The sequence below is a fragment of the Scyliorhinus canicula genome, chromosome 13 (assembly GCF_902713615.1).
Source record: "Scyliorhinus canicula chromosome 13, sScyCan1.1, whole genome shotgun sequence".
NCBI classification, from domain to species: Eukaryota; Metazoa; Chordata; class Chondrichthyes; order Carcharhiniformes; family Scyliorhinidae; genus Scyliorhinus; species Scyliorhinus canicula.
This window is the reverse complement of record NC_052158.1, coordinates 141,006,245-141,149,777: the sequence shown is the minus strand read 5'-3', so window position 1 is coordinate 141,149,777 and position 143,533 is coordinate 141,006,245. Positions and strand designations below refer to the sequence as shown.

The following is a 143,533-nucleotide window of genomic DNA, read 5'->3' as shown; positions in this document are numbered from 1 at the left end:
TGTTGACACATCGGGTAGGGTGCTCTTTCCACGAGCCGGTGCAGGACTCGATGGGCTTCGAGTGGCCTCCTTCTGCACTGTTAAATTCTATGATAATCTATGCTTAATTGGAGGTCTAATGGGCGGGTGATTCTCCATCCACCACCCTGTTTCCACAGGTGCAACGCACCCCCGCCAGCAGCGGATCCTACATCCCATTGCCCGGCCCAGTGAGGTTGTCTCATTTTGGGCCACCCCCCCCCCCCCCGACCCCCCCCCCCCCCCCCCCCCACCCCCACCCCCCCCCCCCCCCCCCCCCCCCCCCCCCACCATCAGGACATCCGTGAGCATTAGTGTGCTGCCGGCCAAGCAGAGGATCCTGCCGACAGAGAATCCTGCCCAATAGCTTTTCAGCAAGTAGAGTGGCAGGAAAAAGAGGGGGAAGGGCAGAAAGAACACATTAGAAGGTCCGTAAACGGTTGCAGGCAGGAGATATTAAGTGACAAAAGGGACGATGGTGCAAGGCAATATGAGAGTGCCAATGGACAAGCAAAGATGGGTCCCGAGGAAATGTGAATAGCAACTTTGAAATCACCACCAGAACTTGCTGTCTGAAAATAATATGTGCAGAAACCATCACCTGAAATTGTTGAAGAGCCCAGTATTTGCATTCTGAATGTTCTTGCATAGAGTTTATTCCTCTGCTGTTTTAAAGTCAGTTGGTGTTAGCCCATTTACAAATGGCAAAAGGAGAAATTTCACACAAAGGGGCCAATAGTTTGAATACTTGTGTCCTGGAACATAATTTCAAGGTCAAGGGTTTTAATGGTGGAAGTAACTGTTGCAGCCACTGACTAATGTTTAATCTTACAGGGTGGATTGCATTCTACATATCAAGCTCACCAACCAGCTCCAGGCAAACTTGTGTCTTTAATATAAACAATTTATTGTGCGACATAAAATGGCCTGGATTCTCTCAAAATGGTACTGTGTCCCCACGCTGATGTAAAAACGCTGGGGTTTCACTCTGGAGTTTCCTTTCAAAAAGATCAACCAATTCACTCACCTGCAGGGGTTAGCAGGGACCCAGAGTGATTCACGCAGCTTTAGCTGCGGATACGGGCCCCGCACTTCAGGTTTTGAATCTGCGCATTCGCACCGCGGCGGCCGAGCGCCATGGCGAACTCGGACCGCGAAGGCAGCTGAAAAATGTAGGCCCCTCCGATCGGTCGCACGCCCAAAGGTCTAACCTCACTGATCTGTTCCCTGGTCCCTTATAAGGCCCCACCGCACCCCCCCCCCCCCCCCCCCCCCGATGTCCGATCCCCCCGCCCCCCACCAGGGTGGCCGAGGACTGAGCTTCCCGAACGGCGATAGATGGTTAGAACCACGCCATCAGGAACTCGGCCGGTCGGGAGCAGAGGATCACTGGGCAAGCCTCTGGCAATGGCCCCCCCAGCCGTGCGGAGTACTAAGCGAACACGCCGATTCTCGGGCCCTAGGGAATCGCTGGACCGGCGGCGGGTCTGATTTTGGCGTGAAATTGGATTCTCTGCCCCCGCGCCAAAGGCGATTTTGGCGCACAGTTACAGAGAGTACAGCCCAAAGGAACAGAACAAAGCACCGATTAACGCAAAGTGTTAGAATATAGTCATTCCATGTCTTGAATCTTTGGTTACGATTGTCCCAAAATGTAGTCTATTAAATTGATGTCATCATCAATTCACTCGAGACACGATTGGAAGTAAACTGTGGTTTTAATAGACTCAGAACTGAGCCTGCCTGCGACCAGAAGAACTGAGGGCAGGCTCATAAGGCTGCAGCACATTATACTTCGGGTAGTGGGAGGGGCCATGGGTAGAGCCGAGGGTGGAGCCCTGTACAAAGTACAAAACGTGGGAACACAGCATCCTGGCAAGCAGGCTGTTTCAACGTTGAAACTTTAAAGGCACATCCCGGTTATGGTCCACGGACCAAAATAATAAAAACAAAAGAAAAGAAAAGAAATGGGAACAACGAAAATAAAAGGAAGAACTCTTACACAGCTGAGATGATGCCCATTTACCAAATTTGCATTACTCAAGTGTCAGGCATTCAACTTGCGGCAAAGGTACATCTTTGAACATCTGTGATTGCATCGTGTAGTGTGGAGTGTTTTTGGAGTTGCTACTTGGGCTGAGCTCAGGGACTGTTGCTGCACCCTCACAACAGAGTTTCTCGTTGATCTCACCCTCTGCCGCCAAGGAGCCCGTGGCCGATTTCGGAAGGTCTTGCCAAGATATCCTGCCCATTGGCTCAGTATGCATGTCCATGCAAGCTGCCCTATTGAATCCCCTGTCGCAGAACACACCCAAACTCAGCAGAACTCTCTCATCCTCAGGTGCATTGAGGGGGGCGGGGGGTGCTGGTTTGGGGTTTGGAATCATGGCCTTGGGAGCGGGTAGGCATGCTCTCAGACAAACATCCTTCCCTGATGCCAAGCCCCTTGATCAGGTATTGAGTGTCATTGAACGAGGGACTCCATCCTGGGAGCCCGCGTTTTGGATTTCCCACATGTTGTTAGTCGAATTGAATCCCCCATTTAAAGGACTCAATTTGTAGCAGCGTGGGTAGGCCGTCCACAAGCCTTTCCACCTCGGATGCAGTCTGGGCATAGGTGGGAAGGTGGTGTGTGAACATCTGTCAACCTCCCATCTGATCACATTCCTCCAAACTCTCAACTTCCTCAGTCAGAGGGCACTAAATTCCACACGTGATTTCCCCACACCCAAATAGTAGCAATGGAATTTATATCCTGATGTCTTAAGAAATCCTCATTGGCAATACTATTGCAAAATTGTGTGCAGCACAAATTGATTATCTCATCCGCTGTAGTTTAAATATGAGCATATTTGCTCATGACTGTGACTCATCCATTCCAAAAGTAAAACTAATAGACAAAAACATTCTCACAGTGAAGGAACATAGCAAACAAAATCAATATCTCCACCCCCTTTCTCCTGTGACTCATGGCTTTCGCAATCTCCATTTTCCATTCTCATGGACACTATAGCTAATCACCCACACATCTTTCTCTGCCGATACCTGAGGCTCATGTTCCAGAGGAAGCTGCCAACACCAGGGCTGACTCAATGGGAAAGAGGTTAAAAGAAGCACGCAATTCTGACAGTGAAAGATCAGTAACTCTTAAGAGATGAAAGTCAACTCTGCTGGTGCAATATGGTGTTTTTGTCACTTTTATTTTGCAAAAATATACTTTATTCGTAAAATATCTGAAAGAACATTACGCACATTTCAAATTGGCCATTCCACAAAGTGCAATAATATTCAGGTTCTCCGCATACATCATTGCACTCAAAGAAACATTACAGACATTTCAAAATGGTCATGACAAATGGTGCCATGGCATTTAGGTTATCCACCCAGATCAAGCCGCACTCTGAGGTGATGCGTGTAATATTCAATGTGAGTCATGGAGAGTGTTATGCCACACCACCAGCCAAACCTTGCTTGACACTGACATTGAACGGCACCCCTGCTCCCCTCGGTTTTGCACCTCTCTCTTTTGTCACAGTGATGGTCTTGAGGAAGAAACTTCTGTGCAAGGAAAATGTCTCGGCGCAGGCTGACATAAGGCGCAGAACTGTTTAGAAGATAGGGGAGGCCTGGAGTTGAAAAGTCTGCAACAGTTTGCACCCTTATTCATGCAACCCTGTAACTAAACAATTGATTTGCCAGTAACTGAATGGGATATGCAGACTTTTGTTTTACAAGCAGTACTTGATAAATGTGTTTCTTTGTTTATCTTGCAATTATATGAATCACATTGAAATGGTTCGTTTTGATAGCTTGTTGAGGAAAAAATAAACTGGTAGCAGCTTTTGTCCCTTTCCAAATGAGGTGAGCTTTTCTTTCAGGGACAATGTTTTCCCCAAGACAATGGAGATGGTTTTTACACAGGGTCTGAACAGGAATTCGATGATTATAGCTGTGTCCCCCATTAACAGTAAAGATATGCCGGCAGTGTGTATGATGGGCGGCAGGGTAGCACAGTGGTTAGCACTGTTGCTTTACAGTATCAGGGACCCAGGTTCAATTCCTGGCTTGGGTCACTGTGCAGAGTCCGCACGTTCTCCCCGTGTCTGCGCGTGTTTCCTCCGGGTGCTCCGGTTTCCACCTACAAGTCCTGAAAGACGTGCTGTTAGGTAATTTGGGCATTCTGAATTCTCCCTCAGTGTACCCGAACAGGCGCCATTGCGTGGTGACTAGGGGATTTTCACATGTAATTGAAAATACAGAAAATTGTGTCATTTGAAACATGGAAGTCTGGCAATATCTGGTCTGAGAGGATACAGGGAAAGATCCCACAAAAGGTTAATAGCAGCTGCAAAGAGCAGGATTATAAAATGCAGATTCTTTCTCACAAGCAGGCTTAGCAAACACACAGGATCGTTGTGATAAGCTAAAACAATGGCTCACACCTTGTTTGAAAGTAACTATCTCAGGAAGCATCTGGAAAGGCATGGATGAGAGTTTCAATTGCATTAAGTGACGAATGTTTAAAGCAGGCAGGTCTTTCAAGTCATAACCAAGTTAAATTTTAGCATACAGCTAAAAGCAAAGTCTCACACCTTAATTAAAATAAACTCTCCTAGTAAACAGCTGGAAAGGATGGATGATGCTCAGTCGAATTTGGTGTCAATTCTAAGTGTAAAATTCTACGAACATCAAGTCAATTAAAAGAAAATTGGAGACGACCTGTCTACGAGAGACATAATTTAAAGTCAAAATCAAAGGCAAAGTTATGAGCTGGGGACAATTATAAAATTAAATTATTTGAAAGACAGGAAATAAAAGTAACACCTATTGAAACCAAAGCATTTTGTAATCAGATCTGAGAGGTGACGTTATGCCCAAAATGAATAATTAGTTGTATTCAAATGATTACATCAAAGATACTTTTTAACAATCAAAGTGAAACAAGCTCATTTACAATAAAGTCGTTAAAACTTAATAACTCTTTGAAAGAGAATATAAACCGGAAGAAAGGCAACAGCAACAAAAACAGTAACAGGAGAGAAGGGGAGGAGAACTCAGAGAGAGAGAGAGAGAGAGGGAGCTCGGTCATGAGAAAGACAAGGCAAGCAGCCGAGTTTAAACAGTTATACATCTAAGGAAGACTAGAATTTAAACAGGAGTCAGAGTCAGCTTAGAGATAGCTAGCAGAGTTAGCTCTTATAGCTCAGTACATGGATCAACAAGACACAGCAACAGAGCTAACCGGCGAATACATCCCAAAATAACCAGAATTTAAAGAAGATTGAGTGTCAAGGTGGGCCTGAAGGTCCCTTCAACCAACAGGAAGGATCCAGAAGCAAGATCTTTTTACCTTTCTGTAAAGAAAGTGTTTGCAGCTTTTAAAAGAAAAAATATAATAATAAAATAACTTAACTTAACCTGAGAAAGTGGTTTATTCCTGAAAGTCTACGTTACTTACTTAGCAATGCAGGACCCAGGACATCGATGCTACTAAGTGGTAAGTAGATAAAATCTTCGGTGAAGGTATGGGTTATACTGGGGAATAACTTGAAAATATAGTTTGACCTGAATAGCACCCACCTAAGCCTGCATCGGAGTCAGGGAGTGAGAATCCCTGTTCACCATTTAGAATGTCGGCCCTTTTTGGTATAGGGGGAATTCTAAGAATAGTGGTGAGTTTTCAAAAACACACAGTAACTTCATTGCAGTGTTAATGTAAGCCTAATTGTGACAATAATAATGATTATTATTATTATTGTGGGTGGTTAATCTACAACTATCAATTTTTCAAAGTAAAAGCTCCAATCTCCCATGCCACCCCTTTCTAATCTTCCAGCTCACCAGTTTCACACCATCCACTCTGAGTAATGGAACACGCGTTTCTTTCAAGATAGCGGATAGGTCAACATCTTTTTTCTGCATTAACTGAGCAAAGGTCTTTATATTGTGTTTCTCTGCTTCTTTCTGAGGGAATCAAGTAGATGACACTACCTTGCACCAATAATGAGGCGACATGAAGGGGAAATTGCGTAGCAACTGCATTGACCCATTCAAGGTTTTGTCCAGATTATTCAAAGCCTGTAATGATGAGCAAAGTAATAGCAAAAGGAACATTGATCTAGATTTTTCTTCCAAATCAGGAGGTTGAAAGTTCTTCTGGCATGGAAATTGCATTGTGCCTCTCATCTCCGTCCATTCCTGCCACCAATTCAAAATTCCTTCGGAAATAATAGTGAGCAATTCTCTGCACTGGAGGAGGTGAAACTGTTGGCTCATCAGGTGGCCTAGATCCTGTCCGTTCTGGCTCTTTGGAAGTTACTGTAAAATCTGTCCACAAGATGTAACTGTATTGGCTGAACAGAAGCTCACAACGTAATCAACCTTAAAGCGCCATTAAGAAAGTGGAATCGGAAGAGTTCAAGAAGCTATAAGATTTTCTTTGTCTTTGGCCTTTGTATCCCAACCTCCAATGGTGCTACTCCACAATTCCTGGCTCCTCTCACAGTAAATCTTTAGGTAACACCATGAATGGTTTCAGCTGGAGCTCAGTGCTGGGTAACGCTCCACCCTCAGAGTCAGACATTAAGGGTTAAAGTCACATGCAAGATTTGAGCGCAAACCTCAAGGCTGATACTGGAATGGTGAATTCCATCAGCACTTCACAGTCATAAGTGTAACCTTTCATCAGCGATATTAATCCCTATCTGCGATGCCCCATTGTCCTATCAGGTGAATGTACAGGATTCCATGATACTCCATGAAGAACAGGGTTTTTTCCTCTCATTACTAAAATGGATTCCTTGATCAGTGTCCCATTGCTGTTTACACTTTACTGCGTACAAAATTGTGATTCTTTTGACTACCTCAAAAAGTACTTTCAGTGGCTGTAAAACACCTTGGCTAGTCCCCCCCCCCCCCCTCCTCCGAGACTGTAAATTTGCGCCCAATTTCAGTGGACCTTTCAAAGGTCCGTCAAATTGTCCGCCTTGCCCACAATAATTCCCGTGACGGGTAGGACTGGCAAATCTGCCCCCTTTGGAACATGTGAGGTCATGAAAAGTGCAAAATTGGTGCAGGCCCTTTTCTTCATTCAATGGTGCAGATGAGTGGGTGGCCCATTTTTGTAAATGACTGTGGGCAGGACTAACCAGCTATTCATGCCAGCGGGCTACAATAATAATAATCTTTATTGCCACAAGTAGGCATACATCATCACTGCAATGAAGTTACTGTGAAAAGCCCCTAGTCGCCACATTCCGGCACCTGTTCGGGTACACTGTGGGAGAATTCAGAATGTCCAAATTACCTGACAGCTCATCTTTCAGGACTTGTGGGAGGAAACAGGAGCACCCGGAGGAAACCCACCGGAAAATATCCCGGTCCCACAACAGCGCATGGGTTTCCCGGCAATGTGGGGTGCAGTTAACCTGCAAAACCCATTGACAAAAGCGGGACCCGGAAATCCCGCTGGCGGGTTGCCTCCTCCACCGAAAAACACGCGGCGGTTTGCGTGGTGAATCTCATCCCCTATCTCCACATCTGCAACAGTGTCAGAAATCAGACTGATTTATTGGCAGAAATCCTGCCCTCGCTGTACATTCACGGGTACACCTATCTGCCTGGACATGTGAAGCATAAATGTGAGGAATGTGAGAAACTGATTTGGCTAGTTCAGAAGAAGAAACGGAGTTATTATTCATTACGGTGAAGTCAGCAAAATGAAGATTCAACTCACAGTGCTTCTCCACCTAAATGTGAACATGCAAAGTAGGAGCAGGAGTGGCCCCTCGGGTACACCAACATTGAATAAGATCATGACTGATCTGTTCATGACGCCCTTTCAAAATTCCCATCTACCCCTCCTCCCCGGATGATCTTCGATTCCCTGGTCTCATAAGAATCTATGTACCTCTGCCTTAAAAATATTCAGTGACCCCGCTTCATCTCCTTCTGAGGCAGGGAGTTCAAAAGTCACACAACCCTCTGACAGAAAATAAATTCTCCTCATCTCTGTCCCAAAAGGGTGACCCTTAATTTTGAAACAGTGTCCCCTAGTTCTGGACTCACCCACGAGAAGAAAAATCCTTTTCATTCACATGGCTGACGTGTTCAAAAATGCAAAAGTCCCTCGTCCAGCGATGCGTCTGTGAAACAATCCGTGGGACCCTGTACTTTCACCAACATGACCAGCAGCAAATATTCCCCATCCCCAGTTACCTGTGGAGAAGATGATGTTGACCTTCGTAAAATCATAGAATTTATCTGTCTGTAAAGCTGTCTCCACCAAACCCACTGCAGCGGTGTGAGGTATCGGCAGTGTAAATATCATTCATTGAAATCAATGGAAATAAAAATGTGGAGAGTTGTAAAACGTGCTGTCCACTTTATCCTCAGGTTTACACAATGGAACAAAGCCACAATCTGCTTCATAATTGTAATGTTCTTGTTGGATGGCCTGATTTATATTACAGGAACACTTGTAGCTAAAGCTATAAACGATTTATTAACATTAACTGTGGGTCAAATATATGCAAAACAACAGATGAATGACAGTATGAACCTACACAAGCAACCTCTCTCTCAGCTCTCTAGTCAATCTGAGGTCACCTGACTCTAACATTCACTTATATACTAATAAAACTCCGAGTGGTCAGTTGGTGAATCACAACACAACCATGCAATAAGTACGATAATGTAGGCCGACATTTCAGAATAGGACTGAGGAAGTGCTACGTTTGAGATCAAGCATTCAACCAAGACTCCAGTGACCCTATCAGGAAGACCCTGAGCTTTGTAAAGAGGAGGTTCCCCAAATATGTACTGGGCATAATTTCTCCCTCAACCATCACTTATAAAATATCTGAAAAAGAACAGGAAATGAGCATCCATTCATCTTTTCACCAGACATAGTACCATCACTTTATCCATCACTCACAGAATTTCCTGTCTAAGGTAAAATTAAACAAAGAAAAAGCTTTAAGCAAATTTAGGAACATAAATTCCTTTTTGATCCTCCATGAACTAATCAAGAAAGCTCCAAGAGATTGTAGTAACCAGTAACAATATTTACTGCTCACCCTATTTACATATATCTGTGATGAATATAGAAATTATTATATGTTATGTTTTATATTTGTGGCACTAATATTATTAAAAGCCTAGGTCAAGATATATATTTGTTGCAGTAATATATCCAGACTGTGTATCTGCAAAAACTGTAATTAAGGAGTTTTAAAAGGTCATGACTGATTCTAACTATTTACTTGTTTCCATATAGAGGTCTAATGGAACATTGCTATGATTGCTGGAGATTGCCTGGAGAGTAGATAACTTATGAGGGGCTGTATTTAGTTCCAGATAAGCAGATCATGTGACATTTTAGTGGGATGCAGATGATGTAATTAATGGGAGAGCCAGGCCTGTCTGTAGTTTTGCAGGTTTAACATAGGATTTGAGTCTGACAAGACAAAAGGATTTTAAGTTGAACAGCAATTTTGACAAATGTTGCTAGGTTGAGCAGAGCTGTACTGGTTCTGTAAGTAATCTGGTTGTTAACTTTATTTATAAGTGAGGGGCGGCCTGGTGGTGCAGTGTTTAGCATTGCTGCCTCACGGCACTGGGGACCCGGGTTCGATCCCGGCCCATGTCACTGTCTGTGTGGAAGTTGCACATTCTCCCCGAGTCTGTGTGGGTCTTGTCCCCACAAACCAAAAGATGTGCATGGTAGGTGGATTGGCCAAGCTAAATTGCCCCTTAATTTTAAAAAACTTTATTTAGAAATGGCATTTGAACTGTATTGGACTGCTTAATTGGAATTAGTAGCAGGTATCGATATAAGTTAACATTTTTCCCTATGTTTAGGAACTGCTTAAATTATAATTGTAAAGCTATCTTTTTTATGTTAACGTGGTTAATTCTGTGTTTCAATTCAAGTTTGTTTTAACATGATTGGTCAGAGTCATCACTCCTGGAGTGAAGTTCCCTTTCCTCACAGTTTTACAAATCAAAAGAAAATTGTTTGGGGTTTTTGTCAGGGATCCTAACAGGGTAGCATGGTGGTTAGCATAAATGCTTCACAGCTCCAGGGTCCCAGGTTCGATTCCCGGCTGGGTCACTGTCTGTGTGGAGTCTGCACGTCCTCCCCCTGTGTGCGTGGGTTTCCTCCGGGTGCTCCGGTTTCCTCCCACAGTCCAAAGATGTGCGGGTTAGGTGGATTGGCCATGCTAAATTGCCCGTAGTGTCCTAATAAAAAAGTAAGGTTAAGGGGGGGGTTGTTTGGATACGTGGGTTTGAGTAGGGTGATCATGGCTCGGCACAACATTGAGGGCCAAAGGGCCTGTTCTGTGCTGTACTGTTCTATGTTCTATGTTCTATGTTGAGGCCTGGTAAGATATCCTAACATTTCTTACACTTGCAGAAACTGGCCCAGTGCCCATTGGAAGGCCTTCAACTTTCAGTCAATCTGATCCATTCAGATACAGCTGAATCAGCTGAAATACAATAGCTGGCTCAATAGGATGTTTGATCAAATTGTTACGTCCAATTGTATAAGTGGCTACCATGGAAACCTATGTTGTTTTGACCACATTATGCCCTCCAGTGTTCCAGGAAAGAATTATGGGAGAAATACTTCTCCAAACAGTAAGGTGGAAGTTACTGTCTGTACAGCAACTAGTGGTTTGTTAGTCTTTTCATGATACACCAAGAAGATGCACTTATAATAATATTAATAATAATCTTTATTAGTGTCACAAGTAGGCTTACATTAACACTGCAATGAAGTTACTGTGAAAATCTCCTAGTCGTCACAGTCCGGCGCCTGTTTGGGTACACAGAGGGAGAATTCCGAATGTCCAAATCACTGAGCAACATAGTAAACTTCTCAAGCTGATTCACAGGAGAGGCATCAAACAAAATTTCACTAGTGCACCGAGCTTAAGGACTCAGGAGCTGCAGGCGGATTTTAAATGGGATAGTATGCTGTGACCAGCAAATGGACCCAGAATGGTCTACTTCAGATTCTATGGCCGGGATTCTCCAATCACGCACCAAGTTCTGACCCCAGCTTGAAAAGCGGCGCCAACCATTCCGCTGTCAACGGTTCCCGATAATGAGGAATGCTCCCCTTCTTAGGGGGCTAGGTCGATGCTGGAGTGGTCCCCGCAATGCCAGCCAACGCGGAACGACCAGCGCGAGTTCACACATGCCCACAATAGGATGATGTTGCTTTTGTTAACAAGGAAAGATCCCGGACCTTGACTCGTACCAGTTGGTTATAGGGGACGGGGTGACTTCAACACGGTCCTGGATCCGAGGATGGACCGGTCGAGTTCTAAGTCTGGGAAAGTAGTAGCAATGGCAAAATAACTGCGGGGGTTTATGGAGCGCATGGGAGGGGATGATCCGTGGAGATTCGGGAGGACAAGGAGCAAGGAATATTCATTTTACTCCCATGTGCACAAGGTATACTGCAGGATAGATTTCTTTGTACTGGACAAAACAGTGTTAGCGGGAGTGGAGGACACTGAGCACTCAGCAATTGTGGTGTCAGACCACATGCCACATTGGGTAGATCTACAGATTAGCATGGGAAAGTCCCAGCGCCTGCAGCGGAGATTAGATGTAGGGCTGTTAGCGGACGACCAGGTCTGTGAGCGAGTGAGGGAGGCCATTCGGGGGTACATAAAGAACAACGACACGGGAGAGACCACGGCTAGGGTGGTGTGGGAAGCATTAAAGGCAGTTATTCGAGGGAATTCAATTCGGGCCCATGGTGAGAAGACCGAACGGGCAGAGCTGGACAGGTTGGTTGGAGAAATCTTACAGGTGGACAGGAGATATGTGGAATCTCCGGATGAGGGGCTCCTGAAGGAGCGTCAGAGACTCAAAATGGAATTTGGGCTCCTTTCCACAGGTAATGCGGAGGGACAGCTGAGGAGGGCAAAAGGGGCAATATATGAATATGGGGAGAAAGCGAGCAGGATGCTGGCACACCAGCTGAAGAAACAGGAGGTGGCGCGAGAAATAGGGAAAATTAAGGGCGAAATTCTCCCCCCCCCCACGACGGGTGGGAGAATAGCGGGAGGGCCTTCCCGACTTTTTTGACGCCCTCCCGCTATTCTCCCCCCCCCCCCACCGAAATCCCGACACGAATCGCTGCCGCCGTTTTTTTACGGCCGGCAGCGATTCTCAGCTGTTAGAAGGGCCGAAGTCCCAGCCCTTTACGACCTTTTTACGAACGGCAAACACACCTGGTCTTGCCGTTCGTAAAAACGTCGTGACCACCTGGAAAAAAATAACCATGGCACCGATTGGCACGGCAGTACCACGGCCGTGCCAAGGGTGCCATGGGCCCGCGATCAGTGGGCACCGATCGCGGGCAGCGGGCCCGATGCCCGCGCACTATTTGTCCTTCCGCCGCCCCGCAGTATCAATACGCGGGGCGGCTGAGGGGCAACCCGGACCGCGCATGCGCGGGTTTCGCGCAAAAACGCGATGACGTCACCCGCGCAGGCGCGGGTTGGAGTCTTCCCACCTGCGCATGCGCGGCTGACGTCATATGACGCGTCAGCCGGCGCTAAGTCCGACAAGCGGGCTTAACGATTTTTGTTAAGCCCGACTTGTCGGAGCCTCCGACGTCGGGCTGCTAGCCCCGACGGGGGACCAGAATCGGTCCCCCGTCGGGAAGGGGCGCGATGCCGTAAAACCCGCCCGGCAGTTTGACGATTTCTCCCGTTTTGGGAGAATTTCGCCCAAAGGATATGAGGGGGAAGGCAATGATGGACCCAGGGGCGGTGAATGACGTGTTCCATGACTATTATAGTTGACTACATGAGTCAGAACCCCCTTCGGGGAGGAGGGTATGGATCAATTCCTGGAGAGGCTAGAGTTCCCGAAGGTAGATGAGGAGCTGGCGGTGGTCCTGGGGGGCCCAATTGGGCTTGAGGAGATGATAGATGGATTGGTGATGCAATCGGGTAAGGCCCCGGGACCTGACGGATTCCCAATGGAATTTTATGAAACGTTTTCTGGGTTACTGGGGCCACTTCTGGTTCAGGCTTTTAATGAGTGCAAGGTGCTGGGAGTGCTTCCCCCAACACTATCACAGGCATCGATCTCTCTCTCATCCTGAGAAGAGACAAGGACCCGGAGAGCTGTGGATCGTACAGGCCAATTTCCCTGTTGACCGTTGATGCTAAATTGCTGGCAAAGATCTTGGCCACTCGAATAGAGGATTGTGTCCCATAGGTAATTGGGGAGGATCAGACGGGATTTGTGAAGGGCAGGCACCTGACGTCCAATATTAGACAGCTTCTTAATGTTATAATGATGCCAGCAGAGGGGCGCGTGATTGAGGTGGTAGTAGTCATGGATTCGGAGAAGGCTCTCGACTGGGTGGAGTGGAAGTACCTCTGGGATATTTTAGGCAGGTTTGGTTCGGGCAGGGATTTGTGGATTGGGTCCAGCTGTTAGGGCAGCACGGTAGCACAGTGGTTAGTGCTGTGGCTTCAGAACACCAGCGTCCCAGGTTCGATCCCCCCGCGGGGTCACTGTGCGGTGTTTGCACGTTCTCCCCCTGCCTGCATGGGTTTCCTCCATGTGCTCCGGTTTCCTCCCACAGTCCAAAGACGTGCAGGTTAGGTGGCTTGGCCATGATAAATTGCCCTTAGTGACCAGAAAAGGTTAGGAGGGTTACTGGGTTACAGGGATAGGGAGGAAGTGAGGACTTGGGTGGGTGCAGACTTGATAGGCCGAATAGCCTCCTTCTGCACTGTATGTTCTATGTTATATCAGGAACTGGTTGCAAATGTAGGAACCAGCTGAGCCCAATCAGAATACTTTAGTCACTGAAGGGGGACAAGGCAGTGATGCCTGCTCTCCCCATTACTGGTCATGGAGCCCTTAGGCCAACGCATGCCTGGCCAGGGATAGTGAGGGGGTGGGGTGGAGCACAGCGTCTCTCTCTATGCGGATGATTTGCTGCTCTATGTCACAGACCCGGTGGGGGGATGGCCAAAATCATGGAGGTACTAGGAGAAATCGGGCGATTTTTAGGCCACAAGTTAAATATGGGAAACAGCGAGATATTTATGATCCAGGCACAGGGGCAGGAAAGGAGACTGAAGAAGTTACCTCTTGAAGTGGTTGAGAGGAGTTTTAGATATCTGGGGATTCAAGTGGCGAAGGATTGGGGGCAGCTTCACAAGTTAAATCTGGGTAAAGTGGTCGATCAAATGAAAGGGGACTTGCGCAGATGGGACATGCTCCCGCTGACGCTGGTGGGGAGGGTCCAGATGGTAAAGATGACGGTTCTTCCGAGACTGCTCTTCTTTTTTCAATGTCTCTCGATTTTTGTCCCAAAGGCTTTTTCAGGAAAATGAACACAGCGATATTGGGTTTTGTGTGGCCGGGCAAAACCCCGAGAGTAAAGAAGGCACTCCTGGAACAAGGTCGCGGAGAGGGGGGCCTGGCCCTCCCGAGCTTTATTAACTATTACTGGAAGGCCAACATATCGATGGTCAGGAAATGGGTAGTGGGGGAGGAGTCGATTTGGGAGCGAGTGGAAGCGACATTCTGCAAGGGTACAAGTTTGGAGGCTTACTAACGGCGCCTCAGCCGTTCTCGCCGGCTCGGTACTCTACAAGCCCTGTGATGGTGGCAGCCCTAAGGGTGTGGGGGCAATGGAGGCAGCACATGGGACTGGAGGAGACGTCAATGTGGTCACCGATCTGTGACAACCACCGGTTTGCCCCGTGGGGGGTGGGGGTGGGGGGGGGGGTGCGGATGGGGGCTTTAAAAGATAGTAGCAGACAGGGGTTGAGAGATTTGGGGACCTATTCATCCAGGAGGCCTTTCCGATCTTGGAGACATTAGAGGAGTTCGAGCTGTCGGGTGGGAACGGGTTTCGGTACCTTCAGGTGTGGGACTTTGTACGGAGGCAGGTTCCAAGCTTCCCTCGCTTCCCCCTGAGGAGACTACAGGATAAGGTGATGTCAAAAACAGGGGTTGGAGAGGGGAGGGCTTCGGAGATACACAAGGAGTTGATGGAGTGGGAAGGAGCCCCAACAGGGAGGTGAAGAGGAAGTGGGAAGAGGAGCTGGGAGGAGAGTTGGAAATTGAACTGTGGGAAAAAACCTTGAAGAGAGTCAATTCATCCTCGTTGTGTGCCAGACTTAACTTGATCCAGTTCAAGGTGGTCCACAGGGCCCACATGACGGTAGCCCGGATGAGCAGGTTCTTTGACCAGCCGAAATGGAGTAGGACGCTCCATGATCCTTCATGAGGTCAAAGAAGGTCATGTACAAGGGTTGGTGCTGTTCCCTGCCTTTCTCTTGTAATTGCCAAGCGGTGAAGATCATGTCCCTGCTGCTCCTTAGTGGGCGGAATCCACATTGCGACTCTTGAGAGGAAGTCTTCAGCCACAGGGAGAAGGTGATTAAGCAGGACACTTGCGATGACCTTCCCGTGACCGACAGCAGGGCAATTCCGCTGTAGTTATTGCAGTACTACCTGCCCCCTTTCTTGAAGATGGTCATGATTGCATTATCTCTGAGGTCTCCTGGCATGTTCTCCTTTAAATTAAGGGGAATAAGGTCATGTATTTGTGTTTCCATGGAATCCATAGAACCATACCGTAGAATTCGTACAGTACAGAAGGAGGCCATTGAAGCACCATTGGTAGATTTCATCAAAAGTGTGAACTTATTTTAAGGAATATCTTAAGAGAAGAATGGTTGATTGAGTCTCATCCACCTTCTTCATCTTGTGATCTAGTGCAAAGTTATCTACTTTGGTCAGATCTTGCTCTTTCCTTTCTTTAAGGTGAATGGTGGAAGATATAGGGGGGATGTCAGAGGTAGGTTCTTTACCCAGAGAGTAGTGGGGGCATGGAATGCACTGCCTGTGGAAGTAGTTGAGTCTGAAACATTAGGGACCTTCAAGCGGCTATTGGACAGGTACATGGATTATGGTAGAATAATGGAGCGTAGATTAATTTGCTCTTAAGGGCAGCATGGTAACATTGTGGATAGCACAATGGCTTCACAGCTCCAGGGTCCCAGGTTCGATTCTGGCTTGGGTCACTGTCTGTGCAGAGTCTGCACATCCTCCCCGTGTGTGCGTGGGTTTCCTCCGGGTGCTCCGGTTTCCTCCCACAGTCCAAAGACGTGCAGGTTAGGTGGATTGGCCATGATAAATTGCTCTTAGTGTCCAAAATTGCCCTTAGTGTTGGGTTGGGTTATGGGGATAGGGTGGAGGTGTTGACCTCGGGTAGGGTGCTCTTTCCAAGAGCCGGTGCAGACTCGATGGGCCGAGTGGCCTCCTTCTGCACTGTGAATTCCATGATAATCTATGATTAATCTAGGAAAAAGGTTTGGCACAACATCGTGGGCCAAAGGGCCTGTTCTGTGCTGTATTTTTCTATGTTCTATGTTCTATTACCGTTAATGTTTCTGACTTGCAGGACAGGTTCATCCATCCACAGGGCCCAGTTACAAAATAAAACACCTGGGGACAGTACCTTCCAGATCGTCAAGGAAATCACAATCTGGTTGCTGCAATTTTCTTCCACAAAGTTCAAAAAATGCCCGCTTGCCCAGCAAACAACAAATACAAATAGATAATGCTGGATAAACTCAGCAGGTTAGGCAGGTGAAGAGAGAAACAGAGTCGGTTTCAAGTCCAAATGACTCGCCTAGAGAACAACAAATAAATCTTTGCACACTTGGAACAGTTTTGTTGTATGTCACCCAGTGCCTTCGTTGGCACGGGCAACAATTCTGCGGTCCTCGTCATTTTCCTTTTTTGCAACACTGCATGAGCACACCTTCCATTCCACGCTGCCTCAACGCATGCCTTGAAGTCTCCAAAGTGATGTTTCTGCACAGTGGTGCATGCTGTTCTGAGGATGGGCTCATATTTAGCTAACAGCCCTCAGTTGCGGGGAGGAGATGGTGTAGTGGTATTGTCACCGGACTAGTAAACCGGAGACCCAGCGTAATGCTCTGGCGACCCAGGTTCGAATCCTGTGGCTGCAGATGGTGAAATTTTAATTCAATACAAAATTTGGAATTAAAAGTCAAATGATGACCATAAAACCATTGTAGATTGTCGTAAAAACTCATCTGGTTCACTAATGTCCTTTTGGGAAGGAAATCTGCCATCCTTACCTGGTCTGGCTGACATGTGAGTCCAGACCCACAGCAATGTGGTTGACTCGTCAATGCCCCCTCAAGGGCAATTAGGGATGGGCAATAAATGCTGGCACAGCCAGCGATGCCCACGTCCCATGAACGAATAAAAAAACATTTAAATGCCATCAGGATGCCAAACGGGTGCCGCGATGTAACCCGTCAGTCAGGAGGGGCTGGAGCGGCAAGGAAGATCACCCGGCTCCTCGGCTGCGCTGAAATTCAGCTCGAGTCAAGGGGGAAGAGTTAATCCTGGTGGGGTGGGGGGTGATGGTTAATGGTGGACACAGGAAGCCCCAAATCTGCCAACTGGAGTTTTTTCTAACAACCCAAGGAGAAGAATCTCTGCATCGATTGGGTCCACAGGAACCAAATCTGAAAAATGTTGACTCGTGCTTCCACTTCAAGGATAATTATCCACATTCTTTTGAAAGTCACCACTGAATTGGTCTCTACCACACTCTCAACAGTGCATTCCAGATCCTCACCACTTACTGCGTAAACAAAAGAAAATTCCCCCATGATTCTGATGCTTCTTTTGCCAATCACCTTAAATCTATGTCCTCTGATTCGCCTGTAGGATTCTCCTAGCAACAGGGTGCCATTTAAGTTATCTATGTGACTTTGGAGGCCCTATATAAGAGCCCCATCAATATTACTATGGCACCAACATTGTTGAGACAGAACTTTGTATCTGAATCGATGATTGTCCCACGGCCTGGTAATGGGGCAAGATTTCTCACATTCGAGCTCAGCAGTGGACAACAAGGATCAGGCCCTTAAATCATGTGCGCGTGTGCCCGCTGACCTGGGAGCATGCGGGACAGCTAGACCTTGGCACACTTGGAGATCACTGGTGTCTTTGAGGACCACCCCTGGATGACAGGTTGGCTCACGGGGGGGGGACAAGGGATAGCTCTGGCAGGGCATGTCAGTACACTACAGTACAGTCTCCAGAGTGTCTTCCACTTTCTGGTGATCTGCTGTGCCCTCCACAATCTAGCGACATGCTGGACGACAAGGAGGAGGAAGTGGGAAATGTGGCCTCGTCGGAGAAGGAGGAGGCCGACCATGACGGGCTGGGGAATGTGACCCAGGAGGATCCGGAGAATGGAGGACCGGTGATGGTAAGGCCACATGCCAGGAGCACCAGGGAGGCCCTCATCTCTCCAGATTCTCCTGAGATGAGGTTTCGCCCCTCAACCACCCCTTCTCCCCCCCCCCTCCCAATCACAACACCCCATCCCTGACCACCTTGTACCCTCCTTCAAATGCCTATGTGACATCACTCCAGGGTGATGGGCCTGTGTTGCCACCGTCTGCGGGTCCCTATGCAATGCAGGAGAGTGATGACCACTTGGTGAGGAAAGCTCTGGTGCTCCTCAGGATCTGATTAAACCTCACTCCTGTTATTCTGGTGACAGCGTGCTCACTCACATCCTCATGAGGGAGTCTGCATCGGGGGCTTTTGATCCTGGACCATTGTGGGGTGGGGAGGAGGGGGATGGCGGGAGTTAGTGGTAGCAGGGTGAGGGGGTGCAGCCAGGCCCTCTGTGAAGAATAAAGCGACAGAGTCTTCACATGTATCAAGCGTGAAATGTTTTAATGGTGAATATTTTAATATGACAGATTTCCATTCCCTGTAGCTATGGATATGGATATGTAACTTCTTGATCTTCCGTGGTCTACTGCTATGTCTCAATGTGTCCCCAGGATTCACATCAGGTGTGAAGGCAGCCTTCTGCCTTCTGTGCCCTGTAGCCATTGATGCCCTTGAGGATGTCCTCTGGAGTGCCTGTAGGGGGGAGCCGGGAGGGGGGAGCACGGCAACATGTGGTGGTTGCACACAGTATGAACATTCAGGTAGCGGAAGCTCTTCCTGTTAATCTAGAGCACTCCGTGCTGCCCGGGTGCTCGCGGGTAAACATGCGTGCCATAGGTGGCCCCTGGACCTGGGGCATTCCGGTGATGGTGACGAATCCTGCAACACAAGCATTTTGGTGGGCCTGGTCCAGGTCAAAGGTGATATAAAAACAGAACATACTGGACAATCTCAGCAGGTCTGACAGCGGCTTTGACAAAGAGTCGTCCAGACTCGAAACGTGAGCTCCCTTCTCTCCCCAGAGATGCTGTCAGGCCTGCTGAGATTGTCCAGTATTTTCTGTTTTTGTTTCAGATTCCAGCAGCCGTTTTTATTGAAGGTGATATAGTTGTTCGCCTGGGCAAACAGAGCACCTGTGGGCTGAAGATTTCAAAATGCCACACAGATCCCGCCAGTGCCCTGGAATGACCCAGTGGCATAGACATTTAGAACTGCAGTGACCTTCACAGTACCAGGAATAAGTATCTTCCTCCATGGGGCACTTCCATCGAGGACATGGCACAGGTGCCGCACCATCTCTCTGATGAGATGCAGTCTTCTGCGGTGTATGCTGTCTGTCAATTCATGGAAGGACCAACAGCTCCTGTACACCTTGGTACATCTCTGGCCTCCCCTTCAGGCCCCCTCCTGAGGTTGATGGGTGGCTGGATCTTCAGAGTGTGTGACGCCCCCCCCCCCCCCCCCCCCCGCACATGTGGTGCATCCCCCAGATGCGATGACCTTGCTCCTTCGCCGTCTGCCCGTCTCGGCTGTGACAAGCATAGCGATGGCAGCCTCTGTGGGATTTACAAAAGCAAACATTTTTGTATCTGCAAAGAATTGGAGTAGGAGAGAGACCGAAAATGAATTAGGGCTTCCATGCCGGGATCCTCAAATTCCCCAAACCCCTCGCACCCTTACCATGACTGCCCCACCTTCTCTCAGGGTGCCATCCAGCAAGCTAGCTGTGCTGGAAAACCTCGCTCTGCAAACTCAATCCCTGCCACATCAGGAAACCCCAGACCACTGCTGGGAACATTAGGGAGGCTGTGCTCAGCTGCCCGTCGCTCAGCCACACTGTTACCCTGTGGCTGCGAGAGGATCCTCAGCGGTGAAGCTCTGCTCTTGTGTGTTTGATTATTGGCATCTGCCACTATGGTGCTGGTGCTCCTGGAGTACAGGCACACTGCTCAGGAATCAAAGATTGCAGGGCATCCAGTCCACCAAACATCCTTTGAGACAGGGAACCTGTCTCTTTGATGAGGCACTTAAGAGTTCAGGAGCATGAACTCCTATCACAAACAACAAGGCTAATCCCTTATTTGAAATAGCCTTTGGTTGTGAATCTAGAGGCTGCTCACAGTCAAAGGGAGTGAAAAATGACTTTCAAGAGAGGGCTCTGTCCTGGAAGTATTTGGTAGGACAGACAGGCTACAGCTGTGGTTGCCCCTGTTATGGGTCTGCACAATATTCAAAGGTGACTGGAAGGCCTCACAGACAAAACCCCTCACCTCCCCTGCCAAGGAGCAATCTCAAACCTGGAATTGTCCAACCCCCCAAACAACCCCCCCCCCCCCCCCCCCCCATCCAGCAAGCACTGGGGCAGCAGCATTGGTGCCCTTGGGCTGCATGCCGGCAAATTGAAAGGGCTACCAACGTCCCCCCTTGGTAGCCATTCACCAGGATGCCGCGTTTGTAGAGGAGTACTAAAGGACGCTCATGTGACTTCTCGCTGGGGAGTCATGTGACTCCCGGTAGACCGCTGCATTTGACTTCACTCTTGCTAATGAGATTGAAATGAATGAAATGTAGGCGAAATAAGCTTCTCGCCATTTTTGGCGTAACTCACCATCGTGAACGGATCAGCGCCAGGCGCAACCTATTGGGAAAATCACGTCTTATGTGTTTGTGATGTGTGAGTGAGATGTCAAGTTTTTGTTAACCTCCAGAAACTAAATAACATTAATCATATTTAAATGCCCAAAATCTTGCTGCTGAGTTCAGATTGAGTTAACTGCCCCGATGGTGAGAAAATGCACACATCCTCATGCAATATATTAATAATACTCAGAAGGGCAAGCAGCATCTGTGGAAAGAGAAACTGAATTAACATTTAATTTCTGTAATCTTTCATCAGAATTAGAAAATTAGATTTATCATGTTTAAGCAAATACAGAGGAAAGGAAAGTGGGGTGGTCGGCGGGGGTGGGGGGGGGGGGTGGAAAGAGCAAAAGGGAAAGAGGATGAAAGGGTAGCAGGCAAGAGAGATTTTTAGGAAAACAAAGTTTTCTTGAACGGATTTATATTTTGTATTGGTAAACATTAGAAATACTTTTCCATTGGTTTAATTTAATGTTTCTGTGCCAGGAAGGATAAAATCTGCAGTTAGATTTGTGCTGAACAAATCTGTTTCTGTGTGTGGTTTCAATTCTAACTGTGATTCTCTTGTGTTTAGAGAGGGCTATGACATAAAGTGTAAATAAACCAATAGTTGTTCCATATCAACTGGGGCCTTGCGCAGTAGAAAGGTTTTTAACTTTTAGTTTAACTTATATGAGAGCAATTGGAGATCGCTAGTGAGAGGAAAGGCATCTCTCACAATTCTGATAGAAGCAATTGGTTTTAGAAAACTAACAAGGAACATCTCTCTCAGCCTTGCTAGAACAAAAGCCACACTATGGAGAATGCTTAAGAAAACTGTTGCTGCAAGCCTAAAGTCCAGCCAGTTAAGGAAACTAGAGAAATGAAGAGAAGTTTCCAAGAAGTTTGGAATTGACTGAACAGAGGAACTGGGAGCCAGAACAGATTACTGTTCAGTAAAGCCGCAGAGTGTTAAAAAGTGACTGGATCATGAGAGGCCTGACACATATCTGATGTAGTGCTAAGGTCTGTGAGAAATGTCTACTGTTTGGAAGACGTTATTGAAACAATTGTGGAAATCGGTAGGTGGGCCTCGGAATTTGTGTAAAAGATCAAAGAACCTGAAGAGATAGGTGTAAAACCTGAAAGCAAAACCTTGATGTAAGCAGCAGAGGGGTAACATAATTTAAAAGAAGATTTGAAAGTGTGACTTTTGAAAGCGGAAGTTTCACTCGTGTGGAAGCTGAAGTTCACTGAGACAAGGTGACTTACGGTGTAAGGATCATCAGGGAGGATTTTGAGGATAAATCCACAGACATTCACTTGGATTCAGAGAGTAGTGTGTCTTACCACAGTCATCTTGTGTGTTTAAAAGGGACTTTGTGTGTTAATGAGACCATTGTCGTTTAAGTTGTATTTTGTAATCCGTGTTATCCTAAAGAAATTGCTAAGTAATTGTTAAGCTGAAGGTGGAGCAAAGGAATATTGTATCACAATCCAATATTTTCATTTTTAATAGATGTTTTTTCTTCTTGTTAAAACTAGTTGGCAGTCTTGTGACTCTGTTCATGTTGTGGAAAACAAAAGTAAAAGTTACGGGGTGGGATTCTCCAACCCGCTGCTCCCGTTTTCTGGTGGCGGCCCCCGCTGGCAGTGTAACCCTTTGTCCCGGCAGCAAGCCAATGGGGTTTCCAATTATGAGCACCCTCACCCTGTCAGGAAATCCGTGGGCATGTGCACTGCCGGTGAAATGGAGGATCCCGCCGACGAAGAATCGTGCCCACGGTCTTTTGAGCCAGGGTTACATTCTGGAATCTGCCCATCCAGTTATATCATCAACTAGGATCGTAAGGGATTAAGTGACAAATGCGTTGATGGTGCAATGAAAAGAGTGTGGAAATGAATCATGTAAATAAACAAATATATGTCGACAGAAGGTGCAAATGTCAACAGCAGAATAATTTCCAGCGCCTACTGTCCTAACCACGGGAGCAGTGGTTATGATCCAAAATGATTGAACTCAATGTTGAGTTGGGAAGGAAGAGGACTGCCTCACTGAAACATTGGAGGCGCATTGATAGCTGAAAACAGAGGTCAGATTGGGGAGAATTAAAATGGGAATTGGCTGGAAATTCAGGGTTATGCTTGTGAACTGCGCAGTTGTGTTGATTGGATTGGATTTGTATTTGTTTATTGTCACGTGTTGGGACGTACAGTGAGAAGTATTGTTCTGCGTACAGATCAGACAGATCATTCCGCACATGAAAAGAAAATACAAAGCGCAAACATAAAATGCACAATGTAAACATATAGACACAGGCATCGGGTGAAGCATACAGGGGTGTAGTACTACTCAGTAGAGAAGATGTGTGAAGAGATCAGTTCAGTCCATAAAAGGGTCGTTTAGGAGTCGGCTACCAGCAGGAAAGAAGCTGTTTTTGAATCTGAAGAAGTTGGAAGAATGAATAAGCCGGGTGGGAGGGGTCTTTGATTATGCTGCCCATTTTCCCAAGGCAGCGGGAGGTGTAGACAGAGTCAATGGATGGGAGGTGGGTTTGTATGATGGATTTAGCTGTGCTCATGACTCTGTTGTTTCTTGCGATCCTTGGCCGAGCAGTTGCTATACCAGGCTGTGATGCAGCCAGATTGGATGTTTTTTTGATGCATCTGTAAAAGCTGTTAAGAGTCAATGTGGACATGTCAAATTTCCTTAGCTTCCTGAAAGTAGAGGCGCTGTTGTGCTTTCTTGGTGGTAGCGTCGACATGGGTGGACCAAGAAAGATTTTTGGAATTTGAAGCTGTCAACCACCTGCACCTCGGCCCATTGATGTTGACAGGGGTGTGTCCGACACTTTGCTTCCTGAAGTCAATGGCTAGCTCTTTAGTATTGCTGCATTGAGGGAGAGATTGTTTTCATTTGTGGTAGTCACCACTAACTGTATTAGATGTATATTAGATGTAGTACCGTAAGACGCCTGCTATAGAGGTACATGGGTAAATCCCTGCCTGCTGGCTCCGCCCAGTAGGCGGCGTATGAAAATCGCTTATTGTCACAAGTAGGCTTCAATGAAGTTACTGTGAAAAGCCCCTAGTCACCACATTCCGCCGCCTGTCCGGGGAGGCTGGTACGGGAATTAAACCGTGCTGCTGGACTGCTTGGTCTGCTTTAAAAGCCAGTGATTTAGCCCAGTGAGCTAAACCAGCCCCTACATATGTGTATAAATGTGTGTGCTTGCCGGAGCTGCTCCCATTCTGGCAGCAGCTACAGGAGGTCACACATCTTTGCTCAATAAAGCCTCGATTATTCACTACTCTCGTCTTTGTAGCAATTGATAGTGCATCAATTTATTGAGCAAAGATTTTAAAATGATGGAACTTCACATCAAGCCTGATCGCCGACAGCTGAGCCCTCAAGCAGCCAATGCTACTTCCTCTTTTGACCACTGGCTAGCCTGCTTCGAAAGCTACCTCCGAACATCCACTGAAGAGCCCTCGGACGCACAGAAGCTCCAGGTCCTTTATTTAAGGGTGGGCCCTGACATTCTTCCTCTCATCCGGGATGCGTCCACTTACTCTGCAGCAATGGAACTCCTGAAAGGACATTATGTTCGGCCGGTCAACAAACTATATGCCGGGCACCTCCTATCCACGAGACAGCAACTGCCCGGTGAGTCCCTAGACGATTTCTGGCGTGCCCTGCATATCTGACGAGGAACTGGGACTGCCAGGCAGTTTCGGCAATCGAGCATACAGAACTTTTAATCAGAGACGCTTTTATTACGGGCATGGGGTCGACGTACATCCGCCAGCGCCTATTGGAGGGGGGTATGCTAGATCGTGTGGGAACAAGGCAGCTGGCGAACCCGTTAACAGTGGACTCCCGTAACGTCCAGTTTTACACCCCCGACTGCACAGCACCCTCATGGGCATCGTGGGCCCCACCAGCTACCAACCCCAGCCCACCGCAAGCCTGCACTGAGCGGCAGCCAGCCAATCCCGGTGGGCCCAAATGCTACTTCTGCGGGCAGAACAAACACCCCCGGCAGTGCTGCCCGGCATGGAGCGCAACCTGAAACGGCTGCGGAGAGAAGGGACATTTTGCTGCTGTGTGCCAGGCTCAGTCAGTCGCCACTGTTTCTCGGACCAGCGTTCCTACACCTCCTCCACGTGCGGCCCGTGGGTGCCGCGAACTTCTTCTCTGCAGAACACGTGCGGCCCATGGGCGGTGCCACCTTCTTCTCCGCAGACCATGTGCAGCCCGTGGGTGCCGCCATCTTCTCCTCCGCAGGCCACGTGTGGCCCATGGGTGCCGCCATCTTTAATGCCGCCCGCCATGTGCACCCCCTTGGCACCGCCATCTTCGGCGCCATTTTGGACGGCACCTCAGGACCCCTGCTCGTCGGGAGGTTCGTCTGGAAGCTCATCGCCTGCCACCACCGCTCACCAGCCCGGGGCCTCCCAGCATCAGCCGCAGCTTGCCTTGATCACCCTCGACCAATCCCGGCCTCACAACCTCGCAACCGCAACAACTACGGTGAAAGTCGATGGGCACAAGACTTCCTGCCTTTTTGACTGCGGGAGCACGGAAAGCTTCACCCACCCCACTACGGTAAGGCGCTGCTCCCTCGCGGTACACCCCGTTACCCAGAAAATCTCCCTGGCCTCCAGATTTCATTCCGTGGAAATCCGGGGGTACTGCATCGCGACCCTCACCATCCAGGGCGTAGAGTTTAGCAACTTCCGGCTCTACATCCTCCCGAACCTCTGGGCTGCCCTGTTACTCGGTCTGGACTTCCAATGCCACCTCCAAAGCTTAACGTTAAAATTCAGCGGACCCCTACCCCCCTCACCATATGCGACCTCATGACCCTTAAGGTCGATTCACCTTCCTAGTTTGAAAACCTCACCCCGGATTGCAAACCCGTTGCCACCAGGAGCAGACAGTACAGTGCCCAGGTTAGAACCTTCATCAGGTCGGAGGTCCAGCGGCTTCTGCGGGAAGGCATCATTGAGGCCAGCAACAGCCCCTGGAGAGCCCATGTGGTAGTAGTAAAGACTGGGGAGAAACACAGGATGGTCATTGACTACAGTCAGCCCATCAATCGGTACACGCAGCTCGACGCTTACCCCCTCCCACGCATAATGGGGCTGGTTTAGCTCACTGGGCTAAATCGCTGGCTTTTAAAGCAGACCAAGCAGGCCAGCAGCACGGTTCGATTCCCGTACCAGCCTCCCCGGACATGCGCCGGAATGTGGCAACTAGGGGCTTTTCACAGTAACTTCATTGAAGCCTACTCGTGACAATAAGCGATCTTCATTCATTTCATTTCATTTCATATCTGATGTGGTCAATCAGATTGCACAGTACCGGGTCTTTTCTACAGTGGACCTGAAGTCCGCCTACCACCAGCTCCCCATCCGCAAGGAGGAGCACCTGCGTTCGAAGCATATGGCAGCCTCTCTCATTTCCTTAGGGTTCCCTTTGGCATCACTAACGGGGTCTCTATCTTCCAACGTGAGATGGACCGAATGGTTGACCAGTACGGGCTGCGGGCCACCTTCCCGTACCTAGACAACGTCACCATCTGCGGCCACGATCAGCAGGACCACGACGCTAACCATCGCAAATTTCTCCACACCGCCAAACTCCTTAATCTCACGTACAATAAGGAGGTGCGTGTTCCGCACCAACTGCTTAGCCATCCTTGGCTATGTTGTGGAAAATGGAGTTCTAGGGCCCGACCCCGACTGCATGCACCCCGTCATGGAACTCCCCCTCCCCCACTGCCCCAAGGCCCTGAAACATTGCCTGGGGTTCTTCTCCTATTATGCCCAGTGGGTCCCTAACTATGCAGACAAGGCCCGCCCACTCATTCAGTCCACAGTTTTTCCCCTGACGGCTGAGGCCCACCAGGCCTTTAACTGCATCAAGGCAGACATCGCCAAGGCCACGCTGCATGCTGTCAACGAGTCCCTCCCTTTTCAGGTCGAGAGCGATGCATCGGACGTAGCTCTGGCCGCCACCCTCAACCAGGCAGGCAGGCCCATGGCATTCTTTTCCCGCACCCTCCATGCCTCCGAAATTTGGAACTCCTCTGTCGAAAAGAAGGCCCAAGCCATCATGGAAGCTGTGCAACATTGGCGGCATTACCTGGGCGGCAGGAGATTCACTCTCCTCATTGACCAACGGTAGGTTGCCTTCATGTTCAATAATACACAGCGGGGCAAGATCAAATACGATAAGATCTTGAGATGGAGGATCGAGCTCTCCACCTATAATTACAAGATTGTGTATCGCCCCGGGAAGCTCAATGTGCCCCCTGATGCCGTATCCCGAGGTACATGTGCCAGCGCACAAGTGGCTCTACACGATGGCCTCTGTCACCCGGGGGTCGCCCAGTTCTTCCACTTCATAAAGACCCGCAACCTGCCCTACTCCATTGAGGAGGTCAGGACTGTAACCAGAGACTGCCAGGTCTGCGCAGAGTGCAAACCGCACTTTTACCGGCCAGATCGAGCGCACCTGGTGAAGGCCTCCCGCCCTTTTGAATGCCTCAGCATGGACTTCAAAGGGCCCCTTCCCCTCCACCGACCGAAACACATACTTCCTGAACGTGGTCAATGAGTACTCTCGGTTTCCCTTCGCCATCCCATGCCTCGATATGACTTCTGCCACGGTCATTAGAGCCCTCCACAGCATCTTCGTCCTGTTCAGTTTCCCCACTTACGTCCACAGTGACCAGGGATCCTCCTTTATGAGCGATGAGCTGCATCACTTCCTACTCAGCAAGGGCATTGCCTCGATCAGGCCGACCAGCTACAACCCCCCTGGGGAAACGGGCAGGTGGAGAGGGAGAACAGGATGGTCTGGAAGGCCGTCCTGCTGGCCCTATGGTCCAAGAATCTCCCGGTCTCCCGTTGGCAGGATGTCCTCCCCGACACGCTCCACTCCATTCGATCGCTCCTCTGCACTGCAACTAATGAAACCCCCCCCCCCGTGAACGTCTCTTTGCCTTCCCCAGGAAGTCCACCTCCAGGGTCTCACTCCCAACATGGCTGGCAGCTCATGGACCCGTCCTCCTTCGCAATCATGTGCGGACCCATAAATCGGACCCGTTGGTCGAAAGAGTCCAACTACTGCACGCGAACCCGCAATATGCCTACGTAGCACACCCCAACCAGCGCCAGGACAGTCTCGCTCCGGGACCTGGCACCCGCTGGATCCCCACCCACGGCACACCACCCTCCCCCCGGCGCACCTCACCACAGCCCACGCCCCAGGAGATCCATCCTCCCACTCGGGGGCGATGAAGACGAGGACAACACGCTCCCGGAGTCACAGGTGACAAAGTCGGCGCCCGCATCACCACCAGGACCGAGGCGCTCACAGCGGAGGATCAAGCCCCCCGACAGACTGAACTTGTACATTTTTGACTGAACTTATAAATTTTTCCAAATTTTTCTTTTTTAACAGAGGGTGAATATAGTAGTCACCACTAACTGTATTAGATGTACATTAGATGTAGTCCAGTAAGACTCCTGTACTAGAGGTACATGGGTAAATCCCTGCCTGCTGGCTCCGCCCAATAGGCGCCGTATAAATATGTGTGCTCGCCAGAGGCCACAGATCTTTGCTCAATAAAGCCTCGATTATTCACTACTCTCGTCTTTGTAGTAATTGACAGTGCATCATCCTTACACCACTCCACTTGGTTCTCTATCTCCCTCCTGTATTCTGACTCATTGTTGTTCGAGATCCGACCACAACAGTCATGTCTTCAACAAACTTGTAGATGGAGTTGGGCCAAATTTTGCCATGCAGTCATATGTGTATAGGGAATATAGAAGGGAGCTAAGTACGCAACCTTGCGGAGCCCCGGTATTGAGGACTATCATGGAGGAGGTGTTCTTGTTTATCCTTACTGATTGTGGTCTATGGATCAGAAAGCCGAAGATCCAGTTGCAGAGGGAGGAGCCAAGTCCTAGGTTTTGGAGCTTTAACTGGGATTGTGGTGTTAAAGGCGGAGCTGTAGTCAATAAATAGGAGTCTGATGTTGGAGTTCTTGGTGTCGAGATGCTCCAGGGATGAGTGTAGGGCTAGGGATATGGCGTCTGCTGTGGACTGGTTATGGTGGTATGTGAATTGCAGTGGATCAAGGCATCCTGGGAGTATGGAGTTGATGTGCCTCATTACCAACCTCTCAATACACTTCATTATGATCGATGTCAAGGCCACCGGATGGTAGTCATTGAGGCACATTGCCTGGTTCTTCTTTGACACTGGTATGATGGTGGTCTTCTTGAAACAGGTGGGGACCTCGCAACGGAGTAGGGAGAGGTTGAAGATGCCCGCGAACACATCTGCCAGCTGGTCTGCACAGGATCTGAGTGCATGACCAGGGACCCTGTCAGGACCCGTCGCCTTCCGAGGGTTCACTTTCAAGAAGGTCAATCTGACTTCAGAAGCTGTGACTGTGGGTATGGGTGTGTCCAGGGTTGCTGGGGCAGTTGACATCGATTTGATGGTTTCCTGCTTGGACCGAGCATTGAATACATTGAGTTCATCGGGGAGGGTGCGCTGCTGCCGGACATTCTGCTTGGCATCGCTTTGTAGCCCGTTATGTTGTTTAAGCCTTGCCACAACCGACGAGAGTCTGTGATGTTAGTCTGTGACTCTAGCTTGGTCTGATATTGTCCCTTGGCACCCCAGAGGACTTTGTGGAATTCGTACCTGAATTTCTTGTATTATAATAATAATAATAGTAAACTTTTATTGTCACAAATAAGAAGTTGCTGTAAAAAGCCCCTAGTCGCCACATTCCGACACCTGTTCGGGTAAGCTGGTCCGGGGATTGAACCCACACTGCTGGCCTTGCTCTGCATCACAAATCACCTGTCTAGCCCATTGAGTTAAACCAGTCATTGGCTAAACCAGCCTTTGTATAGGTCAGGGTCGCCTGACTTTAACTCCTCAGACCTGGCCTTTAGTAGGGAGTCAATCTCCCGATTAAGCCATGGTTTCTGGTTGGGAAACGTACGTACTACCTTCTTTGGCATGCAGTCTTGTACACACTGACAAAGTCTGTGACGGTGGTGGCATACTCGTTTATGTTGGTCGCTGAATTCTTAAATATGGATCAGTCCACTGACTCCAAGAAGTCATTAGGGGCTCTACTGTTGCTTCGGACCAGCACTGCTCGACCTTCTTAACCGGATTCTCCCGCTTAAGGATGCCGGGAGAAGGAACACCGTCTTATGGTCTGATTTTCTGAAGTGCAGTCGGGGAATGGATCGCTAGGCGCCCTTGATTTTTGTGTAGCAGTGGTCAAGAGTGTTGGCGCACCTTTTTGAGGAATTAAGTGAATTAAATGGTTGGCACATTTCCATTGTACACTTTCAGAATTGGTCTGACAGTCAAGGGGGCCGAAGTCCTTGAAGTTGCCATTTCTGGGTCTTCTTCTCCCATAGTTTTAAGAGATGATGGGTGTGGTCTGAAGCTCATGCTTGTGTTGGCATTAGCGGGGACTGGAAGGACATCAGCGCATTGCTTTTATCCTGTGAAATCTATCAATACTCCTTACAGCCAACTGATACAAACATGGGCTAGCTGACATGAATGTTTGGAAAAGAAGCAGGCTAATTAGTTCCTGGAATCATTGTGAAATATTTTGTTCAGTCTGTCCTCGCAAAACAGCTGTTCGAAAAGTTCTTAGAAATTGATAGAAACTTACACGGCCATTGCCATTCAGCCCATTGTTTCTGCTTTGGCCCACAAGTAAACATCCAGCCTCATCTCAATTTCCAACTCACGGCCCGTAGCCATGTACATTACAGCACTTTAAACACATAACTAAATACTTTGTAAATATTACAAGAGTTTTTGCCTTTATTGCACTTTCAAGCTGTGTGCTCAGATCGCTGCCGCTCTCTGAGTGAACAACGTGCCTCTCAAAACCCTTGTACACTTTCTACCTCGTATTTGAATCTCTGCCTCCTGGCTATGGACCATCAACCAATTATCTTTCTATCCTCTCCATCTAACTTCAGTTAGATTGCCTCTCAACCGGCTCAGTTCCTGTCCCAGCCTGTCCAAACTTTCCTCATATCTAAAATTCTCCGGTCCAGACAAGCAACTTGTAAATTTCCTCTCCGGTGCAATCTCACCTTTCTTTTTTTTTAAATAAATTTAGAGTACCCAATAACTTTTTTTCCAATTAAGGTGCAATTTAGCATGGCCAATCAACCTAACTTGCACATCATTTTGAGTTGTGGGGTAAAACCCACGCAGACATGGGGAGAATGTGCAAACGCCACACGGACAGTAACCCAGGACCGGGATTTGAACCTGGGTCCTCAGCTCCGTAGTCCCAGTGCTAACCACTGCGCCACCACGCTGCCCCTCAATCTCATCTTTCTTATAGTATGGTGAGCAGAACTGAAGACTGCATTCCAATTGTGACCTAATTAATGTTTCATACAATTCCAGCATAACCTTCCAGTTCCTATATTCCATGCTTCGGCTAATAATGAATATGAAAAATGAAAAAATGAAATGAAATGAAATGAAAATCGCTTGTTGTCATGAGTAGGCTTCAATGAAGTTACTGTGGAAAGCCCCTAGTCGCCACATTCTGGCGCCTGTCCAGGGAGGCTGGTACGGGTAGACTACAAGAAGTGGCCTTCTTGCCCACTTATCACTTTTCCAGCCACCTTCAGAGATTTCTGGACGTGCGCTCCAATGTCCCTCTTGAATTTGAAAACTCACCACTATTCTTAGGATACCCCCTATACCGAAAAGGGCCGACATTCTAAATGGTGAACAGGGATTCTCACTCCCTTACTCCGATGCAGGCTTCGGTGGGTGTTATTCAGGTCAAACTATATTTTCAAGTTATCCCCCGGTATAACCCATACCTTCACCGAAGAATTTTATCTACTTACCCCCTAGTAGCATCGATGCCCTGGATCCTGCGTTGCTAAGTAAGCAAAGTAGGCTAATAACCACTGTTACAGGTTAAAACTTTTAAGTTATTTTATTATTATAATTTTTCTTTTAAAAGCTGCAAACACTTTCTTTACAGAAAGGTAAAAAGATCTTGCTTCTGGATCCTTCTGGTTGGTTGAAAGGACCTTCAGGCCCAACTTGACAATCAATCTTCTTTAAAGTCTGGTCTTCTTGAGATGTGTTCGCTGGTTAGCTCTGTTGCTGTGTCTTGTTGATCCCATGTATTGAGCTATAAGAGCTGGCTCTGCTATTTATTTACTAGCTATCTCTCAGCTGACTCTGACTCCTGTTTAAATTCTAGTCTTCCTTAGATGTATAGCTGTTTAAGCTCAGCTGCTCGTCTTGTCTTTCCCATCACCGAGCTGTGAAAGCTGAATATGCTTCTCTCCTCTCTCTGAGTTCTCCCCTTCCCTTCTGGTTCTGCTCCCTGGGTTTATATTCTCTTTCTAACAATTATTAAGTTTTTATTACCTCATTGTAAATTAACTTATTTCACTTTGATTGTTAAAAAGTATCTTTGATCTTCACATTTTAATACAACTAAGTATTCATTTTGGGCATGATCTGATTACATTGTCCTTTGTGATGTTCAAAGTTCCTTTGTGATATTCAAAAAATGCTTTGGTTTCAATAGGTGCTACTTTTAATTCAATCATTTGAATCATTTAATTTTCCAATTGTCCCCAGCTCATAACTTTGCCTTTGATTTTGACTTTAAATTATGTTTCTCATAGACAGGTTGTCTCCAATTTTCTTTCATTTACTTGATGTTAGTAGAATTTCACACTTAGAATTGACACCAAATTCAACTGAACATCATCCATCCTTTCCAGCTGTTTACTAAAAGAGTTAATTTCAATGAAGGTGTGAAACCTTTGCTTTTAACAGTATGCTAAAATTTCACTTGGTTATGACTTGAAAGACCTGCCTGTTTTAAACATTCGTCACTTAATTCAATTGAAACTCTCATCCATGCTTATCCAGATGCTTCCTAAGATAGTTACTTTCAATGAAGATGTGAGCCATTGTTTTAATTTAATACATGAATCCTGTGTTTTTGCTAAACCTGCTTGTGAGAAATAATCTGCATTTTATAATCCTGCCCTTTGCAGCTGCTATTAACCTTTTGTGGGATCTTTCCCTGTATCCGCTCATGTTTCTCTCAGACCAGATATTGCCAGACTTCCATGTTTCAAATGACACATTTTTCTGTATTTTCATGAACACTGTTCCTCTACATTTCTCAATATCCTACAATTTATTGTTTATTCCCTTGCCTTGTTTCCCCATCCCAAATACCCTCTCACTACTTTGGTTTGATTTCCATTTGCCACCTGACCAATCTATTGCTATCCCTCTACAGCTTTCTATTGAAGCAATTGTAGCTATCAGTTTGAAAGCTGTCTTCGAAACCTCCAGCTATTGTGTTGCCACTGGCTACCAAATATTCCCTGCATAGTGCTGGAAGAGGCAGATAGTGGACGTGTCCAAATTACCCACCATTTCCATCACAGCGACCATGCCACATTGCTGCCTCAGTATGGTGCCTTGTGGGATCTATTTGGCAAAGTTTTATTGTTCGCGTGGCCAGACTTGCCTTTCAGAGGGATCTGGATTCAGACTGGTGAACGCAATGACATGTACCATAGCAACCAACAGTGCAGAACGCAACCCTGTAACCTCCCCTCCCCACCTTTCACAAACCTGCATGTTCTTAGAACTGCACCCATGGTTCCCCAATTTGGCTCCATGCTCCCAAGCAGAAGGTATACTTTGTAATCTTTGGGATTGGGGACAGAATCTACTTGCGTAGTGTTAAACCTTAAAGATGCCGTGCAGTTTAGCCTTCATCCTCACTGCTTATCCGCACATTTACCTGAGTCGAAAGATGATAATAAATTGGTTTTCTTTGGTACGCTGGATACATTATCAGGGGGTTGAATATTCATTGGCTCCTTTTTCTATGAGCCCTTCCAGTTTCATTGAGGGCGTTTTAATTTCCTGTCAACGTTTAATATTTGCTTTGTCCCATGAGCTCATTTTCTATTATTCTCTCGGTTCCTTTTTGTTTAAATCTCATCCTGCACCGTCCACAAACTTCCCAAAACACTCGCTTGTGTTGACAAGTCACCAACTTGCTGGAGAGTCTGCAGCCTCGACCTTAACTTATCTTTCCTGTGGTCAGATGCTGCCTGGCCTGTTGTGTGTCATTCCTCGCATTTCCTCTGTTTATCTCATTGCAACTCATTTTGTGTGTGTGTGTGTGTTTGATGAGATAAACCGGTTCACCGCTATCGCGTTGGCAAAGAATAAGCGTTTGGCAGAGCTTGCATTAGTGAGCGTGAGCCTGGCAAATGAAAGGAAACGTGACATTTGAAATGTGAGGTTCGTGTTGGCTTCCTCCGGGACGTGGCCTCTCCCATTGCAATATCGCCAAGTTCGTCACTATCCGCCTTGCAGGGACCGCCTACACACAAATTGCCTCGACAACATCAGGAGGAGCTGGCACTGCCTGTGGCGCGCTCAGTTTCACAGAAGCATTCGGAAGCGGTTACAAGGGGAGTGGCAAAACCGAGTGCCGAGTGACAGGTAAGAAGGTTCTTCCCGTGAAAAAAATCATGGCTTTGTCTCCCTGAGCCCCTCCAGACAAGTGGGAAGGATGGATTTGCTACTTAGTTTGGTCACCGATTCAATTTCAGCTAATCAATCTCCGAGGGAGGGGGAGGGGGGTGCACAGAATAACTTGCCCTTCCAAATCCTTGGGAACAGTGGCAAACGCTCTCGGGGGCAGGTTCACTGTGAAGTGACAGTAATATCTGCCAACCCCAGTTCAGGTTTCCTGAGAATACAGGCTTGCCTTGAACAGGGGGGGGGGGGGGGGGGGAGCACAATTGGCACAGCATGTCTGTCTTGTTGCACAATTAATGGACAGCAATGAAATGTTTCTGAGAATGGAGTTGTGATGGTTGTGATGGAAAACAGACGTTTCCTGCTGAAATTACTAACACAGTGCCTGGAGGAATATGTGTGAATGCTATCTGCATAAGTCTGGGAAATCTTGTGATTTGAGTTTCGTCTTTTCTCATGACCATGTGAACACGTTCAGTGTCTCGATGCCACCACATTGCGAACCCACTGTTTGGCTATTGGCACTTGTTTAATTTCTTAAGATCCTGACGTCTGTAACTCATATGGTCCCCTCGTCATTTTCCACCCCAACTTTTAGAAGACTCCTTAAGGAGCCTTCTCTTCAATTGTGTTTGCCATACCCCTGCTTTCCCATTTCTGCTCACCCTCCCACTCTTCCTCTACTGTTGGGAGTCCTACCTCATGCAAAAAAAGTGTGGACAATTAGGGAAGAGCAAGTCATCCATAAGATTGAGGGCGAGATTGGGGCGGCACGGTGGCACAGTGATTAGCGCTGCTGCCTCACAGCTCCAGGGACCAGGTTCAATTCTGGCCCTGGGTGACTGCCTGTGTGGAGTTTGCACTTTCTTCCCGTGTCTGCGAGGATTTCCTCCGGGTGCTCCGGTTTCCTCCCACAGTCCAAAAATGTACAGATTAGGTGGATTGGCCGTGCTAAATTGCCCCTTAGTGTCCAAAAAGACAAGATGGGGTTACGGGGATAGGGTGGAGGAATGGGCTGAAGTAAGGTGCTCTCTCCAAGGGGCAATGCAGACTCGATGAGCTGAATGGCCTCCTTCTGCATTGTAAATTCTATGATTCTATGAGTCTTCATAGAACTGTCAAGAATTTAGTCCTAAACGATATATTACAATAGTGACGTGTGTGTACACTTTGAATGTCGTAATAATACAGCAGATAGGTGTTCACCAAGATGGAGGTACAGTACATGCTTGTAATAGTGATAGCTTTACTTACTACATCAAACCTTTTATGTTACATTTAACGTCACTGATTTGACTTCCTTTACTTTGATAATTGCAATAAGACCATAAGACATAGGAACTGAAGTAAGCCACTTGGCCCATTGAGTCTGCTCCGCCATCCAATGAGATCACAGCTGATCTGATATAATCCTCAACTCCACTTTCCCACCTTATCCCCATAACCCTTGATTCCCTTACTGATTAAAAATCTGTCTATCTCAGCCTTGAACATATTTAACGACCCAGCCTCTGCACATCTCTGCGGTAAAGAATTCCACAGATTGAGTAGCCTCTGGGAGGAGACATTCCTCCTCATCTCTGAGATTATGCCCTGTGCTCCTAGACTCTCCACAACGGGAAATATCCTGTCAGCATCAACCCTGTCAAGCCCCCAGAGAACTGACACCATAACACAGTGGTTAGCACTGTTGCATCACCAGGGTCTCAGGTTCGATTCCCGACTGTCTGCGGAGTCTGCACATTCTCCCTGTATCTGCATGGGTTTCCTCCGGTTTCCTCCCACAAGTCCCAAAAGGCGGGAAATGAAATTTTCATGTCATTTCATGTGCTTGTTAGGTGAATTGGACATTCTGAATTCTCCCTCAGTGTACCCAAACAGGCGCCGAATGTGGCGACTCGAGGCTTTTCACAGTAATTTCATTGCAGTGTTAATGTAAGACTACTTGTGACAACAAAGATTATTATTATAAGACTCCTATATGTCTCAATAAGATCACCTCTCATTCTCCTAACCTCCAATTAATACAGTCCCAACCGACTCAACCTCTCCTCATAAGAAAATGCCTCCGTACCTGGGATTAACCTTCTTGTGAACCTTCTCTGGACTGCCTCCAATGCCAGTATCTCTTTCCTTAGGTGAGGGGACCAAAACTGGTCAGAGTATTCCAGGTGTGGTCTAACTAGTGCCTATAGTTTTAGCAGGTCTTCCCTATTTTTATACTCCATTTCCTTTGAAATAAATGCCAACATTCCATTTGACTTCCCAATTACCCGCTGAACTTGAATGCTAGGTTTTTGTGATTTATGCACGAGAACCCCCAAATTCCTCTGTGCTGCAACTTTCTGCAGTCTTTCTCCATTTAAATAATGTTCAGCTCCTTTATTCTTTCTACCAAAGTGCATAACTTCATATTTTCCTACAGTATATTCCATCTGCCAAGTTATTGCCCACTCACATAACCGTCTATATCCCTCTCTAGGCTCTTGTGGTTGTCACTTTGGAATGAGTGTGATGAGAGTAATACCTAAACTGGTTCCTTTAGCTATTTCTCAATGGCCACAGAAAGCATGTAAAATGATGGCATCAGGCACATTCTTAAATATACTTTCCTGCTTCAATCTGCTATATTCTATGACAGTATTTCCTTCAATGAAAATGTTTTTCAGACCAGCCCATTTTCTGTTTGTATAGTTCCGTGCGATCCGAATTACTTATTCCTTTGTTCAGATAGTGACTCATTTAGCAGTCTCCAGATTGTAATAACTTTGCAATACTTTGCCAAATGATGTTTATTTAAGAGCCCAGATAATTTGCAATGGCAATACAGCTGAATATAAACCTGATCACATCACAAACGTTTAAAGCTGTAAAGGAGTAGAATGATATTTATCTCTTCCTTATCCAGGGATATTAAGCTGCACAATGTCAATTTGATGGCGATTGCCTCATTTAGCACATACCACTGGTTCAATTTGTGAAGCTAACACCGTGCAAAGGTATCAACTGTGTTACTTACGTTAGTATTCTTGCCTTTACAGGGCAGCACGGTAGCATTGTGGATAGCACAATTGCTTCACAGCTCCAGGGTCCCAGGTTCGATCCGGCTTGGGTCACTGTCTGTGCGGAGTCTGCACGTTCTCCCCGTGTCTGCGTGGGTTTCCTCCGTGTGCTCCGGTTTCCTCCCACAGTCCAAAGATGTGCAGGTTAGGTGGATTGGCCATGATAAATTGCCCTTAGTGTCCAAAATTGCCCTTAGTGTTGGGTGGGGTTACTAGGATATGGGGATAGGGTGGAGGTGTTGACCTTGGTTTGGGTGCTCTTTCCAAGAGCCGGTGCAGACTCGATGGGCTGAATGGCCTCCTTCTGCACTGTAAATTCTATGATCTACATTAGAAGTTTGTGGGTTTGAGTTCCACTCCACAACTCGAGCACAAAAAGAAAATCTGGCACACCAGTACGGTACTGAGGGAGTGCTGCGTTGTCAAAGGTGCTGTCTTTTGGATGCACTGTTCAACCAAGTCACATGGGCAGGATTCCCCGGTTCCCCAGCCGTGTGTTTCTCGGAGGTGTGCCATTGGTTGGTAGTGGGATTCTATCTTCCCGCTTTTTGTCAATGGAATTTTCCATCGTAAATACCCCACGCTACTGGGAGACCCCCCGGGCGTGGATACGCTGTCGTCGGAAAAAATAAATTGCAGCAACCAGAGAATTCCGGCCATTGTCAGCTCTCTGAGGTGGATGTCAAAGTTCCCGTGCGGTTATTTCAGAGGAGAGCAGGCATCCTGGCCAATATGTATTCCTCAATCAACTTCAAATAAGCTGATTAGCTGGTCATTATCACACTGCCGTCTGTGAGAGCTTGCTGTGCATTCATCGGCTGCACTATTTCCTATTTTACAACATTGATTGCACCTCAAAAAATATTTATTTGGCTATCAAGTGCCTTGGGATGTGCAGTGACCATTCATGGCACTATATAAATGCTAGTCCTTTTTTTCTAAGCCCACTGAATCATGGAAGTTATATGGCTTAAATCAATAAAATTGTGGCCCCAGGTAGCAACCAAAGGTAAATCCTTCGAGGAAGTGTTTAATATTTGCTCCATAATGCTGCAATTACACTGTCATGTTTCCATTAATTGGTAAGGTATAATGTACATCAATGTGACAGTTGCAATATAAATCAAAAGGCGTTCAAGTTTCCTGAGCCTCAAGGTATTAGATACACCCTCCTCTCTTCAAAACTATCTGCCATTCGTGTAATATGAATTCAACCTATCTTTCTCAATCCTGGCCACGACGGGAAAGCATGGTTATTTAAAAGAATGGTAGGAAAGGATAGGATTGTCAGCTCTGGTTTGAGGCGTTCCTGGAGGGTCACCACATGATGTTCTAAGCATGTGACATTGATCATGTGTGACTTCTGTCAACATCTTTCCTTGGTCTCTGTTTTAGTCTCGGGGTTCTGAGTCCAGGTGATGATTCTGAGCTGGGTACCTCAGGCAGAGATAATCTATATATGAACCACACATGTCCAAAACACCCGGTTCAGACCAATCTGAATCAAACCGAGAGAAGTACCTGACAGCGACGCTGGGGTCTGGGGCACCGCTCGCACAGCGCAACATCCTAATGTCATGGGCCAGGGTTTGGAGAACCCCAAAGTGTATCATGGAGTTCACCTGACCCACAACTTTTAATAGATTGTGGTATGGGGAGCACACTCTACAGGTGTGGTACAGCAGAAATGGAAAAGTATTTTTTTAAAGCAAAACAATGTTTATTCTATGAACTCAAGTTAACCTTTTTAAAACATACAGTGAACATCTAAGCAACCATTAATTCAAATACAACCCCCAAAGACTACAACACTAAGAAATCCTTTAAGCTTTCCTTTTAACATCCATAAGCCTCAAAGAAAACCTTTAAACAGAAGCACATCAGGTTAAAGTCACTACCGAGAGCAGTTATTAGTTTTTGATCACCAAAGGATCGGTTTACAGTTTTTAAATTACAGAGAGAGAGACTAATACCCCTTCTGGCTGTGACTGCAGTTATCCAGCTCTGAAAACGAAACTAAAACACATCCTGCGGCAAACAGCCTAAAACAAAAGTAAAAATATGACAGACAGCCCAGCTCCACCCACACTCTGACATCACTGATAAACACCCATTTCTTAAAGGTACATTTCTTAAACACCCATTTCTTAAAGGTACTCTCACATGACACTAAACACAGCTCAGCATCAACATTTCTAAACCACTCCCCGAACACTGACTCAAGGAAGGAGAGTTTTCATCGAATTAAAGAAAATGAAAGCACGGGAGAAGGCTGTGAGATTCCCAATGCCTGTTCTGGCACAAACTTCTGTGACATTTCCTTCGCATCCTTTTAAACACCTCCTTTTCAAATATTTGTACCTATTTTTTAAATGATGTTTTAGATACTACCACAGCAGCAACCTGCGGTGAAGTATTATCCCATGATTTTGTGCTCCATCAGTTTTCAAATCTTCATTCTCCCTGTCCCCTTAATTCTTCAAACAATTCTCCAACTCTGTCCACAATAAATTACATCCATAGGTTTTACTGATCTATTACTGACTGTTCTGTCATGGTGCCACGCTTGGTCAATGTGCTGCTACTTCAGGCTCTACATAAAATGCTGATTTCTATACTCACACTATTCGCCAATCTCCCTCTCTCCCCCTGAATCCCATTCTCTCCCTCTTGTCTGTCTGTCTCGCTCTCTCAGGTTGACGCCATTCACAATCTCCCGCTGCCCTAGTCCCTTCCTACCATTCTCACTAATCAATGTCTTTCTCTTTCTCATTGACCCTGGCCCTCAATCATCATTGTTCCATGAGTACCCCCCCCTCTCCCGGATCGATTCCCCACTGGGTCACTGTCTGCAGAGTCTGCACGTTCTCCCAAGGGTTTCTTCCGTGTTTCCTCCGGGTGCTCCGGTTTCCTCCCACAGTCCATAGATGTGCAGGTTAGGTGTATCGGCCATGCTAAATTGTCTTTAGTGTCAGTTAGGAGGGGTTATTGGGTTAAGGGGATAGGGTTGAAGTGTGGGCTTAAGTGGGTCAGTGCAAACTTAATGGGCCGAACGGCCTCCTTCTGCACTGTACGTTCTCTGTTCTAAATAGTCAGGAATGTCCAGGAGATCCTTGTCCCATTCCAGTAGACTTCCTAGTGATCCGGGAAGGTTGGCAACCCTTGCTAGGGAAGGAAGGGGTGGTGGTGGGGGGAGGGGGGGGGGTGCTGGCAAGATGAGGATTCCTGTTGCTGAAGGAGATTTGTGAGTACAGCACTCAAGGTAGAAAATGAAAGCAGAAAATAATCACCAACACAGTCACATGCTCATTCAGCCAATCTTTTTCATGTGTTTGAACAATAAAAGACTGTAAACCTGATTTAAGAGCTGTTTTCATGAAAAGCTGCACTTAAAGAGTTATCCATGAAAGTAATAAACTCAGCAGGTATATGCTTCAATTAAAGGTCCCCTTATATAGCTGAACAAATTTACATTAAAGACTGGAAATAAAACTAAAAAGGAAATGCATCAGACAATTCTAATGGGCTATTTGTCGTTTACAATCATTGGAATGGCATAATCCTGACTTGGCCAGTTATGTGAAACAGGCTGCTAAAATCCAAAAGGGCAAACCCTTAGTAGAAAAGAATTGGATCACAATTAAAATCATCCTTCAATTGGTTGTACATATTTTTAACTTCATTAGTATCTATTTTGTGCATTCCTCAATAATCACAGCAAAATAATCACAAACCGATCCTTGTGAAATGAGATTGGATCTGGGGAAGTTGACCCCTCTTGAAACAAAGCTTGAAAAACAGGAAGAAGTAATATTTGTTTAATATTTGTACTAAGTTTTGAAAATCCCTGAAACAATCTGGCCAGCTTCAGAACCGGTCGACCTCACCATAACACAATCAAAGCAACTCCTCGGTTTGACTAAATTGGTCCCCACAGTAGGCAGGACAGAGTTGTACTGATGCAGCTATATTCCTAAAATCAGGGTTTTCCAACCTTTGCCAGCCATGGAACCCTTTTGACCTCCCAGGCATACTGAAGGAATTGCTGAGAAACATTCTTATTGTTTTTGTGCCAAACCACAAAAAAGTTTGTTTTCACGCAATAGATCCAAACGTACAAAAATGTAATTTATAAAAGTCTTTTCTATTTCTTACATATACATTTGCTATAATTAAAAAGTAATTTTGTTAAAAAATGTAAGTTGGTCTCATCTCTCACACACACTCATTATCTCACATTCACTCTCACTCACTCACATCTCTCACTCACACTTCACATTCACACTCTCACTTGCTCACTCTCAAATGCACACTCACTCACTTTCACTGCACACTTACTCTTATCACTCACTCCCTCTCATCGCACACACACACTCACTCCTCTCTCACTCATTCTCATCTCTTGCACACATACTGACTCACTCTCGGCTCTTACACACATTCACTCTCATCCTTCACACCCACTCACTCATTCACACTCAAACTCTCACTCACATACTGTCATCTCGCACTCACTCCCATCACTTATTTACTTACTCACATCTTTCACACACTCGCCTATCTCAGAGATCCCAAACTTTCCACTTCTGGCCCGAAGCCCAACCACTCTGCTCCTGGCCTGAGTCCGACTGCTCTGCTCCTGACCCGAGGCTGAACTGCTCTGCTACAGGACTGAGCCCTGACAGCTCCACTCCTGGCCCGAGACCCGACGGCTCTGCTTCTGGCCCAAGGCCCGATGACTCTGAACCTGGCTCTGGATCCAACTGCTCTCCTGCTGGCCTGAGGGCTGACTGTTCTGCTCCAGACTCGAGGCCTAACTGCTTTGCTCCAGGCCTGAGGCCCAATTGCTCCGCTCCAGGCCTGTGGCTTGACTGCTGTGCTCCAGGCCTGAGGCCCAATTGCTCCGCTCCAGGCCTGTGGCTCGACTGCTGTGCTCCTGGCCTGAGAGCTGACAGCTCTGCTTCCGGCCTGCGGCCCAAATGCTCTGCTCCAGGCCCAAGGCCCGACTGCTCTGCTCCTGGCCTGAGGGCAGCATGCTCTGCTCCAGGCCTGAGCCACTCTGGGTCTGCTCCAGGCCCCAGGCCCAACTGCTCTGCTCCACGCCCAAGGCGCAACTGCTCTGCTCCAGGCCCAAGGCTCAACTGTTCTGCTCCTAGCCTGAGGGCTGATTGCTCTGCTCCTGACCTGAGGGCTGACAGCTCTGATCTAGGCCCGAGGTCCAATTACTCTGCTCCAGATCTGAGGTCTGACTGAGCTGATCCAGGCCCAAGATCCAATAGCGCTGCTCTAGCCCCAAGGCCCATTTGCTTTGCTCCAGGCTCGAAGCCCACTTGCTCTGCTCCAAACCTGAGTCCTGATTGCTCAACCCTAGGCCTGAGGCTCGACTGTTCCATACCAGCCCAAGGCCCAACTGCTCTGCTTCAGATCTGCGGGTTCAAGAATCTCCTACTAGTGAAAACATCTGACCATCTACCCTGTCAAGTCCCCTCAGGATCTCATATGTTTTAAAAGGTCACGTCTCAATCTTCTAAACTTCAAGGAATACAGACCCCAGACTATTTAGTCTCTCTTGACAAGACCACCCTCTCATCCCACAAATTAGCCCAGTGAATCACCTTTAAACTCCCTCCAATGTTACTGTTGTTATGGGCCAGGGTTTTGAGAACCCCAAAGTGTATCATGGAGTTCACCTGACCCACAATTTTTAATAGATTGTAGTATGGGGAGCACACGGCCCACTCTACAGGTGTGGTACAGCAGAAGTGGAAAAGTATTTTTTTAAGCAAAACCATGTTTATTCTATGAACTCAAGTTAACCTTTTTAAAACATACAGTGAACATCTTAGCAACAATCAATTCAAATACAACCCACAAAGAATACAACACTAAGTAATTCTTACTTTCCTTTTAACATCCATAAAACTTAAAAACACCTTTTAACAGAAAGACATCAGGCTTAACTTCACTACTGAGAACAGTTACCATGTTGAAATCAGCAAATGGACACTCATACGCTTGCAGACATTCACACACATCCTGCTGTGATTACAGCTTCTCCAAAACTAAAATGAAACCAAACCCACCCTGCAGCAAAATGCCTAAAGCGAAAGTAAAAAGCTGACAGGCAGCCCAGCTCCACACACTCTCTGACATCACTGCAGTAATAAACACCATTTCATAAAGGTACTCTCACTACAGATATTTATATACACACCCATTTATAAACACACATTTCGTAAAGGTACTCTCACATGACACTATGTCCTTTTTTAGGTTAGGGGACCAAAACTCTCCACAGAATTTCAGGTGAAGCCAATAATTTGCAACTCCCCATTTTCAAACTCCAACCCCTTTGCAATACAGGTCAAAATGCCGTTTGCCTTCTTAACTACTTGTTATCTGCCTGCTATCTTTTTGTGATTCCTGCACTAGAACACATAGATCTCTCTGTACTTCACCTACCTGCAGTCTCTCTCCATTTAGATAATAATCCTCCTTTTTATTCCTCCGGCCAAAGTATGACATCACACTTCCCGACATTAAACTGCATTTGCCAGGTTTTTGCCCAGTCACCCAATCTATCCATATCCAATTGCAGAATCACAATATCCTCATCATAGTATGCCCTTCCACCTATTTTCGGACCATCGGCAAATTTGGAAACCTTACACTCTGTTCCTTCCTCCAGACATTAATGTAAATAGTGAACAATTGCGGGCCAAGTACTGATCCCTGCGTGCTCCACTATTTACATCATTCCAGTCCAAAAAGGACCCATTTATTCCAAAGCTCTGTTTTCTATGTGACAGCCAGTTTTCAATTCATGATAGCACAATTCATCCAATTCCGTGGGCTTTTACTTTATGCACCAGCTTCTTTTGCGGCACTTTGTCAAATGTATTTATCTAAATGCACTGCATCTACAGTTTCTCCTCTATCTGCGCTCCCTGTTACATCCTCAAAGAATTTGAGCAAATTTTTCAAACATGATTTACCTTTCATAAAGCCAAGTTGACTAGGCTTGATGATATTCAGCTTTCCTAAATGATTAGCTATTTTCTCTTTGATTATCAATTTCAGCGTCTTGCCAATAATAGAGGTTAATCTAATAGGCCTGTAGTGCCCTGCCTTCTCCCTTTCTGAACAACAGCATCACATTGGCTGTTTTCCAATCTTCCGGTACCCTTCTGGAATTTTATGGGTTCCAAAAAATTTCAACCAATGGGTTCACTATCCCTGCACCCACTTCCATTAAAACTCTAATGTGCAGTTCACCAGGTCCTGGAAACCTGTCCACTTTTAGCCCCTTGAGTTTCTCTAATATTCTTTCCCTTGTGTTTAGGATTTGTGAGTTGAACCATGTTATTTGAAATCAGCCCATCTGATATCTTCCGGATATTTGCAACCTTCATGGTGAAGACTGATGGAGAAAAATGTATTTATCATATCCGCCATTTCTTTGTTCACTGGTATTAATTCACCAGCCTCGTCCACTGAGGTCCCACATTTAACCCCTGCGTCGTCTACTTCCTATGTATGTATCCATAGAAACCCTTACTGTTTGTTTTTATGCAAATTTTCTCTCAAAATTCATTTTCTCCCTTATGAGCTTTTTAGTCATTTGCTGCTGGATCCGAAAAACTTCCCTGTTCTCTGGTCTACCACATCCCGAACCACTTTGCATGTCCTGCTTTCCAATTTAACATTATCCTTGATCTTCTTTGTTAACTATGGATTTTTCTCATTTCCTCTTTCTCATGGAATCCCTCTTTTTGAGTATTATGGACCAGCTGTTTCAATGTCTGCCACTAATCATCTACTGACCTGTACCTTAGCTTATTTACCCAGTTCACTTTCGACAACTCCTCCCTCACACCATTATAATTGCCCTTATTTAAGTTGAAGACACTGATGATGGACCTATGGCATTCACCCTCAAATTGTATCTGGAATTGTGGCCATGACCCTCTCGGGGAATCCTTAACCACAAGATCCCTTATTACGATGGCACATTGATTAGCATGGCTGCCTCCCTGTACCAGAGACCCAGGTTCAATTCCGGCCTTGGATGACTGTGTGGAGTTTGCACATTCTCCCCGTGTCTGCATTTGCTCCGGTTTCCTCCCAAGACGTGCAGGTTAGGTAGATTGGCCATGCTAAATTTCCCCTCAGTGTCCAGGGATGTACAGATTAGGTTATGGGGATAGGGTGGTGGAGTGGGTCTAAGTGGAGTGGGCCTAAGCAGACTCAATGGACCAAACGGTCTCCAGCACTGTAGCAGTTCCATGACTACACAAAACCAAATCTAAAACAGCCCTCTGCCAGGTAGGTTCCACATGTACTGCTTTAAAAAAAACATCACTGATGCGCTCCACAAATTCTTTTTCTACGCTATCTTTGGCGATTTTGTTTGTTGAATCAATATGAAAATCTGCCATGATAGGGGCTTTTCCCAGTAACTTCGTTGAGGCCTACTTGTGACAATAAGCGATTATTATTGTTATAATTGCAGTTCCCTTTAAACATGCCCTTGATATTTTCCCATTTGTGCTCTGACCTCTTGAGAGGTCACATTTTCGGGGTCCACTACTCCCATCTTGTCTTCCTTCCCCTGCTATTCATGATTTCAACCCAAACCGATTGTACATCACAGTCCACTGCCTTTATATAACGACTGAACACTGCTCTGAAACCTTCCTTGATTAACAACGCTAATACACCTCCATTCCCCTTTGGCCTGTTCTTTTGAAGCATTGTATACCATGGAATATTGAGCACACAGTCCTGGTCACCCTGCAACCATGTTTCAGTAATAGCTAATACATCATACACATATATTGCAATCTGTGCTATCAGCTCATCTATCTTGTTGCAATGTTTCGTGCATTCAGATAATGAACATTTCGCTTTGATTTGTACAGTTGTTTACTACTCTGGATTTGCATATTTTTGTTTACATTTCCTGTCCTGGCCTGTCACACTCTGACAGTCAAGTTTTCCATCATTATCCTGTACCACTGCTCGCTCATATCCCCCCTGATTTTTTAAATCTCCCATTCATGAAACCCTACCCACCCCCTCCTAGTTAGGGCTCTTGTTTGAGTCTTCGGTGCAATATAATGTTCATGTGATCTGTCCCTACCTGTTCTTTTCTGTTGACACCCAAGACCAGTCACACACCTGCACTCCTACCTTCAACTTTAACTTTCTAATTTTCCAAGCAACTGAACCCTCACCAGCACTCTTCAGTTTAACGCTCTCTCTAGTTCCCTCATTGTACAGTCCACAAGAACACTGGTCCCAGCAAGGCTCAGATGTAGGCCGTCCCAATGTTATAGCCCCCATTTTGCTCAGTGCTGATGCCAACGTTGATGGAGGAATAGGAGAATAAATTTCTTGTGGCAAGCAGGTGGGAGAAAGTAGTCAAGATAGCAAAAGAAATCAGTAGACTTATCGGGTATATTGATCAATAGCACAGAAGTAGAGGCAGAGAGGTCAAGGAAGGGCCGTGTTGTAGATGAACCATGCAAAGTTGAGTCAAAGGTGGAAATTGCAGTCAAAGTTTCTGAAAATTTCCAGTTTGTGATAAGAGCAGGAAATGGCAATGATAAATGATCAAAGTACTAAAAAGAGGGGAGGAAGTGGGCATAACGAGAACAGGAACAAAGAATGTGCCACATATTCCGCAACAAACAGGCATAGCTAGGGCCCCATTGCAACGCATTTTATTTTGAGGATGTGAGTAGAGCCAAAGGAGAAGTTTCTCAATGTAAGAATATTCAGCCAGCTGGAGGAGGTGGTGGCTGAAGATTGGTTGGGTCTTCCTTCAGGGAGTAAGCAGATAACCCTTAATCTGGTGGTGCAGTGGGATTGGATATTCTTGATGAGAAGGAAGTAGTGAGGGATGGAAAATTGGAAAGCATTGTACTGGCAGAGGGCATCGGAAGAGCCATGGATGTAGGTGGGAAGAGACTGGGTGAAGGAGATAAATTGGCCTTGCGATTGGAAGAAATGAGTTCAGTGGGGCAGTACAGGCTCAGACAGTGGAGCTACCAGGACAGGTCTGTGTGTGAATCTTGGGAAAGGTGTAGAAGCAAATAATGCGGTCTTGGGAATTATGAGATTGGAGGCCATGAAAAGAAAATCTTTGGAGGTGTAATGACATTGACAGCCCTAAAATCAATATCTTGATGTTCAGTGAAGGGATCAAGGTTCAGGAGTTGTAAAATCAAGGTCCAGGGGTTGTAGGAAAAGGCAACTGAGGATTGGTGTACCGCTTCGCTAGGTACAGCCCTTCACCAGACAAGAACAGGACCACCCTGTGTGTAAATTTAATGGCATTGGCAGAGTTGTATAGAGAGAATAAAGCGCTGACGGCTCAGAGGGAGATAGCTTAAACTGAGTGAAGGGAGTTGAGGAATTGAAACAGCTGACACCATTCTAACAGCTCTGAATGAAAAGGGCGAAAGGTCAGATGGAGGAATTCAGGCAGAAGAAAGGGCCTGCCCTGTTATGAGGTCTCCTGCCCAAAGAAGTGGGCATGAAGGCAAAGGCAACGGAAGAAGGGTTCAGCGTAGTGCCACACTCAGTGGACCATAAATTCCGGATTCCCCAGCATCACATTCAGGGGTACCCCAATGCTGCACTGGGAATGCCTCAAGGAAGTTCCCATGTAAGGGTTTACTGGCAATTTCCCAGAAAGTGAAAACTTCCTCTGGACAATAGCGCTGGGCTGGGAACCATCCGACAGAATGATTTAAATCACTAACTTCGGATGGTTCTGCCAGGTTTACCTAATTGTTACTCTGAACGAGTTAGGTGGGAAAAAAAACTTTAAACTCCAGAGTAACTATTTAGAAAACCAAGACCCAACTGGAACAAGGTACACCCTGCACACACACGCCCCTCCCCTCCCCCCCCCCCAGGGAACCCACCACACTAACCCGACCCCCTATGGGTCCGATGACCCTCATCCCCATGGGTCCGAACCCCCCCCCAGGGACCCACCACACTGACCCGACACCCGACCCCCTATGGGTCCGATGACCCTCATCCCCATGGGTCCGAACCCCCCCTGACCCCCCCCCCCCCTCAAAAGGTCCAATTCCGCCTCCCTGCTTCCCATGTGTCTGACGACACCACCGCCCCATGGGTCCAAACCCACCCTCCCATTCCCTAAACTTTAAAAATTCCCTGCTTCCTGTAAATTTAAACCTCGCCCTTTATGGCAGCTGCTGTTGTTAAAAGGGGGGGGAGTGGCCTGCCTGTCTTCACCTCAGTTATTCCACAACGATCCTGCCGAGGACTGGTTTCACTGCTCGGGCTGCTCGCCCAGCCTGAGTCAGGAACGTTGGGCAAGGCAGGGGTCTAAGATTCCCAGCGCAGGTAAGTCTGGCGAGAGTGGCAATCTGCCCAGAGTTGCCACTCTGCAGAGATTGTGGGCCATCATTCATGAAGGCACTGGAGTGAGGGGATGAAGCGGTGTCTGATCGGATTTGACTTTGTTTAGTCTGCAGACCAGGTTTTGAATTCATGCGTGAATGTGGAGCTCAAATGACAGTTCTGTTATGTGGCGCTGGAAGTTTGAGTCGCTCTGTCACCCTTTGTGCCCGGGTGAGCCCCATTCGCCAACCTGCTGATGAGTATTGTGTACTCGGCAGGGAGCACCTCTCCTGCGGAGGAGGAGGAAAGGGAACAAAAAGTGAGGGAGCAAGGTGGGCAGAGGTCCAGGCACAGGGTGATTGGGGTCAGTAGAAAGGGCAGGGAGACCATCCCTGCAGAAGATGCCACAGCCCTCTGCCAGGGTGTACAGGCAGCGGTTCAACTACTCAGTGGGTAATACCATCATCCCAGACACAAAACACTCATCCAGTCCATGAGGACAGTCCCTCCTAAATGAATTTCGACACTCCGGATATTTCTGAACAGGCAATGATTAGTCTGAAACCAATGGAGCAAGAAGGCTACCTCTGGCTTGAGTGTAGTATGATATTTATGGTGATTAATTGCAAATAATACAAAAAAAAACACTTGAATCATCAACAGAACTATTTGAATTCAAGTAAAACAATAGCACCCAGTGCAGAGCTCTACTTGTTTCTAGTGTCTTCAGCTTACATTTGCTGTTCTGCGACTAGGTGATCCCAGGTGATACCCCCCCCCCATCATTGACAGTGGCATTAGGGACAGGTTGCTATTCGTGTTGCTCTGGTGACACAGACAACCTTGACGGTCGCCCTCTTGTCGGTGAGGTCTGAGCCACCGGGAGGATTCTCTCAAAAACATTGCCGGGCAACCCTCAGTTGCCGCAGACGGCTGGGATGGAGTGGATACAGGCAGAGAGACGGAGGAGCACCTGCCCTCATCCAGGCGAGGAATCCACACAGACGGCAGACTCCTGCTCCGCCATTCTGAGGCGAGTCCTCACTTCCTGCTCACCAATGAAGGATGGGCAGAATGGGGATGAGAAAATATCAGCCATGATTGAATGGCGCAGCAGATTCAATGGGCCGAGTGGCCTAATTCTGCTCCAATCTCCTCTGGTCTTATGGGTGACACTGGTTGGCACCACTTTCTCTCACACAGGCATTGACCTCCTGACGTCAGTGCCTGTGAGAGGGGTGGCAGGGCCGAGCACAACCCCAGTAACAGGCCATCACTCTCCTGGAACTGTCTCTCCATGAGAGCTGCCAATCTCTCAATGGTTGAGGCCGTGCACTCGGAGGTCAGGGTGACCACAGCGTTCCGCAAGGACACCTCCATGACAGAGATCAAGGCATGCAGACTCTCGGTGTTCCGCCAGATCTCCCTGCAATCCCACTGGGCATCCAGAAATTTCCACCTTATGGACAAATACCGAGGCTCCTCATCTCCCTCCAACTCAGCAACAGCCCTTTTCCCCATCAGTCCTTCTCCGATCACTGGCACTTGGACACTCCCTACCTCCACCATCTGCCCCGCGAGCATGAAGTGCCCTCACTGCTGTGGCCTAGCAACTCTCTCGACATGGTGCCGGCCACCGGTGTGAATGTATCTGTGCTGCTATTACGTTGACAGGTGGTTATTCCACAGCCTGTGGAGGCTGCTTCTGAAGCTCATGGTGGACTGCCATTGGACACGATGCCCGCCGCGTGCCCACCCCTGCTTGCCCCACTCGATCAATTCGGACACAATTCACACTGGCTGCCACTTAAGTAACCGCAAATTTTTATTGGATTTGTGCGGGCTGGGATTGGCAGCTGCTTCCGGTTCCACCCGCAGAGTGTGCACGTCAAGGGTGAAATTCTATCCATTAGGTTTGATAGATCACCAGTTGTGCGATATTGAAAGGCATTGTCATTCACACCATGGTGTTTGCTTTCTCCTCACCAATAGAAATTGCATTTTCGAACATTCAAGCCTGGTGTTAGTTTCATATTGACTCCTCACAAGATGGCTGATATCTCCCTCTTTTAAAAGGAATTTAAATAGCGATTTTTGATTGTTATTTAATTGGGTCATGATCTTTTCTGATTCATTAGTTTGGTACTCCTGAAAATGAGCAGACGGCTCAAGGGCAGATTATATCAGCTTTTAAAAGTTACATTAAAATGTATTAAGTTTCACATTGTTCTTTGAGTCGTTGTACTTGTTCTCATGTAGGTTTGTATGTGGGAGTGAATAGCATTGTTGTCCAATTATGTTACACGATCGTGTAGCTTTGTTTAGTGTCTGCAGTAATCACTAAGCCAGGTGGTTGCTGCTGCATTGGCTAAATGTGGTTCTCCGATCCGTCTGCTGAACTTTGTCAGGGGCAGTCTTCAATGATGTGTCACTGATTGGGATGCACCACACCTGCGGGCTCCCTGCAAGGCCCCACTTGTGCCAATTTGCTGCATAAATGTCTTTGCCAGTGCCCAACGTTGGCACGGCAAGTTGAAGCCGGGTGGGCGAGCTGCTGGATCAGCGATGAGGATGTGGTTTTTAATGATGGTGTGTTGGTTCCATTCCTGCTGCCACAGGGCCTCTGCTGTCATTCCTTGGCATGGTGGTCTTAGCCACACCAGCTGGCATGATGGGAATTGAGCCACGGTGGATTGGTCAGGTTCTGGTTTAGAGCAGGCTTGAGTTGATGTGAACATTTTCCAGCAGCCTTCTTGTTGCAATGCCCTACCTTTTGAGAGAGGACACAATGTTCCTCAGAACCTGAGCCAGAGGAGTTGAGTTGATTGGAGGGTACCCGATACGATACCCATTGTTATGTTGAGCTGGGTATCTCCAAGACTGATGTGAGATCAGTTGCACCATACTGATGCACAGTGCTCTGCAATTGAGTAGACGATTGCAAGAGCTGAGGTTCTTCAGCTTTGACCATCTGCACCAACTGAAGAGTCTGCATGTTTGCTGAGGAGGCTGTTTTGTGTTTTGATCTTTCCTGCTGTCTTGCTCCGATGTTTTTTGTATATCACGACTCAGTCAAGGGTAACACCAAGATAAATGGGATGTTATTCGTGATTCAGTCTCTTGCCATTCAAGGAGATGTTGAGGTTTCTCTTGACGCTGGCATGGTGAAGGTGGAATACACTTGAGACTTTTGTTGCTGCTGGGTTGAAGATGCCACAGTAATTGGCCAGATTTGCAACATCGTTGTTAGTGCTGCCTCTAGTTTCGAAAATGTCCTAGTCTGAGGGACACCCCAGATATCATCAGCACAGAGGAACTTCCAAGACAGGGTTGGGGGCAGATCATCGACATAGAAATTGAAAAATGTTGGAGCTGGAACAGATCCTTCGGGAATCCCATTGAACTGTCTCCTCCAGACACTTGTCTCATCACTCATATGCACCACGAACTGTCTATCTCGGAGTAATAGTTTGATGGTGTCAGTAACCCACGGAGGGAGGACTCTGGTCGGCACAGTAACACAGTGGTTAGTACTGTTGCTTCACTGTAGGCTTACATTTACATTGCAATGAGGTTACTGTGAAAAGCCCCTAGTCGCCACATTCCGGAGACTATTCAGGTACACAGAGGGAGAACTCGGAATATCCAATTCACTTAACAGCACGTCTTTCAGGACTTGTGGGAGGAAACCGGAGCACCTGGAGGAAACCCACACATACACAGGGAGAACGTGCAGACTCCGCGCAGGCAGTGACCCAAGCCGGGAATCGAACCTGGGAACTTGGCGCTGTGAAGCAACAGTGCTAACCACTGTGCTACTGTGCCGTCCAATAAATGAGGAAAATGCAGTGGATATAGTTTACACTATATTCAATGGATATAGGTTGTTCAGCTTTTCAGATGTTTCCAGCCTCTGCTTCTATCTGCTGTAGGATGGGGTGCTCCAAGACCTTGTAGCACAGAGAGCTGAGAGATATGGGTCGGTTGCTTGAAAGTAAGTTAGGCACTTTGCCTGGTTTTGGGAAGCTGATGACTGTGGACATGCGCCAGGATTTAGTTAGTCATCCATCGCAGATAATGCTTATGGGATTGTGCCAACCAACAGCAGGTACATGTGGCCAAGGTGTTTGAGGAGCTCGGGAAGAATGTTGTCATAGCCGGCGACAGTGCCGGGTTTGATTTTTGCAGTACATTGTCCAACTCCACTGCAGTGAAGGATTCAGGGGATGTTCTGAAATTGCAATGCCTTGGAGAGGGTCTCCATGGAGTCTTTATTTGTATTTTTCTTTCCTTCCAAGGGGTGCCTTTCCCCTATGGAGTAGATGGATCGCTACTTTGTTGGCATTTCCAGACAATCGGCTTAGTGTTTGTGATTGCTGGGCTGCTCCAAGGTGGCTGGAACGGGTGAAATTTACATCTAGTTCATTGGGCATTGTCCAAAGACTCTGATGCTATTTTTTATGATGCTATCACAATACAATTGACAAAATTGAAGGTGCAGTTATATTATGAGCAAAATGGGCCACTGTGTGTATTTAAAAAGTAGCTCGACATGTTCTAGAAAGTGAGCAATGAGAAGGGTGTCACTTTAAAATGAGCTGCATTTTCCTGGCCACCCAATCTCGGAATGTAGGCCTCTTGCTTCTCAGCAGTCTGAAATGGTAGATGGCTCTATTTCGGTTTCCACGATGTGTTAATTCTTCTGACAGTTACCAACTCGCAACATTGACATTCGGACAAGAGGTACGCTTGGGTTTCAACAAGGCTACTATTTAACCATTACCCAGAGAGACATGCTTTTACAAGTGAGGAAGCACTGACCTATTTATGGATATCCTTGCCTTTGGCTTTTGGGTCCAGGAGGTGGGTCCTGGAGGTGCAGCCTTCTCTTTACGAACAGCAAGGCTCAGTCAACCTCCATCTTCCCTGGGGCACAGATATTCGAGTATGGAGCACTGAGTCATCTGTTCCTCAATGACCATCAATTCTAGCTGAACGTCTCTCATTGACTGCCTTAAACTTTTTCATTCACAGACACTTATATATCTAATTGATACACTTATCTCTGTTTCTCATTGGTGAGTGTGCATCCAATTTAACTTCTAAGCATGGTCCTTGCAGGTACCTGGGAGCTAATCTTAACCTTTTGGCTAAGATGAGCGTGAGGTCAGGTGTAATGGTTGGATCTAGTATGTCTCTCTTGTGGGGACCATGAATTAGATTCAATTTGAATTGGTTTTTGGAGCAGGCAAGGATCTGGATTAGGAGTTTGCCCCTGTCCACACTCTGAGGTCTGGCTTTATAACTCTGATAAAGTAATTTTTAAAAAAAGTTGGGCTTGTTTACATTAAAACCCATATACGTCAAAGTATTCATGATTTGATGACTTGAACTCGTAGCTTTCCAACAATTTCCCCGCTTTCAGTCTGACATCTGAACTCTATTTTGTATGTGCAATTTTCAAGCTTTAACTTTGGGCATATTTGACGTTGAAAGGGCATTTCGCTGATGGATCTCAAAGGCAGCTTGCATTTTTTTCTTCCAAGTTTTCCTCCATCATTTACAGGTCGCAGTGCAGCAAGTTTTCAAGACCCCTTCAACAGAAGCTCGCAAACCTGCAACCTCCATCACCCGTACACCTGCAAAATAATGGAAAGGATTTGAATTGATACAATTCCTTTCGTAATCTTAGATTCCTCGGTGTTTTCCAGTCAACAATTTACTTTTCAAAGAGTAGTCTCGTAATAATGTTACTGGAGCAATGATCTAGAGGCCCAGACTGATGCTCTGGATACATGAAGTTGCATTTTACCAGCTGAATGAAGAGACAAGAACACAAGTAGGAGTAGATTACATGATCCAGTGAGCCTGCTCCCCCATTCAACACGATCATGGCTGAATAGGGGGATTTTAACTCCATTTGGGTTGGTTGGGGGGGGATTCTCAGTTCTGCAGTCTAAGTGACTTACAGAATGCTAAGTGCTTTCAGGTGCTTTTGGGCAGCATGGTAGCACAAGTGGAGACCACTGTGGCTTCACAGCGCCAGGGTCCCAGGTTCGATTCCCCGCTGGGTCACTGTCTGTGCGGAGTCTGCGTGTTCTCCCCGTGTCTGCGTGGGTTTCCTCCGGGTGCTCCGGTTTCCTTCCACAGTCCAAAGACGTGCAGGTTAGGTTGATTGGCCATGCTAAATTGCCCTTAGTGTCCAAAAAAAGGTTAGATGGGGTTATTGTGTTACGGGGATAGGCAGGAAGTGAGGGCTTAAGTGGGTTGGTGCAGACTCGATGGGCCGAATGGCTTTCTTCTGCACTGTATGTTCTGTGCTTCCAAAAGTGGAACTGAACCACTTAGGCTGTTTTTAAGTGGCCAGGTGCTGTCAATCATAACAAGAGTGCTGATAAACATTGTGGTTAGGATCAATGAAGGGCAATCAAGACACAGTTAAGGGTGAAATGAAAGATAAATAAACAAACGCTCGAACAGCTGTGCCTGAACCATTAAGCTGTCAATCACAGGCCAGTGAAAGCTATTGCTCTGTAAAATTGAATGGATGCTTTGCATTTCAAAGGATCTCTGGGGATTTGAAGACACTGCAAGTGTTGAGAACTTTCTAGGGAGGCTGGGACACTTCAAAAAGCTACTGTTTTAAGGGCTTTTATCTGAGGGAGCCGATGCTAGGAAAGGGAAAGAGTTCTGCAGCACAGTGGTTCACACTGTTGCTTCACAGCCCCAGGGACCCCAGTTCGATTCCCAGCTTGGGTCACTGTCTGTGCGGAGTCTGCATGTTCTCCCCGTGTCTGCGTGGGTTTCCTCCGGGTGCTCCAGTTTCCTCTCACGTCCCGAAAGTCGTGCTCGTCAGAATTAGACATTCTGAATTCTCCCTCTGTGTATCCGAAGAGGCACAGGAGTGTGGCGACCAGGGGATTTTCACAGTAACGTCATTGCAGTATTAATGTAATCCTACTTGTGATGCTTATAAAGATTATTATTATTCTTCACTGAACAACTGGACTGCTCACCAGCTGCCAGGCAGAGCAGTTCAGGATGAGAAGGCCAGTTCAGAGTTTAAAAAGCCTGACTAGGATGGTGCTGTTGAACAGAGGGCTGCCCGAGATCGCCACACCGAGGGTGATCTTCAGATTGCCCAGGGCTGGAAAGGGCAAGCAGTCCAGAGTGGGACCCCTATCCTTGGGGAACCCCCCACGCCCCCCCACCCCCCCTCCCTGCAGCTTGGCAGAGGGACACATTAGCAATGGGATGGCCACCTTGACACCCTTCAGAGTCCTCCGCGTCATGGGTGCACTTCGCCATACTGACACCAAAGTCTGCCCGGGGGATTTCCCGCTGTGGGAGGTGAAGCAACACAGTGCAGGGTGTGAAGAATCTGGCTTCCAACTCGTTGATTGCATGCTGATTGCATGCAAATTCGCACTTTGCATGTTCCCACTGACACGGGGCAGGTAGCCCACTATGGGTGGCAGCGTGAGAGCAGTGACTGGGGATGGGTCTGCTGCCTGGCACAGATTCCGGTTGTTGGCCGACACTCCTTGATGTATATCCAAAGCAATTTACAATGTTCTCTCTATTCTGTCCTTCCAGCTGTAATATATTTCAACAAAAGGCAAACAAAAATGACAAATATTGGAATTCTGTTACAAAACAGGAAATATTCAGCAGGTCAGAGCAGACTAGTTAATGTTTCAGATTCATATATTTTTCATCAACATTTTCATAGAATTTGCAGTGCAGAAGGAGGCCATTCAGCCCATCAAGTCTGCATCGGCTCTTGGAAAGAGCACCCTACCCAAGTCCACACCTCCACCCTATCCCCATAACCCAGCAACCCCACCCAACACTAAGGGCAATTGTGGACACTAAGGGCAATTTATCATGGCCAATCCACCTAACCTGCACATCTTTGGACTGTGGGAGGAAACCGGAGCACCCGGAGGAAACCCAAGCACACATGGAGAGAGCGTGCAGACTCTTCACAGACAGTGACCCAAGCCGCGAATCGAACCTGGGACCCTGGAGCTGTGAAGCATTTATGCTAACCACTATGCTACTGTGCTGCCCAATGAAATGAAATTAAAACCGCTTATTGTCACGAGTAGGCTTCAATGAAGTTCCTGTGATGAAGGATCTTGATTCAGGTTTATACCTAACATGTTAATGTCCTTGTATTTACAGTAATGTATTTACTGTATGATAAGGAACAAGACATTTAAGAATTGATAGTCAGCCTGTAGTCTAGGTTGATCCCAAATATGGAGGGATTTTCTTATGAGGAGAGGTTCATTGGGTTGGGCCTGTACTTGCTGGAGTTTAGAAGAATGACAGGTGACTTTTTTGAGATATATGGAATGCTGAGGGGCTTGATAGGGTCGGACCAGAGGGTATGATCTTAGCATAACAGGTCCCCCATGTAAGGCAGAGATGAGAGAAAATGTCTTCTCTCAGACGGTCTGTGGAAACTCTTTACCACAGAGGGCTGTAGAGGCTGGGTCGTTAAGTATGTTCAAGGCTGAACTTTGGGTGGGGACAGGTAGGAGAAGGTGGCTCCTGCCAAGGTCTTTGTTTTTTGGACTTTTTAACCCAGTGTCTGATTCAAAACCAGCCCTTCATATGCAGTAAGGAATTTGTCGGCAAAAATATGTCACAACCTATGAGGAAGATTGGCAGCGAGAAGATTACAGGAGGTAATTTTTCGATGAGCCAGTAAGCTCGCAAAGGTGGCAGACCGGGCCTTGGGTGTGGCTGCTCATGTCACAGTGGAAAGGCTGACTAGGGTGTTGGCGCAGGAGTTTGAAAAACAGCTGGTGAAACATTTTGAGGAGCAGGGCAGGTTGATGATGGAAACCCTTAACCGGCCAATTGAAGCACTTGGTCCGATTTGGGAGACTCTGGAAAAAGCTGCGGAGGCGGTGAAAGAGCATGGAGAGGCACTGAAGGATGTGGAAGGGGCCTTGTCGCGGTATGGGGATTGAATCACCTTATTGGAAGCTGCGATGGTGGAGGAGAGGAACAAGGCTCTGAGGGCAAAGATGGATGACTTGGCGAACAGGTGGAGGAGACAGAACCTCAGAATTGTGGGGTTACTGGAAGGGGTGGAGGACCCAAAGCCGATTGAGTTCTTTCCTCAGACATTTCTCAAGCTTTTGGTAGGGGTTTGAGGGGGTTGTGCGTGCAGGCAGCTTTTAAGGAGGCCAAGTCAGCATTATTCAGCATACCTCGTAAAATTGTAAAGTTTCAGCTAGTGAACAGGAGTGACATGTGGGCAGGGGCTGCGGCTTGGTGGATGGAGTCGTGTCTTTGGAAATCTTTTTTCCAAAGCTTCTAAGAAAATTTGGGGATGGGGTGGGCCTGAGGGTTTTCCTGTGTCTCGTCTTAGGGGCAGGGTTGGTGGCTGTCTTGGGTGAGTCCTGGGCTCGAGCCCTGCCAGAGTTGGCGACCTTTGCCTTGTAGCTTTAGGAATGCATCACAGTCAGTGGGTTGGGTGGTGGTGGTTGGGGAGTGTGTGTGTGGGGGGGGGGTAATGGAAAATGGTTATGGTTTGTGGCTTTTTTTGCCCCTTCAAGGGTAGGGGTTTGTGAATGATATTTTGTTTATATGGATTTGTTTATTTTGCATTTTGCAAAATGAAAACTTGAATAAAAATAGTTTTAAAGTATGTTCAAGTTGAGACAGGCAGATTTTTAATCAGTAAGGGAATCAAGGGCAATGGGAATAAGGAGGGAAAGTGGAGTTGAGGATTATCATTACAGATCAGTCATGATCGCGATATATGACGGAGCAGACTCGATGGACAGAATGGCCTACCTCTGCTCGTATGTCTTCTGGCTTTCTGACTATTGCTGCCTATATGCTGGATCTGACTTTCTGAGTTAAATTTAAAGCTGAACGCTGATTTGAGGGGGTGGTGGTTGCGGGAGGGGGGGGGGGGGGGGGGGGGGGGGGGGTTCTGGATCCAACACATGAGAGCTCCAACAGATGTTCTCATCATTGATAATCACAGAACTATAGAATGGTTCAAACATAGGAGTCAAATAACATCCACCGCCCAGTTCAGTGGCTTGCGTTGGCCAATCGGATGTTGCTGTTGGGAAATGAAACACAAAAGCAGCCAATAAGAGTCAGGCGCTCCAAGGTCAGGTAAAGCTTGGCTGTTGAAAACACACAGCTCCCTTTATCCTGGCCCCAACATTTGAAGGTGAAATTCTTCTTGTTGCGAAGTGTTTTTAATATATTTCAGTCAGGAAAGCAGTCTTGACAAGGTTATTCAGGTTTATTAGAACATGGAATGTTTTATCACAACAAAGTACCACCCTGGAAAGGGTCATATAGTTTTTAACAATATAGAATTGCCGACCTGCCCAGTGTTCAGGTTTGACCAATGGCACCTGCTTGGCTTTGCGAGCTGCACAGAAAGATCTCTCAACTTTTCAACAGGAAGGATTTAAAAAAATAAATAATTCTCAGGATATGGACGTCATGACAAAGATCAGTGTTTATTTATCGTTGCTATTTTCTCTCGAGACTGCCTTCTTGAATCGTTGCAGCCTACGTGTTGTTAATAGGGATCGCTCCCTGTAAAAGAGATTGGAGTTCGGTTTCAGTCTGTCTTAAAACAGTCTTTGGTCATTGTCATAAATAAATACTTCTTAATGTTTTTTTTTTATAAATTTAGATTAGCCAATTATTTTTTTTTTCCAATTAAGGGGCAATTTAGCGTGGCCAATCCACCTACTCTGCACATTTTTGGGTTGTGGGGGCGAAACCCACGCAGGCACGGGGAGAACGTGCAAACTCCACACGGACAGTGACCCAGAGCCGGGATCGAACCTGGGACCTCAGCGCCGTGAGGCGGTTGTGCTAACCACTAGGCCACCATGCTGCCCTAATACTTCTTAATGTTGACTAAACGTGCACTATTTCAAATGATTGGAAAGCAGGAGTTACATGTGCAATTAGCCACAGACAGGCCGAGGGTGCCTTATGAGGTTTTTCTGTTGGTTTATTCTAATAGAGGAGGATAAAGCTCTTTTCACAATAGAATTTCATACACCATCGATAAATCTCTCTTCTCTTTCGCTGTGTGCAGTTAGATGGGCAGGAAATGATTTATTTTCTTTCCGAACAAATGGCTATTGCCCGGCACAAGAACAATTGAATTTATCAATTACAGTATTCCTCCCTCCCAAACAGATTCGAGTTTCCTTTGCCACCTTCCCACATAAGCATTGTACAGTTTTTCGTGCCTCCTGTATCAAGTATTTACATTCCTTGTTCCTGCTTGGCTCAACAGAGTTTATATTTGTATATAGGCCTCCTCCAGTTTTTGGAAGAATATTTTGAAGCTTCGAAGATCGATTATATTCTGCAAACTATGGCATTTTAGAACATCACAAAATGTCTTTTCACCTAATATGAGCCTGTCAGTCACCTGATTAAATAAATGCAGCATGTACTGCTTGGCTCTCACCTTAGTAAATAACAAAGAGAATCATGAGACTTGGCAGCACTGTGGCACAGTGGTTAGCCCTGCTGCCTCACGGCGCCAGGAACCCGGGTTCAATTCCAGCCTCGGGTGACTGTGCAGAGTTTGCACTTTCTCCCCGTGTCTTTGTGGGTTTCCTGCAGGTGCTCCAGGTTCCTTCCCCAGTCAGGTTAGGTGGATTGGCCATGATAAATTGTCCCTTAGTGTTCAAAGGTCAGGTGGGTTTACGAGTTTATGAGGCGAGGGCCTAGGTTGGGTGCCCTTCCGTGGAGTCAATGCAGACTCGATGGGCCGAATTCTATGATTCTATTCTATGATTCTATGTACTCGAGATAATTGTAATAAAGTCCAAAATAAACAAGTAGATTGATATAGTCAACATGGAAAGAATTCTGAAAGAACATCAGTTCCTTAGGCGGATTTAAAAGAGCTGTGCCTATTTACTTTAGAGAAGGGTAGACTGAAAGGCGGCTGGAAAGTGATCTATAAAACAGTGAAAGAGCTGCGTTGCACGCCTAGCGATAGGTCCTTCCGTTTGACAGATTGGTTGAGAGCAAGGGGCATGTGTTTAAAGTACGCAGAAGCAGAGATATGCTTGATGTTAGTTTGGTTTATTTTTCCAGCAGGTAGGCCTTGAACTGCATTAACAGCTTTTGCGGTGTGTGCTGACTTTCTGCAAGGCTTCTTTGAGCAGATGGAACGCGATGCATGCCTTTTGCAGTGTCATGTGGAAATGGAGGCTATTTCACAGGGTACCGCTTTTTCTTAAACTTTGCAAAGAATGGTAACTACGTTGTTAGGTTTTTGAGTTTTTACTCCTGGGTCCGGCATCTTACAAAACCTCCTGCAGGTGGTCCTAAAAGAACTGTGCACTTCCTGCCAATGTTCTAGCCCGCACATTGAACAGAAAATTCTCAACATTATATTTTGGCTTCCTGGATGCGTCAAGTACTCACTATTGATCTTCCTTAACTTTGGACGGTGGTGGAATAAAGATTCATCAGATCATGGTTCAGAACTTTAAACTGCAGCACCGGCTTATCAGACAGTGGGCAGGATTCTCCAGTCCCCCAGCCGCATGTTTCTCAGTGCTTCCCGTCATTGTCAGTGGGAATTTCCATTTAAGCCACCCCATGCTGCCAGAAACCATCGGGCGGGGGTGCGGCAGGAAAAGAGAATTCCAGCGTCCGGAGATTCTGGCCAATATCTTCATAAGTGAACAATGACCATCATTCTTTTGATAGATTTCAATAAGCCATAGCTCACGTACGATCAGTGGCATCTCTCCGTTTGAGAGTGACAATTGGTTATATGCCGGCTCAACTAGTAATCATCAGAGAATGGAAAAATAAGTAACAGCCACGTTGACTGCAGTGAATCTATTGTTTGCAAGATTGTATAACTTTCAATTCTCTGATTAGGTTTTATTTAAAAGTAATACCTGGAATATCTTCAGGTAATATACTCAGTAATAGCTAATTAGACCATTCGATATAGGAGCACAAATAGGCCACTCGGCCTGTCAAGTCTGTTCCACCATTCGATCATGGCTGACATGTTCCTCATCCCCACTCTCCTGCCTTCTTCCCGTAACCCCTGATTCTCTTATTAATCAAGAAACTACGTTATTAATTAAGAACGCCGGTTCTTGATTAGTACTGTATTGTGACATGGGATTGGAAACTTTAACGGTAGCACTAAAGGTCAAATTCTTTCCGAACAACTTCCTCATTTGTCATTAGGAGGAAAGAAATTACGGCCAGGGAAGGATTCTCTTTTTCCGCTGGCAGTGCGCCCCTGCCCTTGGATTTGTCGGTGGCTGGGAAACCCCATTGACAGGCGGTGGGAAGAGACATATTCAAGCACGAGACTTTGTCCCTGACCAGTTTAGATGGATATGGCCTCCATGTTTTCATACTACTCTTCGAGCTGCTTGTCCTCCTCTGCAAGGCCAGATTCCAAGACATGCTTCAAAGTGGCTGCCAACTACCGTGTGTGTGTCTCAGAGCCTTGAAGTAAGCAAAACGTCCTCCGGAGCTTGTCACACCATTCCCTCCAGACTTTTAAAAATTGAAATAAACTTAGAGTGTACCAAACATGTGAAATTTGAAATTAGCCATCAACTAAGCTGAAAGTAGTTCCTGGTCCATTTTATTGTGTTAGTTTCTGTCCTTCCTGCAGCTGAACATCTCTTAAGTTGTGAGAGATTACGAGAGGGTTTAGCTCAAGCATTGAACTCCAAAAATGGCAACGCTGGGGTCAAATCAGTGTTGCACTCTGCCTGATATTCTGGCCTTCCTGCTCGGCATTCACTGTGAATGCGCTAATGCCCGTGCCAATGTGACATCTGACATGACTTGCCCCAAACCTTATAGCTGTTGGACAAAGTCAGGGGCGGAGGCCTCTCCATCACTACATGCTGGGTCTCCATATCTGCTTAGCCCACCGGAAAATCTTCCTGTCCCTGACCATTGATCCACTTTTAGCAGAACTTCAGAAACTAACAGAGAGGAGGGGGGAAAGGGTTCGGGTGAGGAAAGACTCATAAATCCGAAGAGAAAGGTCAATGTATCTGACAGTATAGTGATCTGGATAAAGGAAAGCAGTGTGGGACAGAAAGGGGCAGAGGGTTGTACATAAACAACTAAGGTTCTTGCAGGGAATAGAAGTAAACAAATAGAAATAAAAGTTCTTTATCTGAACGCATCTGCAATATGGTAAATGAATTAGTGGCACAAATAGAGATAAATAATTTAGATCTAATCTAACCTGATCTCGTGAGATGTCGCGATCTGGATGCCGCCCAAAATGGGCGGGACCCAGTCTTGGACAGTTAAGTGAGTTTAAGAATCCACTTAACCATGTGACACCAGATTGAACCGTCACCCGGCATCTATCGGCCTTGTCGAGGAGGCCCTAGCCGAGCACCAATTAGTCCCCACAAATGGGGGCCAGGCATACTACCACTTTGGGGAGTGCCACAGGCGATCGGAGGCCCCTGGGCGATCGGCCTCTGATGAGGCTGGTAGTGCCACCTCCCCACCCTAGCTCTGCCACCTGAGTGCCAGCCTGACACTGCCAGAGTGACCAGGTGGCAGTGCCAGGCTAGCAAGGGCACCGCTGGGGTGCCAGGCTGGTAGTGCCAAGGTACCAGGCTGGCATTCTGCCAGTACCAGGGAGCGGGCCTGTGGATGCCTGCCGGGTATGTGGTAGGGGGCAGGGGGGGCTCAAGGACCACCTAACAGGTGAGATGGGACGTTGGGGATGTGGCGGTCTCATAGGGCCAGTCAAGGACAGTGGTGGGAAGTTTTGTGTGGAGGCTGAGGAGATAAGCGAGATACTAAATGAATACTTTTCGTCAGTATTCACTCAAGAAAAAGATAATATTGTGGAGGAGAATGCTGAGACCCAGGCTATTAGAATAGATGGCATTGAGGTGCGTAGGGAAGAAGTGTTGGCAATTCTGGACAAGGTGAAAATAGATAAGTCCCCGGGGCCGGATGGGATTTATCCTAGGATTCTCTGGGAAGCCAGGGAAGAGATTGCTGAGCCTTTGGCTTTGATTTTTAGGTCATCATTGGCTACAGGAATAGTGCCAGAGGACTGGAGGATAGCAAATGTGGTCCCTTTGTTCAAGAAGGGGAGTAGGGATAACCCCGGTAACTATAGGCCGGTGAGCCTAACGTCTGTGGTGGGTAAAGTCTTGGAGAGGATAAAAAAATATACGATTTATAATCATCTAGATAGGAATAATATGATTAGGGACAGTCAGCATGGTTTTGTGAAGGGTAGGTCATGCCTCACAAACCTTATCGAGTTCTTTGAGAAGGTGACTGAACAGGTAGACGAGGGTAGAGCAGTTGATGTGGTGTATATGGATTTCAGTAAAGCGTTTGATAAGGTTCCCCACGGTCGGCTATTGCAGAAAATACGGAGGCTGGGGATTGAGGGTGATTTAGAGATGTGGATCAGAAATTGGCTAGTTGAAAGAAGACAGAGAGTGGTAGTTGATGGGAAATGTTCAGAATGGAGTTCAGTTACGAGTGGCGTACCACAAGGATCTGTTCTGGGGCCGTTGCTGTTTGTCATTTTTATAAATGACCTAGAGGAGGGCGCAGAAGGATGGGTGAGTAAATTTGCAGACGACACTAAAGTCGGTGGAGTTGTAGACAGTGCGGAAGGATGTTGCAGGTTACAGAGGGACATAGATAAGCTGCAGAGCTGGGCTGAGAGGTGGCAAATGGAGTTTAATGTGGATAAGTGTGAGGTGATTCACTTTGGAAAGAATAACAGAAATGCGGAATATTTGGCTAATGGTAAAATTCGTGGTAGTGTGGATGAGCAGAGGGATCTCGGTGTCCATGTACATAGATCCCTGAAAGTTGCCACCCAGGTTGATAGGGTTGTGAAGAAGGCCTATGGTGTGTTGGCCTTTATTGGTAGAGGGATTGAGTTCCGGAGCCATGAGGTCATGTTGTAGTTGTACAAAACTCTAGTACGGCCGCATTTGGAGTATTGCGTACAGTTCTGGTCGCCTCATTATAGGAAGGACGTGGAAGCTTTGGAACGGGTGCAGAGGAGATTTACCAGGATGTTGCCTGGTATGGAGGGAAAATCTTATGAGGAAAGGCTGATGGACTTGAGGTTGTTTTCGTTAGAGAGAAGAAGGTTAAGAGGTGACTTAATAGAGGCATACAAAATGATCAGAGGGTTAGATAGGGTGGACAGCGAGAGCCTTCTCCCGCGGATGGAGGTGGCTAGCACGAGGGGACATAGCCTTAAATTGAGGGGTAATAGATATAGGACAGAGGTCAGAGGTGGGTTTTTTACGCAAAGAGTGGTGAGGCCGTGGAATGCCCTACCTGCGACAGTAGTGAACACGCCAACATTGAGGGCATTTAAAAATTTATTGGATAAGCATATGGATGATAAGGGCATAGTGTAGCCAGGAAACGAACTTGGGTCACTGGTGCTGTGACACAACAGTGCTAACCAGTGTGCTACTGTACCACCTTGCTGTGCTACCGTGCCGAAGAATGAGAGGTGACCTCGTTGAAACCCTAAAAATTCTGAAGGGGCTTGATAGGCTGGACGCTGAGGGATTATCTCGGCTGGCCGGAAAATCTGGCACAGAGTCAGGCTAAGTGGCCGATCATTTAGGTTTGAGCTGAGGAGAAACTGCATCTTCTCTACCTCAGAGGGTTGTGGAAGCTCCATCGTTGAATACATTTAAGGCTGGAATGGACAGAATTATGATCTCTCAAGAAATTAAGGGATCTGGAGAGTGAACGGGAAAATGGAGATGACCTTATTGAATTGAAGAGCTGGCTCAATGGGTCCTGTGGTCTTTTTCTTTTATTTCCTGTCTTATGTTCAAAAGGTGTACATGCTCCATGTTTTTTTGGACATCCTGATGCACCCAAACAGACAGTGCTGCCTATTCCAGTTTTGTGCCAAAGATTAAAATATTTTTCTCATTGTTGAAAGATGAAGTGGGAACACAGCACTATACGGTAGCATGGTGGGGCCTCACGGTAGCATGGTGGTTAGCATCAATGCTTCACAGCTCCAGGGTCCCAGGTTCGATTCCCGGCTGGGTCACTGTCTGTGTGGAGTCTGCACGTCCTCCCCGTGTGCGCGTGGGTTTCCTCCGGGTGCTCCGGTTTCCTCCCACAGTCCAAAGATGTGCGGGTTAGGTGGATTGGCCATGCTAAATTGCCCGTAGTGTAAGGTTAATGGGGGGATTGTTGGGTTACGGGTATACGGGTTACGTGGGTTTAAGTGGGGTGATCATTGTTCGGCACAACATCGAGGGCCGAAGGGCCTGTTCTGTGCTGTACTGTTCTATGTTCTATTTCAGGGTTTCTCTTCTTTTAAAATTCAATTAGTGTTCTTAATGAGTACTTTAATGGGTTAATGCATAGGCGTATTGTGATTTACAACTGGAAACTCTATGGGCATGTTGTCTTATTATTGAACGCTGACATTGGGACACAGTCTGTGTGTGTTTTGCCCTTGTTTTTTAATTCAGCCTGTGATTTGCTCAATACTTCACTGGCGTGATTTGCTTGTGCTTCGCTGTTGGAAAGATCTCAGTAAACACAATTTGTTTGCAAAAACAAACCACCGCCAATGTTTCACGTCATGTATCCAAGTAAGATGCCTCCAGAATTTATCATCCTTTAATCCATATAATTTTGGTATTTTTAATTTGACTTTGAAGATGGGTATGAATATGTAGCAAATGGCAACATCTATAACAAAGGAAAGTACTCGGCATTTGAGAAAACATTTCATATCTGCCAGTCAACCCAAAGTGCTTTCCAGCAATGAAATACTTCAGACGTGTAGTCACTGTTTTAAGAAAGGTTGTCAGCCAATCTGCAGAGAGAAAGGTCCCACGACCAGCAATGAGATTATGACCAGATACTTTTGCTGTCTTTTTGTGATGTTGGGTTGAGGGATGAATATTGGCCGGTGCACCCTAGAAAATCCCCTTACTCTTCTTCGAAGTAGAGCCCTGGGATATTTTAACTTCATCTGAGAGGGCAGAGGGGGCCTCAATTGAACAGCACATTTGAAAGAAGCACCTCCATCAGTGTCAGTCCAGATTTTGAACTCAAGCCTCTCAATTAGGACTTGAACCCAAAATCATCTGGCTCGGGAGGGTGATAGTACTGTACTGGAACCACAGTTAACAATCACAACAGGTTAAAAACGCTTTGACTGAATTTTACTGCCGTGTTATCAGATGAATTTGCTTTTAAAGAGCTTTCCCACCCAGAAAATTAGCTTCACGTAAGTTGCATGGTGTGTGTTCATGTTGTCTGGAAGGGTGATTTCTGAGGAGCCCATTTTCAGGTATAGTGACCAATGGTTTTGGAATAAGTGTACAGTCATAGAATCATAGAACAGTCCAGCAGAGGAGGAGGCCATTCAGCCCATCAAGTCTGTGCCGGCTCTTGGGAAGTACACCAGAGTTGTTCCCGCCTCTTACCCCTCCTCCCTCCCTCCTCCTGCTCTTTGGCAATATCCCTGCAAGGTTTTTTTCTCTTTCAAGTATTTATCCAATTCCCTTTTGAAGGCTCCCATTGAATCTGTTTCCAGTACCCTGTTAGGCAGTGCATTCCAAATTCTAATCATCTATTGCATATACAGTACATGACATCTTAATCCCCAGCTCTTTCTCTCAGCAGAAGACATTGTCATAATATACACCAGTATATCATGGTGCAGACACACACATTGATGGACATACAATAGGACCAATCAACATGCATAACACCACAGCCAATCACCAGTTAGAGCACACTCACTATAAAGACAGAGGGCATGAGTTTTCCCGCTCATTCGGGATGCAGCCTTTCAGAAGTACAGAGCTTACAGTTTACAGCACAGATTCTCACCATGTGCTGAGTGATTAGACTGGTTAGGACAGGTCTTTAGTTAATCTAACATCGTGTTAACCCACAGGAAGAGTATGTTCAACAGTTTATAGTTTAATAAAATAGTGTTGAACTATTTTAAGTGTATGTGTTCCACGGATCCAGAGCACCCAACACATCAGACATGTAGGGGCACAGCATACTATACATTTTTTAGCTATAACGTGCATCTAAAATCTGCCCTGTTAGTTCAGTGAGCTAGTAAAGATACAGAGATGGCGTGTGCATATATATGACATTTAGACACATAGGAACATGAGTAGACCATTTGTCCATCGAGCCTGTTCTGCCATTTAATTTGATGATGGCTGATCAATGCCACTTTCACGCACAATGTCATTGATGTCATTAGTGCCCAGAAATCTATGGCTTTACGTCTCGAACATGCTCACTGGCTCAGCTTCCACAGCCCTCGGGGGTCGTGACTTCCAAAACACCCTCCGAGTGAAGATATTCCTCCTCATCTCAGTCTTCTCTGTGCGTGCAACAGGCCTGCTCTTGAAAGTAAGAATATCAAAACCCCTTTTGTCTAGCCGTTGTCGAACGTAGATAATTAGAGGTAAACAATATGGGCTGTTGACCTATGGAAGAGTTAATTGGAACTGTTTGGTTTCAAGTTCAAAGAGTTTTCGTTGAGCACAATGGCCTCTTGGGTGTGATCAGTCACCATTCTCATGGTGAGTGGAAAACACAATTTAGATTTACCAAACAGCCCTGTTATGATGAGAGACATGAAACACTTGTGCTTTATCCATTGGTGCATTCACGGTTCAGAGAGAAATAAGAGGCTGGTAAGGAAAGTGCTCCAATTAGCAGTTGCTGGGAGAAATTGAACTCTTCGTGTGTTTGTGAGTATTGTGATTGGGAAGTAAAATCTTTATTCCTTCAACTTATTAATTATTTGATACTATATTTGTAATCAGTTAAGGTAAAGGGTAAAAATGGCAGGAGATCTCAGACCCGTATTATGCTCCTCGTGCGCAATGTGGGAGTTCAGGGACGCGGCCGATGCCCCTGACTCCTTCATGTGCACGAAGTGTGTCCAGCTGCAGCTCCTGTTAGACCGCATGATGGCTCTGGAGCTGCGGATGGACTCACTTTGGAGCATCCGCGATGCTGAGGAGGTCGTGGACAGCACGTTCAGTGAGTTGGTCACACCGCAGATTAGAATTGGTGACGGAGACAGGGAATGGGTGACCAAAAGGCAGAGAAAGTGCAGGAAGGCAGTGCAGGTGTCCCCTGCGGTCCTCTCCCTCCAAAACAGGTATACCGTTTTGGATACTGTTGGGGGAGATGACTCACCAGGGGAAGGCAGCAGTAGCCAGGTTCATGGCACTGTGGCTGGCTCTGCTGCACAGAAGGGCGGGAAAAAGACTGGCAGGGCGATAGTCATAGGGGATTCAATTGTAAGGGGAGTAGACAGGCGTTTCTGTGGTCGAAAACGAGACTCCCGAATGGTATGTTGCCTCCCGGGTGCTCGGGTCAGGGATGTCTCCGATCGGCTGCAGGACATACTGAAGGGGGAGGGTGAACAGCCAGTTGTCGTGGTGCATATAGGCACCAACGATATAGGTAAAAAAAAGGGATGAGGTCCTAAATTCAGAATTTAGGGAGTTAGGAGATAAGTTAAAAAGTAGGACCTCAAAGGTAGTAATCTCAGGATTGCTACCAGTGCCACGGGACAGTCAGAGTAGAAATTCAAGAATAGTCAGAATGAATACGTGGCTTGAGAGATGGTGCAGGAGGGAGAGGTTCAGATTTCTGGGACATTGGAACCGGTTCAGGGGGCGGTGGGACCATTACAAACCGGATGGTCTACACCTGGGCAGGACTGGAACCAATGTCCTAGGGGGTGCTTTTGCTAACACAGTTGGGGAGTTTTTAAACTAATGTGGCAGGGGGATGGGAACCAGATTAGGAAGTTAGAGGTCAGTAAAGAAGCAGCAACTAAAGCCAGTAAGGTACGAGAGAATAAACTCAATGTGACTAAGGGGAAGAGTAGACAGGGAAGAGATGATGAATGCAAAGGGACAGGTGGTCTGAGGTGCATTTGTTTTAATGCGAGAAGTGTAGCAGGTAAGGCAGATGAACTTAGGGCTTGGATCAGTACCTGGGAATATGATGTTATTGGTATTACTGAGATTTGGTTGAGGGAAGGGCAGGACTGGCAACTGAATATCCCTGGGTATAGATGCTTCAGGAGGGATAGAGAGGGAGGTAGAAGGGGTGGAGGAGTTGCATTGCTCGTCAGAGATGATATCACAGCTGTGATTAAGGAGGGCACGATGGAGGATTCGAGCACTGAGGCAATATGGGTGGAGCTGAGAAATAGGAAGGGTGCAGTAATATTGTTGGGACTTTACTACAGGCCTCCCAAAAGCGAGCATGAAGTAGAGGTACAAATATGCAGACAGATTATAGAAAAATGTAGGAGCAATAGGGTGGTTGTGATGGGAGATTTTAACTTCCCCAACATTGAATGGGATTCGTGTAGTGTTGGAGGCGTAGATGGAGCAGAGTTTGTAAGGAGCATCCAGGAGAGTTTTTTAGAGCAGTATGTAAATAGTCCAACTCGGGCAGGGGCCATACTGGACCTGGTATTGGGGAATGATCCCGGCCATGTGGTTGATGTTTCAGTCGGTGATTACTTTGGGAATAGCGATCACAATTCCGTAAGTTTTAGAATACTCATGGACAAGGACAAGAGGGGTCCGAAAGGACGAGTACTAAATTGGGGAAAGGCAGAGTATAACAAAATTCGGCAGGAGCTAAGAAATGTGGATTGGGAGCAGCTGTTTAAGGGTAAATCCACATTTGAAATGTGGGAGTCTTTTAAGGAAAGGAGTCCAGGACAAATATGTTCCTGTGAAAATGAAAGATAGAAATGGCAAGATTAGGGAACCATGGATGACGGGTGAAATTGTGAGACTAGCTGAGGGGAAAAAGGAAGCATACATAGGATCGAGGCAACTCAAAACTGATGAAACTTTGGAGGAATATCGGGAAAGTAGGACGAATCTCAAACGCGCAATAAAGAGGGCTAAAAGGGGTCATGAAATATCTTTGTCTAACAGGGTTAAGGAAACTCCCAAAGCCTTTTATTCGTATGTAAGGAGCAAGAGGGTAACTAGAGAAAGGATTGGCCCACTCAAAGACAAAAAAGGGAATTTATGCGTGGACTCAGAGGAAATGGGTGAGATTCTTAATGAGTACTTTGCATCGGTATTCACCAAGGAGAGGGACAAGACGGATGTTGAGGCTAGGGGTGGATGTTTAAATACTCTCGGTCAAGTTGTCATACGGAAGGGGGAAGTTTTGGGTATTCTAAAAGACATTAAGGTGGACAAGTCCCCAGGTCCGGATGGGATCTATCCCAGGTTACTGAGGGAAGCGAGGGTCGAAATAGCTGGGTCTTTAACAGATATCTTTGCAGCATCCTTGAGCACGGGTGAGGTCCCGGAGGACTGGAGAATTGCTAATGTTGTCCCTTTGTTTAAGAAGGGCAGCAGAGATAATCCAGGGAATTATAGAACTGTGAACTTGACGTCAGTGGTAGGCAAACTGTTGGAGAAGATACTGAGGGATAGGATCTATTCACATTTGGAAGAAAATAGACTTATCAGTGATAGGTAGCAGGGAAGGTCATGTCTTACAAACCTAATAGAATTCTTTGAGAAAGTGACAAAGTTAATTGATGAGGGAAGGTCTGTAGATGTCATATACATGGACTTTAGTAAGGCGTTTGAGGCAGGTTGATGGAAAAAGTGAAGTTGTATGGGGTTCAGGGTGTACTAGCTAGATGGATAAAGAACTGGCTGGGCCACAGGAGACAGAGAGTAGTGGTAGAAGGGAGTGTCTCAAAATGGAGAAGGGTGACTAGTGGTGTTCCACAGGGATCCGTGCTCGGACCGCTGTTGTTTGTGATCTACATAAATGACCTGGAGGAAGGCATAGGTCGTCTGATTACCAAGTTTGCAGATGATACTAAGATTGGTGGAGTTGCAGATAGCGAGGAGGACTGTCAGAGAATACAACAAAATATGGATAGATTGGAGAGTTGGGCAGAGAAATGTCAGATGGAGTTCAATCCAGGCAAATGCGAGGTGATGCATTTTGGAAGATCAAATTCAAGAGCGGACTATATGGTCAATGGAAGGGTCTTGGGGAAAATTGATGTACAGAGAGATCTGGGAGTTCAGGTCCATTGTACCCTGAAGGTGGCTGCGCAGGTCGATAGAGTGGTCAAGAAGGCATACAGCATTGGTAGATCATGTTACAGTTGTATAGGACTTTGGTTCGGCCACATTTGGAATACTGCGTGCAGTTCTGGTCGCCACATTACCAGAAGGATGTGGATGCTTTGGAGAGGGTGCAGAGGTGTTTCACCAGGATGTTGCCTGGTATGGAGGGTGCTAGCTATGAAGAAAGGTTGAGTAGATTAGGATTGTTTTCGTTGGAAAGACGGAGGTTGAGGGGGGACCTGATTGAGGTCTACAAAATTATGAGAGGTATGGACAGGGTGGATAGAAACAAGCTTTTCCCAAGAGTGGGGGTGTCAGTCACAAGGGGTCACGATTTCAAGGTGAGAGGGGGAAAGTTTAAGGGCGATGTGCGTGGAAAATTTTTTACACAGAGGGTGGTGGGTGCCTGGAATGCTTGACCAGCGGAGGTGGTAGAGGCGGGCACGATAGCATCATTTAAGATGCATCTGGACAGGTATATGAACGGGCTTCAACAGAGGGAAGTAGACCTTGGAAAATAGGAGACAGGTTTAGATAAAGGATCTGGATCAGAATGATCAGAATTAGTTTGCATATTGCACCTTATCGGAAGCTGGTATTGAAGCACAACATTTAAGGGGGAGTTAGGATCAGCATGTGAAGACAAATATTAAAGCATACGGGAAAATAATCGGAAAATAAGATGAGAGCAGAAAGGAACAGGAAAACAGGATAGTAAATGGAATGAGCAAAAGCAGGGGCACGATGGACTCAAATAGTAATCAGATTCATTTTATTCTATGCCCTTCAGGTAATCACATTTGGTTATTATATTATGAGTAAAGCTCACGTCCAAGGATTCACAAAGAGTTTGTGGATGTCAGCTGTACATTGTAATATTGAGAGAGCATCAGGACATAAAGTTTGTGATACACATGACAAATTATTTTATTTATTTATTTTTTTTAATTCTTTTTTTTATTTTTAGAGTGCCCAATTCATTTTTTTCAATTAAGGGGCAATTTAGCGTGACCAATCCACCTACCCTGCACATCTTTGGGTTGTGGGGGTGAAACCCACGCAAACACGGGGAGAATGTGCAAACTCCACACTGACAGTGACCCAGAGCCGGGATCGAACCTGGGACCTCGGGGCCATGAGGCAACCGGGCTAACCCACTGCACCACCGTGCTGCCCATGTGACAAATTATTAAGTGTTGGACCAAGAATGCCTTTGCTGTAACCCCTAAGTTGCCTCAACATCATTCCTACACGCAATATTCCAACTGGCACTTGCAAAGGTTTTCAATATTGTGTTTACTCTTAGATCTTTAATTGAATTCCTCTTGCAACAAATCAAGGATACCATTAATATTCCTATGGTTTGCCTTTTATACCTTATCTCACCCTTCATGACACATTATTTGCCAATTGCATCCCCTTATCAATATTCCGACGCAGCTTCCTTTGGTCGTCTGTTATTTATTTGGTCTCCAATTTTAATATTGTCCACACGGGGCAGCACGGTAGCATTGTGGATAGCACAATTGCTTCACAGCTCCAGGGTCCCAGGTTCGATTCCGGCTTGGGTCACTGTCTGTGCGGAGTCTGCACATCCTCCTTGGATAGGTATATACCGCAAGGCAAGAGTCATATCTGGGGGAAAGGCAATTTTGATGCGATGAGGCAAGACCTAGGATGCATCGGCTGGAGAAGAAAACTGCAGGGGATGGGCACAATGGAAATGTGGAGCATGTTCAAGGAACAGCTACTGCGTGTCCTTGATAAGTATGTACCTGTTAGGCAGGGAGGAAGTGGTCGAGCGAGGGAACCATGGTTTACTAAAGCAGTTGAAACACTTGTCAAGAGGAAGAAGGAGGCTTATGTGAAGATGAGACATGATGGTTCAGTTAGGGCGCTTGAGAGTTACAAGTTAGCTAGGAAGGCTCTAAAGAGAGAGCTAAGAAGAGCCAGGAGAGGACATGAGAAGTCTTTGGCAGAAGTAAGGCTCAAGGATAACCCTAAAGCTTTCTATAGATATGTCAGGAATAAAAGAATGACTAGGGTAAGAGTAGGGCCAGTCAAGGACAGTAGTGGGAAGTTGTGCGTGGAGTCTGAGGAGATAGGAGAGGTGCTAAATGAGTATTTTTCGTCTGTATTCATTCGGAAAAAGACAATGTTGTCGGGGAGAATACTGAGATACAGGCTACTAGACTAGAAGGGCTTGAGGTTCATAAGGAGGAGGTGTTAGCCATTTTGTAAAGTGTGAAAATAGATAAGTCCCCTGGGCCGGATGGGATTTATCCTAGGATTCTCGGGGAAGCTAGGGAGGAGATTGCTGAGCCTTTGGCTTTGATCTTTAAGTCACCTTTGTCTACAGGAATAGTGCCAGAAGACTGGAGGATAGCAAATGTTGTCCCCTTGTACAAGAAGGGGAGTAGAGATAACCCCGGTAACAATAGACCAGTGAGCCTTACTTCTGTTGTGGGAAAAGTCTTGGAAAGGTTTATAAGAGATAGGGGGCGGAATTCTCCGCTCCTGGGAAAAATCGGGAGGGCCGTCGTGAACACGGCCGAGTTTCATGATGGCCTCGGAGGCCGCTCCTCGCCCCCTATTCTCCCCTCCCGGCGGGGCTAGGAGCGGCGCTCCGTAACTCTCGGCCAAGGGGGCGTCGCGCCGAGAATGACGCGGCTGGCGTGCCTAATGACGTCAGCCGTGCATGCGCAGGTTGGCCGGCTCCAACCCGCGCATGCTCGGCTGACATCACGACACTGACAGCTCGAACCCGCGCATGCGTGGTGGCCGTCTTTCCCCTCAGCCGCCCCACAAGACGTGGGGGCTTGATCTTGCGGGGCGGCGGAGGGGAAATAGTGCGTCCGATTGAGACGCGGCCCGACGATCGGTGGGCACCTGTCCCCTCCCGAGCACAGTCGTGGTGCTCATTCCCCACCAGGCCCCCTACAAGCCCCAAACGGGCATCTCCACTCCCGTTTCACGACGGCAGCGACCAGGTGTGGTTGCCGCCGTCGTGAAACGGTCATGAACGGCAGGCCGCTCGGCCCATCCGGGTCGGAGAATCGCCGGTCGCCGTGAAAAAGGGCGAGCGCCGATTCTTCCGAGCGGAGGGTGGGGGAGAATCGTGGGGGGCGCGAGGGGGGCGTGAAATTTGTCGGGGGGCCCTCCCGCAATTCTCCCACGCTGCGTGGGGAGCGGAGAATCACGCCGAGGATGTATAATCATCTGGAAAGGAATTATTTGATTAGAGGTCGTGCCTCACAAACCTTATTGAGTTCTTCGAGAAGGTGACCAAACAGGTGGATGAGGGTAAAGCAGTTGATGTGGTGTATATGGATTTCAGTAAAGCGTTTGATAAGGTTGCCCACGGTAGGCTGTTGCAGAAAATACAGAGGCATGGGATTCAGGGTGATTTAGCAGTTTGGATCAGAAATTGGCTAGCTGATAGAAGACAAAGGGTGGTGGTTGATGGGAAATGTTCAGACTGGTGTCCAGTTACTAGTGGTGTACCACAAGGATCTGCTTTGGGGCCGCTGCTGTTATAAATGACAATGACCTGGAGGAGGGCGTAGAAGGATGGGTGAGTAAATTTGCAGATGACACTAAAGTCGGTGGAGTTGTGGACAGTGCAGAAGGATGTTACAAGTTACAGAGGGACAGATAAGCTGCAGAACTGGGCTCACAGGTGGCAAATGGAGTTTAATGCCGAAAAGTGTGAGGTGATTCATTTTGGAAGGAATAACAGGAAGACAGAGTACTGGGCGAATGGTAAGATTCTTGGTAGTGTGGACGAGCAGAGAGATCTCGGTGTCCATGTCCATAGATCCCTGAAAGTTGCCACCCAGGTTGAGAGGGTTCTTTAGAAGGCGTACGGTGTGTTAGCTTTTATTGGTAGAGGAATTGAGTTTTGGAGCCATGAGGTCATGTTGCAGTTGTACAAAACTCTGGTGCGGCCGCATTTGGAGTATTGCATGCAGTTCTGGTCGCCGCGTTATAGGAAGGATGTGGGAGCATTGGAAAGGGTACAGAGGAGATTTACAAGGATGTTGCCTGGTATGGAGGGACGATTTTCGAGGAAAGACTGAAGGACTTGAGGCTGTTTTCGTTAGAGAGAAGGTTAAGAGGTGACTTAATTGAGGCATGCAAGATAATCAGAGGATTAGATAGGGTGGACATTGAGAGCCTTTTTCCTCGGATGGTGATGTCCAGCATGAGGGGACATAGCTTTAAATTGAGGGGAGATAGATATAGGACAGATGTCAGAGGTAGATTCTTTACTCAGAGAGTAGTAAGGGCATGGAATGCCCTGCCTGCAACAGTAGTGGACTCGCCAACACTAAACGCATGCAAATGGTCATTGGATAGGCATATGGACGATAAGGGAATAGTGTAGATGGGCTTTAGAGTGGTTTTACAGGTCGGCGCAACATCGAGGGCCGAAGGGCCTGTACTGCGCTGTAATGTTCTATGTTCTATGTTCTATGTTCCCCGTGTGTGCGTGGGTTTCCTCCGGGTGCTCCAGTTTCCTCCCACAGTCCAAAGATGTGCAGGTTAGGTGGATTGGCCATGATAAATTGCCCTAAGTGTCCAAAATTGCCCTTAGTGTTGGGTGGGGTTACTGGGTTATGGGGATAGGAGGAGGTGTTGACCTTGGGTAGGGTGCTCTTTCCAAGAGCCGGTGCAGACTCGATGGGCCGAATGGCCTCCTTCTGCACTGTAAATTCTATGATGCTAAAAAAAATATGCAAAGTTCTCTCTCTTAAGCTTGTGCCCAATTCATTGATGTTTGCAATGAACAGTTACAGAAAAGAACCTTGTGACAACCCTTGACCACTGCCCATACCTCCTGTTTCTGCTTTCCTTCCCATTTTTAATACAATTTGTTACACTAACCTCCTAATAATCGCTTATTGTCACAAGTAGGCTTCAATGACGTTACTATGAAAAGCCCCCAGTCGCCACATTCCGGCGCCTGTTCGGGGAGGCCGGTACGGGAATTGAACCCCCGCTGCTGGCCTTGTTCTGCATTACAAGCCAGCTGTGTAGCCCACTGTCCTAAACCAGCCCTTCCTTAATCTTCTTTAATTATCGCCTGTTGCAGAAGCTTGTCACAAGCTCTCTCACCACATACACACCCTTCTTCCAGCCATATCTGCAAGCTCCCCAAGCTGGATGCCACATGAGGCCGAATGGCACCAGCAGGACAATTGATGGCCAGCAGAATGCGAGGCCTTGATTCTTCCTTGGAAGTGTGCCAAATATGTTTGGCATGTTCGTGTGATCAACAACTTAAGAGTACACTGCCCGACCACACCACTTGAGAGGATGAGGAGGAAGATCAATCATCTGCAACTAGTGCCTGTAGCATTGCATGATCATCCACAAAAAATGTTCTCATTGCAACACACAATGTCCCTTGCTGCAGTAAAAGATGCATTTAGAACAATGTAAATATATTTTACTTTAAATTGGTCTGCTGTTCTCTCTTACATCATTTTCCATTTGCACAATATAAAAGCATGTGGGCATGAACTAACATGGGTTTCCTCCAGGTGCTCTAGTTTCCTCCCACAGGTCCCGAAATACGTGCTGTTGGGTATTTTGGTCATTCTGAATTCTCCCTTAGTGTACCCGAACAGGTGCTAGAATGTGGCGACTAAGGACCTTTCACAGTAACTTCATTGCAGTTGTTAATGTAACAATAAAGATTATTACTATTAACTGAATCGAAACAGAGTCCCAGGACGAGTAGCACAAGTGGATAGCACTGTGGCTTCACAGCTCCAGGGTCCCATGTTCGGTTCCCTGCTGGGTCACTGTCTGTGTGGAGTCTGCACGTTCTCCCCGTGTGTGCATGGGTTTCCTCCGGCTGCTCCAGTTTCCTCCCACAGTCTAAAGATGTGCAGGTTAGGTGGATTGGCCATGATAAATTGCCCTTAGTGACCAAAAGGTTTAGGAGGGGTTATTGGGTTACGGGGATAGTGAGGAAGTAGGTCGGTGCAGACTCAATGGCCGAATGGCCTCCTTCTGCACTATATGTTCTATTTCTATTTAGCCAGCTGTTCCCCAGCAATCGCAAGGCCGAGAAACACCGTGCAATCTACCGGGACTCTGGTTCAATTCGAGGCCTCAGCAGGGAACTCTGCTCGCCGGAACACCTCAGTGCAGGGAGCGATCAGGAGGCCATAAGCTGCCAGGCCGGCAGTGCCGAGGTGCCTAGGTGGCACCAGCAGTGCCAGGGTGACACCCCCTGCCCAGAGAGAAAGCACCTGGGTGCCTGCAATCACCTTGGAGATCCCCACAAGCACCGTTCCGTCTGGTCCCCATTTGCGGAGACCATTGCTGAATGGGGCTTGCCCGAGGTCTTCGAGGTGAAGGGGTAAAGGTCCCAACGCCTCGGGTACCTCAGGGAAATGTATGTTAGAGTGAGCCTAGCTGTCTCGCTCTGATAGGCAAATTTGCAAAACAGTGATCCCGCCCACAATGAGCGAGATTCGGATCGCGATGCCTCGCGAGATCGCATTAGATCTCAGGAGGTGGGGCGAGCTGGGCAGATCCCAGAAGTGGGATCTCCTGGCATCTACCAGCTGCGCCGCACTGCCTTTCGGGTGCAATGCGGCCGGTAGGTTGCGTCACATATCTTTCTGGAGTACAAAAATAAATAGGGGAATAACCACAGTAAGTAAATCCCTAGACTGAGGGAAGGGTGCAGCACAGACAGAGGCCAATCGGCCCATCACAACTGCTCCTGCCCATGAAAAGAATGAACCAATTAATCCCATTCCCGTCCATTCCCCGAAGCCCTGGAAACTTTTCCCATCTAATTATTCATCCCATTGCCTTTTTAAAAAATTTATGGCGTCTTCTTCCATTATCCATTCAGGCACAGGATTTCCGGTAAGCTTCTGTAAAAATAAATTCCCCTCATTTCTCTTCTCAATTTGTGTCGTCTGGCCATCAATCCTTTGAACACTTGTAAGTTTTCCTTATGTCCTCTAATGTAACCTTACATGACTTTGATCAGCCCCCTTAGCTTTCCCTGTTCTGCGAAGAACAGCACCAGCTTTTGTCTTTCCAAGTAGTTGACATCTGCCATCCGGGTTGCTATTCTAGTCAATCTCTTATGCACCGTCTCTAAAATGTTGATGTCTTTTCTAATAAAGGGTTCCCAAAATACTCCAGCTTGAGCCTTACGGCGAATCATGAAGATTTAGCCTAACTTCCTTGCTTTATTCTGTGCCTCTATTTACAAAGCCAACAGTACCATACCCTTTTCTCAACTACCTGTGTAACCGGCCCAGCCACCTTCAGAGATTTATACACCTGCACCGCGTCTTCCTACACACCCTGAAATTTGTAGCAAATAGTTTGTATTGTCACTCTGTAATGATTGTGCGTTGTTGATTGAACATTTGCTTTTATTTTACTCAGTATGTCTGTTTCAAATGTACTTGACTTTCTGGTGTCTTGCGTGGGGGTTGCCAACCCTCCAGGATTGGCCTGGAGTCTCCAGAATCGAAAATCAATCTCCAGTGTGTGATCCCGGAGAAATTTCATTGGGAGGGGTAAGGTGATGAAGTCTCCAGGAATGCATTTAATCACAGTTGGTATCTTGCGCTGCATGTGATAGTGCCTCTTGTATTTTTGTCATTTGGTTTGATTATTTCTCTCTCCTAGCTATAAAAATACCGACAATGGGGAATTAAAATGCTGTTTAGCTGATCAATTGAAAAATGAGTCTTTTAACTTTTCAATTGGCATAGAAAGGCAAGGGTGTCACAAGGGTGGATGTGTCGGCCAAATACTTGTTGGAGCATGAGGGGAAACAAGTGATAAAACCACCAGGAGTATATTTAATCACAGTTGGTAACTTTAGTCTTGTGTCACTTGTATTCGTGCATCTTGTATTTTCATGTACATCACTCATGGGCAATTGATGTTTCCATTGATTAGACTGGTGCTTTTCCTGACCATCGATCTGTGTGTGTTGCTGCAAAGCCAGATGAGACTGCCTGCATGCCAGCAATCGCCTGCCCTATAGACCAAATTCATGGAACATACAGTACAGAAGGAGGCCATTCGGCCCATCGAGTCTGCACCGACCCACTTAAGCAGACCCACTTAAGTCAGAGCCTGAACAGTTTCGGCCTGTGATCGAAAAAACTTCTGCGTGATTCTCCGTCGGCGGAATCCTCCTCCGCTTGGCCAGCAGCGCACCCAGGGGTTTCCCGATGGCCTGTGGGTGGCCACAGTAGGAAACCCCATTTGCCGACTGTGGGAATGGAGAGTCCGCTACTGGCAGGGGGCCCGCCATGCCGGAAAACGGAGCTGGCGTAACAGAGAATCCTGGCCCTTGCGTGTCATGTCTCTTATGAATGTCTCGCACCTTTTCATGAACTCAGGAATTCCCCAAGTGTTTTTACAGCCAATCGACAGAATAGTCACTGCTACTCAAAACCATGTGATGGAGAAGGATTCCGAGTAACTTGGCAAAGTTCAATAGATATTATGGGTGGGATTCTCCGACGCCGGGTCGGAGAATCGACGGGGGGTGGCGTGAATCCCGCCGCCACCATCTGCCGAATTCTCCACCCGCCGGGGATTTGGCAGGGTGGGAATCGTGCTGTTCAGCGGCCGCTAGCAGCGGCCACCCCGGCGATTCTCCGGCCCACAATGGGCCGAGTGGCCGCTCGTTTTCGGCCGGTCCTAGAGTAGGTATTTACCGGCGGGACCTGGCTGCGCGGGCGGCCTCTTGGGTCCTCGGGGGGGCACGGAGGGTTCTGGCCCTGGGAGGTGCCCCCTCGGTGACCTGGCCCACGATCGGGGACCACCGATCCGCGGGCGGGCCTGTGCCGTGGGGGCACTCTATTCTTCTGCGTCGGCCACTGTGGTCCTCCGCCATGGCTGACGCGGAGATGAACACCCCATGCGCATGCGCTGGGATGACGCCAGCACACGCTGGCGCTCCCGCGCATGTGCCAACTCGCGCCGGCCGGTGGAGGCCCTTCGGCGCCGGTTGGCATGGCACCAAGCCCCTTCCCCGCCGGCCAGCGCAGCGCAAACCACCCCGGCACCGGCCTAGCCCCTGAAGGGGCGGAGGATTCCCCACCTTTGGGGCGGCCCGACGCCGGAGTGGTTCACGCCATTCCTCGGCGCCGGAGTTGCCTGCCCCGCCGATTCCAGCAGAATCCCGCCCTATGTGTTTTCAAAAAAGAACGTAACATAAAAATTATCTATCATCTTTAATATTGTCACAAGTAGACTCACATTAACACTGCAATGAAGTTACTGTGAAAAGCCCCTAGTCGCCACACTCCGGTGCCAGTTCGGGTACACAGGGGGAGAATTCAGAATGTCCAATTCATTTAACAAGCACGTCTTTCGGGACTTGTGGGAGGAAACCGGAGGTAACCCACGCAGACACGCGGAGAACGTGCAGACTCGACACAGACAGTGACCCAAGTGGGAGTTGAACCTGGGACCCTGCCGCTGTGAAGCATCAGTGCTACCCACTGTGCTATCGTGTTGCCACCTGGAGTAGTGGTATCTGGTTCCACCACCATTCAGGTTTTGCCTGCAGCCCGGTCCAGTAGAGGATATGGGATGCCTCATAGCCAGAGGCTCTACTTAGAGCTCTCAGTGATTGAGGAAATGACCTATATACTGTTCTTCAGGTCATCAACCTAAAGCACTCCACAGAAGCTGCCAGACCTGCTGAATATTTCCAGCATTTTCTGCTTTCATTGCCGCTCCCTGGCCTCCACAGTTTTTTGCTTCTATTTTGAATTTAACCGCACCTGTGACTTAAAGGGTTACGGGGAAAAAAATTAATAGCACCCAAAACAAAAGTGTGAATTTCAATCAGGTCCGCCTTCCTTCGGGTCAGGTGATGCCATGAGCTGGTGGCAGCACTTTGCATATTGTGTAAGTATTATTTGTTGCATTTCCTCATGTGCCACAGTTTTGTTATTGGTAAAGATCAGGAAATTCTGATCTGTTAATCAAGCTCCTGAAGTGGAAACAAAACGTTCAAGTGTATATACACTGAGATTAAGGTCAGTGCTTGTAAAATTCTGGAGGAAAACATTGTTTATTCAGTCTACTGTTGCCATTTAGTCGTCACATGATGCATTTTTGCAGATGATTGAGTTGTGCGTGTGTGTGAGCGTGTGTGTGTGTGTGTACTGTTTGGAGTCAAGTGCTGAAAGCAATTTAGGGTGTTCCATTATTTAGAGCCATGATTCCAGATGTGATTGAGAAACTTTACAATGCTGTCTATTGTATTTTGTTTTCTGAATTTTGACCTCGCAATGCAGTTTTTCAGCTAGCTTTGGAGTGAGGCAGACTATTTTTACGGCCCCTTTTCTCGCCCCCTCTCCCAGTGGGGTGAGCGGAACTATTCCTGAAGAGGGCTGCTCAAATTACAGTTACCAACACCCAACTATCCTCCTTCAATTATCCTTCTGCCTCAGCCAGGGGCTGGTTTAGCACAGTGGGCTAAACAGCTGGCTTGTAAAGCAGACCAAGGCCAGCAGCGAGGGTTCAATTCCCGTACCAGCCTCCCGAACAGGCGCCGGAATGTGGCGGCTAGGGGCTTGTCACAGGAACTTGATTTGAAGCCTACTTGTGACAGTAAGCGATTTTCATTCATTTCATTAAAAGTGGAACTGTTAATTGGTAATTACTGGCTTTGTCGTGGTTATGTGTAGAAGGTCCCAGATATTGCAACCCTGCCACTAGCCAAGTGCCAGAGGGTTTGAGGAAATTTGGCATCGGTAAACAGGCCTATGCACAGTGTCTTTCAGAGTGGAAGGCCTCCAGTTGGGCTGCCCAGACTGTCTTGGCAGGGTATTGCCTGCAGTGATCATATGAGTATAATTGAGGAAAAGACTCCACCGCAACTATTTGCCCACTTGCTTAGACATCAGCTGATCCATCATTGAAGAATTTTGATGTATGTATAAACATACAAAGCAGCAGTAGGCCACGCGGCCCCTCGAACCTGCCCCGCCATTCAATAAGACCATAGTCGACCTGATTGTAACCTCAACCCACATTCCTACCCAATAACCCATTAATCCCCCCTCTGAATCAAGAGTCTATCTAATTCTGCCTCAAAAATATTCAAGGATTCTGCTTACAAAGCCTTTCGAGGAAGAGAGTTCCAGAGAAAAAAAACCTCCTCATTTTCATATTAAATGAGCGACCCTTTATTTGTAAATAATGACCCTAATTCTAGATTCTCTGACAAAATGAAAATGCCTCTCCACATCCACTCCGTTAATACCTCCCAGGACCTTAAAGGTTTTGGCCAAGTTGTCTCTTATTCTTTTAAACTTTAGTGGACACAAACCTAACCTTTCCGGCCTTTCCTCATAAGACAACATACCCATTCCTGGTGTTAGTCTAGTAAACTTTCTTTGAACTGCTCCTAATGCATTTACAGAGGATAATTACCTGGGGGCCTCCCATCCCCTGGTTGACCCCGAGAAGTGTCGTTGCGTCTGCTCCCCATTTGTGGAGACCAGCGCTGAACGTCACTCACTCTAGGGACGGGATTCTCCTCTACCCGGCGGGGCGGGCCGTGCCGGCGCCGAGGAGTAGCGTGAACCACTCCGGCGTCGGGCAGCCCGGAAGGCGGGGGGGGGGGGGGGGGGGGGGGGGGGGGGGGGAGGTCAGAGAATCCCGCCCTATGTCTCCGAGACGAGGGGGTTAGATCTCGGGAGTACATATTAGAGGGAGACTAACGGTCTCACTTTAATATGCAGATTTGTCAGAAAGTGATCCTGTCCACAATGGGCGGGATTCACATTGCTACATCTTGCGGGATCGCGTGAGATCTCGCGAGGCACGGTGAGCTGGGTAATCACGGAAGGGGGATCTATCGGTTGTACCGCACTGCTTTTGGGGTGGAATGCAGTTGATAGTTCTCACCCAAGATTTCCTTGGTTTACCCAGGATTTTAAGAGCTAAACGGTTAAAGGAACACCAGCTTAGACATAGAACACAGACATAGAGTTCCTTCAGTACAGAAGGAGGCCATTCGGCCATCGAGTCTATGCCGACCCTCTGAAAGAGCATCCTACTTAAGTCCAGACTCCTGCCCTATCCCCTTAACCCACCCAAATGTTTGGACACTAAGGGGCAATTTAGCACGGCCAATCCACCTAATTTGCGCATCTTTGTACTTCTTAAAAAGATAATACTACGGCCACATAGATAAACTGTAATCAGGGAGTGGAATCTTTCCCATATCTTGTTTATCCTTTTTCAGCTTCAAATTCATTTTCAGGTACCAATATTCACTACTTAACTAAACTTGAAAGAAACAGTCGGAAAAAATTGTCTTTAATTAGAATTTTAGCTGTTCTCCTATAAGCCTGAATTTTGAAAAGTCCAAACTGGATTTCTGGCAAACCTCTTCAAGTCTTCAGGCTTATCTTGATATTTTGAGAAGCAAATTGTAGAGCCTTTCCATAGTATCACAGAATTGTTACGACCCAGGTCAAGGCCATTCGGCCCATTGCACCTGCATCGGCACTCTGAACATTTCACTTTGTGTCATTCTGCCTTCCTCCCGTCACCATGTCGATCTCTTGAAAATCATCGTCTAACTTCCTCTTGAATGCCGCGATTGTACCTGCCTCCACCACGCCCTCAGGCAATATGCAATTTGTGAAAATGTTTCCCTTCACATCACTTTTGTTTCTTTTGCCAAGTAGTTTAAATCTGTGCTCTTTCGTCCACAATCTTTTCATGAGTGGGAACTGTTTCCCCCTCTCCACTGTATCCAGACCCCTCATGACTTTGAATGCTTCTGTCAAATCCCTTCTCATTGTCCAAGGAAGAGTCCCAACTTCTGCCAACTATCTTCATAACTTAAGTTTCTCATCCCTGAAACCATTCTTGCAAACTTCTTCTGCACTATCTCCAATACTTACATGTCCTTCCTAAAATGCAGCACCTAGAACTGTACGCAATACTCTAGCTGAGGTCAAACTAGTCTCTTACACAAGTTCAGAATAACCTCCTTGCTCCTCGACTCTATGTCCCTGTTAATAAAGGCCAGGATACTGTATGCTTTAATAACTGCTCTCTCCACCTGTCCTGCCACATATACTGACTTTGTGCCTATATGCACCCAGGTTCCTCTGCTTCTGCACCACCTTTAGGATTGTATCCTTTATTTTATATCCGCCGCTCCGACACTGACCGCCGAATTCTCCGGCGCTGGTTTTCAGGCGGGGACAGGGATCACGCCGCGCCGGTCAGGGGCTGTTGGCAGCGGCCCCCCTGGCAATTATCCAGGCCCCGATGGGGCTGGGCGGCCGCCTGTTTTCGGCCAGTTCTGCCGACATTAAATGGACATGGTCCAGCACGCTGGGACCTGGCTTGTCGGCCGTCTAGCAGGGTCCTGGGGGGAGGCCCCACGGTGGCCTGGCCCGCGATCGGGGCCCACCTTTTTGCGGGCGGTCCTGTGCCCTGGGGGCTCTCTATCCCTCCTCGCCGGCCTGTTTAGGGTTCCGCCATGGCCTGCGCGGAGCAGAAACCCCCTGCGCATGCGCAGGAATATGCCGACGGTTCTGCGCACGCACCAGAACACGCTGGCGGTTCTGAACATACGCGGGACCACGGCGGCCCTTCGGCACTGGTGGGCACGGCACCAATCCCTCCGGTGCTGGCCTAGCCCCCGGAAGTGCGAAGGATTCTGCAACTTCCGGGTGGCCTAACACTAGAGTGGTTCGCTCCGCTCTTGGGGCCGGCGTCGGGCCATCACGCCAAGTGCGGGAGAATCCCGCCCCATGGATCTCCATGTTCATCCTACCAAAATGTACCATCTCATATTTCTCTGCATTGAGCTTCATCTGCCATCTGTCTCCCCATTTCACCAATTGGTCTACGTCCCTCTAAACTGTCCTGTTCACAGATTACAACGCTTCTAATTTTTCTCGCTCCTCAAATTTTGAAATTTTTTCTTTGTACGTCAAGGTCTAGATCATTAATATATTTTAAGAAATGCTGACCCCTGGGGAAACTTCTCTGCAAACCTTCCTCCAGCCCGAGAAATACCCATTAACTGTTACTCTCTGTTTCCTGTCGCTCAGCCAGGTTTTGTTATCCACATTGCCACTGTCTCCTTTATTTCATGAGCTATAATTTTTCTCACAAGTCTGTCATGTGGCACTGTATCAAATGCCTTTTGGAAGCCCATGTGCATTACATCTACAGCATTGACCTCATCAACCCTCTTCAAAAAACTTCAAAAATCTCGAGGAAGTTAGTTTAACTTGCTTTTCCCTTGCAAAATCCATGCCCTTGCAAAATCCATTTCCTTAATTAACCTGCAATTTTCCATGTGACTATAATGTCTGTCTTGAATTACTGTTTCCAGAAGTTTCCCACCACCAAAATTAAACTGACTAATCTGTATTGGCTGGGTCTAAGCGTTCTTTGAATAAGAGGTGTAACATTTACAGTACTCCAGTCCTTTGGCACCACCTCTGAGTACAAGGGAGACTAAAGAATTATGGCCAGTGCCTCTGCAATTTTCACTTTCACTTCCCTCAACCCTCTTGGATGCATTTCATCCTGATACCTTGTCACCATTTAAGTACTAATCCTATTCAATACCTCTTCCCGATCAATTTTAAACCCTTCTACGAACTGAACCCCTCCTCTTTCACCATGGCCTGGGTAGCACCTTCTTCCTTGGTAAAAACAAATCTAAAGCATTAATTTAACACCTCAGATATGCTCGCTATCTCCATGTGTAAATCCCCTTTCTGGTCCCTAATTGGCGCTATTCTTCCTTCTCCCATCCTTTTCCTATTTGTATGCCCAGAGAAGACTTTGACATTCTTTTTTCTGCTAGCTGCCAGTCTCTTTTCATACTCTCTCTTTACATCTCTTACTTGTTCACCTCCTCTCTGTGCCTTCTGTATTCTACGTGGTTCAGAATTGTATTTTCTACCTGACAACTCTGCTGAGCACACTTTCTCTACTTTATTTTAATTTCTGTCTCCTTTTCCATCCAGGGAACTCTGGATTTGTTTGCCTTCCCTTTATTTTGAGGGAGTATAACGTGACAGTGCTCAAACAATCCCTTTTGAAGGTAGCCCATTGATCCACTCCCATTTTCTCTGACCAACCTTTGACTCCAATGACAGTAACTTCATTGCAATGTTAATGTAAGCCTACTTGTGACTTACCCATTGGAGTTAGTTTTTCAGAACACACTCCCGGAACCTTTACTCGCCGCCCTTTACACTGTCACCATGTCAGTCTATATTTGGATAATTAATGTTCCCCATTATAACTACTCCACAGTTTTTACACTGCTTTGTCATTTTCTTGCAGATTTGTTCCTCTATACCTTTCCCACTAGTTGCTGGATTATAAACTGCACTGAGTAACGCAATAGCACCTTTTCTGTTTGTTGGCTTCAGCCAAATTTATTACTTCCTTAAGTCGTACAAGTGCATTATAATTTATTTTTAAAGTCATGCAATAACATCGGGCGCGATTCTCCGCTCCCCAGGCCGGGTGGGAGAATTGTGGGAGGGCCGCTCAGGAACCCCCCCGCGATTCTCCCACCTCCCCCAAAATGGTGTATCGCGTTTTGCAACACGCCGCTCAGAGAATCGCGGGTCGCCGTTTTTCACGGCGACCCGCAATTCTCCGGCCCGAATGGGCCGAGCGGCCTGACGTTCCCAACCTGTTCACGCCGGCGGCAACCACACCTGATCGCTGCCGGCGTGAACATCGCGCGAAAGGTAAGTCTGGGGCATGTGGGGGGCGGACAGGGGATCGAGCACCACAGCCGTGCTCGGGAGGGGACTGGCCCGCGATCGGTGCCCACCAATCATCGGGCCGGCGTCTCTAAGAGACGCACTCTTTCCCCTCCGCCACCCCGCAAGATCAAGCCGCCACGTCTTGCGGGGCAGCGGAGGGGATGACGGCAACCGTGAATGTGCGGGTTGGTGCCGGCCAACCTGCGCATGCGCAGCTGATGTCACTAAGGCGCCGCCAGCCATGTCATTATCGGCGCGCCGCCTTGACGCCAGCATCAAGGCCCGGAGGCTGGGTTTCACGAAACGCCGCTCCTAGCACCCCCCCCCCCCCCCTCCCCCAGGGGGGGGGGGGGATAAGGGGCGAGGAGCAGCCTCCGACACCGTCGTGAAATACTCAGGGTTTCATGACGGCGTCGGCCGTTGCAGAGAATTCCGCCCATTATGTCTATAATAATAATCTTTATTAGTGTCACAGGTAGGCTTGCATTAACTCTGCAAGGAAGTTACTGTGAAAATCCCCTAGTGGGTACACTACAGTGGGTACACACTGTTCGGGTACACTGAGGGAGAATTCAGAATGTCCAAATTGCCCAACAGCACATCTTTCAGGACTTGTGGGAGGAAACCGGAGCACCTGGGGGAAACCCACGCAGACACAGGGAGAATGTGCAGACTCCGCACAGACAGGGACCCAAGCCAGGAATCAAACCTGGGACCCTGAGGATGTGAAGCAACAGTGCTAACCACTGTGCTACAAATGGGCATGACGTTTCTCTGCAAATACACTTGGATTTTCAGGTGGGGCCTGTTTGATGTAACCAGGATCACAGGAAAATCATGTTCTCTTCCCCTTGGGCCTTCAAAGGTCGACCTGTGCCTCCTTGAGCGAGCCTTTTGTCATAGCGCCCGGGTCCATCTCTCGCTTTATCTCTTGGGGCTCACAATGCGGAGGATCTGTTAAATTATCATTTTCTAACTCTCGGTGTGAGTTTTTCTCCCATTTTGGCATAATCCTCTTTGCCCAGAGCCATAACCTCAGCAGGAGATAGGTTGTGATCTCTTCTCTGACCATGGTGGGTGGTCCCCTCCCTGCTCTCTTGGCCCTGCTCAGGTATCTACACGCATTTCCCCTTCACATATGCAAGCAGAGCATAGGAGGAAATGATTCCAACTGTAGGTACTTCTAACTGTGGTTAAACATTGTTGGCAAACTAACTTCCTCAAAGCTGCCCCCCTTGTATCTTCTAACTCCTCATTTAGAAATATACATAGAAAATAGAAGCAGGAGTACGCCATTTGGGGCGGGGGGGGTGCATCACTCCCTTCCGGAACCTGGGAGCGAACTCTGGCCCTCCCTTCCGTGGCCAATCCCCAACCCCAACCCCCCTCCCCCGACCCTCCCAAGCATTCCCAACCATCCTATCCTGAGACATACCTTGGGAACAGACCTGGGTCTTAACTCCAGGCAGAGTATTGCAGCACATCCACTAGCCACTGCTTGGAGTTGGAGAGCTGTCTGATTGGTTGAAAGCTCTCCAAGTTGGGATTTACTTCCAAGGAGCATTAAATTACTGTGGGCTTCTTTGATACGAGCCGACTCTCAGGATAGTGAGCACCAAGAAATTCAAAGCCATTTCTCACTGAGCAGGCAGTCTGCCCTATTAACATTAAGATATTGGGAAACAGATGCCCATTTGCGACCAAAAAGGTGATTCATCATCAAGAGTGGTACCAAGACTTTCTTGGTCAACAAGAGTAGCCACCTAGAGAAAATGGTGAGAGAGACAGAAAGAGAAGGCAGCCGCTCGAGATGACAATCTGCCACTGCCTCCACCAGCCGACAACCCCTATCCTAACTGTGGGAAAATCTGTAAGGCCAAGAGAGGGCGCACAAGTCATCTGCAAAGCCCTGAGTCAACACTGACATCAATCTCACTTCCACCCAGCAAGCTGCGAGAAAGAATCATCCTCGGCATGAGGGATTGCCAGAGATTGTGTTTGCTCACAGGTTTCTTCTCATGTTTAAAAAAAAATGGATAGGATGAGAATCTAGCTGGGAGTAACAATGCTCGTGTTTTGTTTCCTTTCTTTAGTTGAGCACCGTGAAAGAAACCACGTTGAGCGATGGATGACCCAGGTAAGAAATAGTTTACAAACTCAATTGTAGCAAAACTACAGTTAGTTTGCAAAGCAGCAAAGCCCCAGTTGATTTATTATTTTAACAGAAGCAGAACATACTGAATATGTACAGAAACACCTGGGGCAACAGAAGGCAGGCTGACGTTTTGTATAAGGGCTCTTCTGCAAAACACATGGGTTTATATCCTGTAAATTTAATCTGTATCTGACTCATACAAATCTCCTTCCATGGTAAATTTAATGGGAAAGAAATTCTTCTTGGGTGTTAGGGTTTTAAGGGCAGCACGGTAGCACAAGTGGATAGCACTGTGTCTTCACAGCGCCAGGGTCCCAGGTTCGATTCCCCGCTGGGTCACTGTCTGTGCGGAGCTTGCACATTCTCCCCGTGTCTGCGTGGGTTTCCTCCGGGTGCTCCGGTTTCCACCCACAGTCCAAAGACGTGCAGGTTAGGTGAATTGGTCATGATAAATTGCCCTTAGTGACCAAAACAAAAGGTTAGGAGGGGTTATTGGGTTATGGGGATAGGGTGGAAGTGAGGGCTTAAATGGGTCGGTGCAGACTCGATGGGCCGATTGGCCTCCTTCTGCACTATGTCTCTGTCTATGTTCTAGTGCAAAATGAACGGTATTGTATGGTACATCGTTTATATGCCCCACCCAGTATTCAGTTTGATTGAAGGTAACGGAACTGGATATGATGTGTGTTGTGTCATGAATGCAGTTCCACCTTTCTTGCACGACCATACGTAATGGATTTCTATCCCAGCGTGTCATCTCAAAACCTGAAGCTATTTTCATCCATTGTGCTGAATTTCAAAGATATGCCATTGAAGATTTAAGTTCAAACCAGTTGTTCGAGTATGTAGTTTCGGTGCTTTTGAAAGGGAGGGGTTAATGTTAAATGCCAGCTCAGATTTCCACATGGAATATAAGAGCAGGGAGGTTATGATAGAGCTGTATAAAACCCTCGTTTGGCCACATCTAGAGTACTGTGCACAGTTCTCGTCGCCACACGGTAGGACGAATGTGGTTGCAATAGGGAAGATGCAGAGGCGATTCACCAGGATGTTGCCTGGGCTGGAGCATTTCAGCCATGAAGAGACTCTGGTCAGGCTGGGGTTATTCTCCTTCGAGCAGCGAGGGCTAAAATGATCAGGGACATAGACAGGGTCGATAAGAAGTAACGTTTCCCCTCAATAGAGGGGTAATAACCAGGGGGCATTGATTTAACATAAGGGGCAGGAGGCTTAGAGAGGAATTGAGGAAACATTCTTCGCCCAGTTTTTCACAACATTTAAGAATCATTTAGATGAGTGTTTGAAACGCCATGGTAGTCAAATACTCAGAACAAATGCTGGAAAATGGGATTAGAATTGATAGGTACTTGATGGCTAATGCAGACACGGTGCTGAAGGGCCTCTTTCTGTGCTGCAAAAACTCTCTGACAACAGCTAAGGATAAATATGAGCAGCTGGTAGCTTTTTTTATTCAACAATATATTACTTTGGATGTATAATATGATGATCGCCTGTGCTCCAATGTTATTGGGTGCAATACACACAGTTTCCTGCCTGCCTTTTGTCTGTGGCCCTACTTCCTGGCTTTGTGGTGTTTTCCTTCCCCCATGCCACCCTTTCACACCATGGCCATCCCCTGCTCATCACGGGCATGTTGCCTCCTGCCCGACCCCTCCAGCAATCTGTTGAATGAAGCACCTGAAATGTACAGGGATGACCTGTCGAGGCACGACAGTTGCTGGCAGCTGGCCTAAAATGAGATATCGGGCTAAATTTCGAGATTCCCAGCTAGCACGCTTCCTGCCTGCATAAACCATGTGACGGCTTCTGAGACTCCAGAATCTTCCAATGCCCCTTCCAACCAATGAAGCACTTCTGGAATGTCACTGTTGTGTTGTAGGAAATGTGGGTGAATAGGTTCCTACCCCGCTACCTGTGAAAATCTGGACATTCATGTTCTGTTTCCAACTACTAAGTAGAATAGCTCTGCCAGTTTAGTAGAAGTTGTAGCTGCAGTTTACATTCAGAAAAGGCTCCTTTCAAAAAATTATTCATTTCCTTCCTGCTTTGTACTATGTTGGTAAAGGAAGAAATGCACCAATAGGAGACTGTTGGATTAATTGGAGTTTGAACACATGGCCACAGGGATGTATCTCGATCAACTGATTGAGCAACACCTACCCTTGATTGCAATGAAACCTTCATCTGGACATGTATACTGTTCCAAGGGAATGAGAGGCAAGAGGGAAACCAGCTCTTATCTCTTATGCTCTTTGCTGACTGTTGCTCTGTCTTGGTCAGACATATTCAACATCAAGGTTACTAAGGCTCCTTGCGATCTCGTTCAGCTTCATCCTAGGCTGTTCCAACATCATTCACCGAGTAGTATGTTGCTTATTTTCTTCTGATGTGTGACATTTTATTTTTGTCTGCATTAAATTTGTTTTGCACACTGAATATTTGGTGTGGAGGGCTGAATGGTGGCACACCCCTCAGCCTCACGGCGCTGAGGACCCGGGTTCGATCCCGGCCCCGGGTCACTGTCCATGTGGAGTTTGCACATTCTCCCCGTGTCTGCGCGGGTCTCTCACCCCCACAACTTAACCATGTGCAGGGTGGGTGGATTGGCCACACTAAATTGCCGCTGAATTGGAAAAAAATAATTGGGTGCTCTAACTGTATATAAAAAAAATATTTTGCGCAACCCATTCTGTGTTTTTATTCTGCCACCTGTAATTCCTTGCCCCATTGCCGTTTAATATCACCTTTAAATGTCCCAACTTCTTGATGCAATAACACTGGGGGGGGGAGTAAGGGAGATAGGTAGCTTCCAAAGAAGACACAATTGGAGATTACTTGGCTCCTGTATGTATCTCTCGTTCAGTGGACCCAACTTTCCACCAGGGCTGTGCTGGACTCTGTAACATCTGTACGAGCCCAGCAGAACCCAGTAGAAAAACCAGTAGGCCTGGATCCTGCCAGCAATGGGGTTCATTGTCAGCATTGCAATGTGGGTTTCGAAAGTCCTTACATTGTAATCACCTGGTTAGATTCCTTGACTACTTGAATGAAACATCTCCATCTGCTGGCTCGCACAGTAGAAGTCACACAGCATTTGCCAGACTTACGTTTTCTTACTCTTAAACTGGAATTCACTTCTCCCCCTGGTTCCCCTGGCTTTGCTTCCTGCCAAAATAAATTATTTTGTGTTAAAATTCCTAAAACACACATGTCACTGTTATTTTGCGCTGTTGCCTTCAGTTTCTCATACAGTAGTCTTATAAAGGCCAGCAGGAACGCCGAGCAAACTACACCTGCATGCACGCAGACACACACACACCCTTAATACCCAAAATCTAAAGGTGGCGGGTGGCGAGAATAAACAAAAATAGAAGTGGGGAGTGTTGGAAGTACTCTGGCCTGGCAGCATCTGTGGGGAGAGAAAGAGAGTTAATGCTTCAAGTCAAATATTATTCATATTCAAGGAAGCATTAATGCAAGTTGAGCATTTGCGAGATTAATAAGAATGTTCTTGTGGTCAACCAATGGATTTATTGGACGTGGTAAGCATTGATTTCTGAAGACAATCATATGTTTGCTTATTATGTTATTGTTTAGGAACTGATTCTCAGCCATCTGAGACACAGCCGCCTGCTGCACAGCCTCCGCCACCCGGGGTCCAGCCCCCTTTTGCCCATCCACCTGGAACCCAGCCTGCTGTTGCCTTCTCACCTGATTGTTATCCGTATGGTGCTTACCCTCCTGGTGCCTGTCCGCCTGGTGCCTATCCGCCTGGTGCCTACCCGCCTGGTGCATATCCGCCTGGTGCCTATCCGCCTGGCGCCTATCCGCCTCCTGCCTATCCGGCTGGTGCCTATCCGCCTGGTGCCTATCCACCTGGCACACAGCCTCCCATTGTCCAACCACCTGGGGCCTATACCAATCAAGTTCCTCCAGGACAGAAAGGAGCTTCTCAGATGATGCCAATGCCAAGTGGCATCCCAGATTGCCCACCAGGGCTGGAATATCTTGCTCAGGTAAATTAAAAGTTTGATGATATCCTTCGAAAGAAAACGTGCATTGTTGATCACGCAGGAGCTTTTGCTCAATTAGCTGCAGCACAAATAACATGTTTTGTACTTTGAAGAATGCTAGTTCAGCTGTCAGGCATTACTCAAGTGCCAATGTTATTTAGTCAGCTCTTGGGTAAGCCTTTTGACTGAAGTTGTATTCGCCATTGCTTTAACAAAGGTGCATAGAGTCTAATTAACTTAATACCTTGAACACATCGAGACACTCTTTGTGACACTGCTCTCTGGGAATATGGAGCATTGGCTCTTACCCCCTCTGGGGGTATTGGGTTCATAAAATAAATCTAAATGGGTCCTCCTTTGGAGGGACTGCAGCGGTTCAAGGAAGCAATTCACCACCTCCTTCTGAAGGGATGGGTAATTAATGCTGGCCTGACCAGCGATGTCCACATCCCGTGAAAAAATTTGAAAAAGGGTGGCAGAAGGTCATTTACAATTTGCGTGCTGACTTGTATAATTGTTCACTGGTTGTTATTACTTGTACTCTGCCCTCTTTTGTAACCACAATTGAAGTATTATCAAAGAGATTTAAATAAACCTGTTATCCACTGTTACTGCGGTCCTTACAACTGACAGGAATTTTCTCTGTCTTATCTTTTCCCATCTAATAGAAGGGCAGCACGGTAGCATGGTGGTTAGCATAAATGCTTCACAGCTCCAGGGTCCCAGGTTCGGTTCCCGGCTGGGTCACTGTCTGTGCGGAGTCTGCACGTCCTCCCTGTGTGTGCGTGGGTTTCCTCCGGGTGCTCCGGTTTCCTCCCACAGTCCAAAGATGTGCGGGTTAGGTGGATTGGCCATGCTAAATTGCCCGTAGTGTCCTAAAAAGTAAGGTTAAGGGGGGGGTGGGGTTGTTGGGTTACGGGTATAGGGTGGATACGTGGGTTTGAGTAGGGTGATCATTGCTCGGCACAACATCGAGGGCCGAAGGGCCTGTTCTGTGCTGTACTGTTCTATGTTCTAAGTACAGATTGCTCATTGTATTTATCACAGAATATTTTTATCATATATTAATCATAACATATCAGTTCTATTGTTAAATGAGCTAACAGCCATCTGTATATGCTTCAAAAAGCTGAAGCATCATTTCCCTCTCAAATGATGATCAATTTCCCATCTTTGATACTGGAATACGAGGCACCTGTGTGGTCGAGAAGGATCACTGTAAAGGCATTGAGAGTGTTTAGAAAAGGGGGTGCAGAGTCATTCTTGGCTCGAATTGCCATGGGTATTCGGGTGCCTTTCACAAATGCAGTCTGGAGACACTCAAGAACAGATGTGATCAACATTGTTGTTCTTTTGCAAGACCCCTATGGAACCCTAAACTTCATAATATGTTACCTACAGACAGATCGCATATTAGCTACAGCACTCAAACTGAACTATAATTTAAAACCACAACATTTAAGAATTGTGCAATGCCAATCTCACCTACGCAAATGAACAAACTCTTAATGACTGTTAAAATATGATCTTGATAACACAGAAACCCTGAACTAATTATCAGAACATTATTTTATGCTGTTCTTTCTATCAGTTTCTGTGTTTTTATACTTAAAGTGATTGATTGTAAAGCTGACCTGAATTTAGCCCTCAGACAAAATGGAAGTTGATTTTTAAATAAATCAATCTTTAAACCATACAGTCCATGTGCCTTGCTGCAGATTCTCCAATCTGTGGCAATAATCTTTCAAATTTACGCTTCTGTAATTTTGAATCCTCTGTGAGATCCTTTCTCCTAACTTTCTTTGCTCCAATAACTAAAGCTTTCCCCATGTCAATCCTTTAGCCTCTCACTCCTTAAATCAGTCCGGTAAATCATCCAATATCCTACCTCTAACAGACTGCTCGGAATTGCACACCGCAGCCGCGATTCCGAGCCCACACTCGCTGTCCGTGGGATGGGCGGTGAGGGCGGAATATCCCCCGGGAATTGGGAAACACAATTCCTGCCAGAGAGGTCGGTCTTCCCTCTTTTACTCGGCCCTGGCTGGTGATGCCATGAGATTCACACCCACAAAGGTTGTCAACCCATACTTGTCAAATTTGAAGGAATTTTAATATTATTAGCGGCGCCCCACCTTCACCCTCCCCTCCCACCCCCAAGTGATTCCCCGCTCACCAAATAACCTCTCCAACGTGACATCATACCGATGAGGTTGGGAACAGTTTGGGCCAGGCGTGAGGCAGTCGAGAGATCCCTCCAGGGGCGCAGAGGTAAGTACAGTCCCGGGAAGGGGGTGGGGAGGGTGGATATTGCGACATGCCACTGTCCCCTGGCACAAGTTGGCACTGCCAGGTTGGCATTAACCTGGCAGTGTCAACCTGTGCCAGTGGGCAGTGCCGGGGCAGAACCTAATGGGAGCCCCGTGGGATGGGTTGCGTTGTGTGGTGGGAGGGGGGAGGATGGACATTGAGAGGGGAGTGGATGATGGGAAGGATTGTGAGCGGCTGGAGTTATCCAGCGAAGAATGTCGTGGGGAGGAGGGGGTGGGGGGGGGGGGGTGGTGGTTTGCCGCCAATGAATATCAGGGTAAGAGGAAAGCCCCCCCACCCCCCAAAACCTTTATGTTGTGGTCTGGGGGCCATTAGGCAGCAGCATTGGTTGGGGAGCCCTTGAAAGATGGTGCACCAATCTCTTTGGAGTTGGTTCCCCGCCTGTAAATGAGACCCTGCCCTGCCAGAGTGTCGGCGTAAACTACGCCCGCTCATTTTCTTTTGGCAAGGAGGCTCGAGATTCCATGAGAAAAGTGGTCTGTGGAACTGCAGGGTTCCATGCCAGATTTCTGTCTAACAATTTGCCAAATCCTGATAGCTTTCCGCCCAGCATTTCAACTGTAGCCTAAGCAAAGGTCCAACGTAAGGAGTAGCAGTAGCCCATTTGGCACTTCATGCCTGCTTCACCATTTTGGGCAATCATAGCTGATCTTGCACCTTAAATAAGAGCAGAGGAAATACGCTAGGTTTTTAAGATGTGTCCTCCATGAAGAGAGAGCTCAAGGACATGAGAGGTTGGGATGGGGAAATGACACTGTGAGACAGTGGAACTGAGGAACTGACATGCTGCACTGCACAAATCTCCCCAGATGTTCCACCTCCTCATCAAAATTCATGCTTGGCCACGTTTAAACATAGAAACATAGGAAATAGGAGCGGGGGTAAGGCCATTCAGCCTTCCGAGCCTGCCCCATCATTCAATATGATCATGGCTGATCGTCTATCTCGACACCATACTCCCCCGCCTTCAGATTCAGCACCCTCTGAGTTAAGAAGCTTCTCTTCCTCTCAGTCCTAAATGGCCTAACCCCGCAACCTGAGACTGTGACCCCTTGTTCTAGACACCCCCTCCGACAGAGGAAACAACATCCCTGTCAGAATTTAACACGTTTCAATAAAATCCTCTCTCGTTCTTCTAAATTCCAGTGAAGGGAGGCCCACTCCACCCAGTCTCTCCTCACACGACAAGCTTCAGCATCACCATTGCACATATGTGGGGGTCATGTGTAAACCTTCAGCCATGGCTCTCTGTAATGAGAGAACTGCCGCATCTTCCGATAGGGAAGGAGTGCGCACTATTTGCCAGGTAAACATCAACATCTACTTAAATGGATTTCTTAGTTGCCTAAAAGCTTTTAGGGCTACAACCAATTTCTCTGGCAATTATCCCAATACTTTGACAGGAGAGCTGTGGAAATCTGGGGACAGGAAAAGATCGAATGGGGCGGACTGTCAGCAGAAAAACAGCCACTGTGAACAGTGCTGTCCTCTGCTGTTTAACCCCTACATTATAGTGGAGGCCCGAATTTGATGCAGCATTGGGTCTATCCGCCACATTAAAGGTGTTACATAAATGATGTTATTATCCTTCACAGTCGTTTTGAAAGTCTTTAAAAGTTTTATCCATAAGCTAGGTTTTTATTTTAGAATAACTATAGCCTGAAAATTACTGTTTGCAATATTTCGCCTAATATGCCCACTGTTTCAATGCAGGCACGTGAAGCGATTATCTGTATATGTAAACAAGTCACTATAATTATAACACATTCCTTGGATTTATAGGGATGTTCCAATGTTCAAAATGCCCAAAATTGCCAATTGACATTGTTCCGACTAAAATTAATGTTCCTTTTCATGCAATTTCGTCCTTCATTTGTTTAGTAAAGAAAATTAATGCTCCTGTTTCTGTCACAGATCGACCAGCTTCTGGTTCACCAGCAGGTGGAACTGTTGGAAGGTAAGTTGCTGTATGGACAAAATGCAAAAGGGGGTGAAATCAGCTTTGCGAGATTAAATCTGCTTTATATCCGCCCTGATTTTCTTGTCATTTGCCGAGTTCCAGTTCCTCTTTGATTTATGGAGGAGATCACGCCACACAACCTCAAGTATTTCCCTGTATGTTAGAACTAGGGGCGGCACGGTGGCACAGTAGTTAGCATGGCTGCCTCACAGCGGCAGGGACCCTGGTTCGATTCCCAACTTGGGTGATTGTCTGTGTGGAGTTTGCAAGTTCTGCCCGTGGGTTTCGTCCAGGTGTTCTGATTTCCTCCCACAGTCCAAAGGTGTGCCGGTTAGGGTGATTGGCCATGCTAAGTTGCCCCTCAGTAGGGTTACAGGCGAGGGCAGGTGGGGTGCCTCTTCGGAGGGTTGGTACAGATTTGATGGGGCGAATGGTTTCCTTCTGCACTGAAGGATTCTATGATTCTACAAGAGCTGGCCCACACTTTAGCTGCATTTATAAAAAAGTACCTTTAGAAACAGTACATTTATAATAAGTATTTACACTAATCAGTAATGCTCAGTGTCCTGTTTTTTTCTCTACCCATGACAAGTGTTTCTGTGAAACCAGATTTTTGGTGCCTGGTCTAGATCTTGTATACAGCAGAACTGTCAGTTCCATCATTTAAGAGGCAACTTGCATTTCCAACATGTGGGAAAAAGCATCCAGTTCAACAGTGGGTGAAGATTGCATGTACAATATGTAAGGCAGGAGTTCCATTTCTAATATTTAGACAGGGTTTATCTTTGCCACGTGTAAGACGGAACTCATAGTTCCAGACTTGGGTGTAGCAGAAAATAATCTCACTAATCAGTCAACTTCAAAAAGGAGTTCAGGCTAATCTGTGTCCTAAGGCAGGGATTTCAATCCTGGGCTGCTCCGTAGTGGATTTTGTTCACCCTTCAGAAGACGCAGCGTGGGAGGGCCCCCCGACAAATTTCACGCCCCCCTCGCGATTCCCCCCCCCCCCCCCCCCCCCCCCCTCCCCCCGGCTCGGAAGAATCGGCGTTCGCCGTTTTTCACGGTGACCGGCGAGTCTCCGACCCGGATGGGCCGAGCGGCCTGCCGTTCGCGACCGTTTCACAATGGCGGCAACCACACATGGTCGCTGCCGTCGTGAAACGGGTGTGGAGATGCCCGTTTGGGGCTTGTAGGGGGCCTGGTGGGGAATGAGCACCACGACTGTGCTCGGGAGGGTACAGGTCCGCGATCGGTGCCCACCGATCGTCGGGCTGGCGTCTCAGTCGGACGCACTATTTCCCCTCCGCCGCCCCGCAAGATCAAGCCGCCACGTCTTGCGGGGCGGCTGAGGGGAAAGACGGCCACTGCGCATGCGGGGGTTCGAGCTGTCAGCGTTGTGACGTCAGCCGTGCATGCGTGGGTTGGAGCCAGCCAACCTGCGCATGCGCGGCTGATGTCATTAGGCGCGCCAGCCGCGTCATTCTCGGCGCGACACCCCCGCGGCCGAGATTTATGGAACGCCACACCTAGCCCCGCTGGGAGGGGAGAATAGGGGGCGAGGAGCGGCCTCCGAGGCCGTCGTGAAACTCAGCCAAGTTGACGACGGCCCTCCCGATTTTTCCCTGGAGCGGAGAATTCCACCCTGTATATTTTGTTTCACTCTTGGGAGCCTTTATTCCACCTTGTCCCTGCCGGTGGTGCCTCTGAATGATATTGTGTGCTTATGAAGGAGTTCCAATTAATCCGTAAATGATGGCGGAATCGTACCATATTTTTTCAAAGTGTCGGTTCCGGGGAGGAAACTGTTGAGAATCCCGCCAATGGCGGGAAAACTCACCAGATATTGAGGCTCTTTAAGAATTTTATCCCTCCCCCACCCCCAAATGATTCACGGCGAGCTTGTGGTGGCTCGCCTCTGATTTGCCTACCGCGGGAAAACTTAATCTCTACAATCAGTGGGGAGCTCCTTATAAATGCCTCCCCAACCTTTGTCTAAATCCAATCGGGGGAGGGGGGCTTCCACAAAGATAGCAGCAGGATTTTAGGAGGGAATCCTTAGCAAACTCCTGGATGGTGTGGAGCAGAGGCATGACACCCTCTGCCCACATTCCCACAGACGTCCATCAACCAAGGTCACCACCTTCACCTGGGAGGCAATGGCCACGATTGTGACTGCCAGCCCGTTGCATAAGAGGATGGGGCAACAGTGCCGGAAGAAAATGAATGACCTTCTTCATGCAGCCAGACTCAGTCTGCCTCCTGGTGTATACCGCTGCACCCCTTCACGGTGATCTCTCATCACTCAGCCACCTCATGGATACCCAACACTTCTCATGGTGCCTGGTGCCACCCTGCCTCCCCGTGACCCCCCACCCTCCACATGCCAGACTTCATCGCCATCTGACCTCGCAGAGCCCTTGCCTACACTCTCCCCGTCTGTCTCATTGCCGGACAAACTCAAGTATAACCGGTGTTGTGAGTGGGAACAGTCTGCTGGAGCCATGCCCGGGCTGAGATGCCTAACGCCCTTTGAGAAGAGAGCCGTTGAGCTGGCAGGCGAGGAGCAGGACCGCACCAGTGCAGAGGGCAAAGTGGGTGCAGCAGACAAAATTGGGAACTGTCAAGACATGCAGCCATGGTGCAAGCCTCACGTGAGTTAACTTTCTCCCATCATTTATACCCTGTGATGCACTGATGCCATCTCACTCCTCTTGAAGTTTATCTGTCAACCAGCCCGGACCTTCCTTGCACCCTTTGGGCAGCATGGTAGCACAAGTGGATAGCACTGTGACTTCACAGCGCCAGGGCCCCAGGTTCGATTCCCCCCTGGTCACTGTCTGTGTGGAGTCTGCACGTTCTCCCCGTGTCTGCGTGCGTTTCCTCCGGGTGCTCCGGTTTCCTCCCACAGTCCAAAGACATGCAGGTTGGTGGATTGGCCATGATAAATTGCCCTTAGTGACCAAAGAAAGGTTAAGAGGGGTTACAGGGATAGGGAGGAAGTGAGGGCTTAAGTGGGTCGGTGCAGACTCGATGGGCCGAATGGCCTCTTTCTGCACTGTATGTTCAATGTTCTAATAGTGGCCCCAGCAACTCTGAGGGAGCCATCGCGAAGATTAACATCTCCGAGGCATCACAGTTATCCTCCACCAGTGCAGATACTCACACTTCGGCGGGATTAACCAGCAGGCAATCTTCTGGATCACTGATTGGTGAGCACCTCATAGCTGAAGATCCACAGCACGCGGAGGAATGGATGTCCATGGGAACCGGCACTTGGAGAGATGCTGGAGCCCAGGAGTCTGCTCAGTTCCTGGCCAACGACGTGCCCCTGGGAATGGTCGTCCCAGAGCTACAGGAACTGCAAAGGCAGAGTCGCGAGCCACAGGAAGGGATTACAGCATTGGTCCTCGGACTACAAGGCTAAGTGGAAGAGTCCCATCGCCTTCTGTCCGAGGAGTTGGTGTCGTCACCCCAACGCAATGAAGCCCAAACTGCAAGCGTGGCATCCGCTGTGGAGACCTTGCCACAGGCTGTGCACTCCACGGTTGGAGAAGTCTGCTTCATGGCTCAGCTCATGGCCTCCATGGAATGAGCTCCATGGTGCAGGGCTTCAACTACATGGTGCAGGCACAGGCCTCCGCCCGCCCCCCCCTCTTTATTGTCACAAGTAGGCTTACATTAACACTTCAATTAAGTTACTGTGAACAGCCTCTAGTTGCCACATTCCGGCGCCTGTTCGGGTACACCGAGAGAGAACTCAGAATGTCCAATTCACCTAACAGTCTTCCGGGACTTGTGGAAGGAAACCGGAGCACCCGGAGGAAACCCACGCAGACACGGGGAGAACGTGCAGACTCCACACAGGCAGTGACCCAAGCCGGGACTCAAACCTGGACCCTGGAACTGTGAAGCAACTGTGCTAACCACTGTTCTACCGTGCCCCCAACATCTACAGGTTTTTGAACTGGTGTCATTACATGAGTCACATTGTCCCCTTGCTTGCTTTGTCCTGGGTTGTGCTTCCCCACCCCCAGGTTTCTTAAGTTCAAATGCCAATCACTGGCGCAATGGTTTACACACTTTTCTCTAATTCACCAATGTTTTCATTGTTCTGTTTACTTTAGTCTTAACCGGGTTTGAGACCAATAACAAATACCAAATTAAGAACAGCCTCGGCCAACTGGTCTACTTTGCTGCTGAAGAAAATGACTTCTGTAATCGGAATTGCTGTGGAAATATGCGTTCCTTTGACATGAAGATTATTGACAACCTAGGACAAGAAGTCATGAATTTGTACCGGCCCCTGAAATGTACTGGATGCTGCTGCCCTTGCTGTTTGCAAGAGGTTAGTGCCTCGTATTTCACGTGTGGTGATTAAATTGCTAGAACATCTTTAATTTCACGTTGTATTGCTCATGGACCATGCTAAAATGGTCTACTTTTCCCGCAACTCTATCTGCTTCTGTCCCACTTCATTTGTCCCTCAGCGTTTGTTTCTCCCTTGTTGCCTATTGCTGGCAATAAAACACATTAGTCCCTCTCTTCGCAACTTTCCCTTCAACCCCTTGCACACTAATTAATGGGCCCCAATTTCAGTCGACTCAAAACTCATCTGTTCAACTATACGGAACACTGAATTCATAGGGCTAACGCCCACCAACTTAGTCAAGGTGGAGGCAGGAAGCCGACAGCCACCCCTCCCCCCCCCCCCCCCCCCCCCCCGGGCCACTGCTATTGTCCCACCTGATTAAATGCACCCCCTACCCTTCCCCAGCCATTACCAAACTCGCCACGGGGAGGGCATTACATACCAGCCTCTTTCTATATCTTTCTGTCTATCTGTTTTGTTCTCTTTCTCTGCCTTTCTATTCCTATCTGTCTCTCGTCTCTCGCTCTCTCTCTTTCTGTCTCAGTTGCTCTGGGTAGTTCTTTGCTCTTTCCCTCTCCCTCGGTCACTCTCTGTCTCTCCGTCTCACTTTGTTCCTCTCTGTCCCTGTGTGTGGCTCTCTCTATGTCTCGCTCTGTCTTTCTCTTTGTCTCACTCTCTCTCTCCGTCTCGCTCTATCTCTCTTCTCTGTTTTTCTGTCTCACTCTCTCTCTCTGTCTCTCTCTCTCTCACTTAAATCACGCTCTCTTTCTCTCAGTCTCTCACTTTCTCTCTCTCCCCTTTTCTATTGTTCGTTGGTTAAAAAGGGAAGGTTATAATCACTCAATGTTGAAACAAGTTGTCCTCGGCTTGCCTTATCAATGTTCCTTTCCCAACCTGGACTGGCTTTGATTAATGAATTCCTCTGGAGATACTTGTTCATAATAATGACACTGAGTATTATCAATTTCCTAATCTACATTTTCTTCACAGTTGGAAGTGATGGCACCTCCCGGTCAGCCAGTTGGATACGTCATCCAAACATGGGACCTGTGCCTGCCGAAATTCACCATTCAAAACGAGAAGAAAGAGCCTGTTCTGAAGATTATCGGTCCCTGCTGTGTTTGCAACTGTTGCAGCGATATTGATTTCAAGGTGATTTTTGTTTCAAACCTAACACATCTTTGATTTGATTTATTGTCACGTGTACCAAGGTGCAGAGATATGTATTGTTCCGAGTACAGCCCAGACAGATCGTCCCATACATGAAAAAACGTAGGACGTTCGATAAATACACAATGTAAATACATAGACACAGACTTCGGGTGAAGCATGCGGAGTGTAGCACGACTCAGTAGAGAAGATGGGCGGGGCACGGTAGCACAGTGGTTAGCACTGCTGCTTCACAGCGCATGGGACCCTGGTTCAATTCCCGGCTTGGGTCACTATATGTGCGGAGTCTGCACGTTCTCCCCGTGTCTGGATGGGTTTCCTCCGGGTGCTGCGGTTTCCTCGCAAAAATCCCAAAAGACGGGCTTGTTGGGTGAATTGGACATTCTGAATTCTCCCTCTGTGTATCCGAACAGGCGCCGGAATGTGGCGACTCGGGGCTTTCGCAGTAACTTCATTGCAGTGTTAATGTAAGGCTACTTGTGACAATAAAGATTATTATTATATTATGTCAGATGTGTGGAGAGATCAGTTGAGGCCATTGATCAGTTCCTTAACGGGGAGCTGAATTATAGGGATTACGAACTCAGGGTTGGAAAAGTGGATTAAAGTGATTAATAATATTGGGAAGTCCTTTTCAATGCATTAGCAAGTCAGATACGCTCATTAAAAGACCCCCTCACCAGAAATAAATTCCTCCGCCAAGTTGTGTTTCCTGCCAGCAAGCGATCAGTGTTCACTTTTACGATTGCACATAAGTAGTGCGTACCCGGTGAAGTATATTTCATCCATGATTACAATGAGTTACCAATGCATTGTTCCCTCAATGCCGGCCTGTGCTTGAGGGTGGTCGCTGTGCAAGTTGAGTGGAGGATGACCAAGGAAGGGTTAGCGGGGGAAGGGTGGAGCAGCGGGCGGGCACAGGTGGAGGGGATAGTCCAGTTGCCCTTTAACTATGGCATCTTGACCTATGACCCCCACAAAGTAATGGCAGGGATAGAACATAGAACAGTACAGCACAGAACAGGCCCTTCGGCCCTCAATGTTGTGCCGAGCCATGATCACCCTACTCAAACCCACGTATCCACCCTATACCCATAACCCAACTCTCCAAAAGAGCTCAACAGCACATGATCACATGTGGTCAGCCTTCCTGGCTCCAAGCGAAAATCCCGCCTACATCTGTGCCCAAACTGAGAGTTCCGATGGAAGGTTCTGTTCCCCTAGCTCAGTTAGATTTAAAACAGTTGGAAGATCAGCCATGATCCTATTGAGTGGCGCACTGGGGGCAAGGATCATTTGACCTACCCTTGCTCTTATTTCATAGTCCTTGTTTCGGACTGGGAAAATGTTTAATCAATACCCATGTAAGGGGCCAGTGTCATGCCAAAAGACAACTTCAGTAGATTGACATTTAACATTGATTACCTTCTCACAGGTGACAAATCTTGATGAAACCGAAACAGTTGGGAAAATCACAAAGCAGTGGACTGGATTAGTGAGAGAAAGTTTCACCGATGCGGATAACTTTGGGATCCAGTTCCCCATGGATCTGGACGTTAAGATTAAAGCAGTTATGCTGGGTGCCTGCTTTCTAATTGTAAGTATTAATCAATACAGCTTGCTGCCTTTGAAACCAATGCCTTCAGTCTATTCCATATCCATCGAGTCTGTCACTGCCCCGGCAACAGTCGGAAACTGGGCCAGTTCTCAACCTCGGTGTCACGATTGACCCAATTTAGTTTGACCATATATTCATGTCATCTCTCTTTTGGAACCATAGAATTCCTACAGCGCAGAAGTAGGCCATTCAACCCATCAAGTCTGCACCAACCCTCTCCCACCCTATTCCCGTAACCCCACCTTGGACTGTGGAAACCCACATGGACACAGAAGAAAGTTTAAACTCCACACAGTCACCCTAGGCCAGAATCAAACCCGAGTCCCTCGCAACAGTGCGAGCCACTATGCCACCGTGCCACTCCTAGTGATGCACTTCCCTCACTTAGTGGTGCACTCAGGAAGACTTTGTCTGTTTCCATTGCTAATAATTCCCATAACAAGTTGCTGGACTGTCTCCAGAGGCTTATAGCGTGAGGGGTGCCGTTCTACATCAAGCGTGGTTGACTAGGAGTCTGTGCTGCTCTTCCTGCCTGCCATTGACATGTTGTAACCTCCTCCATGTGCTCCGGTTTCCTGCCACAGTGCCAAATATGTTCAGGTTGGGTGGATTGGCCATGGTAAATTGCCCCTTAGTGTCCAAAGGTGTGCAGGTTAGATGGGGTTGTGGTGATAGGGCGGGGAAGGGATGCCGACTTGATGGGCCAAACGGCATCCTTCTCCTTCTCCACTGGAGAAGGCTAAGAGGAGATTTGATAGAGATATTCAAAAGCTTGATGGGGCTGGATAGAGTAGATAGGGAGAAACTGTTCCCTCTCATAAAATAATCAAGAACAGGAGGGCACAGACAAAACAGCTTTTCCACACAGTGCGTGGTTCCGGCCTGGAATGCACTGCCTGTAAGTGTGGTGTCAGCAGGTTCAAGAGGACATTAACTCATCATTCGAAATAAAACAATGTGCATGGGTACGGGGAAAAGTCAGGAGAAGGGAACCAAGTCATTATGCTGATTTCAAGAGGGGTTGCAGACACGACGGGCCAAATGGCCTCCTTCTGCACCCATGGTTCTGTTATTGGTCAAGGCATTGCCATGAGGAATGAACCAGGGAATGGCTGTACCCCAAACTTTTGTTGAGTTGAAAAAGGCGCAATGAGTGGAGATGCCCCTGCTGTCTGCAAAGGACAGGGTTCTGTGTGTGAATATATGTAGCCTCTCGCACACTGTGAGCCTGACTAATAATCTTCAATTGGCCTGGGGTGTTATTTTGTTTTAACAATCAGGATTGTTTTGTAAGTGCTGCCAAATCACAGACTCACATCTAATTCTGGATACGATGTTTCGAGGTTTGCAAGTGCAGGCTGGTTGGGTAGTCTGTACCTTGCTTGTGCAGTGAATAGCGGAAGGGACGTGCTGTTTGATATGGTCCGCGGGATATTGGGCTCCACAGCCTACATAGCTGGAATCACACAGGTTCTGAAATTCAGAAATCACATTACTCATTTGTGTGGTAGGCAGAATGTCTTTTTGGCTTGAGGCAGCATCCTGTAAGTAGCAAACACCATTCAAGTCACTACAACATAGCAGCATCGGTTGCTTCACCTGTTGCTCAAATCCTTGCAGAGCCTTACCCTTCCAGGATAATCTGAGGTAGACTGGGGGCTTTTCACAACCAAAATGGGTAGCCTTAGGCACAGTCACATGTTTGTATGTTATCCGGCGAGCAATGACCTGATTGAGCTAGCTATCATCCTGCAAGATGGCTTTGTTGTGTTTTATTTGAGCATCAAGTTTGCAGTAAGCTAATGGTTCAGGCCCCATTTATGAGGTTGCTGATAAACTCAGTCTTATGGCGCATGAAACCATAGAAATCTCAACATGTGTATTGACCAGTAAAGGTAGGCCTGCTGTAGACTGTAATAGAGATCCCCCGGCAGATTCTTTAACTAGCATGTCGAGGAAAAGGAGCTCAGTTGACTGTTCTATTACAAAGGTGAATTTATTACCTGTTTTATTCAGAGAATGTTGACTGGTTTAACTCCGTTGGCTGGTGTTCCATTTATTTGATGTTTTTCTGCTAATCTCATGAAGGATAAATCCTAATTACGATGTAATCACTACATTCGTACAATTGAAGGTTGATTACATCACCCTGCAGAGAGCTTGGTTTATCAGTCATGGTTCAGTGGATGGACCCTCACATCTGAATCAGAAAGCTGCTCCGACATCCTGAAGATCTGAGCTTGACTGATATTCCAGTGCAGCACTGAGGGAGTCAGAGCTGCTGGCCAAAGTTTTCCAGCCCTTCCCTCCGTGGGATCTGCCGGTCCCATCGAATGTGACCTCCTCACGCTACGCTCCCCAGTGGCGGAGGGTACGGGCCACGGTAAAGGCCGTTGACATCGGCGGGACTGGAAGATCCAGCCGATGACAGGCCACCTCCCCCACGGCACAGAGGTTGGTAGCAGAAAATCCCACCTGCTGTCTTTAGGGTGAGGCATAGGGCGGCATGGTGGCACAGTGGTTAGCACTGCTGCCTCACAGAAGCAGGGAACCGGGTTCAATTCCAGTCTTGGGTGACTTGCAGGGTGGAGTTTGCACATTCTCCCCGTGTCTGCGTGTGTTTCCTCCAGATGCTCCCGTTTACCCCACAGATGTGCAGATTAGGTGGAGTGGTCACGTTAAATTGCCCCTTAGTGTCCAAAGATGTCCAGGTTAGGTGAGACTACGGGGATAGGGCAGGGGAGTGGGCCTAGGTAGGGTGCTCTTTTGGAGGGTTGGTGCAGACTCGTATGTTTTTGGAGAGTTGTCCACAGTTCTGATGTGGAAATGCCGGCGTTGGACTGGGGTGAGCACAGTAAGAAGTCTTACAACACCAGGTTAAAGTCCAACAGGTTTGATTCAAACACTAGCTTTCGGAGCGCAGCTCCTTGCTCAGGTGAATGGCGAGGTATGTTCCAGAAACATTTATATAGACAAAGTCAGAGATGCTGGACAATGCTTGGAATGCAGGCATTTGCAGGTAATCAAATCATTGCAGATCCAGGGAGAGGGATAATCACAGGTTAAAGAGGTGTAAATTGTCTCAAGCCCGAAGAGTTGGTAGGATTTTGCAAGTCCAGGCCTGATGGCGGGGGGTGGATGTAATGCGACATGAATTCAAGATCCCTGTTGAGGCCGCACTCATGCGTGCGGAACTTAGCTATAAGTTTTTGCTCGGCAATTGAAATGAAATGAAAAATGAAATGAAAATCGCTTATTGTCACGAGTAGGCTTCAAATGAAATTACTGTGAAAAGCCCCTAGTCGCCACATTCCGGCGCCTGTCCGGGGAGGCTGTTACGGGAATTCTGCGTTGTCGCGTGTCCTGAAGACCGCCTTGGAGAACGCTTACCCGGAGATCAGAGGCTGAATGTCCTTGACTGCTGAAGTGTTCCCCGACTGGAAGGGAACATTCCTGCCTGGTGATTGTCGCACGATGCCCGTTCATTCGTTGTCGCAGTGTCTGCATGGCCTCGCCAATGTACCACGCTTCGGGACATCCTTTCCTGCAGCGTAAGATGTAGACTACATTGGTTGAGTCGCATGAGTATGTGCCACGTACCTGGTGGGTGGTGTTACCACGTGTAATGATGGTATCCAAGTCGATGATCTGGCATGTCTTGCAGAGATTGCCCTGGCAGGGTTGTATGGTGTCGTGGTCGCTGTTCTGAAGGCTGGGTAATTTGCTGCAAACAATGGTTTGTTTGAGGTTGCGCGGTTGTTTGAAGGCCAGTAGTGGGGGTGTGGGGATGACCTTGGCAAGATGTTCATCTTCATTGATGATGTGTTGAAGGCTGCGAAGAAGATGTCGTAGTTTCTCCACCCCAGGAAAGTACTGGACGACGAAGGGTACTCTGTCAGTGGTGTCCCGTGTTTGTCTTCAGTTCTGAGCACCACTGTATAGAATGGATGCAAACGCATTGGAAAGGGCATAGAAGAGGTTGACAAGAATGATTCCAGGGATATGAAATTTTAGTATGATAGATTGGAGAGGTTGGGACTGTTCTCCTTGGAGAGAAGAAGGCCAAGAGGAGATTTGATAGAGGTATTCAAAAGCCTGAGGGGGGGCTGGACAGAATAGATAGGGAGAAACTGTTTCCTCTCATAAAATGATCAAGAACAGGAGGGCACAGATTTAAAGTGTTTTGCAAAACAAACAAATGTGGTGTGAGAAACAACTTTTTCCACACAGTGTGTGGTTCCGGCCTGGAATACACTGCCTGGAAGTGTGGTGTCAGCAGGTTCAAGAGGGCATTAACTCATCATTCAAAATAAAACAATGTGCAAGGGGACAGGGAAAAGTCAGGAGAAGGGCACCAAGTCATCAGGCCGTATGGCCTCCCTCTGCATTGTAGGGATTCTGTGATTCTGTGATTAAACTGGGACCCATTTCCAGGTGGATGGGAAAGGTCCCATGGTGCTATTTTGACAAAAAGCGCCAATGCGTGTGTGCTAGTGGGAGACCGTAGCAGCAATGGTATGGCCCAGCTATCCATGCCTCTGCTATTTTTTTTATTGATCTTTTTCACCTGGGCGTAAATGTATCTTGGGACATGTTACAAGGGAGAAAATGTAAAAAAGAATCACTCTGATATTTTGATGGGTCAATGCAGTTCTATTGTGTTCAGATATGTAGGCTTGGAACAAAAAAAAGACTGTTGTAAAAGTAATTTGTTCCATCACTTGGATCCAGTCTCAGCCTGCCACTAATTTGTGTAATTCTCTGGAATTCTAATGTGACTAACTACATGCATCATTAAAATGTGACATTGTAAATGGACTGGAAGCAGGCAGAGTGTACGGTCATTTGGAGATTCTGTTGTGATTAAAGCTGCTGTCATCCCAAATCAATCTCTTGGATTGTTTCATTAGGCTCTTGTTAATTTAATTGAAGGCAGATTTTTATGACCGCAGCATGAATGTCAGTGTTTTGTTGGAGTTCCAGAGCGACTAGTGATGTTCCTCAAAGCAGTGAGACCAAGGATTCCTTATTTGACACATCATTTCAGTTTGTCACTTTGGTTCTTTCCCAAAGTTAGCATTTATTTTTTAAAAAATCAAATTCATACAATGGATGTGATGGCACAGAGTCTCGTCTCGTTTTCTTGTGGAGCTATTTTTTCACATTGGAACGCAGCCTGGCAATGTTGTCGCTCAATTTTTAAAAAAAACTTTAAACCACAACCCTGGCAACGAAATACCCTGAAGCAAAATAATAAACCTCAAATGTATTTGAGTTCTTGACCTTGAAAGCAAAGGTGAGGGGCGGAATTCTCCGCTCCCCACGCCGGGTGGGAGAATCGCGGGAGGGCCGGGCGACTCATGACACGCCCCCCTGGCGCCCCCTACGAATCTCCCACCCCCCGGTCGGAAGAATCGCCGCTTGCCGTTTTTCACGGCGACCGGCAATTCTCCGACCAGGATGGGCCGAGCGGCCTGCCGTTCCCGACCGGTTCACGACGGCGGCAACCACACCTGGTTGCTGCCGTCGGGAACATGGGCGCCAAAGTGCCGTTTGAAGCTTCTGGGGGCGTAGAGGAGAGTGAGCACCACGGCCGTGCTCAGGAGGGGACTGGCCCGCGATCGGTGCCCACCGATCATCGGGCCGGCGTCTCAAAGCGACACACTCTTTCCCCTCCGCCGCCCCGCAAGATCAAGCTGCTACGTCTTGCGGCGCAGCGGAGGGGAAGACGGCAACCGCGCATGCGTGGGGTGGAGCCGTCAGCAGTCGTGACGGCAGACCCGCATGCGCGGGTTGGAGCCGGCCAACCTGCGCATGCGTGGCTGACATCACATAGGCGCCGCCGTCGCGTCATTCTCGGCGCGCCGCTTCGACGCAAGCGTCAAGGCCCGGCGGCCAAGAGTTACGGAGATGCCGCTCCTAGCCCTCCGGGTGGGGGTGAATAAGGTGAGAGGAGCGGCCTCCGAGGCCGTCGTGAAACTCGGCCGAGTTCGCGACGGCCTTCCCGATTTTTCGCGGGAGAATTCCGCCCGAGGAGAGTGGAAAATTTCTTCCGCCACTTTTCATGACAAAATAGCAAACCTGTTCTCCAGTGCAGACTTTGTTTGCACTGGAGTGCTGAGCTTGTGGCATTTGAGTGCTACAGTGAGAGTTTGGTGACTGAGGGAATATAAGGGTTCATTTTTATTTAAAGTCTAGTATTTCTTTTATTTAGTTAATTAACTTAAAAGTTTCTGTTTGGTCTATAAGAAGGTGAATTTTGAATCAGCTTTAAACAAGGTTCTACTTGTACTTACTTGCAGCTGGAGCTTGTTAATTAGTTAATTGCATTAGGCCAGTTTTCAGAGGCTAGAGTCACAGCATAAATAGGAGCTAGTTACAGTGCAGACTTTGTTTGCACTTGAGTGCTGAGCTTGTGGCATTTGAGTGCTGCAGTGAGAGTTTGGTGACTGAGGGAGTTAGGTGAGGAGGGAGTAAGGTGCTCCTTACATTTCATTTCCTATATTTATCAAAGAGCGTGAAGGGAGCCAGGAGTTTAGAGTACAGCTGACTGGAAGCAGAGTCGGAGGGCGGACGTCCAGTGGTCCACGGGGCAGCTAATTCTGTAAAGTAAGAGGGGATGGAGGTTAGGGCAATTGCATGCTCCTCCTGTAGGATGTGGGTGGTGAGGGAAACCACTGGTGTCCCCGCTGATTATACCTGCGGGAAGTGCACCCAACTCCAGCTCCTCAGAGACCGTGTTAAGGTACTGGAGCTGGAGCTGGATGAACTTCGGATCATCCGGGAGGCAGAGGGGGTTATCGAGAAGAGTTACAGGGAGGTAGCCACACCAAAGGTACTGGACAAGAGTAGCTGGGTTACAGTCAGGGGAAAGAAAACTAACAGGCAGACAGTGCAGGGATCCTTCGTGGCCATTCCCCTTCAAAACAAGTATACCGTTTTGGATGCTGTTGGGGGGGATGACCTACCGGGGGAAGGCCCCAGCGGCCAGGTCTCTGGCACTGAGTCTGGCTCTGGGGCTCAGAAGGGAAGGGGGAGCATAGAAAAGCAATATATTCAATGGTTAGGGGAATAGATAGGAGATTCTGTGGTCGCGAGCGAGACTCCCGAAAGGTATGTTGCCTCCCGGGTGCCAGGGCCAGGGATGTCTTGGATCGTGTCTTCAGGATCCTGAAGGGGGAGGGTGAGCAGCCAGAAGTCATGGTGCACATTGCTACCAACGACGTAGGTAGGAAAAAGGGTGTGGAGGTAATAAACAAGTTTAGGGAGTTAGGCTGGAAGGTAAAGGCCAGGACAGACAGAGTTGTCATCTGGTTTGTTGCCGGTGCCACGTGATAGCGAGGCTAGGAATAGGGAGAGAGTGCAGTTGAACACGTGGCTGCAGGAATGGTGTAGGAGGGAGGGCTTCAGGTATTTGGATCATTGGAGCGCATTCTGGGGAAGGTGGGACCTGTACAAGCAGGACGGGTTGCATCTGAACCAGAGGGGCACCAATATCCTGGGGGGGAGGTTTTCTAGTACTCTTCGGGAGGTTTTAAACTAATTTGGCAGGGGAATGGGAACCAGATCTGTAGTCCAGCAACTAAGGAAGCAGATATTCAGGACGCCAAAGCACGTAGTGATGCAGTGAGGAAGGTTAACACTGACAAAGGAGAGTACTTGCAGGCAAGGAGATGGGTTGAAGTGTGTATACTTTAATGCAAGAAGCATCAGGAATAAGGTGGGTGAACTTAAGGCATGGATCGGTACTTGGGACTACGATGTGGTGGCCATCACGGAAACTTAGATAGAAGAGGGGCAGAAATGGTTGTTGGAGGTCCCTGGTTATAGTTGTTTCAACAAGATTAGGGAGGATGGTAAAAGAGGTGGGGGGGTGGCATTGTTAATTAGAGATAGTATAACAGCTGCAGAAAGGCAGTTCGAGGGGGATCTGCCTACTGAGGTAATATGGGTTGAAGTCAGAAATAGGAAAGGAGCAGTCACCTTGTTGGGAGTTTTCTATAGGCCCCCCAATAGCAGCAGAGATGTGGAGGAACAGATTGGGAAACAGATTTTGGAAAGGTGCAGAAGTCACAGGGTAGTAGTCATGGGTGACTTCAACTTCCCAAACATTGAGGGGAAACTCTTTAGATCAAATAGTTTGGATGGGGTAGTGTTTGTGCAGTGTGTCCAGGAAGCTTTTCTAACACAGTATGTAGATTGTCCAACCAGAGGGGAGGCCATATTGGATTTAGTACTTGGTAATGGACCAGGGCAGGTGATAGATTTGTTAGTGGTGGAGCATTTTGGAGGTAGTGACCACAATTCTGTGACTTTCACTTTAGTTATGGAGAGGGATAGGTGTGTGCAACAGGGCAAGGTTTATAATTGGGGGAAGGGTAAATACAATGCTGTCAGACAAGAATTGAAGTGCAGAAGTTGGGAACATAGGCTGTCAGGGAAGGACACAAGTGAAATGTGGAACTTGTTCAAGGAACAGGTACTGCATGTCTTTGATATGTATGTCCCTGTCAGGCAGGGAAGAGATGGTCGAGTGAGGGAACCATGGTTGACAAGAGAGGTTGAATGTCTTGTTAAGAGGAAGAAGGAGACTTATGTAAGGCTGAAGAAACAAGGTTCAGACAGGGCGCTGGAGGGATACAAGATAGCCAGGAGGGAACTGAAGAATGGGATTAGGAGAGCTAAGAGAGGGCATGAAAAATCTTTGGCAAGTAGGATCAAGGAAAACCCAAAGGCCTTTTACACATATGTGAGAAATATGAGAATGACTAGAGCGAGGGTAGGTCCAATCAAGGACAGTAGCGGGAGATTGTGTATTGAGTCTGAAGAGATAGGAGAGGTCTTGAACAAGTATTTTTCTTCAGTATTTACAAACGAGAGGGGCCATATTTTTGGAGAGGGCAGTGTGAAACAGACTGATGAGCTTGAGGAGATACTTGTCAGGAAGGAAGATGTGTTGAAAAACTTGAGGATAGACAAGTCCCCCGGGCCTGACGGGATATATCCAAGGATTCTATGGGAAGCAAGAAATGAAATTGCAGAGCCGTTGGCAATGATCTTTTCGTCCTCGCTGTCAACAGGGGTGGTACCAGAGGATTGGAGAGTGGCGAATGTCGTGCCCCTGTTCAAAAAAGGGAATAGGGATAACCCTGGGAATTACAGGCCAGTTAGTCTTACTTCGGTGGTAGGCAAAGTAATGGAAAGGGTACTGAGGGATAGGACTTCTGAGCATCTGGAAAGACACTGCTTGATTAGGGATAGTCAGCACGGATTTGTGAGGGGTAGATCTTGCCTTACAAGTCTTATTGACTTCTTTGAGGAGGTGACCAAGCATGTGGATGAAGGTAAAGCAGTAGATGTAGTGTACATGGATTTTAGTAAGGCATTTGATAAGGTTCCCCATTGTAGGCTTGTGCAGAAAGTAAGGAGGCATGGGATAGTGGGAAATTTGGCCAGTTGGATAACAAACTGGCTAACCGATAGAAGGCAGAGAGTGGTGGTGGATGGCAAATATTCAACCTGGAGCCCAGTTATCAGTGGTGTACCGCAAGGATCAGTTCTGGGTCCTCTGCTGTTTGTGATTTTCATTAACGACTTGGATGAGGGAGTTGAAGGGTGGGTCAGTAAATTTGCAGATGATACGAAGATTGGTGGAGTTGTGGCTAGTGAGGAGGGCTGTTGTCGGCTTCAAAGAGACATAGATAGAATGCAGAGCTGGGCTGAGAAGTGGCAGATGGAGTTTAACCCTGACAAGTGTGAGGTTGTCCATTTTGGAAGGACAAATATGAATGCGGAATACAGGGTTAACGGTAGGGTTCTTGGCAATGTGGAGGAGCAGAGAGATCTTGGGGTCTATGTTCATAGATCTTTGAAAGTTGCCACTCAAGTGGATAGAGCCGTGAAGGCGGCCTATGGTGTGCTAGCGTTCATTAGCAGAGGGATTGAATTTAGGAGCCGTGAGGTAATGATGCAGCTGTACAAAACCTTGGTAAGGCCACATTTGGAGTACTGTGTGCAGTTCTGGTCACCTCATTTTAGGAAGGATGTGGAAGCTTTGGAAAAGGTGCAACGGAGATTTACCAGGATGTTGCCTGGAATGGAGAGTAGGTCATATGAGGAAAGGTTGAGGGTGCTAGGCCTTTTCTCATTAGAACGGAGAAGGATGAGGGGCGACTTGATAGAGGTTTATAAGATGATTAGGGGAATAGATAGAGTAGACAGTCAGAGACTTTTTCCCCGGGTGGAACACACCATTACAAGGGGACATAAATTTAAGATAAATGGTGAAAGATATAGAGGGGATGTCAGAGGTAGGTTCTTTACCCAGAGAGTAGTGGGGGCATGGAATGCACTGCCTGTGGAAGTAGTTGAGTCGGAAACGTTAGGGACCTTCAAGCGGCTATTGGATAGGTACATGGATTAGGGTAGAATAATGGAGTGTAGGTTAACTTCTTAAGGGCAGCACGGTAGCATTGTGGATAGCACAATTGCTTCACAGCTCCTGGGTCCCAAGTTCGATTTCGACTTGGGTCACTGTCTGTGTGGAGTCTGCACATCCTCCCCGTGACTGCGTGGGTTTCCTCCGGGTACTCCGGTTTCCTCCCACAGTCCAAAGATGTGCAGGTTGGGTGGATTGCCCATGAAAAATTGTCCAAAATTCTATGATTAACCTAGGACAAAGGGCCTGTTCTGTGCTGTATTTCTCTATCTATCCATACCTACTTTTTTTTTGAACAACTTTTTGTTGAATACGAAACAGATAATGTATTCCCCAAGTTGGCTCATCCCCCTTCAGGTACTATTTTCTAAGAGGCTGTTGGCAACCATGGACTCCCATTGAATTGGTCCATGATGATGCTTGACAAAGCACTGCAGCGGCTTTCCGATACCATCACTGCACCTCAAGACATTGGTTCAGTGGTAACACATTCACCTCTGCGTCAGTCAGTAATCTGTGAATTCCCATCCTGCTACAAAAACATGAGCACATGTAAGCTGGTGCTCCCGTGCAGCACTGCAGCTAAGAGGGATTTGGGGGTTCTTGTGCATAAATCACAGAGCATGCAAGATCAGCTGGTTATAGGGAAAGCAAATGGAATGTTGTGCACTGTTATACGATCGGCCTTGTTTTACATAATTGGGTTACAAGTTTTTAAAATATTGCCTTTGAATGAGTTAGCCTTTGTTTAAATGGAAAAAGCCGCAGATTCTGATATAATTTGTAACCAATCAATTTGCCATAACACTTCTGATTTATATGCCTGTAGGCTCTTCCCATCATTCTGCCTCTGTGCCAGGCATATGTCCCTCTGTTACAAATCATTGAAATGAACATCTGAGTAGAAATTGATTCCATGTATGGACCTATCTCTGAAAGGGAAACCAGTTTGGACTGTGCTCAGTGCTTCACAAAGCAGGGTGATCAATCTCTATTTTTCCCACTTGTGGCTGGTCATGGCAATAATGACCATCAAGACCGAGCCAGTCAGTGGATAACAAGGATGCTCAGCGAAGCAACAGCTTGAAAGTGTTAGACCCTGTGTGGCATCAATGGTGGAATTCACAACGTCCGGTATGCCTGCAGTCCACGGTGACATTTGTGATCCCGACAACAATAATGTGCATTTATACAATCTTTAATGTAGACAAACGTCACAATGAATGCACTTTACAGCAACATAAAATGGTTCCAGTACTCTGGACGGTTGATAATGTTATATGGAGGGGGGGGGGGGAGGTTGGGTCATTCCTCAGAAGATCTAAACAATTTCCGTGCCATGCTAAAGCAACACTGCCTGCACATTTTGCAGATCACGGAGCGTTAAGGAACCCAGTCGGACCCAGGGTGGGTAAACCATCCACAGGGCTTCTTCCTTCCACTGACGTATTCGGAGTGGCGGCAGGAAGGCAGCAGGATCTTTTCCTGCCACCCTCATGCCCAAAACAATGCCACACCACCAAATTCACCACAGGGGATGGCACTAAATGATGTACCCATGGGCACCACCTCTCCTACCACATGAATCCTTTCCAATGTAAACAGATGCTTCCTGAAATGAAAGACGCCACGGTCCCGAGGACCATAGGCTTCTCTGGCCTATTGAGAGAGAGCTGACTGGAGGTGATTTAACCTGAGGGTCACCACACCTCAGCCGAGGGGCAATGTTGAGAAGGCGGGGCCTTCATGGATAACCTCAGCCAGGTACAGGAATTGGATCCATGCTGTTGGCGTTGCTCCGCATCACGAACCAGCGTCCGGCCAACTGAGCTAACCGACCTAGATGTTTCCATGTAGTCGATGTCAACTGAGAGGTTGGAGCTCCTACTTACCCTGCCTGATGCACCTACTCAGGCTGTTCTGCTTTTGGTTGATGTGGTGACTGTAATGATTCCCAGTCAGTCTGCGATGTTTGTCTCTTCAAGACAACTGTGCTTGTCCACACTTACATACGCACAGTTGTTTACTTGGGTATCTGGTGCTGCAGAGACAACAGCAGCTTCTATTTATGTAGCGCTTCTAATGTTGGAAAACATCCCAAGTCATTTCCCAGGCGAGTTATCGGGAAAGCATTGGCACCAAGCCAAGTAAAGAGATGACAGGACAGCTCAAAGAGGCAGGTTTTAAGGAGCACTAAAACTAGATGAAACGGTTTAAAAACAAAGGGTCTCCCCTTTAAGACGGAGTGGGGAGGGGTTTGTTCTGTCAGACGTTTGTGAGTCATTGGGACTCTCTACCCCAGACAGTGGTGGAGGAAGGGTCTTTGAATATTTTTATGGCAGAAGTTGATCGATTCTTGGCTAACAACCTTATGGGGGGAGAGGTAGGTGCAATGTGGAGTTGAGGCAACAGTCAGATCAGTCATGATCTTATTGAATGGTGGAGCAAGTCGAATGATCCACCCCTGCTGATAATTCGTATGTCCGTGAAAGAGATCTACCCTGCCGATCTAGTGGCACTTGCGAACACTAAAACTCAGTCGAAATTTGAGTTCAAACTTCTCAGGTGCAAATAAGAATAATTTCTTGCCTCTATTTGATTACAGTTGAGAATCATTTAAATCTTATTCTCTAATAAGTCCAGCTAGCAAAAAGGACTTAAAGAGAAGCAGCTTGTACACAATTTAACTTTTAAAATAATTCAGAGATGGTTTCTTGCTTACGGCAAACAGCTTGCATTTACTTCAAGTGTTAGAATGGAAAAGTGAAAGTATAGAGACAGCAGAAAGTTTAGATCAAAGTATAGAATGATCCGGATAAAAATGGCTGTACGGACCCTCATGGTTATACTAAATCATATCAGTCTTTAGCCATCTAGCTACACCCCTATGTAATCCTAATTGGTTTGGGATAGAATCAAATGAGTTTGATTTGACGGTTAGCTGTCAATCTTCAATGTGCAACATTAGTTTTAATTGTTTCATGTCTGAATATTTGTGCATGTTTTGGAATGCGATTCTGTGCTGTTATCGTGACCAGCTTAAACTGGTCTTCTGCTGACTTAGCTGTTATCTGCATTGTGAACAATCGTGCCTTCATATTATTATGGCGTTGCTATGGTGTTGCTCTGTCCTTGATCTGACAGCACAAGTATAGTGTCAAACTGTCTTGCAAATGTGCTGTTTTAATCTATAATAGAATTATGCTGTTTCATGCTGTTTTGTGATCTGTATGATCTGAGATGACCTGAGGTCATGGGTGAATTTAAAATGGGTATTTAAAAACTGGGGCTTAATATTTACCCTAAATAGCTATCTTTTACCTATCAGTTGTATTAGAAAATAGTTGGCTTTTACAGTCCCTGCATTTGATGAATCGAAAGAATAAGTGAGATATATCGCAATAAGATAAAAGACACCACTAATGCGATAGGATAGGTAAAAGCGCAAAGAATAATTCATTCATATTGTCATTGCAGTTTCAAAACAATAGAGTGGGCAAGCATTGCATTGCAGGCATTTCAGCAAAAATTATTATAATTCTTAAAAAATCATTATTATAAAATAACAATTAATCAATTAATCAAATTTGATTCTACTGATTCAGTATTAATACATTATCAGTATGTTAACCATGCAGTCAAATAATTGATTGATCAGTAACATTTCAACAATAATACTTCATTTCTGCTTCATCCAATGGTGGTGCAGTTGGGTTAATGTTCTGACAGTTGGGCCCTTGCATTTAGCGAATAGTTCTTTGGTGCACTTGATACATTGGTATGTTATGTAAATGATGAATCCAGCTACACAGGAGAATAAGATTATTCTTACTGTGGACATTCCAGTGTGTCCCAACCACCCACAAAGTTTATCCCAGAGAGAGGTAACTTGGGGTGGATCAAGTTTTTGATTTATTTTTGGATATGTGACGCCAGATCTTTAACTTGTTGTGAGTTATCTGGAATGAAAGTGCAACACTCCGCACCAATCAGGGCGCAGGTGCCACCTTTTTCGGCTAGCACATAGTCAAGTGCCATTCGATTTTGTAATGCCACCGTTCGAACTGCTTGCATTTCATCAGCAATCTATGTTTTGTATCATGGTTGTTATTTTATTCAATTCATTGCACATCCTTATTTCCCAATAGAAAGGAATAATTCTAGCATAAATTGCATCTCGTAAGGTTATGTAACATTTATTTCTTCGAGTGGTTCGTTCCGAAACATAAGGGAGATGAGGAAGATGATGGATGGCAGGTACTAGGTCTCCTAAATAGCAAGATCCTGACCAGTGTTGTGGGAGCCAGGAATATGCTCTATCATCACAAACAAAATAAGTTTCATTATTTGTGATGTTACGCATGCCTGTTATTTTTGAGGACCGTTTAGTTCTCTGTAATAAATTTTGTGTACATTTATAAGCTGTGTTAACATCTAAATAATTAGTACAAACACGATTGCCCATTTTCATCCCTTTAGAGTGATTACTAATGAGGCATATTGATCCTTTTTGTTTAATATTAGTTGGGAGGCTAACATATTGAGGGGCCATCCTGAAAAGGTGTTTAGTGGATAGCCTGCAGATTTCCATAAGTTAATACATTTCTGTAAATAAATCTTGTACCTTCCTTTTTCACATGAATATGCTCCAGAACGGACTACTATAGAGCGAGGGACAGGACACTCTGATAGATGTATCATTCTGCTCTTTCTGAGTTAGTAGGGGCAGCAATGCATACCCAACAATTGGAAATGTTGACATTTTTAGCATATATCTTAGATGTGTAAAGGAATATGTTCTTATTCAGTTCTGGTACAACGTTTACAAAGCTAATCAAATAACTGAGAATGAATATGACGGTAAACATTTTACAGATCTTAATATTTATATGCGCGCTTCACATGTGATGTGGATTCAACTTTTCTTTCCTTAGTATTGCGTAAAACATTGATGTACGGATATAAAAAATTGATATAATTACATAATTCAGTAATAAACTATTAATAATAATAATTTAATGTATACAAATAAAATTATTATATAGTAAAATAACTGAAGTTTAGTATATGATTTAGTAATAAATTATTAATAATTCACTAATAAATGAATAATAAGGCAGTAAATAATAGTTCAACAGTTACTTTCCCATTTTGATGTTATTGGCTAGTGGTGCAGATGAATAAATATGAACCATGGGGATTGGTGGGGCTACGGGTAGGCATGCATCAGCCAAAGTATCTGATCAGCAACATTAGTACGTAAATGATAAGTCCAAATATGCAAAATAGGAAAATACTCTTAATGATGTTAATTCCTGTGCCACCCAACCAATTGGAAAATCAACCCCAAAGAGTGTAATCAAAGGATTGGTCAAGTTTTTTCTTAACTTTGCATTGGATGTGAATTGCCAAGCCTTTGACATCTCCTGGATTATACACAAAAGCCTGTTGAAAGGGTTAATTTTCCTGCAGAAACAAAAAGGGGTGTAGAGCTTGGAATGATGCCATTCACATCTTTCTCAAACATTTTTTTAAATATATGTCACTCAAATGGACTGGGAGTAAAAGTTGTATTGCGACCAAATTCCCGTTATAAATTGTCTTAGAACAATGTGTTCTCTTGGAACACAGATTTGCTTTTAATAAAAATTGTGTGTTTTTTTAATTAAAAGAAACAGCTTCCACATTGTCTGAAGTTTTAATTTTCAAGCTAATTTTAAAAATTTATTTTAAAATATCAAACACAGTAACATTGAATATATGACTGAACCAATCTTGCGCTGAATGTACTTAGTTTTCTGTAGATAAATTTGTCGACTCTGTTAAAGGAAGCACAGCTAACAAAATATGTTAACATTCAATATGGCAACATTCAAACTAATGACAGTTTTCTCAAGTTAACAGTTCTTGGCAACTTTTTAGCGATACATGACTTGGGGCGTTTCTCTGTAGCCAGGAGGCGGGCCTTCATCGTAGGAGACCAGTTTGTAATCATGAAATCTGAAACTCGCAAAATGGCGTCTTCAACACGAGAAAGGAATTTCATATCTCTTCTGGACAGATTTGTCGTTAACAGAGGAGGAGAGGCAACGATTGACGTGTTTTTTTAGCAGTTTCGGTTTCAGACTAAGGTCTAGGTAGGATCAAGTTTAAAGCTGCAGACAGTTCTGGTTTTAAAGCAGTGACAAAATGGGTTTTTGATAGATCTTTTGAATGGTTTAAAATCCAGGCTGTTGACTTTATCACTTCAACTCCAAACTGTTTGGTGCTTAATGTGTTAAGTTGTGTTACACTTTGTTTCTCATGAGGCTCATTGCTCAACCGAATAGGCTTTTCTTGTTTAAAAATCTCATAGTCTATTAAAGCTGCCATGAGAGGCTTTTGGATCGGGCCCAGCAGCATTTCGTGGTCGGTCTCAGAGTAAGATAACGGTTTGTTCTGGGGTAAAAGTGTCCTTAACAGATAATTCATTTGGCCAGACTCCCCCTGTGGAAATTCGATCAGTATATTTATTGTTTCCACGTCAGTAGCAGCTTGCAATAATGTAGGATTTGGTTTAGATATCACTGCACATCTCGGGCTTTAGTTAAAATCATTTCAACTCGTCCCGTTGGTGGTGCTATTTGCTTTGGAGAGTTCAGCAGATTTTTTAAAGACAGATTTGAAGGCTTTTGAGCTGTTAATTTGTCTGAAAATAATTTATGACATTTCATGGTGTCCATGTCACTTTCCAAAATACATTTTTACTCATATTTTAGTCCAAAGATGTGCAGGTTGGGTGGATTGGCCATGATAAATTGCCCTTAGTGTCCAAAATTCTATGATTAACCTAGGACACAAGTTCGGCACAACATCGTGGGCCGAAGGGCCTGTTCTGGGCTGTATTTCTCTATCTCTATCTCAAGTAACTGGCAATTTTGACTTTTAAGACCATAATGTTCTGATATGAACTGTTGAAGTTTGGCTTCTGAGTCAGTATTTTTCTTTTGGAGTTCACCGATTTGAAATGATTGTTGTTGAACTTTAAAGGTTTCATTTTCTAATAAGGGTTTAATCTGATCACATTGCTCAAGTTTAGATTTTGCATCTCATAATTCTTCAACAACTGTTGCTAGTTGGTCTTTAGTGGACTTAATCGACCTTAGTTTTTGCGATTGTCTCTTGATGTTTTTGGAGCTGTGCCATTACTGCAAAAGACCATTTCATACGGTTTCCTCTATTTAAGTGCGTGGTTTTTCCCCGTGCCTTCTTGATATTATAAAGGGACCACTGTCCTTTGGGGATATCATATTTTGATTCCATTTTTATCGCAACTTCAGACAGTCCAAATTGTCTGCAAATCAAAGCTCCAAGATCACCCAATATATCGTCAATAGAGACATCCGGTACAGGGTGACCTCCCTTCGACATTGTGGGAAGTAGTTCTCTTCATTTGAAGGTTCTGAATCGATTTTAGGATTCATTTCCGCCATAAACTCAACTTTACACCCAATTTTTTGGTCATCAACTATGTCTAATCTGTGTATACTACCGCGACTATTCTTTCAGTCCCGTTTTATTTTAGTTTCAACGGCCGGCACCCGATTGCATTAACACAGTCTGAAAAAGGTCCTTTCTAAGGGGTTGAAGCACTGCTTGATGCGGCTTTAAGACTTTTAATGGGTGAAAAAGATGTTTCTTACCCCAGTGTAGCCGTTTTTCTTTGGGTCTTCCGTCCTTCTGGTCTTTCTTCAGTCTTCTGATTTCTTCCTGGCTGGCTCCTCCCCTTCTGCCGACTACGTCAATTAAAAGAGATCTACCTTGCGGATCTAGTGGCACTTGCGAACACTAAAACTCAGTAGAAATTTGAGTTAACACTTAGAACATAGAACATAGAACGATACAGCGCAGTACAGGCCCTTCGGCCCTCGATGTTGCACCGACATGGGAAGTCCAAAAACTAAAGGCCATCTAACCTACACTATCCCATTATCATCCATATGCTTATCCAATAAACTTTTAAATGCCCTCAATGTTGGCGAGTTCACTACTGTTGCAGGTAGGGCATTCCAAGGCCTCACAACTCTTTGCGTAAAAAACCCACCTCTGACCTCTGTCCTATATCTATTACCCCTCAATTTAAGGCTATGTCCCCTCGTGCTAGCCACCTCCATCCGCGGGAGAAGGTTCTCACTGTCCACCCTATCTAACCCTCTGATCATTTTATATGCCTCTATTAAGTCACCTCTTAACCTTCTTCTCTCTAACGAAAACAACCTCACGTCCATCAGCCTTTCCTCATAAGATTTTCCCTCCATACCAGGCAACATCCTGGTAAATCTCCTCTGCACCCGCTCCAAAGCTTCCACGTCCTTCCTATAATGAGGCGACCAGAACTGTACGCAATACTCCAAATGCAGCCGTACAAGAGTTTTGTACAACTGCAACATGACCTCATGGCTCCGGAACTCAATCCCTCTACCAATAAAGGCCAACACACCATAGGCCTTCTTCACAACCCTTTCAACCTGGGTGGCAACTTTCAGGGATCTATGTACATGGACACCGAGATCCCTCTGCTCATCCACACTACCAAGAATTTTACCATTAGCCAAATATTCCGCATTCCTGTTATTCTTTCCAAAGTGAATCACCTCACACTTCTCCACATTAAACTCCATTTGCCACCTCTCAGCCCAGCTCTGCAGCTTATCTATGTCCCTCTGTAACCTGCAACATCCTTCCGCACTGTCTACAACTCCACCGACTTTAGTGTCGTCTGCAAATTTACTCACCCATCCTTCTGCGCCCTCCTCTAGGTCATTTATAAAAATGACAAACAGCAACGGCCCCAGAACAGATCCTTGTGGTATGCCACTCGTAACTGAACTCCATTCTGAACATTTCCCATCAACCACCACTCTCTGTCTTCTTTCAACTAGCCAATTTCTGATCCACATCTCTAAATCACCCTCAATCCCCAGCCTCCGTATTTTCTGCAATAGCCGACCGTGGGGAACCTTATCAAACGCTTTACTGAAATCCATATACACCACATCAACTGCTCTACCCTCGTCTACCTGTCCAGTCACCTTCTCAAAGAACTCAATAAGGTTTGTGAGGCTTTGCCTACCCTTCACAAAACCATGCTGACTATCCCTAATCATATTATTCCTATCTAGATGATTATAAATCGTATCTTTTATAACCCTCTCCAAGACTTTACCCACAACAGACGTTAGGCTCACCGGCCTATAGTTACCGGGGTTATCTCTACTCCCCTTCTTGAACAAAGTGACCACATTTGCTATCCTCCAGTCCTCAGGCACTAATCCTGTAGCCAATGATGACATAAAAATCAAAGCCAAAGGCTCTGCAATCTCTTCACTTCTTGGGTGCAAATAAAAATTGTTTATTGTCTTCTATTTGATCACAATTGAGAATCACTTAAATCTTATTCTCTAATAAGTCTGGCATGAAAAAGGACTCAAAGAGAAGTAATTTGTAAACAATTTAACTTTCAAATGATACAGAAATTATTTTCTTGCTTAAGGCAAACAGCTTGCATTTACTTCAAGTGTTAGAGTGGAAAAGTGAAAGTATAGAGACAGAGAATAGTTTAGATCAAAGTATAGAATGATTCATGAATAAAGATGGCCATACGGACCCACACGGTTATACTAAATCATATCAGTCTTTAGCCATCTAGCTACACCCCTATGTAATCCTAATTGGTTTGGGTTAGAATCAAATGAGTTTGATTTGACAGTTAGTTGTCAATCTTCAATGTGAAACAATAGTTTCAATTGTTTCATGTCTGAATATTTGTGCATGTTATGGAATGCGATTCTATGCTGTTATCGCGACCAGCTTAAACTGGTCTTCTGCTGACTTAGCTATTATCTGCATTGTGAACAATCGTGCCTTCATATTACTATGGCGTTGCTATGGTGTTGCTCTGTCCTTGATTTTACAGCACAAGTAAAGTGGATTGGATTGGATTGGGTTTGTTTGGCACCGAGATACAGTGAAAGGTATTTTTCTGCGAGCAGCTCAACAGATCATTAAGTGCATGGGAAGAAAAGGGAATAAAAGAAAATACATAAGAGGGCAACACAAGGTATTCAATGTAACTACAAAAGCACTGGCATCGGTTGAAGCATACAGGGTGCAGTGTTAATGAGGTCAGTCCATAAGAGGGTCATTTAGGAGTCTGGTAACAGCGGAGAAGAAGCTGTTTTTGAATCTGTTCGTGCGTGTTCTCAGACTTCTGTATCTCCTGCCCGATGGAAGATAGTTTCAAACTGTCTTGCAAATGTGCTGTTTTAATCTATAATGGAATTATGCTGTTTCATGCTGTTTTGCGTCTCTATATTTTCTGAGATGAACTGAGGTCATGAGTGAATTTTAAATGGCTATTTAAAAACTTGGGCTTAATATGTACACTAAATAGCTATCTGTTACCTGTCAGGTGTATTAGAAAATAGTTGGCTTTTACAGTCCGTAACATCTTAAAGGAGGAGAAAGAGGTGGGGTGACAGGATGGGCCAAGGAGGTAATTTCAAAACTCAGGCCCTAAGCAGCAATGGTGAGGAGGGTTGTAGGATAGGGGGAGGCTGCAGAGATAGGGAAGGTGGCAGAACTGAGGGATTTGAAAACAACAGTGAGAGAATTTTAAATTTATTGTTGGGTCAGGAGCAAATGTAGGTCAGTGAGCATGGGGACAGGGGGTCGGTGTGGTAGGGGAGCGGTGTTGTGAACGGGACTTGCCGTGAATTAGGACACAGGTAGCAAAGTTTTGGATGTGCACAAGTTCAGAGAGGGTGAGAAATCAGGAAGCCAGCCCAGAGGACACTGGAATAGTCATATCCAGAGGTTAAAAAAAAAGCATGGCTGAGCATTTCAGCAATGGATGGGCTGGGACAGAGGTGAAATTGGCTGCTATTTTGGAAAAATTGCTTTGTAGCCCAAACAGGATACTTTCCACAACACCAGAGGCTGAAGCAGTTTAATTAGAACATGGCAATGTGTGTGGTGCCAGCAATTAAGCTCCATTTGATTTACATTTGCACTGAGTCTTGATGCCCTGAATAACGGACTATCAACTTTGGCTGCAAAGGGGCCATTATCCAGGAAGTGGTTCAAATGCTTCTCCTAACCATTTTGAAATGTTTTCATAACAGTTACTTCATATTTTTCAAAACTATTGCAAGCCCACATGTGCTTCTTTGCAGGGGATCCAAGTAATGATGATGAAGTGCGCTCATGTTACTGATTTCCTCATTCTTTTATATACTTAACCAACAGTCTATATAAAATGTGCTGTGGTACTTCTGCAATCGAAAGCCATGATCCTGCCTAGGCGACATTTCGGTAAGAAATACCTAAAATCAGCCTCCACATAGCCAACAGTGACGACCACCCTGCCCCTCAGCCGCCCCCCCCCCCCCCCCCAAGCCCATCACCAGACCCCCCCCCCCCCACTGATTAAGTCAGCGACAGAGTTGGGGTCCTCCCCTTTGGACACCTTTGTGCAACGCTGGATTCTGCCACTGGCAGAGGAGGATTCCAACCTGTTGTCCACACTGGCCCCACTTGACTCTCCTCTCGGGATTCCATGGTTGCTTCACTCGAAGACTAGCAAATCTTTGGAATTCTCTATCCTGGAGAATTGCGGATGCCCCATCATGGAATAAGCATTGGATTGGATTTATGAACTGTCACGTGTAGGGGGATAAAACTATTGTTCTGCGTACAGTTCAGACATATCATTCCGTACATGAAAAGCAAATACATAGGGCAAACATAAAATACACAATGTAAATATATAGACACTGGCATTGGGTGAAGCAGACAGGAGTGTAGTGCTCTCAGTAGAGAAAATGTGTGAAGAGATCAGATCAGTCCCGATGAAGGAGTCTGGTAATAGCGAGGAATAAGTTGTTTTTGAATCTGTTAGTGCGTGCTCTCAGACTTTCGTATCTCCTGCCCGATGGAAGAAGTTTGAAGAGTGAATAAGCTGGACGGGGAGGAGCCTTTGATTATACTGTCTGCTTTCCCAAGGCAGCGGGAGGCGTCGACAGAGTCAATGGATGGAAGGTGGGTTTGTGTGATGGATTGGCCGGTATTCACGACTCTCTGTAGTTCCTTATGGTCTTGGGCTGAGCAGTTGCTATACCAGGCTGTGATGCAGCCAGATAGGGTGATTTCTATGATGCACGTGTAAAAGTTGTTAAGAGTCAATGTGGACATCAAATTTCCTTAGTTTCCTGAGAAAGTATAGGCGCTGTTGTGCTTTTGTGATTATAGTATCGACGTGGTTGGACAAAGACAGCTCTTGGTGATGTGCACACCTAGGAATTTGAAGCTGTCAACCATCTCCACCTCAGCCCCATTGATGCAGACAGGGGTGTGTTCGATACTTTGCTACGTGAAGTCAGTGGCCAGCTCCTTAGTTTTGCTGACATTGAGGGATAGATTGTTGTCATTACACCACTTCACTAGGTTCCCTATCTCCCTCCTGTATTCTGACTCATTGATGTTGAGAACTTGTAGATGGATCGGAGCCAAATTTTGCCACGTTGTCATGTGTGTATAGGGAATATAGTTGGGGGGCTAAATACGCAGCCTTGCGGGACCCCAGTATTGAGGACTGTCATGGAGGAGGTGTTCTTGTTTATCCTGGGCTGGGATAGGCAGACGTTTGGTCTGTCAGGAAATCCAGGGGAACAGGCAGGAAAGTGAAGTTGAAGCCCCGGCTAAACTGGTTGTCGATCTCCCTTGGTTGAAAAATTTATGAATGAGCCCCAGAATGGAGCAATTGCAGGTTAGTATCAAACCATGTTATTGCAATACTTCAGGCGGCACACAGCTGGATTCAGGGTCTCCGGGAGCTCAAGATTCAGCATTGTATTGGTCTCAGTCTAAATAAGGGAAGAACACCTGGGTCTCCCAGAATGTGTAATAGAAATGGTGATGAAAACTGTACACATGTCCACAGAATGATGCAATGCGCATTGTTACCACACCAATATGCATGAATTTCTCTCTGTCATGAATTAGCAGTATGTAACCCATATATGTAGGTTATAAAAATAACTGCATTTTGGAACAGAAAGGAATTAAGTTGTACTGTGAAATTAAATGGGTGCCTCGAGACCCAAAAGCGTTGAGGGTGATCAGGAGCACAGAGGTTTAATAGGAGCTCGGGTTCCTTCACATAAAGCCAATGTTGTAACAAGAGGCAACCTGAGGAAAAACCTTTCGACTCATTGGATGGTTAGAAATTAGGATGCACTTTCTGGCAGGGAGATTGATTCAATGGTGACCCTCAAAAAAGAATTGGATAAATAACTAAAGGAGAGAAAAATTGACGGAAAAATGGCAAGTGTGGCCGATCGCGACGAACTGTATAGTTTTCGAAAGAGCGAGCAAAGACTTGATGGGCCAAAATCCATTCTATGGATGGAATTTCCCCATAACCCTGCCTGCAGAATCATTGGCGGGCAGGAGGGTGGAATTCGGCAGGAGGCCCAGAAATCAGGTCGGGATTCTCCCCTACCCGGTGGGGCGAGGGGTCCCGGCGGGATGGAGTGGCGTGAACCACTCCGGCGTCGGGCCGCCCCAAAGGTGCAGAAGTCATCGCACCTTTAGGGGCCAAGCCCTAACCTTGATGGGCTAGGCCCGCGCCGGAGTGGTTGCGCCCCACCGGCCGGCTGGAACGGCCTTTGGCGCCACGCCAGCCGGGGCCGAAGGGACTTCGCCGGCCGGCAGAAGTCCGCGCATACGCTGGAGAGTTAGCGGCTGCTGACATCATCCCCACGCGTGCACAGGGGAGGGGGTCACTTCCGCCTCCGCCATCGTGAAGACTATGGTGAAGGCGGCACAGGCCCGCCGCCGATCGGTGGGCCCTGATCGCAGGCCAGGCCACCGTGGGGGCACCCCCTGGGGCCAGATCGCCCCGCGCCCTCCCCAGGACCCTGGAGCCCGCCCGCGCCGCCAGGTCCCGCCAGGTCCCGCCAGTAAGGTAGGTGGTTTGATTCATGCCGGCGGGACCGACATAACAGCGGCGGGACTTCGTCCCATTGCGGGCCGGGGGGGGGGGGGGGGGCGCCGACAGGCACGGCGCGATTCCCGCCCCCGCCGAATCTCTGGTACCGGAGACTTCGGGAGACAGCGGGGGCGGGATTCACGCTGGCCCCCGGCGATTCTGCGACCCGTCGGGGGTTCAGAGAATCCCGCCCCAGTTTCTTGCCGGCGTGACTTCACAGCGGGATCTTCTGCTGGTGCCACCATGGCAGATTCCGAATCCCACTGGAGGTGGAATGAAACCAATTTGCAACCCACTAATGTGATGCAGAGGAGGGCCGGACCAGAATCTACCTCCCACATCTCCACAACGTCAGTGGAAAAAGACACCTGTCTGGAACAATGCAACTTGAGAAGTCAGGGGCTGTCTTCCGAGTTCAGGAAAGAAGCCGCCAGTAACCTTGTATCCTAGAAACCACAGCAGTGGGTTGGGGGAGCATCAATCAGGTGTATCTTCCAGCTTCAGTGTCATTCAGGAGGTCCATTTTTCAGTCTCAGATGTTCCTGCAGATCTTCAGGAGGTCGGTCTTTTTTCTTCAGCGGTGGATCAGGGACGTTGGACAGCTTTTAAATTAGGCAACCAGATATGACAGCAGGATGCGTGCCATCAATCCCGCACCACCACAGAAGCTGACACAAACCCTGGGAGGGAAGATATGGCGTGGTTCCCTATCGCCTTCCGCAGCAGGAAGCATTCTCTGTTCCCGTCCCCACCCCCACCGTGGGAGGGTTCCCAGATGGGAGAACTATGATTCTATCAAGATTAAAAGTCAGACAGTACTTTTGCTTGACAACTTGAATCAATTACAAGGAGAATATGATCTCATCTTTTTAATACAAACAGATAGTAATAATAATAATAATCGCTTGTTGTCACAAGTAGGCTTCAATGAAGTTACTGTGAAAAGCCCCTCATCGCCACATTCCGGCGCCTGTTCGGGGAGGCTGCTACGGGAATTGAACCCGCGCTGCTGGTCATTACCAGCCAGCTGTTCAGCCCACTGTGCTAAACCAGCCCCTAAATAGATACGTTTCGAAGTTTAGAAGAGTAAGAGGTGACTTGATCGAAACCTTTATAATCCTGAGGGGTACTGACAGGGTGGATGTGAAGAAGATGTTTCCTCTTGTTGGAGAATCTAGAACTAGGAGTCACTGTTTAAAAATAAGAGGGCGCTCGTTTAAGACAGAGCTGAGGAGATGTTTCTTCTCTCAGAGTGACGCGAGTCTCTGGAACTCACTTCCTCAAAAAGGCAGTGGAAGTAGAATCTGAATATTTTTAAGGCAGAGCAAGATAAATTTTTGATTACAAGGAGGTGAAAGGTTATTAGGGGCTAGGTAGGACTGTGGGGTTGAGCTTACAGATCATCCATGATATTAAATGGCAGAGCAGACTCGAGGGGCCGAGTGGCCTACTCCTGCTCCTAAAACGTATCCTCTTATTTCCTTGCATTATGTAGCATCCTTCACAATCTCAGGATGTCCAGAAATGCTTTACAATCAATTAAGTACTTTTGAACTGTAACCATTGCTGGAATGTCATGCAGGAATTGTGACAGACAATTTGCACAGAGAGTGAGGCCCCACTACAATGGGGTAAATGAGCAGATAATCTATTTTTGTGATATTGGTTGAAGGCTAGATATCAGGTGGGTGAACGCATCTGCTCTCCTTTAAAATAGAGCCATATAATTTTTCTCGGTTCCAATTGGAAGGGAAGAGTTGGTTTCGGTTGAACATCCCTCCCAAAAGCTAACTCGCCCAATAGCGTAGCATTCTCTCAGTACCCCAGTGGAACCTTAGCTCAGATTTTGTGCAAATGGGAGGAATTTCCTGGCCCTTCCCGCCGGCGAGATAGAACATAGAACATAGAACAGTACAGCACAGAACAGGCATCTCGGCCCTCAATGTTGTGCCGAGCCATGATCACCCTACTCAAACCCACATATCCACCCTATACCCGTAACCCAACAACCCCCCCCCTTAACCTTACTTTTATTAGGACACTACGGGCAATTTAGCATGGCCAATCCACCTAACCCGCACATCTTTGGACTGTGGGAGGAAACCGGAGCACCCGGAGGAAACCCACGCACACAGGGGGAGGACGTGCAGACTCCACACAGACAGTGACCCAGCCGGGAATCGAACCTGGGACCCTGGAGCTGTGAAGCATTTATGCTAACCACCATGCTACCCTGCTGCCCATTTTTTTTTTTTTTTTTTTTCGTTCCCGCCTAGTTGACCCGCCACGGCAAGCCATGCAAGTTGCCATTGACTTCGGCGGGACTTTCTGACCCCACCGGCAGCTTGAACTGACCTCGCAACCTTCTGACCCGTAGACAAGGGTGCAACCAGCCGAACCACAGTTGACAGATTTCCCCCTTTCCTCCACAGCAGATCTTTGGAATACAGTATTAGATTTTTTAAAAAGCTGAAGTTATTTTTGATGGACTCAATTAAAGGGAGCTAGATAAATATGTGGTTTAGCAGAGATTGAAGGTTATAAGTAAGTGCGGCTATAAATCAAATGCTCCAAGGAACAATCTACATTCTGTTCTATTGGAAAGGCTGGGATGACATCTGTGAAATGGAAATGGTCAGGAATGAAAAATGTAGCTGTGTCTGTTGAGTCATATTCAGAGTTCTCATGCAATTTCCTTTGGTTAATGAGGAATGCCAAAGTCCTATTGGTGATTTATCACCTCTTTCAACAGATTAAATAACTGTGATGTACAGCACAATACAGATTAATCAGGGACGGAATTTTCCCATGTTTTTTCAGTGCCAGGCTCTGACGGATAAGCACTGTGCAACTCTCCATAGCACAGCCGAGTTTCTAGATCAGATTAATGGGGGTGGAGTTTACACTGTCAGGCAGGCAGGGCGGGGCCTGATAGAGCTGGCAAGATCGGCTCCACAGAGATTGTGCACCATATTTTAAGGATGCTGCAAGCAGTACAGAAAGTAAACCCCCTCCTTCCCCCCCCCCCCCCCCCCCTCATGGACATGGAGGATCCCCCTCACAAGCATCAGCCCCCACCCTCCCCACCACAGGGCAACCCCCACAACTAAAGCTCCAACATTGGGCCCCCACCCCTCCCCCCTCCCAACCCTCTCAGCCATCTGGGGGACCCCCCACCACTGCAGTCTCCGGGGGCATTCCCCCTCCCTTCCCAACCCCTCCCTCCACCCATCACAATCTCAAAGGAACGCTTTGCCTTCACACGTATCAGCCCTCCACAATGCACAAGAGGAACCCCTCCCATGGGACTCCCCAGAAGGTCCAACCCTGGCCCTCCCCCCTCCCGCAAAAAGGGGCCTATACATAACTTTGCGTCTCCAGCGGGATTGTCTCGACTATTTCTCGTCTTCACAAACCTGTGTGAGGCTCGCCAATGTGACATCACATTGGTGAAATTTCAATATTCTGTGACTGGGGGCCGGGGGTATTGACTGGGGGGGGGGATCATTTACAATATGTAAATGAATTCAGATGTATTTAAATGAAGGGCGGGAACCTCGTTACATCACCCGCAAGGAGCACCAGGGAAAATCGGGAAACGAGATCTCACTGGCGAGAATGTAGTTTCCCAATTCTCACAAGATTTTGCATCCATGTTGCTGTTCTCGCTGATGGCTAACATGGGCGCATAATTCACCACCCCCCCTGGACTTTTTGCAAAAGTGCTTCCACTGTAATTTTGCTTTAGAATGTACAGTGATTCGCACAAGATCCTGAGAGGTCTTCACAGGATGGAAGTGAAGAGGATTTTTCCTATTGTAGGAGAATTTAGTACAAGGGGCCACTGTTTAAAAATAAGGGGTCCCCATTTAGGACACCGATGACGAGAATTTGTTTCACTTAGACGGTAGTGGAAGCAGAGTATTGGAATATTTTTAAGGCAGATCCAGATAGATTCTTGATGAACGCTCTTTCCTGAACCGCAATGTCTAAGAGAAGACATGGTGGTTCGTCTGGAGCGAACTTTCGCAGCTCCCTTGGTCTCCCTGAGGGGAGCTGTGATCAAGTGTGCAGATAACACAGGTGCCAAGAACCTGTACAACATCTCAGACAAAGGGATGAAGGGTGTTTCAACAGGCTACCAGCTGCTGGATTTGGCGACATGGTCATGGCAACTGTATAGAAAGGCAGACCAGAGCTCAGGTCAAAGATGCACCCAGCAGTAGTGATATGGCAGCAGAAAGCATACCAAAGAGAAAACATGGAGTCTTCCTCTACTTCGAAGACAATGCAAGGATAATAGTAAATAACAAAGGAGGAATGAAACGTTCTGTGATCACATGTCCTGTGGCCCAGGATTGCTTCCAATGCTGGGAGCATTGCATAACTATTGTAAAGGTTTCCTGGAAAGATATGTGCAATTCAATAAATATTTTTATTTTGAGAGAAAAATCTTAATTAACAAGGGGGTGAAAGTTTGTCGGAGGTGGGCAGAAATGCGGGGCTAAGGTTACAATCAAATCAGCGATAATCTTATTGAATGGCGGTGCAGGCTTGAGGGGCTGAGTGGTCCACTGCTAATGATTCGTATACTCATATGGATGTTCATTGTATTCAAGTCAGTTACATTTAATCAGGATCGAATTGTGTTTTTTCAGGATTATCTGTTCTTTGAGAAAAACAATAACTGAACAAGGATCTGAAGCTATCTCTGCTGTGAGTAGATATGTCCAAGGACTTAATGCCTTAGCCTATTCACAACACTTGAGTTCTATCAATTGTACAGTATTAATGGCCTTCTTTGTTATTTTATTTACAGAGTTTGAACCAGGTTGCGAAGGTCATCTTCATTCTTTCACATTCCCTAGAGATATGCTAATACTGGACATGCTTTATGGCTTTTAGAATACCAATTTTTAAAAAAAAGATCAAATTGTTATTGACACGTGTGGCTGAGTTCTGAACTTCCTGGACTTTCCAATAGCTCTGACGTCTTTGACTGATATTTGACGGAAAGTGCTAATCTCTGGGACATCAGGTTTTAAAGGGCAATTTTTCTGCTCAGGGCAAAACCAATTTTTCTGTCCATTAATTTAAATGGATTTAAGTTAACAAAGATGAGTAGTCTGCATCATGGGTGCACTAAACCCTGCACACATTTATTCAGACCCGTGCACCTGGTAGGCATTGGTCTGCAACAAGAGTGAGAAAAACCTTGCCCTTGAATTCTTCATGTGGTGGCAAACCTGTTAATATGAAAACGTAAATACGACACATGATAATCTTTATTAGTGTCACAAGTAGGCTGACATTAACACTGCAATGAAGTTACTGTGAAAATCCTAGTCGCCACCCTCCGGCGCCTGTTCGGGTACACTGAGGGAGAATTCAGAATGATCAATTCACCTAACAAGCACGACTTCCGCGACTTGTGGGAGGAAATTGGAGCGCCCGGCGGAAACCCACGCAGACACGAGGAGAACGTGGAGCCTCCGCACAGACAGTGACCCAAGCGGGAATCGAACCCGGGACCCTGGCACAGTGAAGCAAATCGCTCTGCTGCCGTGCCGTACCATACCGTTCATGGCACTACACTCTGTCAAAGCTTTTTCAAACAAAAGACAGAAAGATCGTCGAATACCACTTGACTAATTTGCGGCAGTGTATAATGTATATTTTCTAATTGTGTAATTAATTTTAGAATGCCGTATATTTTTTAGTAATAGTACATAATGTATGCACAGTTCACGATCAGGGATGGAGTTTTCCAGCGCTTACCGCCAGCGGGATCCTTTCTTCCCGTCGACGGTGAACCCCCATGGCGGGTTCCCCAGCGCCAGGGAGTGCGGGCCACACAAAACACCGTAGACATCAGCGGGATTGGACAATCCTGCTGCTGGCCAATGGCAGGCTACCTCCAATGGAAAACACACCATGGGGAGGGAGGTGGAATCCAGCCCCAGATCTACAAAAGTGGTTTAAAAACATCAACCTTTTGTTGAATTCAAGTACTTCAATAATCCTAACTGTGTATGAAACAACCCTGTGTACTAATCATATTCTTCCATTGACTACAAATGTTAATAAATGAATAAATATGGTAGTATGTATGTTGTTATTATGGCCTTTATATTTTCAGGAAAGAATCAGCAGCCTTGCTATAGGTACCTCATTCAGTCACAATGCATTTGAGTAGAGGATGGCTTTTATATTTTTGGAGTTGCAAATGTGATTAATTTGCACCTCCATGTTGCAAGAATCTGCATGTAATTTGTTTTCTCCACGCATCCTGCTTCAGCAGAAACTGCAAATGCCGACCAGTTTTTATTTCAAATGTTTGACGGAATCACCGTAGTGGGTACTGCAATGTAAATCTAAGGGAGTTGTGGAGAGGTCCGTTGCACAAAGTAGGCCTCAAGGCAATGGGCAATGAATCACAGAGCTGGCTGGACAGGAGAGAAAAATCATGAGAGGGGGCTGTTTGATTGCCACCCGCCACTTATTATAATTTCCAAACAGGTTTCTCGGTGGGAATAATCTCAGAATCCCAGACTCGTTACAGCACAGAAGAAGGCCATTTGGCCCAAAGTGTCCACATTGACTCTCTGCGGAAGCAAATTTACCTTGTGCCACTGCCCCGCCCATTCTTCCTTTTCAAATAACAACCCCAGTTTCTTGCCTCGATTGAACCTGCCTCTACTACACCCTGAGACAGCCCATTCCAAATTCCAATCACTCGCTGCACCTCTCCATTGCTTCTTTTGCCAGTTACTTTGATTCCGTGCCTTCCTTTTCATGAAGCTTCCGCCAATGGGAGCAATTCTTTCCCCAATCTACCCTGCGCAGTCCCCTCATGATTTTGAATACTCCGTCAAAACTCCCCTCAACGTTTTCCTCTTCGAGAAGAACTCTCCCAGCTTCTCTAATGTATCTACGTAATTGAGGTTCCCCACCACTGGGGCCAATCTTGTGATTTTTTTTTTTTGTCTGCACTCTAATGAGCATGTCGGCCAGAACTGGACACAATGCTCCATTTGAGGCCAGATTAGTATCCTTGTACACTTATACCCCACTTATACCCGAGGATGCTGTATGTTTTATTAAGCGTGCTCTCAACCTGTTCTGCCGCCTTCAAGGATTTGTGAGCATTTACAACCAGGTCCCTCTGCTACTGCACCACCAACTGGGCTGCCACCATCTCCTTTTAGATTTGTAACTTTTTTGTTATGTTCTCTCTCGTACCAAAATTTGTTTCTTTGCATTAAATTCTATCTACCGCTTTGTCTTCCCATTCCACCAACTTGCCTATATCCTTTGGAAGTTCTACACTATTTATTATTTGGTGTCACAGAACTTGAATATTGCTGAAAAGAGAGACGTGTTGCCAAAACCTTTTGCCTTGCACTCGTCAGGACAAATGCAAGAATGCCAAATTTCAAACGACGGCAGCAATTTATACTACTGGAGAAAAGGGTGCTGTTGGCCGATGCATACCCCTGGAGAACACAATGGGGAGCTTTAGGCACTCCAAGCTCTTAGGTAATTGAGAAAAGGCGCAAGGTTTGAACATATTCCTTTTGCTTGCAGGGAACAGATCCTACATATGAATGTATGTCACTTCCAGCAAGCATAATTGAGCCACATCACAAGCTTGACTGACGACCTTAAATTTTTGTTAGTGCAGCTATTAGCACATTCAGAGTTGTTCAGCAAGTGCTGCCCAATTGTGGAATCACACCAAACAGTAAGCATTTTGGTTTGGAATCTCTTTTAGAGTCTATAGAATCCCTACAGTGCAGAAGGAGGCCATTCAGCCCATCAAGTCTGCACCAACACTCTGAAAGAGCACCATACCTCGGCCCACTCCCCCATCTTATCCCCATAACCCTACCTAACCAGCACATCTTTGGACACTAGGGAAAATTTAGCATGGCCAATCCACCTAATCTGCACACTTTTGGACTGTTGGACTTGTTAATACCAGGCATGTAGACCAGACATCCACCCAGCGATTGGTTGATTGATTCAAACAGCATGTCCATCCGGTTGTTTGCAATAGGCAGAATACAGAGTGCACTCAAGCAGCCCACACTTACAAAATTCAAAATGTCTACTGTTAGATGTGATTCTGTGATTGGGCAACATTGGTGAACAATCCTGAGTGCGTTAACAGCTTCACTAAAAAAAAATCTGTGTCAAGAAATCCTGCCAAATGTGGTTAAATGAGGTTAAAAGAGTCACAAAAGCTTAAAGAATTAAAAGGTTTTTTATAATATTAAATGCAGTTCCGACAGTTGATAGAGGGTACAAGGTGATGAGAGGCATGGATAGAGTGGATAGCCAGAGACTTTTCCCCAGGGCAGAAATGGCTGTCAAGAGAGGACATAATTTTAAGGTGATTGGAGGAAGATATGGGGAGATGTCAGAGGTCGGTTCTTTACACAGAGAGGTGGGTGCGTGAAAGGCAGAGGTGGTGGAATCAGAATCATTAGGGACATTTAAGTGACTCTGGGACAGGCACATGGACAGTGGTAAATTGAAGGAGTGTAGGTTAGGTTGATCTTAGATTAGGATAAATGGTCGGCATAACATCGTGGGCCAAAGGGCCTGTACTGTTCTGTGTTCTATACTCCATTGAAATGAAATGAAAATTGCTTATTGTCACGAGTAGGCTTCAATGAAGTTACTGGGAAAAGCCCCTAGTCGCCACATTCCGGCGCCTGTCCGGGGAGGCTGGTACGGGAATCGAACCGTGCTGCTGGCCTGCTTGGTCTGCTTTAAAAGACAGCGATTTAGCCCAGTGAGCTAAACCATTGCTGTGGGACGCTGCACGAAAGCGACTGCCTCTCCTCACAGCATTAAGAGAATCCCTGATTAAAAGATACGCAACCAAAGTCGAGAGTGACAAATTTATCTGCAAATTCTCAGGAAGACCACCGCAGTAAGTATTTGATAATCCTGGACCTGGACCAAAGACAAGTGGAATTTTTAGAATCCAAACCCAACACAAGAACAACATTATAATCCTAAAACAGACATTATTAATGGAATATTAACCATCACAAGTCCTTTCAGCTTCACTTTCTAGAATCAGACATTACTTAGAAATCAGAGTTTCCTTCTTAGAAATCAAAGAGGGCTGAATCTACTTCAATATTAATGACAATGCAAACCATATTTAGACAATAAAGAGGACAAACCTAATTACAATTTAAATACCAGCCCTATATTTAAGAAATGAGTTACGCAGCCCCAAGGAGTACCATAAACATTGAGAGAATATATTGGATTTTTCAATATGTTCAATGCGCTGGTATGTCTCTCAAGATAGAGGTACAATTATTAGGTTGAGGCAATCATAATTCTCTCCTTAATTGGGATAGAATCATCTTGCTAACTCTGTAATCTTCATGTAGATATTAAGGTAAATGCTACTCTAATAACCGATGGATACACTAAAAATATTTTGCTGTAATAATAATTGAATTTAAAAACCGGATCCTCTGCTAGACGTAAGATTGTGTTTTCTCTCTATTCCTCAAAATTTTTGACATTGCATTTGTCTGTTTTCGCCTCACTGTGAATTGCATGTTTCGTCCTTTAATAAACATCTATATATTTTAAACTTCATTTTCGTCTTACATAAGTCTTCTGTAGCGCTGAGTCAAGAACCCAGCTCCGTACCCTCTTCGTGAGATGGGGGGTGGGGTGGGGTGGTGGTATACATTGCTGAAGACTGGTTGGCACGCAAAAATAGCATCCTGGAGATTATAACCTGTCCGTACCTGTTAAAGAGGCTACACAGATTTTGCATAGAATTTACAGTGCAGAATGAGGCCATTCTGCCCATCGAGTCTCCACCGGCTCTTGGAAAGAAAACCCTACCCAAGCACACACCACCCTATCCCCATAACCCAGTAACCGAGGTTGTCTGAAGAATCAGTGACGCCATTCTTTTGGGGGGAGAGATGGATCAAGTCTTTCAGACCCATTCAGCATCTCCAGAATCTGTCTTTCTCAACCTAACATTGAGAGGAATCATTTTGTGTAGTTCAAAGAAACTTAGTTTATTGGAGCGACAGCGTGGTTAGCACTGCTGCCTCACGGTGCCGAGGACGCGGCTTCAATCCCAGCCCCGGGTCACTGTCTGTGTGGAACATAGAACAACATAGAGCATAGAACATACAGTGCAGAAGGAGGCCAATCGGCCCATCGAGTCTGCACCAACCCACTTAAGCCCCCACTTCCACCCTATCCACGTAACCCAATAACCCCTCCTAAACTGTTTTGGACACTAAGGGCAATTTCAGCATGTCCAATCCACCTAACCTGCACCTCTTTGGACTTTAGGAGGAAACCGGAGCATCCGGAGGAAACCCACGCAGACACGGGGAGAACGTGCAGACTCCGCACACACAGTGATCCAGCGGGGGAATCGAACCTGGGACCCTGGCGCTGTGAAGCCACTGTGCTAGCCAGTTGTGCTACCGTGCTTCCCGCATGGAGTTTGCACATTCTCCCCCTCTCTGCGTGGGTCTCACCCCTGCCAACCCAAAGATGTGCAGAGTAAGTGAATTGGCCACGCTAAATTGCCCCTCAATTATAAAAAAAATAATTGGGTACTCTATTTAAAACAAAAGAAACTTAGTTTATTTACAATAACTATTATATACATCACAGAGTAGATCCCTCCTGGGTCTGCTTTGTTGCTGCCTAACTGGCCAGCTTCCAAGTGGTCACAATTAGTCTCAAGACTCACAGCTTTTGACATTTGCTGCGTCCTTCATTCAGGATGTTGTATATGCAAGGTTGGTCCTAGGTTACGCTAAAAGAAATGAGTAAGAAGTCTTACAACACCAGGTTAAAGTTCAACAGGTTAATTTGGTATCATGAGCTTTCGGGGTGTAGCTCCTTCATCAAGTGAGTGACTCTCCACATCATGGCTTAAAAGAAATGACTCAAGGGTGGCATGGTGGTGCAATGTTTAGCATTGCTGCCTCAAGGCGCTGAGGACCCAGGTTCGATCCGGCTCCGGCTCACTGTTCATATGGAGTTTGCACATTGTCCCTGTGTCTGCATGGGTCTCACCCCCACAACCCAAAGATGTGCTGGGGAGGTGGATTGACCACGCTAAATTGCTCCTTAATCAAAAAAATAATAATTGGGTACTCTAAATTTATTTGAAAAAGAAAGTAGTCAAGATCTGCATTATCTATCCCTCCTGCATATATGTTCCATGGAAGGCGTCATGTCTGCTCCAAAAGCACAATGGCTGAATGACCTTATCCTTCTAACCACAGGCCCATCCTTCAGGGATCACTTTTCCAATATTCAGACATAGTGGCGACAGGTGTTGTTTTGTTCCGTTCCAAGTTCATGGGCGGGATTCTCCCAGCTCTGGGCCGGACCGGAGAATGCCCGCGACTGGGCCATGCTGCCCTGACGCTGGCGTGGTTGGCGTGGCGCCAGTCGTGGGCCGCTTTACCCGGCCGCCCCGCCGATTCTCGGGCTGGGATGGGCTGAGTGGCTGTCGTGGAAACGCTGAGTCCCGCCGACGCTGTCCACACCTGCTCGCAGCCGGCTGGAACTCAGCGTGGAAAGGTCGGGTGGCGGCCTGTGGGGGGGGGGAATGGGGGCTCCGACCCCAGGGGCGGCCTCCGATGCGGACTGGCCCACGATATGGGCCCACCAATCGGCGGGCCGGCCTCTCTGGCTGGGGGACTCATTTCCTCTGCGCCGGCCCCTGTAGTTCTGCGCCATGTTGCGTCGGAGCCGGCGCGCTGAAGGAAGCCAATGCGCATGCGCGGATCCCGCGGTGCCCAGTTCGCGCCGGGATCGGCAGCTGGAGGGGCATGAACCGCTCCAGTGCGTGCTGGCCCCCAGTAGAGGCCCAAATTCGTCCTGGGAGCGGCCTGTCATGCCATCATAAAACACAACGCCATTTACGACGGTGTGGACACTCTGCTGCCCCTGTTGTTTGCACTTTGCAAACTTTTGATCAGATGGGCCACCTAACGGTCCCTGGATATGCCTTAATTCAAGTTGACCAAAAAGTTCCCATCATGCCCGTAATCAGTCATTCTGCATGAGCAGAGCCTTATTGCTATGAGATTAAGCTGGCTGCTTTTCTTTATAAATAAAAGTGTGCAATTCAATTCCCAAGTTGAGCATCTGATAGGGTTTTTTTCAAGATGTTTACAATAAAAACTGTAAGGTAAAAAGTGTCCACATGAAAGGTCAGGCGTGGTAGGTGAGGTTCAGGTCAGGGGCCTCCTGCGCTAATCATCAATGAGGTTAAATAAAGTGCAGTTTTGGGATGTGTTCAGTTTACAGATTGACAGATGAAAGACACTCAACCTGTCGTACTTCCACGATTATTCTATACAAAGACTAAAAAATTAACCGAGAGGAGGCATCTGAGTGGTTTCAAAAGATCTCTTGAGGTGAATGAACCCAACAGGATATTAGACAATTATTCAGATAGTGAATGCTCCATTGGAGCCCAGCGATCAGGTGATATTTTTTGCCTTTTTGCATGCTAATTTATTGTCAACAGCATTGAACCAGCAAACAAAATTATGTTGTCAGTAATGTTTTAGCAGCTTCCCTTCCTGCAAATAGTTGCACTTACATACTGCCATATGGTCATACCACCAGCACAAAATATTGGCGTTGAGATTCATCATGAGCAATGCCATAGAACAGGTGTTAGTGCATCAGCGTCTTACGCGAGCTGCCCAATGTTCAGCTCCATTCAACTTCAGTGAAGTGGGAGACTAAGCAGGCCTTTTAACAGACGGCCTAAGCCCTGTCGTCGCTTTCGTGACCATTCAATATGAATTCCTGCCCCAATTAATGTGGGCAACTCCATTCCCTGAATACATTCCTGGAGGTTTCATCACATCACCAACAGCCACCAACCAACCCACCCCAATGAAACACCGTTCCTGTATAGTTATAACAAATAAAGCTTGATCACAGCAGTAAACAAGATGTTAAACTTTAATGATTGGAAACTTCAGGGGAATCTTAGAAGGTTGGTAATCAGAACCCCAGTGTTCGCAAAACGAAACCAAGGTTTCTGGAGAAACTTGTTCCTTACCGCTTCGTAGAATCCTAACCCAGGTGATCTGTCACTCATGTGTTGTTCATGCCACACATAATTATCCTTCTTTCTCACTGACCACATGGGGAGAGGGGGTGAGGTGACGGACAAATCCATGTCTTATGAGAACTGTGCCCTCAACTTGGCCGGACCATAACCGCCGGACCATCACCGCCGGACCATCACCGCCGGATCATCACCGCCGGATCATCACCGCAGGATCATCACCGCCGGACCATCACCGCCGGACCATCACCGCCGGACCATCACCGCCGGACCATCACCGCCAGACCATCACCGCCGGACCATCACCGCTAGACCATCACCGCCGGACCATCACCGCCGGACCATCAC

At 46.9% G+C, this 143,533-nt stretch overlaps 2 protein-coding genes and 1 pseudogene across 3 annotated transcripts in view; all 3 read left to right on the top strand.

Annotated features, from left to right (window-relative positions):
• The first annotated feature begins 34,240 nt into the window (after positions 1-34,240).
• On the top strand, positions 34,241-134,992 carry LOC119975811 (phospholipid scramblase 2-like). 2 transcript variants are annotated; one of them, XM_038815685.1, is made up of 9 exons: positions 34,241-34,522; positions 90,064-90,107; positions 93,744-94,162; positions 98,405-98,447; positions 102,575-102,795; positions 103,810-103,971; positions 105,425-105,586; positions 134,733-134,790; positions 134,894-134,992. In XM_038815685.1, the coding sequence occupies exons 2-8, from the start codon at positions 90,095-90,097 to the stop codon at positions 134,763-134,765; spliced, it is 1,053 nt and encodes a 350-aa protein (XP_038671613.1). In that variant the 5' UTR covers positions 34,241-34,522; positions 90,064-90,094; the 3' UTR covers positions 134,766-134,790; positions 134,894-134,992. The 2 variants fall into 2 exon arrangements, with proteins under 2 accessions (XP_038671613.1, XP_038671614.1); XM_038815686.1 differs by lacking the exon at positions 34,241-34,522 and adding an exon at positions 82,138-82,234.
• On the top strand, positions 134,048-134,475 carry LOC119975812 (annotated as a pseudogene).
• An 8,309-nt stretch (positions 134,993-143,301) lies between the features above and the next one.
• Positions 143,302-143,533, top strand: part of LOC119975654 (proline-rich protein HaeIII subfamily 1-like) — a 963-nt gene continuing 731 nt past the window's right edge. Inside the window, exon 1 of the mRNA XM_038815435.1 lies at positions 143,302-143,533. This exon is cut by the window's right edge and continues 731 nt beyond it. Coding sequence (XP_038671363.1) covers positions 143,302-143,533 — 232 coding nt within the window.

What these genes read in the sequence shown, in the direction of transcription:
- LOC119975811 (XM_038815685.1), top strand. An exon ending in GGCTGGAATATCTTGCTCAG is followed by an intron (nt 94,163 to 98,404) that starts GTAAATTAAAAG and finishes TTTCTGTCACAG; the next exon opens with ATCGACCAGCTTCTGGTTCA. An exon ending in GCAGCGATATTGATTTCAAG is followed by an intron (nt 103,972 to 105,424) that starts GTGATTTTTGTT and finishes ACCTTCTCACAG; the next exon opens with GTGACAAATCTTGATGAAAC.